We start from the raw sequence: 144,179 nt of genomic DNA, 5'->3' as shown, positions 1-144,179 counted from the left end.
CAAATTTTCCCTCTATTTTTTATTTAAAATTTCTAGATAAATTTTCTACATTGGGTCTACAGACAGATCAAGTTTGCACTTGCCTGGATGTAAATATCAGAACTTACAGACTTGCATCAGGACTAAAGTACATAATGGTGGAATTGGTGTGATAATATCTTCACCTATATAGTGTCATTTGGCACCATCACACTTTGTTGCAGATCTCATTGCTTCTACACTTCAAAGAGCAAATGTATGTATATATGTATGTATGTATGTATGATCGATCTCCTGACCACTCCAGAAAATATAACAAGTAAGGAGAACTTCCACCCCTCACAGATCAGCTGCACTTCATTCCAATTAATGTTGCCACCTCCTTGGATCCACCATGAATCTGCTGCAGTGAAATACCCAGATTCAGTTCCCGAAGGATCCAGAGCATGATTATTTTTATTGCTATTCCTCAAATATATAACTTTGTTTAATAACCAGTGGCATCCTCACTGAAGGTCATTGGATTCAAAAGGGGGGTAAGTGGGTGATCAAAGACCTGCCCCCTTTTAACATGCTTTGCATGCATTTACATCTGTAAAAAGGGGCATGGCTTTGATCGCCCAGTCACACCTGCTGTTTTGAGGCTGGTGACAGTTGCTGCAGATGCCCTTGTTAATAACCTTGCTTACACGATTCCCACTCTTTTATATTGTTAGAGACAAACTGAACAAGTCTACTAGAGGTCACCATCCTTTGCCATGTAAGAGAAAAAAAATGCAATCTTTAGGCAGTGAAGATCAGGAATTTGAAAAGCACAGCATGCCTTAAATTAGCATTGAAGAATAACTTTTTTAACTTTCAAAACCCTTTGTTTCAGGTAAGAATGAAAGGGTTTTTAGAGTTTGAAGCTGTTCAGGTTGGATTTCAACCAGGGGTTCTTAAAGGAGATTTGCAAAATGTATTGTTAAATACAGTAGGCAATTTGCTCAAAGTAACACCAGGGTGGTCTATTGGGGTATCTCTGTGTGATGTTTGTTGTTTGATATTCCAATTAAATATTGTAGATCTGTTGAATTCAGTAACATCTATTTGTAGTTGGCACATGAAGTACACGAAGTTGTTGGAACCCATTTTTATGCTAAGGAAAATACTGTATACAAGCACAAAGTAGGAAATCCTTGTTGAAGAAGCCATATTTTTTTGGATACATACATATGACAGTCCAATAAGATACAGTGGGTTATACTTACATACGATGAGAACCAAAAAGTATCCCTGGTTCTCTTTGCAGATGCAATTCTGCAGTGTAATATCTAGTTGTCTGTTTGCCTGTCTGTTGGATTGAAGATCTTAGATTATACTCTAAGGCTATAGAAAGGCTCTATTCCATTCAAGAACAATTATTATGGGCAGTATTGCTGTTTCTTTAGGAAATGCATGAATAATAAAATGGGATCTTCTATTTCTCACTATTTTTTTTTTGGTAATTCAGATCAATTTATTCTGAATGGAAATACAGAATGAATGAAAGTATTCTATCTTACTAGTTTTTCTTGCAACTCAATTTGTAAAATTTTTTTCACAGTTTACCTATAACTTAAGACCAATGGATAATTTGGCCATTTAGAATGATGACTGATTTTTCAGTCTGAGCCATTACACACCAGTCCTGCCGCTGCCATATATAAATGCATATATTCACTGTAACTAGCTATTTAAGGTGTAGTTATAGTAATAGCCTTAACAGTCTTAAATTATTCTATTCTATTCTATATTCATGAGGGTTTGAAAGGTTCATGAAGCATGTTCCAGCTCACAGAACACAAGACACCTCTTGTGAATCTGGGTGACTTGTTGTCATCAGTTTGGTCTACTTTGTATTTAATCTTAGTCCCATTTTTTTCACTGTGCTCCTTGACTTTTATTACTAGAGCTTGCAGATCCTTTGCATTTTCAGCTATCAGAGGAATGTCATCACCATATTACAGGTTATTGATGTTTCTTCCTTGGGTTTAAAAGTTTGCTTCAACTGGATATATGAACAAGCCTCTGTGATGGCTCAAGCTTTATGTATGCATTGCTATATCTATATTCTATATTCCTACCTCCTACTTAAGAGTTAAGTAAGGGTAGTTAAGCTGGTTGGCTGGCTGGCTCAGTGTGTGTGTGTGTGTGTGTGTGTGTGTGCATGTGTGAGGCCAGCATTTTCTTTCTCTGTCTGACATGGGCTGACCATACGTACCGTTTTGAATGGGACGGTACCGTTTTTTTAACATTCCCCGACTGTCCCATCATTTTAATATAAATGTCAATTTTGTCCTGTTTTTTTAAAAACATTGGAGCCATTATTGGGAAAAGCAGGAAAAAATTGAAATTGAAAATGAGGCTGACTTACCCATCGGCAGTAGTTCGGGTCTGGACTCACCACCACCTATCAGTGCCAGGGATCGAAGGGCAGAAAAACGCGCCTAGAAGAAAGCAGCACGATTGGTCCCCGCTTGAAAATGGTGGGCAGCCAATCGTATAAAAGGACGACAGCAAGTGGAATGGGTTGTCAGAGACAACCGTTCCTATCAGCTGTCAAAAGCCTCAAGCTCAGAAGACCCCAAGAGCCATTCAAACCCAGCATTGAGTCTTCAATGCTCCTGCCTCCAGGAGATGATCAGGGAGCCCAACCAAGCCAACGCCTCTGCACCAGACTTCTCTTCCATTGCAGACACTTGCCTGGCCATCGCTTCCATCTCAGCGCCAGAATCTGTCCTTGCTGTCGCTGTGACCTCTGTTAGTTGTAAAAGAAAATTGTGTCATGGAGTGTCAGACGTTTTATGATAAGGTATTGAAAGACTGAAATTTGCTGCATAAGATTACTTCATCAGAGAAATATTCATGGTACGATCGTGCTGAAATACAGTCCCCCTCTACCTCTACCTGACTTTTTGTATGAGTTCTGTCAGTGAAGAATAATTGTTAGCTCAATATGTTCATGTAATAAAACTTTTTCATTTTAATGAAAACAAAAATCTTTTTATATAAACAGTAGTCTGTTTAAGGACCAGCAAATGGATCTCAAAAACTCTTTAAAATGTTTTAATCGTCTTACTTTTTCATGAATACAGAATATTACATAAGTTTATCCCCGTCCAGTTTTGCCATCCCAATGTCCCATTTTTGTCTCAAGGAAATATGGTCTGCCTAATCTGATAGGACATGTTCTCCCCCTCTCTCCTGGCTTCCCAGAAGCCATCTGAATTGGGTAGAGTTGTTCCATGGTGCTCCTATTCTTCCTTCAGGGATCTTCAGATTCCCAGCTCACCACTACTTTAAGAGTGTTGCCCTTGGCTCTAAGTCTGTCTAGAATCCATTTTTCTCTGCTAGCCATTACACTTCCATCCTTCCTTTTTCTCCTTTCCAAAAGCCTTTTCCTTAAATGGTCACGTTTCTCCTCTTCCTTGCCAACACAGTGGTAACCCTGCTTTCCCTGAGGAAAGTATGCTCTCTTTCTTTACTCTCCAGGTGTGCTATCAGCTAAAAAGAACAACATGTCTAGTCGATACATGACAGAATAGTACACAATTGGGACTGGCAACTTGGTTGTTAAGTGAGGTGGTCACTAAGTGAAAGCACGACTGGGCTTATGATTTTACTTCAGCTTTCCTTTGCTTTACAGACCTGCGAAGGTCATAAATGCAAGGACTGGTCACACAGTTACTTTTTCATCCCTGTTGTAACTGTGAACAGTTGCTGTACAGGGCAGTCGCTAAACGAGGACTACCTGTATTTCAGTTTGGACTCTACTCTTGGAAATGAAGCCATTTTCAGTGGTTCTTTATCATAATGCTTAATGTCTTCCTCTTAGTTTAACATTTATTCTAAAAAATCATGTATATGTCACCCTCTTTTAAGAATATCTCTGCTCCAGCCCAGGAACCTTGCAATTTAGATTATAGATATCAAGGATGCCTCAACCAGAATCTTGGATCTTGTGTTATCTAGTAAAAAATGGTGGGGCTGATGAAAGGAAGGGCCATGGACTCAGACTTCTGGATGATTTCGAAAGAGGAATAATGAGCCATATTTACACTTCAAAGAAATGCCAGTTATTTCTCTTGGTCCTCTATTAGAAGAAACACTTTATGTTGAAGATTCTTATTATGCAAAAATATCACACAAAGTTGTCTCTCAAGGAAAGCATTGAACTTCACTTTTGGAAGAAAACTTACCATTTTCTCAAGGCTTCACGTGTATTAAGAGAAAGTACTTTTTCTTACTAAGGTTCTTGTTCATCTTCCTTTTAAATTCAGAGTTCTTTATTTATTTAAGTATGCTTTTTATGTAAAATTGTGTGGCCTATTCAGAGGTAGGCCTAAGCTGAGGTAGGCCTTCTAATTTGAATTTCATCCCAGACACAATTAACAGACCTCTTTGCTTTTCCTAACTATAAAGGAAAAGCCCTGGCAGCTCCAATACTTGATCAATTTATTGTTCCTTTGGCAAATTGGGAGTATTTTTCTTGACTCTGGACCTCAGTTACATGGATCATTGTTCGACTGTTTGATTGTAGTTTCATTTGTAACTTTTTATACATCACCCAGAGTCAGTGAGATGATCAGCCATACAAATTGTTTAAATAAAAAACATGTTACTTTCCAGATATTATGGAATTACTACTACAAGAATTCACAGCCAGTGAGAGGTACAGTATACCTGGAAAACACCAGGTTCAGGAAAATCTGCTCCAAATTTTTGGCAAGTCATGAGAGCTCCCCCAATTATAATTCTCATCAGGAGCAGAAGTGCAATTCTACAGCCCGCCCCTCCCCCCATGATGCAACAGAGCACTGGAATCATGTGCATTTGCATGTGAGATATGAAACACACCAATGGCAACCTGTAAACGGGAGCTATATTTCAGTTCACTTACTTTCTTATTTTTTACAGTTTTGTAATAAACCCTTCCAGAAGGAACTCAGAACAATACACAATTGTTTTCCACAATGGCTCTGTGAGATAGATGAAATTAAGAAGGAAAATGGCTAGCCTACTGTAACCCCATGAACTTTATGGATGAGTTGGTTGGAACCTAGATCTATCATTCTAAACAGTCTTTATACTACAATATATCGCTCTGGTTCTCTCCTTAAGTCCATCACGTATTATTACTCTGTGCTATGTAGTCTTCAAGGACACTTTGATTTAAATGAAAACTGTTTCTACCCTCTTCTCTGACATCCAACATCTGTGATGGATATAATATCTGAAGAGGCAGTGCTTCTAAGTAATTTTTTAAATATAAATCTTTAACATGGATGGAGCTGACACCAGATGCACATCATGTATGTGGAAGTATGTAGGGTATGAGCCAAATGTTACAAACCAGGAAATGCATTAAATTGTGCATTGGAGAAATGCCTTGGAGAATTTATTCCCTTAGACCCTAAAGTTCTGCAAGGATTTGGGGAAAAAATTGTGTGCTGAATAGTTAATGGGGAAAACTCTGCTGCCAATGGTTTTATCTGCAAACACCTTACTTCACTCTCTTCCTCTTACCACACAACCATTACTTCATCTCCAGTAACATGTTGATTAGGTTGCAGGCTATTGACTGGATTTAAATATCATTCGATCTATAAACTGCAGGCAATCAACATGACTTGTGATCAGTCCTCAAAATTCTCAATAGGATTGAATAATAGAAGGAAGGTAAATCAAAGCTAACAGCTCTTAGCTCCAGCCAGTCTGTCTCCACTTAAGGCATCCATTCAGCTGGGAAGCATATCAAAATTTATAACCTAGACATTTATTGTGTGGGGCATTAAAATGATGAGGAACCCTACACTCATGCCATGAGAGCCATTAAGAGGAGGTATGGGCTATATTTGCCTCATGCTATACAATTGCTCAATAGCCAAAAGCAGCAGGGAGAACTCAAAACACATTTATCTATAGGCTAGTTGGATTTAATCTCTATATAATGACAAAAGCCCTTTCTTTTTGGAAAGGAATGCTAGAATCCAAAGCATCCTTCCCTAGAGGAAAGTCTCACTGAAAGTTGAGGGGATTTATTTTTGAGGAAGCTCAGTTAGGATTAGGTAAAACAATTATGGAATATTAAGAATTTTCCCATATGGATTTTATTATAGAGAAACCACTAAAGGAAGTTCTTGAATTAGGTTTATGGCAGTAGATATACTGGCTGTATGAGTTATATTTCTGGGGAAGGTCTTTGATTGTAATAATGAGCTGCCTGATATAACTAAGTTTGTGCTTTTCATATGCAAGGAGTTCAGCATCTTGAAAAGCACATCTTTGTTTTGTTTGTTTTATGAAGTTTCAAGACATTGCAGCTGGATATAAAAATAAGATTGATAAATGATCATTGAAATTTTCAATGCCAAGAGAAGTGGAAACAGTGTATCTTCCAGAAGCAAGTTACCTGAATTCAGTGCTTTGCATTACTATTATAAGCACTACTGAAACAAGGTGAGATATGGGGTGTTAATCACTTACAACGAGCATTGTGATTTAAAAAAATAAAGAGGACCAAACAAAGTTCCATTTTCATAGATTTTGTAAAGCCTAAGATGAGCATATAACCTCTAGATTGCTGGCCAGCTTTCCATTCTAGGCTGGGTTCTGCAGCTGCAACATAATAAGTGGTAGGAGTGGCAGGTGCTCTTTGATGTAAGGTGAGAGTAAGGGCCCCCTTGTCATCTAGATATGCAATAGGCATACCAACCCTCAGGCTGAGTTAGCATTTTGAAGCTGTACCCCAGGACATCTTATAGCAGGCATATACAGCCTGTGGTTCGAAGACTCCCCAATATTGGGAGCACAGTGCCACTCCAAAGTTGCTGCCAAGTTGCAACACACTATGTAACTAGGGGGCAAAAATTATTAAAGACGTAGGAAGTACAACATTATGTGTATTCACTTAACTCGAATTACATTAGTTTTCCTTAGTCCCCACCCACATTTTTGGATGCACCTCAAAGGAGAACAAGCTTGCTCACTCTCCTTCCCCTCATCTTGGGAAATACTGTAGGATGAAACAAACCTGCTCAGCCTAAAATTGACCTTTTCCAGTGAGAACAGAGCCACAATTAGCAACGTACAGGATGAGGCTTTTGCACCAGATCAGAGAGAAGCTTAATCCTCCCTGATCCGTCCACAACCAGTTGATCTGAGGGTGTCCCTCAGTAAGTGATTCATGGCGTAGCCCCAGAAGGGAGGTACATTTCTTGCAGGATTCAATATTTTTGAAGCAGAATTTTAGTTACGCCGAAGGGTTTTTTAATGTATTTCTTTTCATTGCAATACACATATTGCTGCAATAAATGTAGCTATTATTTTTGAGGACAAATCCATTGTTCATAAGAAAGCTCTGTTTCAGCCCAGAGTTGGGGTGTGTGTTCTACTGAAAATTTCTGAAGCAAGGTGAGGAAAAGCATGCAGCCTCAATTTAAGATCAGAGAAGCCCATATTGGAACTATGGCAATCTGGATTACAAAAGAAATTAAACTTGAGCATGATTATTTCCATCTGCACCCAAATACTTCACAGATTTACAGTAAATAATGGAATCCTACCACATCACCTGAACCAGTGGAAAATGTTCATGAAAATATGCTGCTTCTTGTTATTGCACCACCATCTACTATGGCATCTGTAGCTAATGTAGTCTGCCTGGACTGAGCAGCTCTTTCCTCTGAGTTAAGGAAACTTTAGGAAGATGGTCCCTCCCTATCTAATACCATATGCATGTAAGATGGACAAAAAAACCCCCATCCTTTATGGGTTAGTAACTTTACAGTATTAAAAAACACAATGATCTATTTCCAGAAAACTTTGCAGGCAATGTAGCCAGCCAACAAGGCTGTTGCAGTGCACTTTTGCCACTAAGTTCTATGCATGTCTCCTCGGAAATAGATATCAATGAGTTATGAAGATTAATTTTCGGATTTCAATTAGAGCCTGAATGTGAGAATCCTGGAGGAGTGGCTGAAAACATCTGAAGAAGTGAAACTGATTTTTGCCTCTTGAATTAGGTCAGTTGCTAAAAGCATTTGCATTGATGCTCTTTGCCAGTTCTGAACATAAACTCCTGGGCATAGCTGTCGTAGGGTGTACCACAGCCAGGATATGGGATATATTTATGTGATCTCCTTATATTTACTAATGGAATGGTGCAAACTTCATCAACTCCTCGGTTGTGCTCTGATGTCATATTCTAGCATCCCACTTCATTTTCAAAAAAGTTGAAGTGTATTTAAGTTACTGACATTTGTCTGACTGATTTGAAGATTGTTCTCCCCAAAGCAACTTATTTTTTTAATGTAACTATTCCCTTTGCATGCAAATTTCAGAAAAAATCTTTCTGAATGAATATATGACTGGGGAAAGGTAGTCATTGGCAGATCCCAGCCATTGCTATAATCTCTGCTGAGGATTCAGTATCTTTTAAGTGTTCCTCATTGTCTCTAGTTCATCCTGGAAAAGGTCTATCTATGAGTCAACACTAATTTGATGGCATATAATCAGCCATCGTCTGTAGATTTTCAAATATTCTTCAATGTTTTTTAAAAAGTCAAAAAAGGGCAGTTTTAAACATATTTACTCATGTATGTACTTATCTGTCTAATTAGCATACCATGATCTCTTTATTCTCAGGGCACTTGTGGTAGTATGTAGTTAAGATCAGGTGCTTAATTTTGGGCTGGTTCTTGCCTGAAAAGGTACTCTGCTGGAAGGTGTATTAATTATATATGGTAGGTTTGCATGCTCTATGTTTAAACAACATCCATCTCCAGATTTAAGGCATTCTTTACCATTCTGTCTAAAGGTAGCCAGATTTACAGAACTGTGGGTTATTAATCCCATTCAAACTTCTGCCCTCTATTTGCACTGGGTTTTGGAATGCAACTGCAGTGAAATTTTATCCCTCATTTAGGCTTTCTTTTTGAGAAAAAAATGAAAAGAAAAAAGTAATATCTAATGTGCCTCTATCATTGTAGCAGCATGGTAATTATAATCAGTTCATTTTCCTGTAACTTCTACACTACCTTGAACAGAGTAACCAAAATAAACAGTTATTTTAGAACAGAAAGTATACAATGTGTAGGCAAGAAGAAAACCTCTATAGCTGTAGAGTCCAGTAAAGTTCAATATTACCTTTGCAACAATGTGTATTTGGCTGTTTTTGTTTTCATTTCCATTTGCATGCTGCTTCTTTTCTTCTCTCAGATTGATATATGCATTAATCTTAATTAAGGCATACTTGATAATGCTAGTAATAGTGGTCTCCTCCATAAAGTAGTTGAACCCCATTTCCAAACATCACTATCATCCAATGAGCCAACACCAGATCTTGGGCACTGAGTTCTGTAAACTCTGTGTGTATGCATGTGTGTTAAGAAGAATCATTTTCAAAAGATGTTTCTGAATTCCAACAGCAGATAGAAAAAAATGTAGGAGTAAAGATCGTCTACTATCACAAAGCTTCATAATTTTTATGAATTTCTCTTATTCCCAGTGATGTTTTTCCTACACTAAGTAGTGCCAAATGTTTTAACTCCTTCATTTTCTTTTAAACAAAGACAAAAAAAGATTGAAAATATTACTGGATGTCTTTTTTCAGATGAAGTGCCCTGGGATTTCACAATCCTGAATAATTTGGTAGCGCACAAGTCCTCACTGCTCACCCGTGATCTTTCACAATCAGGTTTGGAACTCATGAAGATGCCTTCAGATATAAGCTGTACATATGAAGCCTTCCTCACTGCAGACAGGCTGTATTTCTGTAGGATTATCACAATCTGACTTAAGATGGGAGGGGCTGCTTCCACAGTGAATTCTGCATAGGTTTGTATCACTGATCTGGGATATAGTATCATAGAATTGGAAGTGTTTAGGACTATCCCCTTGCACAATCCAGGAGTCCCGATTAAAACATCTCTTACAGAGGGCTGACCATGACATTCAATGAAACTAGGGCTACCAGGTCTGGGCTGAACAAATCTGAATCATCACTAGATGGCAGGAAAGAAACATGCAGTGTAACACTCTTAACTTTTGCTACCATCTTGTCATCATCCATAATTTTGCAGTCCAAATCTGGTAGCCTTAGTGAAACGTCCTAAATATTGGTTGCACTGTAGATAATTTAAGCAGAATTGGCTTTCTTGCTTTCATTTCTATGAAATGAACTGCCATTTTGTGCATAGTCCAGAATGCACTAGCTTCTTTTTACTACAGTCTGTACTCTGTATAGAATCAGGCAGTACCTAAATATATCGTTGTGCAAAGGAAAGGAGCAATATCAGCTGGTCCTACTTTATTTTACATATGCTCATTATATGTATCTGCTATGTTTGGTCTCAGATAAAGCATGAAGGCTCTTGTCACCTGTTACATTTTTAGCTGTACATCAGAGATATTTTAAGTGCATACATTCAAAAATATCAGCTATTGATATGCAAACACTCACCTAGGTACCCTACAGAAACACTAATCAAAAATCCTCTTGGCATTTCCAGCAAATATTCTGGAAATTTGGAAACAGCTCTGGACTTCTGTAATCCCATGACATCAGCAGCACTTGGGAGGTAAGTGATATACTTCAGGCTCAGCTTCAGAAAGCGAAGTTGGAAGCACTGGGAAACTAGGGCTTCTTCTGAGATCCTGAGTCTCTGTTTTTCCATTGGGGGGGGAACCCGCCTTACCCTTTATGTTGGGTCCTGAGCTTCAGGGCTTAAATGAAAAATGCTAGCTCGAGGGCTTTGCAGCTCTAACGTGCTATCAAAGATTTATGAAGTAAAAAGGGTGGTTGTGTAGAAGCGCCCACAATTATCTACAGCTCTCTGTTGAGTCTAGTTTGAGAAGCAACCATGGGTGTCCGTAGCAAGCCAGAATGTGATATCATTGCACAAATGGTATGATTATAAAATACTGTTGTGACATCCGATGTAAGTTGTGGCATTTGTATCATGACATCATGATGCATGTGTTGTCATTTGGCCCACTCAGATGCATATGAGAGCAGCCCAAAGTCTGCTTCAGTATAATATATTCCAGTGCCCAACATACTAAATTAATTAGCAACAAAGACTAGAATTCATAATATATCCTTCAATAAAATTATACTAGTTTGCTGTGGATTGAACGCTCCATCTGTGTCTTATCAGCTTTAAGACAGTCCATCCAATAATGTTAATTAAAAGAAGCAACTCCTGGATATCCCCCTCTGAAGACAAAGGTTCATTGACTTTTTTAAAAGCTCAACTGAGACTTATTAGCTTGCAACAGTCTTTGTCCAGAGCAGTAATCAGGAGATGAAAGACAGGTTCCTTCAATTGGATTTGCTGCCAAGCTACTTCTTAGAGGATTAAGAATGTGGGGGTTGTAGTGCTATTTGTTTTAGAAAGCTATGCATGTTCCTTGTTCTAGAATAAGAAAGGTGTTACATGTAGAAGGAATAAGCTACACACACACACACACACAGTAGACTGACTCGTGGTGGTAGTACAGTGGCTATCTTGATGATCTTCATGTGAACAGAGAAAAGCTGGGAACAGTATCCTGAGTTTTCTGATGGAATAAAAGAGGGATAGGTATGAAATAAAGAAATGAGACACAAAGATGTTTGGCTGCATTAGTAGATGTTTGTTCTGGCACTAGTAGAGTGCTTTAAAGCTTCACAATAGGAAGGACTTCTAAGCATGAGCTTAATGAATGGATACACTTGTATAGGAGCACATAGCTTTCGGATGGTTCATCTTCTAGCTCCGGGCTGCAAAAGTCTGGGCTACCACTAGATGGCAATAAAGAGTTACAGAACACTAACATTTTGCTGTCATGTAGTGGCCTTTCAGGTTTTTGCAGTGCTGGATTCCAGACAAACTGAGCTGTACCATTCGTTCCCCTTACCCCCCCCCCCCCAAATTAGCTGCAATTCAAGTATTATTCTCTGTGCAGGAATTGCACTTTCACTGGCAGGAAAGGCAGAAACTATGTTTGCACAGCATGTTAACCCTGACCGTCTAAGCCAAAACCAAACATACCACATTAGGTCTTAGCACATTATGTGAGTGAGACTCTTACATGGTAATAAAGCAGTTTGTTTGGTTTGGCTTCATATGCTAAGCCAAAGCAAAACAAACTACAATATGGTTAAGTGATCTGTGAACTAGCCCATGGAAAAATTGTGTGTGTGGGGGGGTAGGCACAGAAGCATCCCCAGGAGAGGTTGAAAAAAGTCAAGATAGTGGCCATGACTATGCAATGGAGACCTCTGCATTGACTTGACAGACATAGCCCTCACATAGAGACCCCTGGGTGAGTAACGTGTGAGCAGTCATGGACAGCAATTCAGCCTCTCAAACTTCTAGAAGGACACAAGGTGTGATAACAACACCAGAAGGAGGGGGTTAAATTTTTCAGCTTAAGGTGCAAAATCATACTGTCAAAATTTGGTTGCCAAGAGGGTGATTTGGGTGTGGGTATGTTATATTTTTGTAAAAAAAGAAAACACAAAATAAAGCCCGTGGCACAACACTCGGCTTTTTTGCAGCCAAATCGTGGGGCCCTGGGTGGAGGGAATATATAGCACAGAGGTGCTGACATGGAATCATTTTGGTGGGTAAATATCTCTTGATATTAAGAAGGTGCAAGTATTTCAGTTTCATTAAACTCTTAACGTGGCAGATTAGAGAGAAAGTTAAATTGGTGCAAAGCGCCAATGTGCTTATTGACGGAAATATTTTTAGATACTTAGGCAGCAGCTTAATTGGAAAACATTTAACATTTACATATAGAGCGCTACATTAGCCAGAAAAATAATTATATATCATAGATTTTTAAGGGAATTAACATGCAAAATCATGATTATTTGGATCAGTGCAATAATTTGTCTTAACGAAAAAAGGAAAGGAGTTGACTCTGTTTACCTAATTAATTGCCACTGTGACATACTGTCACACTAGGACAGCTTTTGGCAGAATAGACAAACACATCATATTGTCACATGCTTGTCAAGGCTCTCAGAGAAGATGGAGGTCTGGCAGACCAATGGAATCAACCAGGCTTCGTGTTGAAGTGTCAGGATTGCCTCTTTGATGGACACACAATCAAGCAGTATGAAGACAGCAATTCAACAGCAAGTCTCCAGTTGTGTATTCTATGTACTATAAGAGTCCTTCTCTTCTGAGTAGGCAAATATCCCATGGCTGTTATTTTGTGAGTGTGTTCTTGAAATTCTAAATGTGGTCCTAGCTCAAAAAGATTCCCCACCTATATTTTATAGGGAGATATTATATCGTGGGATAATCATTTATGCTGCTTTTTATTTCTGCCTCTGCCTCCTTGTATATTGTTTCTCAGTTTGTCCTTAAGACTGTTTAGGCTAAAATAACACATGAATGTTCTGCTGTGCAGGTAGATGAGTCTTGCATTGATGGAAAGTAGCAATTCTAGAGCAACCTTACTATTTTTTTTAAAAAAATACTATTCTTCTGTTTCTTATGCAATACTGTAACACAACATTCAAAACCAGTTTTTCCCAATGGACAATTTCCCACATGTACCCTGAAGTTCTGTTGTCATGTGGTAGAGAATTGATTACAGAATAATTCAGATTTAATTTGCTTGACCTATCTTTCAGTTTGATTTCATGTAAGATTTAATCCACCTAATCCACTTCATTAACTTGTGTTCTGACTGGTTCATCATGAGAATGCTGTCCACTTTATCATGACCTATATGCGAAATGCTCGTAATACCTTCACCTGATTGTGAACAAAATGGAATGTTTCCCATTTATATCATCATGGGAATTGTAAGATCTTTGCTTCCTTGTTATAATTTATAGGCACATCATGACATCTATTTGTCATTTCTATGTTGCAAAGATTTCCATGAGAGTGGTTAAGGCACTGGGCTAGAAACCAGGAGACTGAGAGTTCTAGTCCTGCCTTAGGCGTGAAAGCCGGCTGGGTGACCTTGGGCCAGTCCCTCTCTCTCAGCCCAACTCAACTCACAGGGTCGTTGTTGTGGGGAAAATAGGAGGAGGAAAGAGTATGAGGTATGTTCACCACCTTAAATTATTTATAAAAATAAGGTGGGATATAAAATAAATTAAAAATTAAAAAAATTAAATCCCCCAATTCAGCATTCATATGTCATCCGGGCTGGAGAACCAAGGTTAATCTGTTCCTTTTACCAGTTAAACTAAAATTTATCTCCCTTTTCATGGAGACCATTGGTCCCATGGGGAAGATTGATTATTGTATTATTAGACTCTCCTCAGCTTTACCTTTAGTTACAGAGGTGTGCAGGAGAAAAAAAGGGGAGACGCTAGCAAAATAAGCCAGTGTGGCTACCCAACAAGGTTGGTGAAGATCTGAATACACACACACAGACACACACACATTTCAGATCTACACCAGCCTTCACCTATATAAAGGAAACAGGCAGGTAATGGAAAGAGGGCCAGGTCACAAAGGAAAATTACAGATGTGCAGCCCAGAACTGTAATGGTGATATAGGAAACAAAAGCTTTGTATGAACTGAGGTTATCCAGCAATGCTGAAAAGGGGTACCAGCTGCTCAGAGAAAGCAAAATGGTGACAGGTACAAAGAAAAGGCAGAGCTACCTTGGTTCCATTCCTGCCAACACTCCCCATCAAAAAAAAGTGTGTTCCACCAAGGAATGTGAAGAACAGCATGAAGGGGCAAGATTGAATCTTGCAAGTTATAAAAACATGGTCTAGGAAGAACTCTCTAATCTGAATGAATTTTAATTTCTAGGACCAGATGAATTGCATGAGAGGGTACTGAAGGAAATAGCTGATAATCTGGCAGAACCCTTATGTGTTATCTTTGAGAAATCCTGGAGAACTGATGAACTGCCAGAGGACTGCAGAACAAATATTGTCAATGTTTTCAAAGAGGGCCAAAAGAAAGGCCCAATCATTAGAGAGCTGTCTGACATGAATACCTGGAAAGATCATAAAGCAATCAATCCGGAAATTACCATGTGAAAATTACCAAAGGTCAAAATTGATTTGACAAAAATAAATCTTGCCAGGTTAATCATCTAATTTGTTGATTGGATAACTTAATAGATTGTGGGAATGTTGGAGACATAATATACATGACTTCAAGAAAGCATTTGACAAAATACCCCATGACATGCTGATAAGACATCTAGCTGAATGACATGACAATTAAGTTGAAACATACTTGGCTCAAAAATCATACTCAAAGAGCACTCATCAGGGAAGTATCGCATTGGATGTCACAGGGATCAGTTGAAGGCCCTACACTTTGCAATAAATTTATTTATAAAATATCCAAAAGAGGTAATGCTTTGCAGACGATACAAAATTAAGTAAGATAATTGAAAATCTGATTGAACCCTTATATGTTGCGAAATACTAGAGAACTGATAAAGTTCTAGAAGACTGAAGGGGAACAAATGCCTTCAAAAAGGGGAAGAAAAAAGATAGAAATAAATTTCAAAAAATCTGGATAAGTTGGAGAAATTGGCTGAAAATAACAGAATGAAATTTAAGAGAGACAAGTGCAAAAGCTAAATCAGAGGTATGTGATGGGGGATACTAGGGTTGGTACTTGTGAAGAAGATTTTGGAACAGTAGTAGATTGCATACTGAATATAAACCTGCAGTGTGATATTGCTGCAATGAAGGGAAATGCAATTTTGGGTTGCATCAACAGAAATAAAAATAAAAATTTCCAAACCACAGAAAGTAATGTTTTGGTCCATCCCCACACCCAATATATCTAAACTGGGACACCATACTTTAAGAATGGTTTGAAAAAAAATGGAACAGATTCAGGAAAGTGCAACCAAAACTATCAGAGAACTAGAAATTAAGTTCTATAAAGAGAGATTGAAAGAATGGGGTACGTTCAGCCTTGAGAAAAGACACCTGAGGAGGGATATGAAAATACTCGGCAAATACCTGAAAATATACCATAAAGAAGAAAGTCAGGACCTGTTCCTTCTTATTTCAGAGTACAGGACATGAAATAATGGATTTTAGGAAGACAAATTTTTGCTAAAAGCGAGGGGGGAAAAACTTTCTAAGAGTAGTTCAATAGGAACAAATAACCCTGAGAAGTGTCAGGGTACACTTTATTCAGGAGGCATCTAGAAAATCATTTATCTGGGATGGTTCAATTTGGATTCCTGTACTGAGCAAAGGGTTCTGTTCATTGAATTCAGTGGCCTCAAAAGTGTCTTCTAACGCTATGATTCTAAGAAGTAGGTAGTTTCAATATGGCCCCAAATGGCTATGGCCTCATAAATTACACTGAATCACAGATTAACCAATCATATTTCAACCTAGTATGTGGTATGAACCCATATAGTGTAGTTAATGTGTAGATCACCATGTTGGGGGGAAGTAGAATATTTGTTAAATAAACAATGGATAATTAGGTTGCTGTAAATACCTCTTAAGTTTGGTCCCTTTTAATTAGTTTTGGGAGATCAAAAACTTCTAATTACTATTAGTCTTTTTGATGGGTACCAAATACCTGCTGAGATGTATTTTTGAATTATGAGCAGCCCATTTCTTTCCCATTGGCCATTAGAACTTTGATGCATTTTTAAACTATAAGAATTAGTATCTAAGTTTGCTTGTTCCCTTTTTCCTCGCCAAAGATTTTTCTTTTCTTTCTCCATTCTATCTTTTTGAAATGGTGACCCCAAGGAAAGGGGCTCTTCTGTTTCTAGGAGATGCCTTTTTAGCTTATCATAGAAATTCTTTCAATAAATAAAACAATTCATTCCAGTGAAAGGTTCCATTTTTTAGAAGACTTTCATGTATATAAACCCAAACAAGAAAGAATCATATCCTTTTATGAAAGTTCAGGAACGCTGTGTCAATTATTGTCATAGTCCACTCATCCCTAAGAATTCCAGAAAGGATGCTCAGAATTCCACTTAGAGGTAGAAACAAAAGAACTGAAATTCTGAATAATAAGATATTCCTTGACTCAATGACTTGGTTCTAGGACTTGCATCCATGCAGCAGCTTTCATATAGGAATGAACAGCGAAGGACTGTGTACTGATTAATATCATTAATACTCAAATATTGCTGTAATGGGCACACATGTAAACATCTCTGCAGTGTTTTTAATTTGCTCTGAGTCACTTATTTAATTCTCACTTCATAAAAAAAAAATGAGGTGTGTATGTTTGTTTGTGTGCGGATAGGTAGATGCTCATTTGTGGATAGTGTTATCATTGACACCAGGGAGATTAGTTCCCAGAATAGAGGCCTGCATAAAAATAGAAAACTCTATTAGAAGTCCTGGACACATCGTATCTGTCCCCAAAATATGACACTAAGGAAAGTAGCTCTCTTCCTGGCATACAGCAGTTGGGCTTACATAATGGACACCTCCAGTTCTGTTGAATAGTCATTGACTGCTCAGAAAAAAGGAGCTTTTTGGTGGTAGTTGATTAGTATATCTCTTATTAAAATGTATAACTATTCACTGAAAAGGTCACAGTATGCTTGTTTTGTTCTAGAATGTGATTCACTTAAGTCCACTTCACTTTGGAATACAAATTATAGATTATTTCCATTCTTTAGTAAAGCCTACCCATATTTCCATGAGTTATACTGAGCAATACTAATACTTTAAAAAGTATTTATAGCATCTATGCAGACCTCACGGAGCCTGAATGGAACACCTGATGATCTGAGATGTATTTATGTACATGCTGCACCACAGGCATAAAAGTGGCGGGTGAGCATGGTGCACCAAAGTAGTTTTTATTAGAGGTGGGATCAAACTAAAAGGGAGGAGGGTGACAGGAAGATGTGATTTATATGAGATGGCTGACAATGTTCATTACAGAAAAAGCAGGAATAATCTGTTCAGTGGTTAACCTGGAACTGTTTTATCTATTTCAAAAACTGTCTGAAACATCCAGGGTGAAAACCTAGACTCCAGCAGTGCAAAATAACTTGTCTTTGAGTGGAGTCCAGTCCTTGCAATGATGTTGCAATTAGTTATTGCCTGAAAGCTGTGTGGGTTGGTTTCCTAAATCAAATTACTACAACATGGTTTGAATTCAAGAACGTTAACAAGCAATGTTTTGCTATAAAAAATTATGCTGCAAAACTGCAGTAAGACAAAACAATCCTGATGAAGTTGCTGGGGCAATCATGTTTACAGCCATTTAATCAAAGGACTTGAATTTAGGAGGTTACTTTCCTTTGAATTATGCTCTGAATCCAAGACAATGGTTTTTACTGGCTCTGAAAGCAGATAAAAGAATGCCTAAATTATTTGCTTTGCACTGCAGCTTGGATTATGCACACATGGGCTCTACATTACTAGCCTGCTTCAAAAGCCATTCCTCTATACTTCCTTTACATTCCTGGAGGGGAAAAGGATGGTACAAGCTAGTCCTGTCCTGCTCTACCTAACCCTTTACATTTTGAATGCAGTTGGATAAATCTAGTTGAAACATTTTACGGATTTGGCTGGAGGTCTTTAAAACCCTTCCTGCAGCTGGTAACTTTACTCCATTGGAATCCCAATTACAGTACAAGTATGATGCTCCTGAACCCTAAAGAGGATTGGAGTGGGGGAAACTGCCAAGAAGGGGATGTTGGGAGAAGGTCTACTAGACACATACCTTGTTCCCTCCCACATATTTTTTGAATGTCCAAGTTATACAGTAGATATGATGCCAATGTGTCGAAAATCTCTCCTGACACTAGACATGCTGCAAAGCAAAGCACCAGCCTCTAGTACCATCTTTATTTGTTAGAATGCCCCTGGATCCCATTTGGGTTTTTTTAGAAATGGAAGGGGGATGCAGAGTTATCCACAGGGGGGTCAAGGGGGGCTGCCCAGAGTCAGTTTTGTGAGATGAGCCAGCATGTAGATTGTTCAAATAAATAAATAACATTACACCATCATGACACATTCTCCTTTTGAACTTTATTCATGACATCACACATAGTATAAAACAGGTGGAGCTTGCATCATGACAGTGCAATACTCATTTTGTCATTTAGAAAAAAGCATCCGATCCTGTGGACTTTCTGGGGGAACAGCTTCTACCAGGACTTCTTTAGTGGTGTGTCATTTTGCTTTTCAAAAAGGCAAACTGAGGTGGTAAACAGCATAGACAAGCACACTTATGAGATTGATTTATAATGTGCTCTCAAAATTCCCAGTGTATGCATTGGGTCCAAAGATTGCTTCTTCCTGATGTGGGGATTTAATTTCTGAACAGGGCTAAATCTCTCACTCTTACCAAAGAACCACTTCACTGCTGTAGGACCTAATGCTAGGAGTAGAGGAATGAAGCTTAAGCAAAGTCTTTCCTTGAGTTGTGTTGATAGTTCCTACACAGTGTACAACCACCACCACCCTGATAGTTTGGGGTTGCTCTTCAGCCTTAAGAATAGGTTTTGGAAACATGCAGGCAGTTTAAATGGACAGGAGAGCTGTTTTGTCCCACTGGAACTCTCTTTACACTTCTCAGGATTCATACTTTAATTTTAAATAGCTCATAGTAGCAGATAAATCAGGGAAGCATCTTAATGGGACGGAATTTATTGTCTGAAGGCAAATGACACTGCAATTTTCTGAAGCTGAGTAGCTTTGGAATTAGTCAGTGCCTAGACAGAAGATTGGCTGATAATTCTGTATGCCGGATGTTTAGCTTCACTGAAGAAATTTTGGATCTAAATACAGGAAGAAATAGGTTATAAGACCCAAGAATTCCAGTTTCTCTGTGCTGTACAAAGTATGAGGAATGAACAAGAAGAACTAAAAGTCTTAATGTAGGAAAATAAATATAAGTTAGTACACATTACTGAAACCCGGTGGGACAAAACCCATGGAATTAAAATATTAAATAATATAACTTATTCAAATGGAATACACCAGACAATGGAGAAGGAGCAGTGGATTTACACATGATGGAAATGCACACTTATACTGAGATTCAGGAATAGGAACATTTGGATAGGAACACAAGGGAGGGAAAACAACAAAGATTATATAGATGTGCTATAGACCACAAGCCAGGCAGAAGATCTGGATAATGACTTTCTGGACCAGATTACAAAACTTTCAGGGAGGAGAAACACAGTAGTAATGGGAGCATTCAAAAATCCAGTTATCAGTTGAGAAACCAACTCAGCCAAGACTGCAAGATCCCATAAATTCCTCAGTGGTCTTGCTGACTACTTCATTTTCCAGAAGGTTGAAGTAGAAATAAGGGGCTTGTCGGATCCTAGCCAATAGGGAAGAGACACTTGAAGTGGGAACTTTGAGAGGAAGTGACTGTGTTATCTTGGGGTTCAAGATACTACAGAAAGGGAGATTGACCTTCTAGATTCCACAAGTAGAACTTAGAAATAGTAAGTGAATTTATGGACAGAAATTCTCAGGTAAAGTGTTGGACTGGAGATTGGGAACTTCTAAAGAAAAAGATACTGGAAATATAATTGCATAACTTTCCAATGGAAAAAAATGGAAGTCATCTTAGAAAACAGTTACGGATACAAATGGAAATTTCAAATGATCTAGGAGTTAAAAGGGACAAGTATAGGAAATGGAAGGCAGGTATAATTACCAAAGAGGTATGCCATAAAAGTTTCAGGAGAAGACAGTCAGACCTTACATCTCTCTGATGCTCATTAAAGTAGCCTCACATTTTCCAGGCTTGTTTACAAGCCTGAAAAAGGTGCCTCTGTTTTAAGAGTCACATTAATTTTAATGAGTGTTTTAAAATTTTAAAACATTTTCAAAAGCTCTCATGAAAGACCCAGAAAAGTCAGGCTAATGAATAGCAGGTAAGTGTTGCACTCACATGAGGTCTCAAAGTGCTTCTGAATCATTTTGGAAGTGTGCACAGCTGTACTGATTAGTCATGCATAGACTTGGATTATTAATGAGATCTACCACAATACCAGTCTTTCCACTTGCTAATCATTCTCAATTCACTGTTAAACCAACCTGCAATTTGTTTACAATGTTTTCCTCATCTGCAGACTAAATATTTTCAACTCAATATTGTCTACATATTGCAAGTTTGGAGCTTGAAGAGAGCATTTTCAACCAATCACTGCTCAGTCCAAACTGTTAACCAGTTAGTGCTCAGTTTTTCCATTTCAGATTGATCAATTGCTGACTGTGCAGCCTTCAGAGCAACCAGCACTGTGTGAATTTTTTAAAAAGTCTTTCCCCTTCCATCACAAAAAGAGAAACAAATTTCTAAAATGTCTCACACTCGCACCATTCATGCATTTGTCCCAATGGATTTGTGTCCTGTATATGTGTTTGGTAGTTTGTAAAATATTTCTGCTAATAAGCTACAATAGGGGTGATTTCAAGACAATATTGATTTTTGAAACTGTTGATAGATGCATTACAAAACCCCGAAAGCCTTCTATTCCCCATGGTGCAGGTAAGGGTTGTAGGTAGCCCTGTCAATTGTGTTATCTAAGCAAATCCAGAGAAGATCCTAGAAGAGTAGTGTGCAGGAATAGACAAAACCTCTGGAACTGCCAATGAAGCAAAGCAGCTGTACATGAATGAGCATGTTGAGATGACCTGAGAAAACCTTCAAAAAGCCACATCAAGTTCTTCAGAGGATTGAAGTGCTGGCTGAGTGCTTCAAGAGATCGTACTTTGTTCACACCAGCTCACTTTATGAGTTCAAATACTTTTCATGGCCCTATTTTCTAGTAATATAAATGTAAATATTGTGTTGATTGAAGCCTGCTTTCAGCACTGTGTTCTCACTAGAAGGCTCATTAAAAAAATTGCTGCTAGATGAACCATCTGCATAAAACTGCAGTGGAAGGGGATGACTTATATATTGAATACCTGGCTCCCATAATGATAGGCCCCAGGAAGGAGGCAGCCATTTTTATGGCAGTATCCTTTCTGAATTTCCCAATTTAGGCCATACTCCTCTGATAATTGTGAGCCACTGATCTTGCCCTTCAACAGTAGTCATGTGGAAAAGCTGCAAGGATATATGTAGATCTGTTGATTTCAGCTTCCATAGAGGACCATGTTGATTGGTCAAACAGTCATTTTAAGAAAAGAATAAGATGAAAACAGCGAGTGCATAGGTCGTTCCAAGCTCAAGTGAGGGAAGGAGAAGGAGAGGAGGAGGAAGAGGAGGAGGAGGAGGCAGTTAGCTACTGACATGATAAGGAAACCTCTCATTTCCCACTAATTCCAGTTGGAATTTGCCTATTCCCATCTGTCAGTCTGCTGTGCTTTGAAGTAATCCCTCTGGAATGAATTCAAGAAACCACAGCTTTAATATGAACAGCAGGAGTGAGGTGACTAACAGAAAAACTCTGGCATATATATGCACATTATTCTTACTGTCAAAAATGTATTTTCTAATCACTGGTCAAAATATATTTTTCATTAAGTCTTTCAGATTATTTTCATATGCCTGTCTTTTTCTCTCTCTCTCTGCATTCCTTTGACAATACATTCCTTCAGATTTATTTCAATAACATTTCATATTGCTTTTTATTAATTTCTCATAAATCACTAAAGTTAACTTTTCCTTAAGCTAGTTGACCTCGTGTCACCATACTTGATCCAGAGAACTTGTCCACGCTCAAAGTGCTCAAAGGAGTTTCTGGGGGATGAGGGGGGAGAACAGATTATTATTACTTTCTTAACACTTGCATGATATAAATGCCAGCACTATCATCACTGTCTGAAAAGAAGAGAATATTGGTTTATAGTACGTTATTTGCTAAATTGGTTTCAGATGATGAATGTGGTTGTTTTATACCTTGGAGGAAAATCCTAACGCATTAGGATCCATCTATATTTCAAAATTTGGGTGCAGATAATGTTTCATGCTGTTCCATTTACAACTTGCTGTTCAGCAGTATATCAAAAGCCTGTCCCTGTCTAAAGGCCAGCAAGATCTCAAAGTTCCTAGAAGCTGGATTTGTTGGGATGATGCCATGGAAACTATAAATGTTATTTGTTGTCAAAGAACAAGGCTGCTGAAACTCCTTGAAACAGAATTATGTTGCTAATAAATATATAAATTAATTAACCACTTGGAAAACACCTATTCAGAACTTAGAGGCTCCACACTGTTAGTATAATGCTATGTAGAAAACAGCCTCATATTTTGAGGTGTAATAGTCCATTCAGAGAGAACTGCCTATCATTCATCTGGTTATATTTTTAGTAATAGACAAACACCTTTTTATTTTTATGGGGGGCGGGTTGTACATTTTTGCTGCTGTGCATTAATGTGACACAGTTTTATCTCTAAACATTATTTTGCCACACCTTTTGTTTGTTTGGGTTTTTTAAAACAATTGATTGAAATTGTATTTTAAATTATTTTAATTAAGAATTATATTTATTCTATAAAGTCAAAAAAGCATTTATGAAGAAGTTAGACATGAATACACACACAATCACACACAAACACACACTGAGATAAATATAGGATAAATCCTCATTTGGAATGTGAGTGGGAACTCCCATGATCTCCAGAACTATTTTGCTCTAATACCTCAATACACTGAGGAAGAGATTGTCCCTCAGAATACTGTATTTTGCACATGGGATTTTGGAGAATATGTATTCCAATAATACTGATATGACAACTGCAGGTATTGATCTTCCAAAAGTTCAACAGTCGATGAACAACATTACTTTTCCCATTAGATGAAAGTGTTGTTTGTGGGTAATATCCTTCTAGTGCTGATTACATTTGCTTGAAATGGATCCCTTATCACCAGCAGAACCTTAGGAAACTGGATTTTATAATCCTGTCATCTGTGTAATTATTTCAATCTAAATGTAACAAAAGCTGAAGCACTCCACATATCAAATTTAAACATTATAGACATAAAACTTCCACTGTGGTATGCTTGGAAAAGTTCTCATTATCAACTTAGCATTTTAAAATATAAATATAAAAACTACCAAATCAATTAGGCAAAGGGGGATTTCTTCATCAGATGTTAGTCATCCCAGAAGGACTATTCCAAGAACTGATTTTCCTTGGATTAAATAAGTCTGAAACATTATTCCTTCTATAACCTTATTTGACATTGCATTAATAAAACAACTCTAGGAAATGACACTGGAGTTATGCTTCACTAACACCTTAGGTAAAGGGTAAAGGTTTCCCTTGACATTAAGTCCAGTCTTGTCTGACTCTAGGGGGCAGTGCTCATCTCCGTTTCAAAGCCGAAGAGCCAGCGTTTGTCCGTAGACACTTCCGTGGTCATGTGGCCGGCATGACTAAACGGAACGCCGTTACCTGCCCGCTGAAGCGGTACCTATTAATCTACTCACATTTGCATGTTTTCGAACTGCTAGGTTGGCAGGAGCTGGGACTAGCAACGGGAGCTCACCCTGTCACACTTACTATCACTCATTTTTCAGGAGGCAATATTTCCAGTGTTGTCCAATGTATTCATTCTTAAACCAGTCTGCTACCTACCAATATGTATCATAACGGACTCATAAGTCCATGTCAGAAATAACAAAAGGCATTTTGATGGTAGAGAATACCTCTAGCTCAGGGCAGCAGTGTTAGGTTGCAGGGGATTTCTGAGTTTGGTTTTCCATTGGCAGATATTAAATTACCTGCCTAGGTAACATCTTCAGTGCAATCATCATGGGGAAGTGATGTTTGTTGGTTAATTGTGGGATGTATAGTTACTTGTCCTACTAGCCTTGTATGTGATTGGGTATACTGTGCTGTTATGCATTGTTTTCTAAATGACTGACATGTTGTTATCTGGCTCTTGTTATGCTGATGCAATGCCCTTTTTTGTTTATCTAAATGTTGGTTAAGAGTTGTGTAATAAAAGGGGATTTCCTTAATGTTGTGGGCATCCCTACAGCAAAAATTAGCACACAAAACCGTAATTCTTTCTAGCTTGTATAGTCATTGTAATGGTTAGATTACTCCTATAATGGTTAGACTACTGGGCTAAAAACAGAGATATGCAAGTTCTAGTCTACATTCAGCCTGGATTAATCTAGTTGGGTAAATCACTTTCAGCACAATGTACTTCACAGGGTTGTTTTGCCTAATTTCGGAAGCTATTTGCAGACAAGCAATATAAACCTTCGGAAGGAATTATGTATATTTTTCTTGGGAAGGGAAAAAGGAAAGAAGGAAGAATGCAAGGGAGAGAGAAAAGGGAGGGGCATATCAAGAAGGAGGAGGAGGAGGAGGAGGAGGAGAAGGAGAAGGAGAAGGAGACAGTGTGCATAGATGTCACCCACATTTTTGGCTTTTGCTCCATACAATGCTTGATTCCTCCCCACCCACACTGATTTACTCTGAAAGGAATGTGGCTTTTTACCAAAACAAGTTGCCTCTGTAAATAAACACAAAATTAGATATTTCTCAAAATTACATCTCTTCCTCAACTGAACACATATTACCAGGGCAACCAGTGAGTGATTCAGCAACTCACATCTGTGTGAGAATTGCAGTTGCCTTGGATTAATTTACACTTCTTTAAATGTTTAAAATAATCTTATTAATCCTTTCTTTATTTTTAAAAAAATATATCCCAGTTTTTGATGGAATCAAGGTTAGAAAGGTCACCAAGCACCAAAAACAAATGAAACCACCAGATAGCTAAAAAGGAAAATTCTCAGGTTTAGCTATTTTATCTAAATGCTATAAACAAAGATTTATAAGGAATAGCTGAGACATCCAGGTCTGACAGTTTATATGAACTTAGAAAAGAAAAAAAGAAAAAGAATGCCATCTAAATTTTAACACTTGTTTTTCTTTCATGTTAGCCTGAGAATGTATACGTTTTAAAGCACTTACATCCAGTTTTATTATATCCTTCTTTAAAGAGGAATTTATCAAATTAGTTGAAATAGCACTCTGCTTACGAAAGTGCATTGATTTTGTGGTTTGTACTTCTTGGGTGGCAGGAGACATGGATATGCATGGTTAACAACCATACGTTTTGAAATGCATTATTTATTCCCTGCAGACCAGCTATTATGTTCTATAGATATAACTCCTGCATTTAAACTTCAGCTTTGTGCTATAATTCTACAGTATTTACTTCAGGTCACAAACTGGCATTTCAAAATAAATATTTTGTGGAAGAAACCATTGGGCCTCACTCTACTCTACTTGTTGCCCTTACATGGGTCTGCCTACTTCTGTTGAGATGGACATACCTACACATCTGAAGGATAAGGTTGTTTTCCTTTTGAGTTTCCCTTTAAATATTAGCCACCCCAAGCAATCTGAATGCAAATCACCCATAGGTCCAGCTGGGATGCAGTTATGTAGGAATGTAGACTAATACTCCTGCATGGTAGCTTGTATCATAACTGTAAAATAGTAATCTTGAGTATTAAAACATTCATCTTGACATGCCAAAAATGTCTGAAGTCAAAAAGGTTTTATTTTCAGAAGCACTCGTCTTAGGCAGTGTCTCCATATACACATTGCCTGCACATATGAATAATTATGTTGGCATGCTACATTGGCATCATTTGACAATTGGTGGGTTTTATCTAGATTTCACAGCTGCTTATAGCATTGTGACATTATCTGTCATAGTTAGTTTTAAAGAACTGATGGCTATTACACTTGCTCAGGACATGTGGTTTTATATACAGTTGGGTTGGGGGAAGAGTGGGTAGAGATAGAAAAATTCTGGAATTGGGATTTTGAATTTATAGGTTTTTAGTTTTTTGTTTCTACTTAACAAGCAGGACTAAATTTTAGATGGAGCTTATTTTGTTTCTTATCAAGGATAATTAATTCTCATGGCGTAGTCAAGCAATAGGTGATAGAAGGTTTTTAAATGAGATTAGGAAGCACCTGGTAAAAGGTTGGGAAATTCATGGGATCTCAGGCAAGTATAGATTTGTCTTGTTCATTTTTCAGTGATGGTTGTGATGGGACACTTCATCTTGACTCACACATAATATAAAGCCAGGATTTTTAAAAGCACAGGCAAGCCATAGTGACCTGATTCTCACACAACACTAAGCCAAGGTTGAGGCAGGAAGCAGTCTTGCTCCTGTTGGCCACCTGAGGCTGCTGTAGATATGCAGACTCACCTACAGTCCGTGGGACCATTATTTTCAGGGCCATTTGGCTTTTTGCAGGGGCAGAGTGAGAAGTCTCAAACTTTACCATATCTTCCACATCTCATGCAAGCTCTCTGCATCTGGTAGCAGATCCCGAAGAGAAGTATGTGATGAGGGTGGGGGAGCTATTTAGCCACTAGTTCTCCTGTTCTGCAGAGTTCTTCCATGGGATCAGAGAACTGTTGGGAGAAGGGAAGCGTGGGAGACGCAACTCTTCATTTTTTATTCAGATATATAGGACTCTTAGTCCAAAGACACTTCAGCTGCTACTCCAAGCTCACCCAGCCCTGTTGCAGCAGGCATAGAAGCGCCTGATTGGTGGGACCAGGCAGGTACAGAGGTCCACTGGGCACACATTAAAATAATATTCCCATCTGTGGATTAAGCAGTATAGTATTTAGTTGGCAGCTTTACTGCCAGGCAGTAATGTGGAAATATCAAAGGAATCATTCTCTCCCTGCTTTTCTGGCCACACATGGCCAGAAAAGTGGGTGAAACGAAGGCAGTGTAGATCTTTTGGGCCGCAATTGTCAAGACCCACAAAGCTGGGCAAGATCAAGAAAACCAGAATGACACACTCTTTAGTAAGGTGCCTTTGATGCAAGTATCAGGGGTAAACAGAACAACTTGGAAACTGCAAGAGGAATTTCTCACCCTCATTTTAAATGAGTTCATTAAGGTGGAGACTTTCTGAATGTTCCAAATAATTTCTTCCCAGGTTTCTTGCCACCTGAACTAAGCTGCCATTTATCGGGTAAACTACCAACAGACTCCCCTCCTGTCTCTTGACTGTTTATGTCAAACATTCCTTCCATTACTATCACATCCTCCCTTCAATTTCTCCCATTAGTTCGCCCAAAAAGATATCCTTTTCCCCATGCTTTATTGTATGGGAATGGTAGCTGAAGAACCACTTCCTCTGCTTCATCTGGTTCCTCTCATGGTAGAGCTGCCTACCTCATGCAGATTAAGTGCTGCAATGTCAACATCCCGGAGGGAGCATTTTTGCATAAGTCCAGCAATCTTCCAGTAGACTACTGAACATGTGTCAAACACTGGCTCCCATGGTTTAAGTGATCTCAGTGATTACTCCTAATCATCACTCCATAGGTTTGGAGAATTGGCAGCAGAAGACATGTCTCCCTGTCGTCGTCCCCCCCACTTCTCTTGCCATAGGTGGCAGGAGAAGGGGGAAGACAAGTGGGAGGAATGTCTCCTTTGGTGCCATTCTCCAGTCTCTCGGAGTGACTACTCTGGGTTCAGACAGCAAAAGATCTAGCTCCAAAGAGACATTCCCCCTCTTCCCCCGCATGTCTCATACAGAGAGCAGCCTGATTCTGCTTCACTGCCAAGGGACCAGAAGTGCAGGTAGCAAATTTGATGCCAGCTCCCACACTGGAGAAAGGCACCTTGAGAAGAGCCCTATGCTTTGGTATTAGATGTGAACCCAGGCTTTCAAGTGCATTTTTCTAAGTTTCCTTGATCCTCTCCAGATTAGCTCCAGACAAAGTGTAGCCTTTTGAACGAAGTTTCTTATGGGGTATATCCCAAAAGAAAGAAACTGGGCCTTTTGACAACAGGATATTTCAGGCATTCTTTCAAATACAAGACGGGGCTTGTTCTTTATAATATTTATATTTCAAATTTATTTAGAGGTGATTTCCAATATGTTGATTTCATGGGATCCTTCCACCTTTGAAAATTGATGTTATCATTAGGATTTCAAAGTTAAATGGGTGTTTATTGTTTGTTTTCCTCCTCCAGGAATTATACATGGTATCCCTTCTGGAAGGAGTGAAAGATCAGATTCCATAAGCTTTGCAAGTGAATTCTCCTTGTGTGATCCAATTCAGACAATAACCCAAACAATTGGATTCTAAACTGAAACAAAGCTTTGTATTTATTCTTCACTCCCCATGTGGGTTTTTTGATGAGATTTCTCTCTCCCCCACCCAATATACTGCTATTTGAGGCTAACATTTTGATAATTCCTTCCTGCCTTCATTTTGTACTTTGTATCTTTCTGTGTTGATCCAACTATGTCATGGGCTGAGCCATGATTTCATTCTCCTCAGTGCTTAGATGCGAAAAAGAACATTGTGTTCCTGAAAACAGCCCAGCAAACATGCTTCATGGCTGTGCCAAGTTTGCAACTGACCAACTGGCCCGCATTTGGAGAGGATTCATTTTCAAAGCTGTCTTTACAAATAAGCTGGAATGTTGGAAAATTCTTTGATTTCATTGAGCTGGAGAATCAGATCTGATTCCCACTGACAAATGAAATTTTAGATTACTTTTACAGCTCTGTAAGCAATCTGGGTGAAAAAGTCTATCAAGACACTTCCTCAGGAGATGATTGGACCTATTGTATGTGGGACTTTTCTCTGGCAACATGAGCTTGGAGAAATAGAATGATTTCAGTGCAATGGTCTTAAAATCTCATAGTCTAACACTATTTATTAAAAGAGAGAGAGAGATCAGAGGCAAGTCTGTTTCAATAGTACAGCTAAATTAGTTGCAGCCCAACTCTGATTTACATGAGTGGTCAACAGTTCCTGATATCTAGCAACTGTTTTCAACCCACAGTTGATGATGATGATGATGATGATGATGGTCATAATGATGATAGGATAGATGTCCACCATTGTAGTTGCAGCCATAAAAGTATGGATTTACACTGTATTTTTCAATTAGATTTCATTCACAGAAGGAACTGAATGGCTAAAATAACCAAGGGCCTGACCCTAAGAAATAGCAGCTAAGAAATTTTCATCCAGATCAGCATTCCTCCATCTGGTTTCCTTGTGGTATGTTTATTTATTTATTTAGCAAATTTATAAAGCTGAGCAGGAAGTTATTGGTGCCCCAAGGTCAGCACATGTGACCCCACTGCTGCGTGAGCTGCACTGGGTGCCAGTTTGCTTCTGGGTCCAATTCAAGGTATTGGTTATGACCTTTAAAGCCATACATGGCATGGGGCCAGGTTACCTGAGGGACCATCTCATCCCCGTAACATCGACCCATCCCACCTGGTCATGCAGTGGGGGCATGCTATGGACCCCATCGGTAAGAGAATTCCACATGGCAGGATCCAGGAGATGGGCCTTCTCTGCAGCGGCACCCACCCTCTGGAACATTCTGCCCCTGGAGGTGAGGCAGGCCCCTTCGCTCCTGGCCTTCCAGAAGAATCTGAAGACCTGGTTCTGCCGACTCGCCTGGGGTGGGAAGGGCAATAGATCTTCCTGGGGGTGGCTGGCACCATAGACCCCTCCCCAGCGAATGAGACCTTTCACCACTTGGATTTGGTATCTATTTTATTCTCTATTTATATTGGTTGTTTACATTGTAATTTATATCTTTTGTGGTTTTAACTGCCGATTTTATTGTAAACTGCCCAGAGTCCCCCTTTTGGGGGGAGATGGGCAGTGATAGAAATTTGAAAAATAAATAAATAAATAAATAAAAACAATTAAACATATATAAAAACCAAGACTGCTGGAGAATGGACAACATCCTAAACCCAATACAGCCATCTCATGGGCTCCCTGTTCCCATGAGGCTCCCAAGGTTGCTGGAAAAAACATGTTTTAAGGGTTTTCCAGAAGGCTGGTAGGGATGGAGCTAACCTCACCTTGTGGGGAATGATGTTCCAGAGGGTGGGACAGCAGAAAAGGCTCATCTCCTGGGTCCCATCAGATGGAACTCTTTAGCAGACAGGATCTGGAACATACGCCTCTTGCCAGACCTGATGGGACAGGTAGATGTAATTGGAAAGAGGCAATTCTTTAAATAACCTGTTCCCATGCCAGGTAGGGCTTTAAAGGTCAAAACCAGCACTCAACCCAGAAGCAGACTGGCAACCAATGCAGATCACAGAGCAGAAGTGCAATGTGTGTTATCCTAGGGGCACACATAATTGCCCACACTGCCACATCCTGCACCACTTGAAGCTTCTGGGTGCTCTTCAAGGGCAGCCCCATGTAGAGTGCATTGCAATGTGTTGTGTCTCAGCCCGCATAATTCCCTGCAGGCATGAACAGGAATCATGCTACCTTGGGATTGTGGGGCTTGTAGCTCAACACATTTGGAGAAGAAATGGTGGATCAGGCTGCTCTACTTCATGCTTTCTAGAAAACAATTCTCCCCAACCTGTCTTGGGATTGCAACTCACAGCCATGTTAGGAGAAGTTCTAGGTGTGGTGGTACAAATGAATCTGGGGGACGGATCCCAAGTTGGGGAGGATGTAGGATAACTGTACTGCATAGGGCAGTCAGATAGTATTGTATTTGGTTTGGCGCATCCTTATTCTGGGTTCAAATTTTTTACATCTGGGTTAGCTTTAAAATGTATCTATTATACAGGGTATCCATGTAATCATAAAGTGAAGATACATCTGTATAATCATGACTTGTTTTTGCAGTTACCTGGTACCCAAAAAGGCAAAACATAAACATCTGGCTATTACTTCTCAATAAAAGAAGATAAATAATTCATCTGCCAATGCAGAAGAGCATTCATAATTATAAAGCCACCTGATGCTTGCAGAAGTGACTCAGGGCAATTTGTTGTCCAAGCTAAATTTTAAAAAAATGGCACAGGGAGACACATACATACAAACATTTTACATACAACAGTTGACCAAGAAAAAGTACATCTTCCATTATACCCTGAAAAAGCAAGCTAGTCCCGAGAGTACAAGGCTAATGATGCAAACTGAAGCTTTGTCCTTCCACACCCTATTGCTGCATTCTCTCCTCCCCCACCAGCACCCCCAACATCTGCTACCTGAGGCAACCTTTGTACTCAGCTTCCTGTAGGTCCAGCTCAGAGTGCTGGAATAGTTCAGAATTGGATGGGCAAAGCAGCTGATCTTTTGCAAAAATTCCATAGAAAGAAGTTTCTGATATGGAAGGACATTACCCTCTTGCCCTTGGCCATGGCATTGTGGGACGGATGTGATAATAGGAGCATTTCTAAGAGTCAGTCATCCATTTGCCTATAGGCCCAGAGTGGATATGTTGGCTGGATTCATCTGCTGTTAGTTTTCAGAGTGAAATTACCATTTGTCAGGAGAGTTTACCCTCATTTCATCAGTGAGTGAAGAAAAGTATTACAGAGGTCAAGAAGGAGGTCTATGAGGTCATTAGCTGAAGGCAGGAAAAACAGAGTCAAGAGGGTCTGACCTATGAGAAGGTCAGTGTCTTCCTGATACTGCTAGCCTGTCTAGGGTCTAACCTGACCCCAGAAGTTTATGCAGCACTATCTGTTAGCTGGCAAAGACTAAGAAATTCCTTGAGAAGCAATGAAAGACTGAATGTGCTCTTCCTACATCATGAGTCAAATCAAACATTTGGCATATAATCACTATTTGAGTGCTGTAGTGTAGATTCCCTTGGCCAACCATTGACAGATAGGCTGCATTTCAACTCCCAGAATTTCTAGCCACCATGACAAACACCAGGTTGGGAAAGGTATGTTATAAAATCTGACTATGTCTAAGATCATAGTTTTGAAAGTACATATAGCATCAACACTTCCCTGCCATGATATAATGGGTTTAACTTACAGCAGGATAGATTTCAACTGAACATTAGGAGAAGCATCTTAATTGTAATTAGCAATCCATTATTTCCTATAATGTGAGAGCAGTCTCCAAGCAGAGGTTGGGCCACTATAATTAATTAATTAATTAATAGATTTGTACGTGCTAACTCTCTGTTTCCCAAATCAGGAAAGGAAATGAATTAGCTAGTCAGAAGGCCTTGGCCAGCTGTATGAGTCTATGAATGGATGAGATCAAGAGAGAAAGTAGAGCAGGAATAATTTGAGCTACTACTGAGGAATAAGGTAATTAAAACAATTGAACAGGTTAGTGGAAAAGCAGATGTTTTTGGTGTAGAAGGTCCCAGGCTCGGTCTCCAAACTCTCTATATAGGATTGGACAAAATATTGTTTGAAACTCTGAAGAATTTTTGGCAGTCAGTGTCAACAGTGCCATTGGTCTAAACCAGGATTTCCCAAACTGTGAGGTATACCTCCCTTGGGGAGATGCAGACAGAGTCCAGGGGGAGGTGTGAAGAACCTTTTACACATGGTCCTCCTTCATGACCACTTGTTCAATGACCATTCAAACATATGATGACGCTGAGCAAGGGGGACTTACAACTGGTCCTTGAAGTTCTGGCCATTGCAGCATCCCTGTGGTCATGTGATCACAATCTGGATACTCGGTGACAATATTGCAATATCCCACAGTCATGTGTGTTGGCATTTCTTTGTTTTTGCTCGGACCAAGCCACTAGGTTACCATGCTAATTGAGTACTTTCTTAAGTATCGGCAGGGTGAAGAGGTCGAACTTAATTGTCCTCAGTTTGGGTGTTAAAAGCTGCACTGCCTGGGGAGGTACTTGCCCAGACTTGTTTAGTTTCACTTTTGTAGCTTTCCAGCACAGCCTCTCTTCTCAGTCCTCTCTGAGCGCGTGTGAATGCACAGCTTGTAAAATATGTTTTTGTGCTTTCTGTAAATACATTTATTTTTATAGAAATGACTGGTGTGTGATTTTTCTGATCTCTCGGGCCAAACGCTTTCTAGCACTCTGACAGGTTATGGGCCCAGTAAGCAGCCCAGTGAAACCCCAGAAAGAGCAGAGAGATCAGCTCCACACCTCATGCACATTTTTAAAGGCAGGTAGCAAAGACCTGTGAAGATTTTCTTTGGAGCCGCCTGGAGATTTTGCAGCCACTGCCAGTCTGCAGGACAAAGAAGCCAGCTGAGGTGACTTGCAAAAGAAGGAAGAAGCCATGCCTACCTCCCAGCCCACAGCAATGCCTCTTGAGTGCCTATCAGAGACCAACTACCTGAATTGGGCCCTGAAGATGGAAATGTATCTTCGCAGAAAGAATCTCTGGCTGCCAGTTGGTGAGCAAACCCCCCCCAAATCCCAGTGCTGAATGGCTTAGACAGGATGAAAGGGCTAGAGCCACCATTATCCTGGGAGTTGAGGACAATCAGCTAGTGCACATGCGTGGTATGCAGTCTGCAAAGCAACTTTGGGATGCTTTGAGAGACTTATATGTAAAGGCAATAGCAGGGAGTAAAGTTACCCTGGCAAAAAAGCTGTACAAAGCCTACCTCGCAGAAGGAGATTGTCCTAACAGTCAGAATCATGCTGAGACAAGGAGTAGGTCTCTAGTGTTTATTACTGCTACATTAAACAGAATCCTAACAAACTGAAGAAGCGTGGGAAAAACCCAGACAGATAAACCCCGAAAGTTAGGGTGGGTCTGATCTGAGTCTCTTTGAATGGCTGCTTAATTCCTCAGTACTACGCATGCGTTTTTCCCCCTGGATAGGGGCCCCCTCCTGCTCACCATCAGTACTCATGACAGAGATAGCCTTCCTGAGCACCTGCATCATATTCAGCAGCTGTTTCTTGAGTTGCAGGAGAGAGGAATGGAATTTACACCTCTCACAAAATCTTATATCCTGCTGTCCTCATTGAATGAAACGTGGGACACACTGATTTGTACCCTGGAAGCGATGCCTAAAGCAGGACTCACCCCATCATATGTAACACAGTGCTTACTCGCTGAATGGGAGAAGAGAGAGGAAAGACACCACCCCATCTCTTCTGGAAAGCTGCAGCATCAGAAAGCAAAGGGAAATGAAGCTGAGGCAACAGCACCAGCCAGCCAGCGATGCTTCAACTGTGGTTCAGCTGGACATTTGCAAAGAGACTGTGCCTTGAGACCCAAGAGTAGAAAGACAGAGAAGAAGAACACAAGGGCAACACAGAAGAAGGCTCTTCAGACAACCCAAATTGCACAGGTTGCTGAGAAGGGTAATTCTGATGTATGGGTGTTAGATTCTGGGGCCAATTGTCATTTATGTAATTGTAAAAGCTCTTTTGTGTCACTGTCTAAAACTGAAAGACAAAGTGTATCTTTGGCTGATGGGTCTGTGACCAAAATTATGGGACAAGGTGACTTGTATTTATCCTGCTTGGGAGAAACTGTAAAAGGTGTGTTGTATGTTCTAAATCTACAGTCAAACCTTTTATCTGTGGCACAATTGGCTGCAACAGGGTATATCATAACATTTAAGAAAAATGGTTGTGAGATACGAAAAAATGGGAAATTGTGTGCTACTGGTATGTTAAAAGACTCCTTGTACATTGTGCAAAATGCAAGGAAGCCAAGCTGCAAGGCTGCAGTTGGCAACACTCCATATCATGACCAATGTGTACACCTGATGCACAGGAGATTTGGTCATGCTAAATTCAAGTATATAGCACAAATACCACAGCTGTGTGCTGACCTAAAGATAAAACCCTGTGACAAATACTTAGACTGTGTAGTTTGCAAAGAGTGCAAAACACTAAAAGCTCCTGTGAGTAAGCACAGTGACAGAGTTACAACTAGACCTCTAGAAATTGTAGACTCTGACATTATTGGTCCTTTTGCTCCAAGTTTTGGACAAGCAAGGTATGCAATGACCATCACTGATGATTTCTCAAGGTACACATTTATCTACATCTTAAAACATAAAGATGAGGTGTTTGAGAAATTTAAAAGTTTCATGACATGAGCAAATGAAAAATTTCCAAGGCCTGTATCTGCACTCCAATGTGATAGAGGAGGAGAGTACCTTTCTCACAAATTCAAAAGGTTCCTAGCTGAAAAGGGGACAGAACAAATTCTTTCTAACCCTTACACCCCTCAGCAAAATGGTGTTGCTGAAAGAAAGGGCAGAACCTTGCAAAATGCAATGGAATGCATGCTTAAAGATTCCAGGTTATCGTTCAGATATTGGGCAGAAGGAATATTCACTGCCTGTTATGTGCAAAACAGACTGTATAACTCTGTGATTCAGGACACTCCATTCCATTTGTTTTATGGTGTGAAACCAAAGGTAAACCATCTTAGAGTGTTTGGTAGCACTGCTTGGGTTCATATTCCAAAACAACAGAAAAGGAAAGGAGGCCCCACAACAAAGAAAGCCATCTTTGTTGGCTGTGAACAAAGCCAAAGGAGCTACAGGTTCATAGTGGGAGAGAAATTAATAATTAGCAAAAGCGCTTCTTTTGCTGAACAAAACTGGGGGAGATTAAACTCTAGCTCTCCAGTTGATCTGACCACCAGAACAGCAAGGACTTGCTGATAGTGATCTTTTGCCTAGTGAGGACATTAAGCCAGAAAAGCAAACTGAAGATCTGTCTGATGAGACAGATGCTTCTCAGGAAAGTGATAGGAGTCAAAATTTAAGCCCTGTATTACCTTGCAGATCTCAGAGGAGTAATAAAGGCTTTCCTCCAGCACGTTTTCAGGCTGAAACAGTAAAGGCTTTTCACATATTCACAGAACCTGAGTCCTTAGAACAAGTGAATGCTTTACCACCAGAGATTGCACAAAATTGGCATTCTGCCATGCAACAGGAGTTAGCATCCTTGAAAGAAAATAAAACATGGAAACTGGTAAATCTACCTCCCAATGAACGCTGTCTAGGTTGTAGGTGGGTTTTCAAACTGAAAAGGGATGCTGATGGCAAAATCCAAAAATATAAAGCAAGGTTGGTTGCAAAAGGGTTCACTCAAAGGAAAGATTGAGACTTTGACAAAGACTTTTGCACCAGTTACTAAAGGTGAATCAATTAGATTGCTGTTAAAAATTGCTGCACTCAAAAGAATGTCAGTTCATCACTATGACATTCACACTGCATTTCTCTATGGTGATTTAGACCACAAATTATACATGCAACAACCCCCTGGCTATGAAAAAGGGGAGAATCTGGTCTGTGAACTGCAAAAGTCAATCTATGGATTAAAACAGGCTGCTAGATCCAGGAACCAAAAATTAGATGAAAAACTGCAGAATTTTGGTTTTGAAAAAGGAAAAGCAGATCCATGTGTATATGTGAAGAAAAACAAACAAGGCTGTATGTATCTGTGCATTTGTGTTGATGATCTGCTGCTGATCACATCAACAGAAGAACAAAGGCTTGAATTTGAAGCCTGTATGAAAAGTCATTTCACATTAAAAAGCCTTGGAACAGTAACAAATTACCTAGGCTTGGAAATACACAGGGAGAAGGGTGGTAATTTTCTGTTAAACCAAAGGGGAAATAATGTTAAAATATTGTGAATCAAAAGACATGATTGCTGATATTTTAACCAAACCTCTTGCTCTACCAAGACATACAGAGTTGACAAAGAAAATTGGTTTGTGTTTTACTCCTTAGCAAAACAAAGGGGAGTGTTGGCATTTCTTGGTTTTTGCTCGGACCAAGCCACTAGGTTACCATGCTAATTGAGTACTTTCTTAAGTATCGGCAGGGTGAAAGGTCGAACTTAATTGTCCTCAGTTTGAGTGTTAAAAGCTGCATTGCCTGGGAAGGTACTTGCCCGGACTTGTTTAGTTTCGCTTTTGTAGCTTTCCAGCACAGCCTCTCTTCTCAGTCCTCTCTGAGCACGTATGAATGCACAGCTTGTAAAATACGTTTTTGTGCTTTCTGTAAATACATTTATTTTTATAGAAATACCTGGTGTGTGATTTTTCTGATCTCTCGGGCCAAACACTTTCTAGCACTCTGACAATGTCGCCATTTGCAACCTTCACTGCTGGCTTCCAACAAGCAAAGTCAATGGGGAAGCCAGCAGGTCACAAATAGCGACCATGTGATATTTCACTTAACAATTCGCTTAACGCTGGCAACTGGAACTGCCAGAACTGTCATTACTAAGCAGTGCAGTCATGTGACATCATGCCTTATGATTGTGTTGCTTAGCAACAGAAATTCCACTCCCAATTACTACCATTAACTGAGGACTACCTGTAGTTACATTGTTTCAATAAATCCACCGTTTCCAAAGTTTCATTATATTGTTTTCATTGTTCATTTGTGTTCATTTTGGTGTTTAGGGGAGGTGTGCATATTAAGATTACACTAAAGGGAGCCAGTTTGGTGTAGTGGTTAAAGCATCAGGCTAGAAACCAGGAGACCAGAAGTAGTCCCGCGTTAGGCACAAAGCTGGCTAGGTGACCTTGGGCCAGTCACTCCCTCTCAGCCCTAGGAAGGAGGCAGTGGCAAACCACTGCTGAAAATCTTGCCAAGAAAACTGCCGGGACTTGTCCAGGCAGTGTCCAAGAACTGGACATGGTTGAACAGATTTTTAAAAAAAAGAGGTGTGATGGCAAAATGTTTAGGAACCCCTGGTCTAAACCAATATAAGACAGCTTCCTATAAACTTCAAACTAAACAGCAAGATAGTTCCCACATTTTTCTCATCATATGCAATCCTCTTTAGTGCTTTTTATGTTTCTCCATTTGTGATAGACATTAAACCACACGTTCCTTTGCAGGTTTATAGCTTAGAAATAGAAAGAGGAGCAATCCTATTGATCTCATTAAATACATTTTTAGTCACTGTTTCTGTAACAATCTTTCAAAGCTTGCAGCTCTAGCAGAAGTATCTATTTGTTAAAAACACTAAGAAATATGCACCTGAAAGAACTCTGGAATCTTTAATTATTCTGTTTCTACCTCCCTAACAATGCTGGATGGGATCTGTAGAACCAGTTTTTCCAAACTGGAGAAAACTTGATTAAACAATCAATTTGGTTCTCAAATGAACATGTGTTGCATGAATTTAGTCAATTGTGGTTTATTCGTACACTGTGGTTAAGAAAACCATGGGTTAGTGAGATGTGTATATCCTGTTGGGATCTTATTTTGAGATAGAGGTTAATGGAAGACAGTGTCAAACAAGAACCATGCCACATAAATGGGATATCTTGCTAAACAGGAAAAGGATTGTCATATACTCCAGCCTCATGGAGGGAGATTTTGGGAAAGATAGATGCACTCTTCCTTCCCCTTCACTCTTCAGCCTGAAATGCTCTGTTTTAGTGCTACATACTGAATACTACTACACATGACAAGGACTCTGTACTTCAGATATATGACTTCCTTGGCACTCTCAAGGTGCGGCAGTGAAGCAGTGGAAGTGTGTCACAGTATTGAAAATGGTCCCATGGGATCTTTTTAGTCTTTTGATCTCATAGCCATAAGGCCATTTGTTTCAAATTCTCACCCTCTTTCTGAAACATCACAGTAGACTAATCACAGGACATTTCCCTTCAACTCCAATCTCCTGTTCCATACAGATAATTACTTGAAACGATCAATGGGCTTCAGCAAGTTATTCTATGGATTTCAATTCCCATAATTCCTATCATTATGGAAGTTAAAGTCCCACATCACACCAGGTTGGGGGAAAGAGCTTCAGACCCTTTCTCCTCTCAGTTGGTTCAACTACTATGGATAGAGAAACAAACAACAAACAGGTTTTGGTCAGACACCATTTGGAACATGTTTTCAAAGACCTTTTCTTTTTTGTCTACGTGCTCCTACTACATGTCCCCCACCTTGCTGAGTGCTGAGACACTCTGGGGCAATGCTGTTCTGGCTTTGGTGGAAAGAGAGAGCACTGGAGGCAAACTGTATTTTGCAATATTTTACAAATAAACAGTTGAGCTTGGGTGGAAGCAGACTGCATAACACTCAGATGCATTCAGATTAAAGCTCGCTGCTCAATTCTCTTTCTGATTCTCTCGTTCTCAAAACTCCTGTTCTTTTCGTTCTTTGGCAGAGAGACCTTTTCTCTCTTGTTAGCCTGACAGAGAATGAGTCGCCTTCATCAAAATGACTCTGAGTTTAAAGATGGCTCTTTCTTTCCCAGGACATTTTGCTGCTTAAAGGAAAGGACTAACGGTGCTGCTTTCTTCTTACACTAGACATCTGGATTGAGTCTTACAATGGCACCAGAGTAGTTTAGGGGAGGCAAGGTAGACTTTGTATCTCCTATCCTCCAAGTGAGGAGAAAGGCAAGGATGTTCAGAAAGAACAGTTACCAATGCCAATCCCCAACTCCAACATTTGCAGCTTGAGGTGGTTCCTGGACTATGTACAATTTCCCTAACAAAAGATGCCATGGGCACCTTAGGTTGCCAAGCTCAAAGGAACCTTCATGGCTAACTTACTGATTGCTCATTCAAAATTCCTTCATTGCCATGATATAGTATTCCTCTCAAATTCATAGATTTCGGTGAATCTAGGTAGTTTCTCAAATATGTAGAAACCACTATCTTATTTTTGTCCCTATTTTCCTTCCAGATTGAGAAGAACAATTGAAAATCAAGATTCTTGCATGATTTCATACATCAATGCATAATCATGTTTGTTGATGCAAACACTAGTCTTTCCTTCATATCTGCCTTCTTGTGAAAATTGGATTTGGACATATACAATGTTAACATCCAGTCCAAAGGAATAATTACAGTCAATCTAAGCTATTACATAAATAAAATTGATGAATTAATAATGCCATCCATGATAGCATTTGCAGAAAAAAAATATGATGTGAGATAAAAGTTAAATAAATCCATGTTGATGGGTTGTTTTCATTGCAGTTTTTATTCCTTTACGACTTGTTCTTTAGAAATGAGATTCAAAGCTTTGAACTGAAACTTTACTTAGTAGATCAATGCATTTTTGTATAACAACACACTTAAATAAAAACGTAAATACAGCTATGAAGGATCATGTTCTCTCATGAGAATGAGATACATGATAACAATTTCCAACAATAATAACTGATAGACGATGTGCAGGAGTGTAGGAGTAAAAAATGTTATACAGAAGTGTGAACAACTATCAAGATCTATCTCCCATCCTTGCACGATGCAATGCTGCTAATACCAATCCAAGTGTATCACGTATTTTCAAAACAAATGCAGACTTACTCATTAGTAATCCATCAGTTTTAATAAGTCTTATCTGGGCTAATCTGCCAATTTAAAGTTGTTTCCATCTCCCACATGCAATATGCAGGAGGAAGCAAAAGATGAAACATTTCAGCACTTTTTATTTGTAGATTCCTGCACTCTGTCCAGTGAGATGGGGAAAATAAATTTGGCTAGCTGGGGCATTATTACCACTGAAGTATATAATGTCAAAACAGCCTGCTTTTCTGAAACAGCCTCTCTCTGCTGTAGAAGATGAGCCACATCTGAAGTGGTAACTGGTTCTCTCTTTTGTTATTTTTTGTCAAAATGGTCCTTTCAGAATACTAATTTGCTGAGATAAAATGTACTTGTAAATCCAGCCTGGATGTTCTCATGAAAATTAACATTCCGTTCTTTATCAATAACCAAATTAGTCATTCTTTTTCACACTTTTGTACTCTGGTATCAGAGCAACATAATTAATTGTTCTCACACTCTATTATACAAAAGCAAGTGAGGCTTTTTAAAGAGAGAATTGCTAAAACAAGAGAAAGAAAATTTCAACAGCAAAGGAAATACCAGTATGTCAGTACTAAAAGTTTATTATCAACAATGAAAATGTTTCTCATGAAAAGTTAAGGCATTTCATTTTACAGAACAGTTGAACAGTTGTTTGCTTATCATTAAAAAGTATATGTAGCTTCAGTTGCTTGTTTTCATTGCAAGGTTAAAAAAAACCTTAGTAATTCAGTAATGATATGTGCACAAGATCAATGTTCCAGACTTGTCTTAATTGGGAGGTCACTTTACTGAACATGACACTCCTTTTGAGGAACAGTATCAAAACAAGCAGAATGGTAATGGAGTGACTGTGTCTTTTTATGTATGAGAGAAAGAGAGGGCCAACTATTAAGTCCTTGTTTAAACAACCCTTTTATGAAAGACGAATTCTAATAAACCTGTAGCTAAGTGCGTCCATCCTCTGAAAAACAACCCTTACCAGTTTCTTGACACTAGGGTTACCATCCAACCGGGAAACAATACACACACACACACACACACACATTTTCTTGCTCTAAGAGAGTATTAAGAGCAAAAGAGGCTATTTCTTCTACCCCACTTTTATAATGGTTAAAGTAGCTCTATACTTTACTGGAACAGAATTTTGTCTTCAGATCCACCAGAAAGTTACTCTGGTTCCTGAATTGTTCTCCATGGCCTGCACCAGTATTTGCCCAAGTCTAAGAGCAACAGCCTGAATCAGATGCTACCTTTGGGTGGGTGTCAAATGAGGGCATCACTCTCACGTTTTCTATTCTCATTGGTTAGACACCCCAAAGGGATTGATCAGGTCAGGTCAGGTCTCATGCTGGAAAGAACTATCTTACCATCAATGGTAAGTACTGTAGCTGCAGGCTCTGCCCAGAATAGCAATCTTTCTACTGTTTGGCAATAATCCAGCTCTGTAAGGTGAGGAGCAGAGTGCTGCTCCCACAGTTTTTGCCACCATCTTTCCCATAAGCTGACAAGGAAAGGATAGCAAGAGCAGCAACTGGAACTTAGCCAGGGGACCAGAGCCCATACGCTGAATATCACTCTAACCTTGCAGTGTTTCTTATCCCTGATGTAGAAATTATTATTATTTTTTTAATAAAGTGACTTTCCCTAAACTGGCACCTTTCAGAAGTGCTGGGATTACAACCCCCAGAATTCTCAGCCACTGTGGTTGGAAAGAACTGGCACAATGAATAATCAACTTCATTGGAAGGTGTTATTATATATGAACCTAGTGGAATATGATCAGTCTCAACTAGAATTTGTTGTTTTTTGCCAACATAACCATTTTCAGCTTCATTCTTGGCAGAAATCATATCACAAACATTTTTGTAAAGACCATGGATGTTGAAGGCTTCCCTGGGAAGAAATGTAATGGGAATTTTCACATAGGATTCAGGCCAGGCCTTCACTTTCACATGAGTCCATGTCTACTGACTGAAAGGGAGAAAGAAACAGGAAAATAGAACAACTCCCAATAGTCAGTTCTCAAGAACAAATACAATAACCTTCCAAGTAATGAGACACTAATGTTTTTTCAATAATTATATCACTTTTTTATATTTAGAACTTCATATTCTATAACCTAGTAATTCCTTAAAAAGTAGAACTAAACCTTAAATAATTTCACAAATGCAGGGTGCCCAACAGTAGGGATGAGGAAAACATTTGTTCGATTAGCATTTTAATGCAAATGTCTCCAGTATACATTTTGTGCTCCTATTTAAAAATCAGAATGATTCACATGGCAAATTTTGTGAATCAGCTCAGAACTTTAAGGATATATACCTAAGTACATAGATTAAATGTTCATAAAAATGTATACATTAAGGTTGCATGGAGAAGATATGGGGAAATTATTTGCAAAACATGTTGGCATTTAGGAAAGTTTACAAAAATGTTTCTATTAGAGAATAATGTGTATTTGTGCAGACTTCAAAAATGCAAAACTGATGAGGAGACAGAATACAACTAACTTAAGATTGGTGAAATGAAAATTGCATGAAATATTGCAATTTTACAAATGATTTGCTCAGGTACAGGAAATACAGGCATGAGAGTTATATGCAACTATTAGTAACAGAAAGACAGTACTTAACCCTTTCCCCCATGTTTCTCTTACTCTGTTTACCTTCAATAACCCCTAGTTTGCATTTTCTACATAAAAAAGCGAAGGCGTGATTGCATCCGTGCAACATTTACTTACATGTACTTGGAGTTCAGTACAGCGTGTCAGTAATAAGAAACTTTATCAAAGGTAGGGGACAGAGTTTCAGCGTTATCTTTCAATTTCCATGTTTTTCTTTATTGTTTTATTACGGTTTTTGTGGTTTGACTGATAAAAAGCAGCTGGTAAGAAGTTGTACTACTTTGTATGTGTTAAAAAGCATTAAATCAGTTGGTTATGCTGTGCATTGCTGATATTGTGAAATGACAGGGATAATTTTACTCCCAGTTTATCATTAAAAAGAAAACAAAATATTTGTGGTTTGTTGATCTCAGCAAAAAACTTCTCCACCATGTTCCCTTACATAATGTAACACTGAATGAAATGCTAGTATAGTAATACTTTACATTTTCACACTTTTTACTAAATGCTTGCATATAATTGTTAGGAGAAAGAACCACAATTAGGGTAATAGGAAAAGCGAGCTTATGCAAGCTTACTTGGAACTCTAACATTGGCTCTACAGTATAATTTTGCTTGTTTTGGGTTGTTCAGTGGTGATGTATTAGGACTCAGAGTGGGAGTAAATATGGCAATGAAGATGGGAATTGTCTTTCTCAAATGAAGTATAGGAAATGAAACTTATTGAAAGAGTCAGAACATGAGGTCCATATCAAGGTAACTCTGCTTGGGATGCCTCTAATATGTGATTATGTACCATCAAGTCAATGTTGACTCTTAGCAACCACACAACTAGAGGTTCTCCAGGAGGATCTGTACCCAGACTGGAGACAGTCGGTTTCACCATGTCCTATCCAGACTGACTTTTTGTCCTATGTATACAGTATATGCTGGGAAAGGTAGAAGGACAGAGAAGAAGAGAATGACCAGCAGCAAGGTGGCTGAACTCAGTTACAGTGGCAATGAGTGCACCACTGGGAGACTTGAAAGAACAGGTTAGGGCTAGATCTTCATGGAGAAGATCTATCCAGGTGATTGCTAGAAGTCAAAAACGATGATGGCACATAATATATTTCTCATGAAGACAATGAATTGTTCTGGGATTCCCATTTTTCTAAGGACATTCCACAACTTGACATGTTTAATACAATCAAAGGCCTTTCTATAATCACTGAAGCACATAGTGATATTGACTTCTTTTTTTAATATAAGAATTTTATTAAGTTTGAAACAAAGATAAAAACTACAGAAAAGAAAAAAAACCACAAAAAGAGAAAAAAGAATAAAAAAGTGTGAAACACAAGAAAAAGAATTTTGAAGATTACATAAAGAAGTGACTTCTGACTTTCAGCAAGAATATACAACAATTTCCATAATCCTTACTCTATAACAAACCAAGATCACATTATCTCTATAATCCTTCCATTAGCACATATACAAATCACTAATGTAATTGCTCCTTCCCCTTATATATTAAAAAAAAGAAATATATAAATCTCTAAATCAACTTGCCTCCCCCAAAAAACATTTATTTAATTATTTCCTTCCTACCACTATTCTATATATTTCTGTCCACTATAATAAAAATCAAATTATAAAAACATATAAAATTGTCTACTTTTATAATTAATAATACTACAATCTTAACCCTATTAAGCCTAAAAATCAAGCAATTATTATTATACCTTACAGATACCTTATAAATCTTACAAATCAAACAAACCTTAAAAAGAATCCAATAAATCTTAACCCAAATCATTAAAGATAAATGAAATCATAACAGCCTCATTGTCAATCCAATTAAATATTCTTAAATTTTTACCCCACTTCCAAATATACCAAGACATTTACATATCTTCCTATTACACACAAGACATTTTTCTTACAAAAATCAAACAGCCCAACTGCCCCCCTTAGAAACTCAGACTCCTCAGCCAAAAAAAAAAAAAACCTCCCACAAAACAGATTCTCTTCTTTCCCAAAACATTCCCTCAGAAAAACAACTCCCTTTGTAATTTGCAGCTCAGACTGTCGCTTTAACCCCTTCAGTTCCAAAATGTAATCTTCACTTGGCATTTCTTCAATCTCACTGTCAGTAGAAACATCACCATCCTTGCCAAAATCTTCATCTTCTTCCATAACGTCTTCAGCCAGATGACACACTTTAGAAATAATATCTTCCCCAATGTCCCGAATATTCTACAGAATAGCCTGACAGAAATCTGAAAAGATCTCTTTGAAGGTCTGGTCAGACTCACAATAGGACTCTGAAAAAGTCTCCTTGAAATCTTCCATGTTTCAGGCAGTAGATTATGGTGTCCCCTAGATACTTGACTCACATAGGAGTTAATAAGTTAATGAAAAACTTCTGAATGAAATTGACACAAGAGAAAGTGTATTAACAAGCTAGCAAGCTAACAGACAACTCCCAAGGAAAGTGAAAACAGGAAACTGAAGATTTAAAACGGCAAATTCAACATGTAGGAAAATATTAAATCCTTCAAATTCAGTATAAAAATAATAGTAGGGAGGCAATTATTTATTCTCAGTTGTCCTTAATATTTAAATGGGAAAAGAAGCCAAAACTTCAGAAGATTTTAAAAAATTTAATCCAGAAATAACGATAAGCAGCAAGAGAGTCCGCTTCTTCTTGCTGTAGAAAGCCTCTCTTAGGGTACGAAAACTTTAAAAAATATATAAATTGGGTGATTTAGAAATCGGGTGGCTCGACCTAATGTCCCTTTAAGGCTACAACGTGGGTTGTAAATGGTGACTTCCCAACCTCCCGGCAGCTCTTACCAGATCATTGCAAACACAGTTTGTGATTCTCTGGCTACAAGACACCATTCCTGAGGACAAATGGGATAATTCCAAGCTTTTTCTTTATTCATGAAAAAGCTCTGGACTTCAGGTAAAAGCTTGACTGAGCCTGAAAATGCACTGAGCTGCCAGTTCTGTCCGTGGAGCTTGTGGACACAGCCGTTCAGTCAGCCATGTTCCCCACCAGAAATCAGTGATATTGACTTCTTTTTGATATTCTTTGGCTTTATCAATTATCCAACATGCATCAGCAATAATGTATCTTGTTCTTTGGCCTGTTCTAAAACCAGTTTGAATAATGTAGCGTCTCCCTTTCCATGTAGGGCTCTAATCCATATCAGATGATCCTAAGCATTATTTTTCCAGTATGTGAAAATAAGGTTATTGTATAATAGTTTGCACACTCTGATAAATCTCCTTTCTTTGGTATTGGTATGTAGACTGACCTCGTCCAATCTGTTACCACTGTGATGTTCTCCAGATTTTTTGCCATTGTTTGGTTAGAACCTTTACTGATTCTTCTCCTATTATTTGTCATATTTCTGCAGTTAATCCATCAATTCTTGTAGCTGTCTGACTTGGTAATGACCAGAATGCCAATATAATTTCTAATACTAGAGGTTCTTCTAAATAGGAACTATCTTCTAAGGTATTTTAGATACTTACAACCCTAATATACAGAATTTCAGTATACTTCTTCCATCGCTTCCATCTTTGTTTGATTTGATTCAGGATAGTTTGATTCAGATTACTATCAGACCATTGGCATCATTTAGTATGCCAATTCAAGGTTGGAACCATCTTCTGAGTTTGGAGATCTTTTGAAAAACTTTCCTTGTTTTCCATGTCTGTTTCCATTTTCAATGTCTTTATGGATGTCATTGTAATATTACTTCTTGACTCTTCTAGACTTTGAAAATCTTTGTTAGGTCCTTTCCTAAGGTCTTGTCTTTCTTAGCTTTGGCTATTCCTTTCTCTTTCGTTTTTCTTTTTCCTTTTTTTCTTTTGGCAATTTCTACCATTTGTTCTGATATAAAGTTTGCTTCCTTCTGTTTCTTGGGCTTTAGCAGTCTCTTTTCACATTCATCCTAAAAGCTTTAATGCATAGCAATTCTCTAATATTAAGTCGAAAGCTCTAATATTAAGTCCAGCATATTTAGATGACTAGCAGATTGGGTAAAAGCTGCCTTTGACCCTCTCTCCTGTCTTTTGGTTCAACTATTATCAATTAATTAGTTTACATGCTCAAATTATATGTTTCTCACTTAGATGAGTATTGAGACACTCTGGGGCTATGTTTATCTGGCTTTGGTGGCTCTCTTTGGAAAAAAGGAGCAATGGAAACAAAATTCATTTTGCAATACTTGGGTTTGTTTACAAATACACTACCAAGTAGACAGTATAGGACAATACTTTATGGGTTAAAGCATTTTAATATTCTTGGATTATTTTCCAATTCTCATCAAGTTGCTTGGACTATCAGGTTTTGGTGACAGTGACATGTGAATTTATCTTTAATATATTATTGTCAAAAAGACTGTATTACTCACTTTATACATTTAAAATAAGACAAGTAAAGAATGAAATAAACCATCATAGCAGAATTCTAAATTCAGTTATCTTGAATATGATGGCTTTATAAGTAATACAGTACATTACAGCAGTCATGTTGAATAGACACTATTTAATCACTTTGTCTTAATCCTGTTTATGCTGTCATCCCATTTTGACAGTTATATGATAAACAAATGAAGAATTTTTATCAACACTTTGCAATTCATAGTAATGTATTTTTCTTTAAATGTTTGTTTCACATGTAAATGTGTTGCCTGTTTACAACTTTAACTGCTAAACGCACTATCTAGTAATTTGCATGTTTTATATATACACACACACAGAGACACATTTCTGGAGCTAACTAGAAACATTAGTTTATAACTTCTGAGTTTATGAGATGATGTGGTACCCTCAATCACATAAAGTAGTTATCACTAATGCAGTAAAACCTCAGATAAGTGAATCATCAAGTGAATCACCCCTGCAGGAAGCGGTGTTCATTAAATCTGAATGTCCATTACATTCAAATTTATATCATTCATATACGTTTATATTTCATAATTATGTAAATTAAATCAGTTGTCTGGGACTGAATTTGGATTTACCAGACTTTGTTCACTAAATGGTGTTGATCATCTGCTAAATGGAGGTTAAGTCTGAAATTCTGTCCAATAAATCTGAAATGTATTAAATCAAGGTCTGTTAAATGAATTTGTTACTATCAGTGACATCTAGAGTAACTGAATATGAATAGTATCTCATTCAGCATTTCTTCTTTGCCTCTTTTTCCACATCAGTCATCCCAAATCTGGGCATACAGTATTTCAGATGTTTGGACCAAATCCCAAAATTCTCCAGCCAGAATGGCCATTGCTGAGAATTCTGGGAATTGAAAGCCACAATTGTGGAAGGTGCCCAAGTTAGGAAAAAGCAACATTTTTGTATTCCCTTTCTATTAATTGACTTCATTCTCAGTGAGATTGCAAAAAGCCTCCCCAACTCTCAATTGTTAGGAACAAATGAATGGAGGAGACATAAAACTTAGGAAAAAGAGTGAATCCATCCTATGTCATACAGTAGGCTGGCTCTAATCATTAGACCAGTGTTTCTCAACCTGCATGCTGGCTGGGGAATTCTGGGAGTTAAAGTCCACACATCTTCAAATTGCCAAGGTTGAGAAACATGACATTAGACAGAGAGAGGCAACAATTTCCAGTTATACTTGTTGTAGAGAAGCACCTCACCCATTCATTATATCTGTGCCACTCTGAGATACTCTGTACCTCTAAAGTTAACCTGAGCTTTCACATGTGCAGAATACTCTGCATCATTACAAAGTTGAAATCATATTCACTTGCCGGCCCCTTTTGTGCATGGAATGAAATATGAATGGTTGTTTTGTTCTCTTTCCTAGGCAACAATATTTCTTGGGCCTATTAGAACCTTATGACTCTAGTAATCAACAGTACAAAACTGCAAGTCATTAATTCATGAATGTGCACACTAAATTCTTAGGTATACAGTACATTATTTACTATGTGTCCACAATTTTTTTTTTTTGGTGCCTTCAAGTCAGTTTTTGAGTCCTGGCAACTGCCTGCACAAGTCCCTGCAGTTTTCATGGCAAGATTTTCAGAAGTGGTTTGCCATTACCTGCTTCCTAGGGCTGTGAGAGAGTGACTGGCCCAAGGTCACCCAGCTGGCTTCATGCCTACAGTGGGACTAGAACTCACAGTCTCCTGCTTTCTAGCCTGATGCTTTAACCACTACACCAGACTGGCTCTCTGCAAATCATCTTATACACAACAAAATAAAATTGTGTTTGGATAGGGACAATAAGTCTAGAAAAAATGGAATAGTCTCCAAATCTTCCTGCCATTTGCCACATGATTCTTGTGGGGGGGGGGAGGAAACTTCCTTTCATTGTATGCCCAGCTTTAAGCATTTAATTGGACCATAGCAGAAGACAGGAGAATGACATAAAGTACCCTACAATTTCTAGGGGAGGCTATGCTAGGTCACACTTTAGTTTCTGTAACAGATTATGCATAGAGTCTTATAAAAGTGCTTCTTCTGTCACAGATAACTCTAAACAGTAGACTTTTGTCTCTATGATTGTCAAACATCTACAGACTCTAATTAACTTTCCGATAATGTGGCTCTTGTTTTATTGTGACTCTTTTGGCATCAAAAGCCTTTAGTCATATATAAGTCAGATCTCTTATCATCATTTTACAAGGCTGACAAATAAACACAGACGTCACAATTACAGATAAAGTTTGCAGTCGTTGCATTTCATACTTGCACTGATTCAGTTAATAAAGGTTTGGACATCCAGTTATCTGCACGGAAAATGCTCAGAAGCAGTAACCTTTGGAAATATTGGACTTTTTTCATTTCTGAGCACGTTCTATGCTGATAAAATAGATAAGCAAACTTTTATTGTGAAAAGATAGCATATTGTGGGTTTTGCTGAATGAACTATGCTGATCCACTGTCAAAACTCACTTAGGGTTTTGCTCCTTATTTTGACTGTGCAAATCCACAGTGGGCAGTTGCTATACTGCAGAGGCTTGAGAATTCCTGTGGTATATAGATTAAAATATAATTATTAAAAGTGGTATATGTATTTCTTGCCCAACCCTAACGCCAATGAAGTTATTACATTCATGATGGAGATCACACAAATTTATTTATCAGTTTAGGGAGCTGTGGTAATGCAAACTCTGAGAACCATGCTATAACTTACTTGTAAACTACCACCTTGTACAGTAAAAAAAAATCCCTACCTCTGAAAGTATGGCTGCTGGATCTGGGCTACAAAAACCCAGGCAACCATCCACAGTGTTTCTCAACCTTAGCAACTTTAAGACATGTGGACTTCAACTCCCAGAATTCCCCAGCAAGCCAAGGTAGCAAAGAATCTGAGTTTTGTGCATCTCTTTACTGCCCTCTAATGGTCATCTAAGGGATGCAGTGGCGCTGCAGGTTAAACCGCTGAGCTGCTGAGCTTGCCAATCAGAAGGTCGGCGATTCAAATCCGCGTGACGGGGTGAGCTCCCGTTGCTAGTCCCAGCTCCTGCCAACCTAGCAGTTCGAAAACATGCAAATGTGAGCAGATTAATAGGTACCGCTTCGGCGGGCAGGTAACGGCGTTCCATGTAGTCATGCCAGCCACATGACCACGGAAGTGTTTACGGACAAACACCGGCTCTTCGGCTTTGAAACAGAGATGAGCGCTGCCCCCTAGAGTCGGACACGACTGGACTTAATGTCAAGGGAAACCTTTACTTTTAATGGTCATCTAGATTTTTGCTGGGAGAGCTGCAGCTCATTTTTTAAAACTGCTTCTTTTAGTTCTTTGTAAAACCTAGGTTGTAATTAAATGTTCCTGAGAAGTCTGACCGTCTATCACTCATTCTAGACTTGACGAAAAACCTAGTGCTTTTAGATTTTGTAAGACAGACCATTTCAAGCAGAGCTCACAGTTTTTAGGAAGTGATTGGCCTGTTGCATCATACTGTTAGGGAAGCCTAATTGTGTCTAGTATTGTATCAGACATGATATGTACATGTTGCAATAGAAAAAAAATATTTTTTATTCAGCAGATACTGTACCTAATTGTTTTAACTTTATTTATTTCTGAAATACTGTATGCTGCCCACTCCCATTTTATGGCTCCAAGCAGCTTATACACGCTCAAATACAAAAAATCCAAATGAACAAACCAGCAACATAAATACTATAAGATACACTCAGTATTCATTTTTAAGTGTACAGTCCAGAACAAGTGAAACAACACACAAGTGTTCATTTAATTTTATAGTGATTCTCTGGTTAAACTTTACATTAACCTTGAACCCAAGCCACCAAAACAGTAACATTGATACCTGTAAGACCCAATAAGTGGTTTTGGAAGGAGGATCATGCTGGGCTCCTATCCATTTGTGTATTTGTGTTTGACTGGATTTTTTAAAAAGTGGTTTGCCTGAATTTTTGGTATGAATGTTGCCCATTTTAGCAGTTTTTCCTTGTACATTTTGAAGTTTTTCTGTAAGTCATGAGCTTCCTTTTTTTTTTTCCTTGTGAGGGCATCTGGGGTTTCAAGTAAGTTTGCATATTATCTGGTTGTGTTTTATGTTTTTAGGGTGTTCATGTGATTTTTTTTAGTATGATAAATTTACCAGCCTTCACCTTAATTACGCCATATGCAGCATTCCAGGATAATAAGACACAATAGTAGTCAGTTTGGGTCAGTAGGTCACAAATACATTCAAAGACCACATTTACCTCAAGCAGGTTCATCCTGTTCTATACAAACTAGGATCTCTATCTGGATATTTTCTTGCAAGCCAACAAACTGCAGCTCACATCCCACGTACAAGGAGACACATGCAATGTTCTGACACACTCAGATATTTTAAGATATTTAAATGTAGATAGACTGGTAGTAGGTAGCATGTAGTTTGTTGAAAAGCTTGACTGTCAAAATAAGCAAAATGGCTGTTTATAAAAGCATGCTTCTGCCCACTTTGTTATAGGCTGATGAGAGGTGGATTGTCAGAGAAACATCACAGTACGCTGAATGCAAGTTATTATTTAAGTATGCATGTGGTAGAACAAAAACAGATCAAGAATAAATGGAGATGAATAAATATGGACAGTATACAGAAGTGAGTAACGAATTTAGAAGAAATATGTTGAGGTGGTTTGGTCATAGGAAAAGAATGAATGAGGATGGAATGGCAAAACAAATATATGAAGAATATAGGACTGAGAGGAATTCTGAAAACGTCATGTTTGGATGGAGTTGGTGAGGTCTTCAAAAAAAGAGATGAGAAGTTTAAAGAATAAAGGACATTTGGATATAATGGAAAAAATAATGGTCTCCAAGGACAGAAAATATGGAGAGGTAGTGTAAAGTGAATAATGTTGGTATTAACTAGACCTAGTAAATATTTCATTTTTTCCAACTCGTTTTTAATTTCTGTTCCTTATTACCACCTACTCCTTTTGCGCACTTTGCATAATGTTGCTTATCACAAAAGAGAATAGCATGATGGGTACATATGAATGTATTATTTTAGTGTGTTGAGGGAGTGTTGCCTATGGTTTGGGTAAGGGGTGTTATCTGGATTCTTTGCATGTCTACATGTATGTGCATATGGGTTGTACATATGTTTTAGGATTATTGCACATGTACCGTTTACTATCGCATGTTTTTATGGACGAGGTTTCTTTTAAGATCAACCAGTTTTCTTTGTAAGACTTGTTTTCATTTGTTCCATTGGGGTCAAGGTTTTAAGAAGAACCCATATCCCCGACAGACAAACATCTGCTTTACGTGACTGGCCTTCAGCAATGGATGGTACTCCTCAAGTAGATTACAGTCTCTTCAGGATTTTTACATAGGTGATTTAGGTGTGCTGAACCTATAGAACTCCATTCCAATATATGGTGGTGAAGAAGAATTAATAGCAGTTGCAAAATGCATACTTGAAATAAAGGTGATTCTAGATCAGAAAAATTTGTATGTTCTGCTTTAAACACTCAAATATTATGGTAAGTGCTTAAAACTTCACAATTTTTACATAGGTGATTTATGCATATTCCTGATCATAAAGAAAACATCCCTGGAATTTCACCATAAATTGGCATGTTTTCATATTTTAAATATCTATTTCATCTTTAATCCAGAGCTCTCTTCCTAAGAATAATATTGAGAAACAAACAAGTTCCACAAGTGGAAAGGTGTAGTAACAGTACATAGCACTGAGATTCTTCTACAAGAGAATAAACATGGAAAAAAATGAGAGGATGCCAAAATAGCTTTTTCCTCCCTACCAAGTGCGGCTACCAGCATCTTTCTTAGCAGCATGATAGAGATGGCAGCACTTCATTCAATGGTAGCGTAACGTGTTTTCTTCTCTGAGCCACTGCAACAGAGTGCTGGTTATGTCAATAACTCCTTGTCCTGCAACCCTCCAGCTGTTTCCCCATCCTAAATGGTGGAATATAACTTCTCTTCATCCTCAGACTGATGAAAGGGTTTCCTCCTAGATATACAATAATTTATTGGAGGAATGAACCCAAAAAAGCACAGCTCCAGGAACTTTTTTTTCCCCCAAACCAAAAGCAATGACATTACTTGGCAAAATGCCAGAAAAAAAATCAGGACTTTTTTGGATTTGGTAAATGAGAAAGGTAAGAATGAGGCTTCCAAATTTAATCCAGATTAGTGTTAGGGTTAGGTGATAGGTTAGCATGAGCAAAGTATGAGAATGAAGAAAATAAGGCCTGATTTTTTTTTCCTGATCACATTCCTACAGCAGTTTAAATGGCAAGATCCCTTTGCAAGATCGTTAACATTTCTCATTATAAAAAATGCATTTCAATTCAATGTTTTTGGTACCCTCCCATAAATGCACAGGATTGCACGCACCCTACTGCTGTTTGGGTATATATTCCCAGTCATAACCGGCTGATGCGATTCAAAATTTACCATCCATACAACTGTAGATATATTTTATTTCAATGATTTTCTCTCATGTTGGAACACTGCACTTTTATATTCTGTGAGATAGTCTTCTGTTTTCTCAGATTGTAGAGCCGTGCTAAAACCAAGCTTTCTAGAATTGTGTTTTTGGACCAGATTTGTAAGGTGCCTTCGAGGTGTATTGCGCTGCAATTCCTAAAAGCAGACGGGGGAGGCTGTTTTGCGCCATCATTACCCAACGGAACTCCACAACACAAGGAAGTTCGGGTCGTCCCTATTTATTCCCTAGCCCAGTTCCCCTTGTGTCCTATTTCAATAACCAAACTTTGCCTGTGCGGCTTTCCTGTGCATGGAGACGTGAAGAAATGCTGCCACAGACACCCACATCGCAACACGCGGGTCCTACTGCTAAATAAGTGGGACGAAGGCAGGGTCTGAGCGCGCACGGGTCTGCACGTCTTGGAATTTCAGGCGCAGGCGCTCGGCCAGAAAAAAAGCCGGCGACTCCTGCGAAGAGCTGACGCCGCGCGGACGGGGCTGCAGCGCAACCCCGCATGAAGCAACCGAGGCTCTGGCGTCGCCGCGGCCAGTTCCGTTCCAAGCCCCAAGAGCAAGTGAGGAAAGGCCCGCGGGGGAAGGGATACACCGAAGTCCGCCGCTCTCCAACGCCCTTCCCCCGGCGGGCCCGTTCCTCCGCGCTCCTCTCCGGGGCCACGGGCAAACCCTTTTCTCCGCCTCGCCCACGCCAGGAGGATGGAGCTGCCGCGCGAGGGGGCAGCGGGCGGAGCGCTCCGAGCCGGCACCAGCAACCAGCTCGCCCGCTCCTCGGCCAGCAGCGTGACAGCCCAGCCAGGCGGGGAGGCGGCGCTTGGGTCCCCAAGGCGCGGAGCGGGTTGGCAGGGGCGAAGGAGCGGAGGAGGAGCGAACGGCGAGCTGGGAGGGCGGCCAGCCTTTGCGCGGCTCGGGCTGCCTGGCTGGGACGGAGGCGGCGGGAGGGAGCGGCGCGGCTGCGGCAGTGGCGGTGGCGGCGAAGAGCGGGTGGGTTCTGCGGACTCGCCTCCTTTCCCTGCCTCGCTCGGGAAGCGCGCGGACCAAGCTCCGGAGAGGTGGCCGCCGAAGGTGAGGGGGTGCTCCGGGTGTCTGGGCGGCCTAGCGAGGGCGACGCCAAGGGGGGCCCGCCCCGCCGGTTCGGGACGCGGCACGGCGGCGGGGCGATATCCTGTGCGGCGCAGCGAGGCCTCCTGCAAGCCCGGGGGTGGGAGGAGGCGCGCGAGGCCGCGGGCTTAGCTGCTGGCTGGCCGCCGCCTTCTCCCCGCGACGGGCTCAGGGCTGCAAGCGCGGCGCGTGGAGAGCAGCTTCCCATTCCTGCCTCTCCCCACCCGCGCTGCGAGCTTTGCTGAGTTCGGGAGCCGCTGCAGCGCTGGGGCCCAACCTGCACGGAGGCCCCGTGCAGCCCCGGGCCCTGCGGGCGCGGAGGCAGTTCGGTAGGAAATACGCTTAGGCGTTTAGCGACCGTCACAATGGTTGCGTACATAGTAGCTCGTAACCCCAGGCACGCGGGACTGCCGGAGATTGCGGGCAGAAGGCGCTGGTAGCGGAGGGGGGCGGGGGAGGATATTGCAGGAATGCCCACATTCAACACGTTCTTTTCCTGACCGTCGAAGATGATGGTGCTGGCTGCAGCCAGGTTTGCCGTGAATTGCAACACGGGTAGGTGAAGTCTTGAAAGGCTGTCCAGTCCCATAAAATACCTGAGCGCCTCGGCTTTGTAGCTCTGTAGTTCAAGATCGGCATTAATTGCCCTTGTAACATTCTCTGCCTCTTGCCCGTGCTTTTCATCCAACGCATCCTGTCTAGGCTCGAGTGGCGAGGAGACTCATTGCTAGCTTATTAAGTTTTATTTCTTCTAAGCAATCCAGAAGTGAATGAGGCTTTTTCCTTGCCTAGAAACAGCGTGCAAGGGCTGTAAATCCAGATGCTAGACTACTGAATGCTAAATAAAGCTTGTTACTAAAATCGCATACAAATATAACCTTCACATTTTGGGGGTGGTGGAAAAGATTTGATGCTGCTATGTACAGTTGAGGTGCCATGTGTTGAATGAATAGCTGTGATGTTTTGGGGGGCTTGTGTAAATTTCAGTGAAGAAATGTACAGCAGTGAGCTGTTAAGAGAACTTCTTGTTCTGCTGAGAAGACTGCTTTGTGTTTTGATGTTTATTGGTGGCATTTGGAAAGAATAGCTCTTATTAAAAGCCTTGTGACTTTCTTGAAAATCAGAGTGTCTGGTTCTGAAAGGACAAATGAGTGGTTGAAGGATTTGAGTGCATGGGAGGGAGAGAAATGGTGGGTTTTTTAATGCCAAATTCTTCTTTCCAACCATTGGAATAGCTGTTTGTGCAAATTGTATCTGACAACTGTGAGACTAGAAGTTATGATATCAGTTCTGTCCAAAAATCTTAGGAAAGCAAGCGGCCTCTCACAGTTTTGGCTGTTAGGAGAACTTTGGCTCTATGTCTATGGCATATCTTGTGAGGACTGTTTGTGGAATAAAATATTTATAAGCTAAGTTGGAAAAAACTAAAAATTAGAAAGGTGATTTCAACCTTATCTAGGAATTAATTGTCTGTTAATCCAGATTGCTAGGATTCATGGTAGGGTTAGGGTACCCTAACCCTAACCCAACACCAATAGCAAGACAATTATCTTGTGACATTTTTTTTTAAAAAATTCACTGGAATGAAATGTAAGCAGTTCATGATTATTGTATTGTTTTACTGTAGAAGTAATTAAAATTTAGTTCTGAATCCAATACATGTTGATGTAAATGAAAGTAGATTGACTTGAGTAGGAGTCATGTTTAACTATTTTAGAATTGGGATGATAGTTGTCCAGAGATATCTTTAGCATCTATATATCTATAAAGATATCCAGAGATATCTTTAGCATATTATTTATCATTCTTTTACATTTCAATTAACTATTCACTTCCTTATGCACACGTTCATTGTGTTGATACTATCTTTTTTCTTCTGGTTGCTGATTTTTCATTATAACTTTCCTGTTTGCAGTTACCTTCTAAGCAACTGCAGACTCAGGAAACCTCTGGAAGCTATGTTAGATTACATTATGACCACAGTCATATGAAAAGGTTGTAGGATGGGTGCGACAATTGAAAATGCAAATGGATTTTTTTTTGCTATCTAGATGGCAAATGCAAAGTGTTGTATAATGAATTTAAAAACAAATATTTAAGCAAAGTCAAGTACTTTAACATAGTTTGTGTTACTGAACTGTTATTTACTAAATTGTTTACAAATTCATAATCTGAGGAGCCCTGATGTAACTACTTGGGATATCCATAATATTAAAAACAAAACAAAATAGTTTGAATGTATATATAATAAATAAGTTAATAACATCTCCCTGGTGTGAGTAGTGGTTCTTACAACACAATCTTGTGCATATTTCAGAAATAAATAGGACTAAGTTCACTGGGATTTATAACCAGGTAAACAGAATAAGATTGCAACCTTAATCTGGTGGTGTTCTCTTGACTTCAGTTTCATTCTGGTATTTTTTGCATAACTGATAGTATAAAACAGATCTTTGCAGAGATGCAACTGGATGACCCCCATTACTTCTTAGGATCAAACCGTGTTAACTGCAGAGAGATAAAGTGTGAGCGATATACATTTAATGGGGGTTCTGTTTGACGATTCTAAATCCATAATGTTATGTGTCTTATCTGGCACTCACGTATATGAACAAGCTGTATAAAGACTTCCATAATTAATCAGTTCTAGACAGTTTATGTAATCATAGCTACAGGCAATGGCTTAGTTTTGGATTAAATAGGACAGTCTGTGTACCTTCTTTCAAAAACTTCTGATTTTGTTTTCTAAATATAAGGTCATGCAAATTCACTTAGGCAGAGTACTTCAGCATATCTCTAGAAGCAGAACATTGATACTCAGACTCTTGCTCAAGAATGTAATTGGACTTGTCACGAGAAAGTCACTTTCTTCTCTGATGACTGCAGACAAGAGAGGGCTGTAAAGCTGATAACTGGCCAGTACTGCTAGCTGTGCTAAAGACAAGCCTATAGGAGTAAGGCATAACAACCAGAGAGGAATTGGGCAAGATAACTACTTGGCCCTTTTACTAACCTCTATGGGCAAATAGCAGAAAGGGAAATGGGTCTTTTGTAGTAGGGAACATACTAAAATTTACCATGGGTGATTGATTGTAAGGAAGTACAGCACCTAAAAAAGTAAAATACATTATTTTTCCATGTTATATATCATAAATCCTGATGGGTAAGGGCGTTTTTGCTGAACTTTGCTTATGTTATAATAATCTCTTTTACATTTTAATATGTGGGAGCTGAACTGTATCGTACTATAGTGCAGCAGGGGACGAAAACTGAGCAAGTAATCAGATGAGAACACTATTTGACCATCAGAATACTTATGGCAACAAAAATAAACCAAGAATTCTTCCTGACACTCTTATTGAACTTAACACTATTTCTCAACAAGATAATAAATATTTCAAAGCATTTGGAATATTTGGGCAAGTGTTAATTTTCTGGTACATAGTGTACGCATATTAAGTTGAATGTTGGCAGTGTTCCAGCGTCTCAAGGCAAGGTGTATTTAAGAATATCTTCTTGTTTGTTGCAGGAGATAGGAAGGAAAACTGTGTACTTAAAATGACTTCAGAACAATTTAATACTTAAGCATTCTCCCCTCTTGTGTCCAATTTTTGTTGTGTAGTGTGGAAGTTCTAAAATAAGCAGTGGCATGATAAACCTTCCAAATTAATGTGAAGTTCCTTGGTGTTCTGTGTTAAGATACATGACTTTAATCATGAATCCTAAATCACTGAAGAATCCAAGAACCTGACTTTAATATAAAATGATTATAACAGGGTAAGGATATAATATGTGTGTATGCACACATGTGTGTAAAGTTAAAAAGACAATCTCTGAGATTTCAGTAGTGCTTTGGTCTCAGTGTTTCTGTGTATGTTGTTGCTTCCCTGTTCTTTTGGTACACAGTTTGTCCCTATGCTTAAGTCTCTAAACAAAATACTCTTGACTCAGGCAGCATCTGGAAGTGGGTAGAAGTAACTTATCTTAATTTTTTTTTAATCGGTTCACTCGTGTCTGATTCTTGGAGACTGCCTGGACAAGTCCCTGCAGATTTCTTGGCAAGTTTTTTCAGAAGTGGTTTGCCATTGCCTGCTTCCTGGCTGAGAGAGAGTGACTCGCCCAAGATAACCCAGCTTGCTTTGTGCCTAAGGCGGGACTAGAATTTAAGGCCTCCCGGTTTCTAGCCTGATGCCTTAACCTCTACACCATACTGGCTCTTCAGTTTATCTTAATGAATCCTAATTCTTTTGGTTGGAAAGCATAGAAAAATAATGGAAAAGTACTATTGAAGAGAAAATATGCAATGTACAGTATATGGATAATTAATTACTGGCGACTTCTTTAGATTGAGAAAGTCAACTTTGCAGTAAGGTATGGAAAAGAATGAGAGGAGGAAGAGAATAGGCACATTTAAGAAAGATAATTTGCTATACAAGGTAACGCTTGTTTTGGTAGGTCCTGTTTCTCTTGGTTTTCTGCAACAGTCTTTTGAGTTGTGTTAAGTAGATGGTGGTTGGTTCCAAAGTACTCTGATATTTTGTATTCATAGGATTTTTTTCTAGATTTAACAACTTGGAGAGCTGGGGTGATATAGTGGTTAAGGCATTGAACTAGAACCCAGTTCTAGTTCATCTTCAGGCTCTGGATAATCTTCGGGAACTTTGGGCCATTGACTTTTTCCCAGCTGAAACTGCTTTGAAGAAAATTGAAGGAGAAAGTGCTATGTATGCTGCCTTGAGCTACTAGATAAAAGGCAGAATTTAAAAAGAAAATAAAAATAAATAGCATATAAGTACTGTCCCCAAATGGTGAATGCAGTAATTTTGGGTTTTACAAAAAGTTTGATGATAAGTGGCAATATGGGAAAGTTGACTAATAATGATTGCCCATTCTTCCCAAATCTGTTCATTTCACTGGAGCTGCAGGTTGATCATAATATGAAATTTTAATCTCTTATAAAATATATCTCATAGGAAGGAATTGCAGTTGCAAATCACATGCTCTTGAGATAACGAGAACTGAAAACTATTCTGATTGACCTGTGGATTATAACTTAATGTTAATTTCCCCATCTGCATGAATGATCAATGCAGATTCATAAAAGATAATATCTACCTTGAGTCAAGCTCAACTCCAGGGATTTTATAGATGCCTCCAAGTAGATGTCTTGATAACATTCCACTGCAACCTTTTGGAATGTTTTTTTTTAACCTCCCAATCTAGTGTAGCACTCTCTGAAGTTCCCCCATCCCAGGCCTGATCCTGCTTAGCTTCTAAGCCAGGTAAGATCAGCCAGGTGCTGCCACCTGCTGGGACACAGAACAGGTACTTGAAACTATAGAAACATTTACACGGAACATTAATTATGCTGCCTTGCAGAAATGTATCTCCAGAGTTTGCTTGCTGGTGTCACTGTTCCATCTGTATCATCGCTGTTGCTTATGAGTCAGTGATAACCGATTATCGATTTTCACAGTGTACCTTAATAAAAGTGTCAAAAGCAGTGTTGGGCTTTGCAATATTCAGATACCTGTAAACCATTTGTGATACTATGAATGAAATGGCCATAGGCCTTTTCTCCATTAAAAATAATTTGGTTTTGTTTTTAAGTTTGTTTGCCTATGACATGCTGATTAAATTTTTCATGTGTGTTTGGTCACACTATTTGTATGAGAATGAAGCTTCCATGACTTCCTTTATTTGTCTTTCCTGGCTTTATTTACTTTTTTCTCCAATGTAACAGTTTCTGATTTGAACTTTTATTTTTGCTTGCTGCAGTACAAGTGAAATAATACATTTTTATAAGAAACCCATTGTTTAGAAATGATTTGTGTGTGTCTGTGCTTGCACATATGTATGCATTTTTTAAACTTACATTTGGTTGATAACTTTTTTCATTATTCCATAATCAAACCAGTGAGTTTTAAAAGATTCACCCCCAAACTTTCCAAATACTGTTTCTTTGTAGGTATGGATAGTTATCTCTGTGTGCATATGATGGTGTGGATGTATGGGTGGGTGGCTGAGTGGGTAGGTGGATGGATAGATATATAGCAAATGAAAATTAAAAAATGAAGATAGGGAGGAACATGGCTTCATCTAAGGAAGGACAGGTTGTATGGGAACCATGCTGCTTCTCAAAAGATCCATCCCAGAGCAATAGGACATACTTGTTTGGAAGGATGCCAAATGTTAAATCTGTTATCCTGATCCAGAAAAGAAAAAAAAACTCTATCATTTTATTGGTTTTGCTCACTTGTCTGTAGCTTTGGGGAAAATAGATTATCAGAGAAAAAATACTGAATGATAGGAATATAGCAGATGTTTAAGGTAAAGGCCTAGCAATAGTAGTGAACGTATATTGCAATATTTTCATGGTTAGAGTGCGATAAAAATATGAAAGCTATTCAATATGATAAAATGCAAAAGATTATCTCACTGTGTATTGTTCTTGCATGTATAGGCAAAAGGAGAAATGTTGGCTTTGTTAATTTGATGCTCAAATAATGGTGACCAATTAAGGTATGAATTACTGTAGTCATATTGTATTGATTAAGAGTAAGAATAGATAATAGATAATAATTTTGCGTTTGTTGTTTGACATTGCCCAATTCTGGGTGGAGAGGCTGCCTGCATTTAGAGAATTGTTGGCATTGACTATTTCGTGGCTTAAGAGAAAAACATTTTTTTCTGATTCCCTGAAGAAGACACAAAGTAGGTACCATTTTGTCCCTATTGACTTAAAGTGCTGCCTGCACCGCCTTGTGTCAGCACAAAAGAACACCATCATAAAATATGTTGTCTTCATCGTCAGTCCTTGTCCTGCCTCTGTAGCCATTGCCTGCTGAATTTCATTGCCCAAATCTGCAGATGTACCTAATGTTATAAGCAGATTGGTTGGTTTCCTCCTCTGGTTTCATTGCCATTTCTCTTTAACACCTCACCAACCAGTGGAAAACATCCACCAATCAGAATGAATGAGGTGGAGCTGGCATTGTTTTATAATTCTGCAATTTCACAAGTTATTGTCTTCTCTAGGCTATGTTTAAAATTATATAAAATGAAGAAACAATTGGGAAGAGGGTTCCTCATTATAAATATGTACTTAACAAAAATTTAAAAATTGATTGAGCAGTGCCAAACATATTTTAATTTTTTGTGTGCTTTATTCCACAATGTATTAGTAGACAGGTGTACAGAAAATCCAAAACTAAATTACCAAAGGAGAGGGAGTCAACACAAAAGAAAATATGTATTTGTTAACCTGTTTTAGGAAGTTGAATCAACCAAAGGAGGTGGAAGTGGGTAAAAGAAGAAACTTACCTAGAATTTCAGCACTGAAAAATTACTCAAAGAATTCTAGGGCTCCATGCTGGTTTCAGAATGGCTGAGAACTGCATCTGATTTTTTTTGAATCAGAAATGTAAATGCAGACATAAGTAGAAGAAGAGAGAGAACCAGGCTATAGGTGGCTCAAGTCCTCAGTCTCTTAAGTTGCATTTCAGTAGGTCAGCTGGATTCCATGGATAGAAAACCAGCAAGTTGCCAGGCCAGGGTGGAGAGTCCACCTGCCAAAGGAGAGAGCCTGAACTCGTGGGATGGACATTCCCGTTCCCCACGCCCACTACCCTAAAAAGTTACGTAAGTAAAGGACAGAGGTCTAATCATGCATCACCAAGCTTGAGCGTATATGTAAGTCACTGGAGAGTATATTAGTTATTTATTTAAATGTATTGGCCATCCATCTCCAGTGGACTCTGGGTGGTGAAATCCATCTACACACACACACACACACACACACACACACAGAGTGAAAATGTCAAAATAACAAAGGAAATTTAGCTGAAGGACACAATATCCTCACTAACTGAGCAGTGTCAAAATATTCTAATTTGGAGAGCATCATCAGAGACAGGCACAAAGACACAAGGGTTGAAATAGCCTCAGAGAGAAGGGAGACAGGCCCTGTCCTGATTGTGCAACTAGCAAAGCTCTCTGCAACTAAATAACTGAAACTAACCAGTTGCTTGTCCCTTATTTCAGTGGGGAAAGTAATTGAAACTGACAAATACAGTACGGAAAACTGGCAAATAATCTGGCAAAACTCAATTCAACATTTCCCATTATTTTAGGATATTGAGGGAGAGTAGTGGGCTGCATCTAAACGTAAAGGTTCCTCACTGATGCTATTTAAACGTTGTCCAAGTATGCCCTCTCTTCTCCAGATAGAAGGGTAGAGGCCTGTGCTCCTCTATCACTTTGGAAGCCCAGAGAATAGTTGATTTCAAAAATTGAGTGTGTGAGGTAAAGGGTGGGTGACAGATGAAAACCCAAATAAGCTCTAACATTTTGGGAGATAAATGGCTGCACAAAGACTGACTGGTGTCCATAGCTCCAAACTTGTGCAAAATACATTTCCTGCCATAGCTGCAGTAGATCACCTAACCTTGCCTACCAATGGTCAGCAGAAGGTTATAGATTTTACATAGCTTGAAACTGGTGGGAAAGTATTAGATTCAGGGTAGCTGAGAACTACTTTTATTCCAGTATGCAAAGTGATGAGATATGGCTGTTTAAATCATGGCTGCAGATAAGATGAAGCCACCATTGTATAATCATGGGGGAAGATTAGGGTTTTCTGGTTGAGAAATAAGTGGACAGCCTGTGGTTCTTAGTCCACATTGACATCTTTGTGAATACTCTCCAACAGCTCAGCTTCATTGCCACTAACACTGCCCAGAGGATCTGTTAGCTTGTGGGAAAATTGGGAATGAGAAGCTGCATGTTTGAACCACTGTGACTATAAAAGACAGACCCCAATCATCTGGTTTGTTTGGCTTCATTCTTGTTGCTTTAAAGGTCCTTCTCTAGCTGCATATTGTCTGTGAGATTTCTACCTAAGTCCTAGCCTAGGAAATGAACTTGGCTATGTAAAATCAGGAGGTCAGTGATGTGCTGCTGAGTTCTGGTCAGAGAAGCTGATTGGCCATATCATTATGCTGCTGCTATAAGCTGCATGAAGGGGAGGACCAAAGGCTCTGTAGTTTGAGAGGAGAGTTGCATTGAATAGATACAATAGTAGCTTGGGCATTAAGAGATAATCTTAGGTGCTCAGATTAGGGTGCCTTCCTAGTTATGATTTCATTCATTTTTGCTCATAGGATAGCTTGAGGTTTGTCCAGACTAGATGGTACACCAGAGGATGTAGGGTGTTGATACACAGTGGAACAAGGAAAAGTAGAAAAGACAGGTTAGCTTGGGGATGTTTGGTTTTGTAGCATATTTGCTACTCAATTATCTATTTATTAAAATGATTTAAAACAGCCTGTCATCAAGGGAGATGTCAGCAGACACACATTAGCATTCAAAGCAGCAGAGAGAATTTCTGTCGTCTCTGGTTTAAAATCTAAAGGTTCCTTTTCTGATTTAATTGACCCTCTGGAGTTTTTGTATGCAAACTTTAAAAAAAAAATCAGAATTTTATCCTCCGTTTTGATCCATGGTGATGCTTTATTTTTGTAAAAGTTATTTTGAACAAAAGCTGCCAATCTGTAGCCATCCAAGTATTGTTATATTCCATTTCCCATCAGCCCTATCCTGCATATCCATGAGTCAGAAATGTTAAGATTTATAGTGTATGAGCATGTTGGAGGACCATCAGTAATGCTTGAATAATTGCACTGATATTGTGTCTCAATGTTTTTTCTCCATAGGTAAAGCATGTGTGCAGAACTCCACAACAAAAGTTTTAAGACAATTGAACATTATGGCAAATCCATCAGAAGGAGGTTCAGCAAAAAGTAATATTCATCCCACCTCGAAAACTCTGCCAATAAGTGCCAAACAGATCTGAAAAAGAGTTAACTAGGAATCTTAATCACAATTTCTCCTGATCTAAATATAAAGAAGCAAAAATAATATCAACGTACAACCACAGGCTGTGGTACCTTTTTCATATTTGAGTTACAGTCCTCATAACTCATATATTGCCGTTTAAAACTCCTTTAATTGTATATACAATAAATCCAAATAGCACTGGGTTGCTGTTCATTAAAATAACTGTGCTAAAAAAATTGCCAAAATGAGTGCAGAAGGATACCAGTACAAAGCTTTATATGATTACAAAAAAGAACGAGAAGAAGACATTGATTTACATTTGGGAGATATTTTAACTGTGAATAAAGGTACTTTAGTTGCTCTTGGATTCAGTGATGGAGAAGAAGGAAAACCCGAGGAAATTGGTTGGTTGAATGGCTGTAATGAAATGACTGGGGAAAGGGGGGACTTCCCAGGAACTTATGTAGAGTATATTGGAAGGAAAAAAATTTCTCCCCCTACTCCAAAGCCTCGTCCAGTTCGGCCGTTACCTATGGCACCAAGTCCTGCAAGAGTTGGGACAGACAGTGATCAGCCAGGTGAGTGTTTTGTTGTTACTGTTGTTATTAGCCAAACAAACTGAATACCAGATGGTATTACCTTGCTTATTTTCCCTCAGGAAATTTCGATTCTTTGGCACTTCATTCATTCTGTGGAATATTAACACTGCAGGTGGGAAGTCACAGAAATTAGCTTAAATGTTGCATAGGGTGTTAAACAATGGAAATAAATGGAAATGTAAAAGACACAAGCTAATTGGTAACAAATGTAGAGACTAGAAATTATTTCACACTGTCTTCACATTTCTTTTAAGGTTGACTTTAAGCAAACATCTATTAAAAATGGGGAAGTATTTACCACTGTCTTCTAAAAGTGTTCCTCAGAACATGGCAGGATTTCAGCAAGGATTTCCTATCAGTGCTGAAAGTGCTCTGTCAGATGCAAATGTGGGAGGAAAAGGAAGCTGGGTATCGTAAGGTGCATAGTCCGTCTGCAAAGACGGCAGGCCTGAGCAGTGTCCTGAGTGCCAAACCTTGGAAAAACCAAAAAGTCCTGTAGAACACATAGGGTTTCTGACAGACAAGTACACTGTTACTCTAATGTATGGGGAGGAGGAAATTCTGACAAATTTAACTGCTACTTCTATATTTATTTAAAATCATGGATTTATTGTACTACAAAAATGTAAAAGGTTTGGAATATAACGTTTGTAGTCAGAATATGTGCATATTGGTCTCTGTTCAAAATCTTTTAATAACTTGACTAATAATTATACTGGGGTAATTAAAGTTCAAAACTTGAAGCCAAATTATGTGGGTGGCTTTGTGTATTACCAATTAAAAGATCATAAGAAACTTAACATTTAAATAGAGTTAACCAATTGCAGTATATGCCAGCAGTGCCCAATTTGAAGTCAGTGGCAATATACTTACATAAGTGGTTATTATCTTTTCTCCTCTTACTCTTCCACCATCCCTCTGCTATAGTTAAATAAAACATCCTGTCCAAAGTGATCTTGGTCCAATATATGAACAGATTCCTGTAATGGAATTTCCCTTCCTTTTCTTCTCCTTAACACCGTGTGTCCCCAGATTTGTTCCAGAAAGTTTCCCAGTAGTGTTTGGGGAAAAGGATGCCTAGAAATGGACTCTCCATTGAGTCTCTGTGTTGTATGTGAAGTATTACACTGGGCAGCAGGCAGACTCTTCCCAAACTAAAAGATCATACGGCATGCACAGATCGGGAGTTCTCTCTACAGTGACAAATTTTATTAGTGTTCTAGAAAGAAAAAGTTATTCAGATCATTGAACATAAATATAAGCCTTTCTTAAGCAAGACTGTCACTTTAAATAAAAAGTCTGGAGAGGTGCACTTAAGCATACTGTTATCATATGTGGGAATTATTTCTCCATTGCTGCAACTCCATGGATGAAGTCCATGGCTCCTTCCCAGCCTGATTATTGCTTGGCTGCAGTATGACTGCAGAATGTCATATATATGATTAGGTCCTATCTTCTAAAATGGAAGCCATGAATGATTGATTAGAAACCAGGCTTCAAAAATGTGATAGTAATAACAAAAATGACTACTATGGCTATATGTAGAAATCGCAATTATTTCCTGATCTAATACTGATACAATAGACATGCAGATAATTAAACTTCTGTGCCAGCATGCTTGCAACATATCTTAAAGAAAGCTTAGAACTTCTGTTATGTGTGCTGAGATGTTAACACTAGCGTGTGATCATTGCATTTGGAGCTTAAGTTATTAAACATGGTAAAAATAGAATTCCCAGAGGATAAAATGGTTAATTGTTTATGCAGTCCAGATGGATGTGGGCAGCACACCAGCAGGAATCTTCCCAGAGTAATAAACTGTTGCTCTGCACTTTAAATATAAGGAGTGTCTGGCGTAAGATTCGCTTGACTGTATTTGGTCAAGTTTATATTTTCTGGACTTCACAGTTTCAAACTGCTGTGTGCCAGTATGTGGTGAAGAGTCTGAAAAAGTGTTTTCTTACTTTGCTGTTTGGAATCAGATTGAAAATGGAAAGCCATTTGTGTGGTTTACAAAGTAAATCTCTGTTGTGGTTTCTCTCAGATACATTAGCTATGGTACATTTTCTACAAAGTTTTTCTAAAACATACAAGGTTTTCCATAAACAAGCTTATGTTTTTGCTTATGTTAATCAAACTAAGCAGCTTGACACTTCGTTCAGTTGTCTTGGTTAATCAGACAATTGTTTCGTTTTTAGGAGTGCTTACAATATTTTTCAAGTACAACTGATTGGAACTCATCTCCCATGTTTGGAAGGCTGATGCTTCAATTAAGCTTTACTCTCAGTTGGGATCATTTTAATACACAAAGCTGGCAAAGTAATGCTGTTAAGAACAATTTATTCTCTTTTCCTACAGCACAGAAATTCCAAGCAGTAGTGTAACTTTAACATAGAACTAAGTTTCAGAGGGGCAACTGTTTGTTTTGCTGCAGCAAACAGAGTTGTGGCAACTTTAAAATCTTAACAAATTGGTAAGTGACTTACCATTGCCAATATGTGCTATAACATTATTCTGCTTTATACTTTTTGCATTTCATCTTCTTCTAGTCTCAGAGTTTACAGTTCCCTTGATTGTACTGCTTTTTGTTCTGTTCATATTTTAAAAAAAGAATCCTAAAATGTGCGTGAATGTTGTGGCTTCAAACACCCAGAACATTTCATCCAGTGATGCTGATACAGGAAGTAATCAAACTATTTACTCAGCTCGCATGATTTCTGTTCTTGGACACTATGAAGAAGTAGTCAGCAGAAAGTGGCAATGACCACTGCTAAACCTCACTAAATAAAATTCTACCACGTCATAATTTATGTTAAAATTTTAGATCTTTAGGTTTTGTGTGTGCTCTTGCTGTTTTGGGAACTCTTAGGAGGTTGGAAAAGAATATACATCTCCTCACTCCAGTATTTGTATGCCCGATATCTGTGTTTGCTTATTCCCCTGTAGCCACATGATCACGTATGGCAAAAGTTGGCAAAAGCAAATGGTTAAGAAGCCGCTTCAGTGCCTTTTGAGTATAATTATATAGAAGCCATGAGATTTTAATGCACGCTGGACATGCTTCCCAGGGAAGCAGTTTTAGGGGAAGTTGCACATTCGGTGTCAGTGAGACTTTTCAAAAATGAGAAAAAGATTTTCAAAGTAACCTTTTTTTTTTTTTTTAAGAGAAATGCATTTTGTTAGTATTGTTTAATTTGTTGATAAAATCTACAAAGCTGGGAAACACAGTATTATATAATATTCTCATCAAAGGATTATTCCAAAAGGAAAATGTAGTTAGGAGCATTATATAGGATAGACAATCCTTAATAAATATTGCTATTGTATAAATATTATCAGGAACAGTGACTGACTTACACAAGTAACATAAGAGTAGTAGACTGGAAATTGTATATTAGTAGAAAAAATCAAAATGATTTTTGTTATTTATGAAGATCTAAATATGGGAATACTATTGAACATTCATAGAATCATCAATTTCCTTACAGCTGTTTCTTTAATCAGAGAATATTGAGGAATTGTTTGGTTTTCCAAATTTATTGGCTTTTATTTAAGAATTAGATGGTTAAAGCCTATGATAAAGGAATGACATCTTACCTGTTGCTCCTTGGGCACATAAATAGAAGACAGTTGTTTATGCAGCAGCTCTAATCCATCGTCTCACTAGAAATTACAGGAATACTAAAAGTATCCCCAAATTGCTGCCCATGTCTGCAAGTGTGAATATTGCATAACAAGTGGAACTGTACTGATGTGGCATGCTTTGTAGTTTGCTTCAGTAGGGCTAGTTCTTCAAAGATGAAAGGAGTATAAACAAATATTTAAAAATTAAAACTCAATAAATTATAAACTCTATATAGAAATTAAAATACCAGTAAACAAAAATATTGCCAACGATTAGCTTGGCAACAGGAGATTTTAAAACTCCATCAGAGTAGCCTCCTACCATTTCTCATGTGAAGCAGTCTAGAATTCAAATCTGCCCCTCATGCCAGAGGCATTATCAGAGTCTTCCAGGACAGTCCTATATAATTTATTTATTTATTATTTAAATTTATATCACCACCCATCTCCCTCCAACGGGGGGCTCTGGGCAGTTTACAATAAAAGTAATAATAAAAATATATAAACCTGAATTACAATCTAAAAATACAAGTAAGATAATAAATGTAAAATCCAAGAGGAGATGGAATCACAATCAATAGGGGTGCTGTGGTGCCAACCACCCCCAGATGGAGCTGGTACCCTCCCCATCCCAAGCAAGGTGGCAGAACCAGGTCTTCAAATTCTTCCAAGAGGCCAGGAGCAAGGAAACCCGTCTCAACTCCAGGGGCAGGATATTCCAAAGGGATATATACATCTATTCAAGAATTAGTTCCATTGAGAGGAAACTGTAACTGTTCCAGAAAACACTCAGTTTCTGAATATTCACTGCATCTTCAAAAAGGCAAGAATCCAGGAGTGGGTATCTTTTGCACACTGCTTCTCCTAGCATAGCTTTAGAGACCACCATGCTGCATAAGCATCTCTGAGGGGAGGAAGCAAGTGGTGAAGCCAGCATTGTGATGTCATGATGCAAAAACCACACCTTAAATACTTGTGTCAAATGTCAGCACATACATATGTAAGGAGGGAGTTTGTGTCATTGTGTATGGTCATTATGTTGACTCAATCTCAGTTTGTGTAGATGCTGATGCCATGCTGGGAAGAGCAGCTAATGCAGTGTACATGAGTGCAGGCACTGTTTCTGTGAGAAGGCTTTCTCTGTTGTATAGCCTGGAGTGGAACCTCAAGCCCATCCTGTCAGGGAACTGCTTTGCCCCAGACAGAACATTAATGGCACGTTCTCCAAGATCCATTCAGAACAGTCGTCTTGGAGACACATCTGCATGCAGAGGGGTGAACCATTGGTGCTGCTGGAATGGCACCGTTATAGGAGGGGACTGTTAGTGAGAAGGAGTAGAGAAAGTTTCCTCCACCCCTTTAGTAGGCCTGGGATTCACTGGAGAGGGAAAGGATGGCCATATTGTCAGGAGAGGAAGTCTACCGAGAAGAAAATGGAGGCCAAGTCATGGAGGAATTAGAAAGAGGAAGAAGGGAGAAATTCCTAGAGGCGTTACTGAAGGGAGAGGAGGAGTGGAAAACGGGCACACTGATGCTGGGGATTCGATAGAAAAAGGCAACGGATTCCCTCTCTGCTGGCTGGGGAATTCTGGGAATTGAAGTCCACACATCTTAAAGTTGCCAAGGTTGAGAAATATTAATAACGCTAAAGGTTTGTAATTTTTCAAGTTGTAGTTCAAAACCTTTACAGAGTAGCAGGTTGTTTATATGATTAAACTCTAAACTTGGACAGGTGACACAAACACATTTATAGATGATACTCTTAAGAGTTCCTGGTTAATTAATGTAGTAGTTTGAGTTAGGTTGAAATTAGCTGTTACTGGCTTATTTAAAATTTTGTCATTTAATGTTACTGATCTTATACTGAAAAGTATACTGGATGTTTTATATTGTAAAGTATTGCCTTGGGGGAAGTGGCAGTTTTGAAAAATGTAAAGAATAATTATTGCAGCAGTTTTATTGCTGTGTTAATCACTTTCAGATACTAACTAAAGACATGACCTGACAAAGAACTACACATACTCTTTAAATATAGAAAAAAGGTAAAGGTTTCCCTTGACGTAAAGTCCAGTCGAATCCGACTCTAGGGGGCGGTGCTCATCTCCGTTTCTAAGGAGCTGGTGTTGTCATAGACACTTCCGGGTCATGTGGCCAGCATGACGACTCGGAACGCCAGTACCTATTGATCTACTCACATTTGCATGTTTTCGAACTGCTAGGTGAGCAGGAGCTGGGATTAACAACGGGAGCTCACCCCGCCGCGCGGTTTCGAACCGCCGACCTTCCGATCGACAGCTCAGCAGTTTAACCCGCAGCGCAGAAAGGAGCAACAAAATTGTCACTGAATATCAACAAAGTATGAGGAAACCTGTTGCAACAAAAGCGGAGTCTAGTGACCTTAAAGACATACATATATTGCATGGTGTACATCAAGAGTCAGGAGAGGAGAGTATTGGATATACAGCTAAAATTGGGAGAAGGAGAGAAATTGGGAAATATTAAAGGAAAATGCCATGTGGGAGGTAGAGTCAATGAAAATTACCCGTAGGAAGTGGCCACACAATACAGTTTTTGTGTGTGTGTGGCATGTACTTTTGCACTGAGTTGATATATTTGCGTAATAAGGTAAGAAATATTAGTCTTAATGAGAAAGGATGCTAGTTCTTAACAAAAGTTTTTATTCCAACTATTTTTGAATAAAATTTGTTTTTCAGCAAAGATAAGACTAAGGCCTAAAATTAATTCTCCACCTTCCATGCACAAACTCTAGTAAAATTGGTGACTGTCTCTAAACTGTTCTTTGACTCCCCCTGCTGGTAAATGTTCATAATACTGAAAATATGTCAGATGCCAGATTGATGGATTTAAATTAGTAAAGGAACAAAGTCATGTTATTTTTCCAGATTGGAAATAAATGTGATTTCCGTAACAAATTTATGCATCAACAACCACTGTAAAAGTTGTGTTTAACCCAGTAATTCCTGCTGAAACTAAACACACATTTTCAACTTGTCTAATTTTGATTTTTTTTTAATGACACATTGAATACTGGGGTATTTAACATTCCCCCCTCCCCATGTAGGCTCTAATCATAATCAGAGAAACTGTTTTAATTGAGGTAATACTTACTATCAGACACAACCTGGAATAGGCTAGCTGTGTTTCAGTTAGAGAGATTTAAAGGGGGAACACCTTTTTTTTTCTGCAACATGTGGTTGTTTGCAACTGCTGAATCCTTGCCAAGGATGATAATTCTGTACCACTGTGCCCTCTTAAATCTTTATTTAATGCTATTTACAGATATGCTGCCTCTTGTGAAAGAACCCAGATGTCTACAGTGCAGCTGGTTATAAGCCCTTTGCATGTGTATCTTGCTTAAAATCTTGGGTTGATGCATGATCATGAAATCAGTTTGAAGGCTAAAATCTGAGGAATTAACTTATTTTAATAGCTTGGAATGAAAAAAGATGTTTCTATTATATTTAATAATAGAGTTTATAGATTCAAAGCTATTACGTTGCAATACTTCGTCAGTTGGAGGATTGGGGTACTTATTTGATTTCAGTATAGCAAAAGTCTACTCAGTTTAAGTTTTATTTCAAAAGAAAAGATGTACAGTTACATATTGTAATTGATATTGCTATGTCCTAATCCAAAATTTATTGCAATAAGTGATTCGTTGCGCAAACATACATACGGACATGCAATTTATACAAGAACACTTAAAAACTCTGTGGACTAAATATGAAGGTCTTAGTGCTTCTGAAATTTACTTAATTTTTTAGAAGAGGAGAATTCTCCAGCAGTGACACAGCCACTTGAAGCACATCTTTCTGAGACTTTTTGTTGTCTCAAAGTCACCAGTGATGTAGGGTCCAGAAAATATTCTGATGCTTCTAATTAATTAATTAATTAATTAATTGTCCTAAATTAATGGAATTAATCAGTTCAAACTATCATATTTAGTGATGGTTAACATTTTTAAAAAGGACACCACAATAATTTTATGTGCTGCATGAATACCTTTTCCAACAGCTAAAACTGTTTGAATGTATTTATTTTACTGATTATTTTAGAAGTAAAACATTAAGATTATTGCTCAGAAGCAAATCCTTTTGTGATTTTGGTAAGACTTGTTTCTAGGATAAGTACAGCTGTCTCTCAGTCTACTTCCATGCTAATTTGGTATTTTGAAAGTTTTAGTCCTAACAGATCTGGATGCCACCAGGATAGAGAAAGTCTGGCATATAGAAGTAGCATACAAGTTTAATAAATTAATTATCATTAGCTAGGAGAACATTTCCTTTAATTTACCAGCCCTCTTGTACAAGTAACTCTTCTGCATTCAGTACATATTGTAGAAGTATCATTGACAGGTTTCAAATTGTGCATTTCCCAAGGCCAAATGAGATGCATATTGGGGAATCACAAGACCGTTATATATTGCTGAAAATAAAATTCGTTGCTGCTGTAGTTAGCACAGATCTTTCACTGATAGTTGGCACTAACTGAGTATTATATAAAGTTCCTGATAGCTGACAAGTAGATGAATAGCACAATTTGTCTGCTGTGATTACTTTCTGTTCTAGGTGATAACTTTGCCATAATTGCACTGAGATATACATTCAGGATTTCTAAGTAAACAAGTTTGCATTTGTGTTTAATTATATTAATAGTGAAAGTTTGTTGCTTTGACTGCATGATCTTGCTGTAACCATCTCAAAGGTTACTTCTGAGAATGGAAATCCGATAATTCTTGGAACCTAGCAGTCTGCTCCAACGGTTGCTGGAGTGGTAATACCCTGCGTTGACCAGCTGCAAGACACATAGAAGTGAACACTGCCATGAATGAATGACTTCTGCCCTTTGTGTCAAAAGCTTAGGATGCTCAGAGGAGTATTACTGCAGTGCAGGGTTGTATTATGAGATAGTCTTATGGGGTTTAGTGAAATACTTCCATTCTGATTTCAGACTGGAAAATACCATATTCAACTCTAGTTAAGGCTTCCTCTTTCAGTGTTGCAAGGTCATATTTATTCTCTTTTGATGCCCTTGGCATTAATATTGTAGATGGATGCAAATTCATTCAGTCATGGAATTTTTCTTAAAAAAATATTTATGGAAAAACTCCCCTTTTTAAAAAAGAAATCCTATTACTAATTTGCTTAAGAATGCTGTGATATTGATGCTACCAATATTTCTCTACATATTGAAAAATGCTAACATTTGAATTTTTCTCCACTCCACTGTTTACCTTCTGGTGGCCCTGATCTTTTATCACTCTGAAATACCAACTCGTCAAAGTCAAAAACATATAAGGGATATAATCTACATACTGTGCTAGAAGCAATATTTTTCTGGGGGGAGTGAAAAGAAAAACCGATGTGCGGAAATTATGTCTTTTGCAGTGTTGGGGGGATCAAAAGAGGGAAAAGGGAGAAAATAGTAGTGGTGGTGTCATAATCAGAGCTCTGTACATGCATGCCCATACAGAAAGGGTTGGGATTTGATTGCGTTGGCTCAGCCCTCATCTTGTCTGTAAGAAGCGCTTCAGACTTGCATCAAGTCTTCATTTTCTGAGTGTCTTGCAAGAAGTGAAGTTTATTTATACTCCATTACCGTACCTGTTTCTTCATACTTTTCTTTTATAGTTTTCGGCAGTATGAAATTATAAAAATGTCATTGCCGTTGGTTCTTTTTTAAGAAAAGGAAAATACTTTGTATTTTTGAAGTCAAGGTGCATATAATTCTACCTATTAATACATACCTCAGGAACAAGGCTGCCATAATTACGTTGAAATAGTTTTAATAAAAAGGGGACACGGAATGTTTATAAAAATGCTATTGTGCTGTAATTGTATGTAGAGTTACTTAGGATAAAAATTACTGAAGTCAGACTAGGCATACCACATGCACATTGCTCTTTTATTTTTTTTAGTCAAATTCAGTCCTCGCCAAAATCCTGTAGAGTGGGTCATTACTGTTACCTATATTATAAATAAGAAGAAAAGCTGCAAAGTAGTGTAGCTTCTAGTCAAATTTTAATAGATATAATGAAGTATTATACCACAGTATAAGTTTATTGGGTAACTTTGTTGTGCTTTGGCAGTGACAGAACATGGGGAAGGGGTAAAAGGGATAAATACCTTTATATTTTTTTATTATTTTCCCTTGAGAGAAACTCAAGAAATGGTAATTTGTTGATCTTAAACTTTTGAATGCATTAAGCTATGCCTGAATGTACATTGACACAGAGATCTTGCAAATTCAGTGAGATGTTTCAAATCCAAAATAACAGCATGTAATTGGCCTGCATAAGCATTTTTATGAAAAGCATTATTGAGGGATTTATTTCTTGGCATCATTTAATTTTGACTTGACCTTTCTGTGGGCTTCAGAGTCTTGCCTGGTAGTAGGACAAAGTGTTGAAGAATGCATATTCACTAACACAATGGTAAATAGCAAGCGCTGTTTGTTGTGTATGTTTTGTTTTTCCTCAGATATTTAGATTTAAAGGCCCTTTGTTCATCCAAGTAAAGGGACTACTCAAGTGCATTGATGCTGCATGGTAGTGCTTATATTTAAAAACTTTTGTTAGAAAGAAATTAAGTGCTAATTCTATTTATTTGCAGTTTCTTTTCTGCTACAGATTTTTTTGTAGTGGCAGTAGTAACCCTCTTTCAACTGAATAACCTTAACTGCAAGGCATCTTTAGCATGTTCTGGTTAGGCACTATGAAAAAGAGACCCAGAGAATGGTAATAGCTACCTCATGTAACACATTTCCTGTTTATAATAAATTGGCAAGTGTCTTTAGTGATTCATTCTTCAGAGCTCACACTTTGAATTAGTAGACTATTGATGGAACTGCTAACTTACGGTGGATTATTGACAGATCTGCTAACTTCTACACACTATAAGATGGATCTGTTAACTCCTGGTAGCTTTTAAGGCAAGTGTTGTGGTGAGACATTGCAGAACAATTTGAGCAAGAAAGGGAAGGCATGAGACACAGCAGAGAGGAAGAGGTCCTGATAACTGCAGGTGTGCCTCAGCCCCTTCAAAGCATGGTACTAATGACTGGCTAGAATAGCTCTATTCATTGGACTGTTCTAGATAGGCTAGATGTCAATGTTGGCTGCTATGTAATCAACAGGTCTGTCCTTCCAACATGCTCTCTGAGACCTTCCCTCGCTCCTACACTGCTTCTTAATAAAGAATGCTTTACCATCTTCCCAGGTTTTAACTAACCATTTCCCTGTTTGTCTCTGACAAACAAGAATCCTGTTCTGCAACATGGTGTTTTTTTGTTGTGGTTGGTTGGTTGGTTGGTTTTCCAGATGTTTTCTGTCTCGGTTGTCTCCCCAATGTAGGGTCATGTATCTGGTGAATTTAGGTATGCAGTTGGAGGCAAGATAATACTTTTTGTGTGCTTGACCAAATTAAATCTCTCTTAGAAACAATTCATAAAAGTTCCAAGTCCACAGCAAAAGTCTGTGTAAAGTTTTTATTTATTTATTTATTTTCTATCCCGCCTTTATTATTTTTATAAATAACTCAAGGTGGCAAACATACCAAATACTCCTTCCTCCTCCTATTTTCCCTACAACAGCCACCCTGTGAGATGAGTTGGGCTGAGAGAGAGAGAGTGGTCCAAGATCACACAGCTGGCTTTCACCCATAAGGCGGGACTAGAACTCGCAGTCTCCTGGTTTCTAGCCCAGCACCTTAACCACTGGACCAGGCTGGCTCTATGCCTAATGGCAGAAATCTCATGTAAACCAATACATGACTATTTACTAACCTTAGTGGGAAAAAAAAAACTTGAAACTTCAAATTGAGGTACTTTAACATTAATACATATATTATTGTTAAAAGCACCATTAAAATAAAAACCACTATCAACGGATCTTTGTTCAGATTGCATTACTAACTTGAAAAGAGGAAGACTGATATAGCTTGGTCTAGTTTTTTAACTCCAGATGTTTCCTCCAAAACACACATGTAGAGTCAGTTTATTGAAGAGAAAGGACTAAATGTCTTTTTTTAGCTTGCATGTCGTATTTTATATGTAGCATTTTTGTTGAAAGGGTATTTTGTATGATTTAAAAAAAATCAAGGATGAACAAGCTCTCTTTCCTAAATATCAATGGCTAAAATACTTAAACAACAATAAAATTATCAAAAGATTCTTGCTTTTGTTCTCAACTATTCCATAGAAATTTAATCAGTGCAGTAATAAGAAAGGGCAAGTTGCCACTTTCCTCCCACAGTATATCAACCAAACATAGGAACAGACCTGTATAGATCATCTGGGCTTGCCTCTTAAAATTAGCCATTGGAAATTTTGTTTGAGAAAATACCAAAAAACAGGATTAGTCTTGAAAAATAGCCTTGGAAACTCATTGCTGTTAGACTTTAAAAAAAAAAAAAAGTAGGATTAATTACTGCTATTCGCATTGGTAATATTTGATTTCTACATTGTACTGTTTGGAAAGTATTTTTAAATACTTCATGGGAGCTAATGGTTGGCTTTTTTAGGTGGCTGATTTTGTTCCAGTTGATATTGATGGAAAAAAATGTGAAAAACATCTATGAGGGTACTTGCTCACAGGTACCTCATCTTTTGCACATGGAAGTGGAGACTGAAATACAGTTGGTCCTTAGGTATGATAAGTAGATTGGTTGTACGCTGCAACAATCGAAAGAAGTCTTTAAGAAAGTGAATATACATAAGCTCCTAAATATAAAATAAGCTTTAACTGGCAAAAATGCGTGCCATAAAGTGCTATGAGACCATCCTATATATGTGTGTCTACTGGGAAATAAATGTCAAGGAGGTTTTACCGAATAGCTAGAATGGTACTGTCAGCCCTTTGAAGGCAACCAGGTCAGGAAAGAAACTCCATGAGCTTGGCTGGAACTGTGCTTTATTGGTATAGACCAGTGATGGAGAACCTTTTGGGCTCGGTGTGTCAAAAATTTGAAAAATGCCTAACTTGACTCTGCTGGCATGTCACCCCCCCCCCAACACACCCCTTCACTCAAAGGTGCCCCTTCACGTCAAGGCAGACCCCTTCGCACAAATTGCAAGAGGCTTCTCCAGGAACCAGCTTTGCACGAAGGGGCAATAACAATTAGTAGTAATAGTAGTATTGCCCCCTCGTGCAAAGGCAGTTCCTGGAGAAGCTGCTTGCAAATTGAGGCAAGGAGAGCTGGGGCAGCAGAGGGCAGCGCAGCAGGGGTCTTGGAGGTGGTGAGGGCAGCTGCGGCTTCCTGGGGTGTGGCAAGCAGCCCCAGAGCTACGCAGTTCTGTGGCTGCTTGCTACACCTCAAGGCATGCTACAGGGCGTCCAGAAGGGCAGAGATGGGGGGGGGGGGTTTGCAGTGCCTTTTGTTTGTTCAGTTTCTTTGGAAACTCAAACAGGAGGAATAGTTGTCAGGTGTTGGGGAATGCTGGCTGTCAGCCAAAATGTCACAGCATGTCACCTTTGGCACACGTCTCATAGGTTCGCCATCCCTGGTATAGGCTGTAATAACAGTATCTTGAAAGTGAGTGTGTTTTCCTTTCCCTCCCTCTCATACCCCAGTGAGTTAGGGTGAAGCCAGTTTTAGCTTCTTTCTCATGCGTCCTGTTTCCTGGGCTTAACACATGCTTTTGTTTTTGTAACTATTTCTACATATTTGCTCCAAGGTCATCTCTGTGGCTCTCCACAAGCACAGTGGTAAAAGGCCATAATTACATGTGCCCACGTTTCTCCTCCTTTCATGCATCTCTCACTGGGGATCTTCGGTAACAAATTTGAAGCTATGGGCAGAATAGGGCAAAGTAAGGGAAAGTCCTATTGCAACAGCAGATACTTGGTGCAGCAAACATTTCTGAGATATTCTGATTACTGATCACCTGCTGTTTTTTCTCAGAGTCACTAATGTGAGTGACTATAAGTGCTAAAGTATCCACTTCATGTGCCATATAGTCTAATTAAGTCTTATACCAGTGGTGTATAGCCTACTATCTGTGGCTGTGGGCAGTCCTCCAAAGTCTTGTGGGTTGTCCTGGTTCTCCTGTAGAATATCTTTCCACACTGCCATTTGTACTTGTATTAAGAAAAAAAATTACTCCTGTAATCCCCCCCCCCCATGTCTCTCTCTCCTCTGCCCCATCCTTTACTTTTTTAAAACAACCTTTAAAACATCCTTTCTTGGTCATTCCTGTAGCCACGTGAGCTTCTTCCTGTGGAAATCAAAACATCCAGTGACAAAAGGTCTTGGAGAATTGATGGAAATGTTTCTGAAATTGTAACCTTCCCTCACAGGTTTGATCCTTCTGTCTGACCTTGGAGAGGGGAAACTTTCCTTGGCATTTCTGGACTTCTCCAGTGTTGTTGGGTGGGACAGACTATAGGAGTTAAGCTTTTCTAAGTGTAACAGTGAGAAATCCAATTCATTCTATATACTATAGATTCTGTAATACAGAGTGAAGGTAGACAGTGTATGGCCACAGAGCAGCATGTGGCCTCCAGGTTCCTTTTTTGTGACCATGACTGCTGAAAACTGACAAGAGTTTCCCACAGTTCTGAGGCAGGAAACACACATTAACTATATTATAAGCCCTAAATGAGTGCGTCACTCTTAAAAACAACAGATGATTGATGGATTATGTACCAGCAAGTCATTGACAACTCTTAGTGGCCATATAGATAGATTTTCTCCATGACAATCTGGTCTTTCAGATGTGGCCTCCAAAAAGGTTTCCTGTGTCTGAAACAAAGGATACTTTCAATGCTAGTGTAATAATACAGCTTTTAAAATCTGTGTTTCCTTAGATACTTCAGAACACACAGGAATGTATGCAAAGCAAATTCTTTAAAATTGTATATACTTGAACATAGTCGCATCTTTTTCTGGGCTCTTCTGCCCACTTTGGAAGCTGCTTCTGGCTGCCTCTGTGTGCATATACATGCATAATCACTTGACTTCATCCAGGAACAACTTCTGACAACCACAAGTAGTCTAAAAGCCCCACCAACCTATAGCCAAAGCAGCAAAGTAAGAACAACAATGTAGAATTGAGGTTAGCGGGTAAGATGCAGAACAAAGCAGTAAATGAGGCCCTTTTAAAAGGAGTCTAAAATATCCCTAAAATCCATAGACAACAGATTTAGGATGGCACTTGAAAGGTTGTTGTTTAAGGCAGTAGATATATACTTCCATAGAGGCTTTCCACAGGTGGGATCACCTAGAGGTGTGTTTCTCAACCTTGGCAACTTTAAGATGTATGGACTTCAGCTGTCTGGCTGGGGAATTTTGGGAGTTGAGTTCCACACATTTTAAAGTTGTCAAGGTTGAGAAACACTGCTCTAGATCTTCTGAAAATAATCTTAATTGGAGAACAGATTTTGTGGGAGAATATATGTATATGTATATGTAGTTGTGCCTTCAAGACAGTGTTGATTCCTGACAACTGCCTGGACAAGTCCTTGCAGTTTACTTGCCAAGATTTTCAGAAGTGGTTCGCCATTGCCTGCTTCCTAGGGCTGAGAGAGAGGGTCACCCAGCTGGCTTCGTGCCTAAAGCAGGACTAGAACTCATGGTCTCCTGGTTTCTAGCTGGTGCCTTAACTTAAACAAACTGGCTTTCTATAATCTTTTATCAGTGTGGATTTAAGATTTGACCAGGAAACAATGTGTATATAAAGATAATAAAGGGTTGTTTGGAGATGCACATATTACAAGTAAAAAGGAGCCATAATGGCCCTTCCATACACATTTACTATATGCAACATGTGAAGTGCCTGTGAAACTGGTGCACATTTTTAATTTACTGTTGTCAGAAGTGCATATTTATTTGGTCTTTCTGCTCCTCTATATTCTGATAGTAAAACTACATCTTTTCAAATTAAACCATTGTTTGTCTCAGCACTGCCAGAAAACAGCAGATTTTTTTTTTTAATTGCCATTTTTAAAAATTTTTAACTTCATTTATTTTTAAAAATAAATCACCCTGCTTTTCATAACACTATGCAGCATACATAACAACCACAATAGAATTTTACTTATCTTCATCTGTAAATATGGCCTCCATTATCTCTTTGGAACTTTACTATATGTATGAATTTCATTTGCATACCTATTTTTGTTTCTTGATTTTTTTTCCTCTGCCTTTTAACCCCATGACATTTTAAAGCAATAGGGAGGGAGAATAGGAGCGATGGACAGAAAACAATAATAACTATAGTTTTTGAATGTCAAAAAGTTGTGAATGTACATTTATATAAAGGCAATTATTGCAGGAACCCATTTGTGCTCAGCATAGCAAATTCTGGCAGATTACACGAAGGCACATGTGTGTGCGCTTCATTATTTGATTGTCTTAGGAGAGAGCTATTTGAGTTGGCAGATCAACATTAAAAGCAAAGCTTATCTGCTGATAATATTACAACTTGCTGGGGAATGCGAAGAACCTGAACATTGTGTTTATAGTTGTTTTTTTAATCTGTTCAGTCATGTCTGATTCTGATTCTCAGAGACTGCCTGGACAAGTCCCTGCAGTTTTCTTGGCAAGGTTTTTCAGAAGTGGTTTGCCATTGCCTTCTTCCTAGGGCTAAGAGAAAGTGAATGGCCCAAGGTCACCCAGCTGGCTTTGTGCCTAAGTTGGGACTAGACCGCACAGCCTCCTGGTTTCTAGCCTGGTGCCTTCACCATTAGACCAAACTGGCTTTGCTTTGCTTTAATTTAATTATTAATTAAACCAATTAATAAAATTTAATTTAATTTAATTTGGATACAACTTATCCTAACTCCATATACAAATTTAATACATGATAAAAATCATGTACAAAGTATGTTTTCAGGGCCTGTGGGTGGTGTAAACTTACTATTTTAGGAATAATGCACTGGGCTATGAAAAAAAGAGAAGGTTCCCAAACTTAACTAGGAAACAACAGTTTTTAAAAAATTGTTTCCTCTTAAGCAGAAAAGTTTACATAAGTAGCTTTAAAATTTATTGTGCAATTAGTCGTTTTTAAAGCAAGCATTCTGATCTAAACAGTTTCTATAAATAGTGTATCACCATCCTTGAATCTGGTGTATTGCCATGTTTTGTAATTGTGTGTAAATGTAATAGCAAATGCAGTAGGATCCAAACAGCTATGCCCTAATGCAAGAAATCTTGGGATCAAGCTATTATTTGTAGTTACTTTACTTGTTGTGTTAAAGAATTTCTGTTGAATGTGTGAAATGCATATACTGTAATTGAATCCCCATTTAAGTGAAAATAGAAGACAGACTAGGAACTGATTCCTTTACAATTGAGCAAAGTAAGTTGTGTGCAAAATGTAGGAAACTTCCTTTATATCAGTTATTTAACTGATTTCCCTTTTCATGTTTTAAATTTTCTTCAGCAAAATTAAACTGCACTTCCTTGTTATCTTACAAATCAAGATAGTTTGAGGATGTAGGTAGTCCATAAATTTGGTAATTATTTATTTTATTTTATTTTCTGTCCTGCCTTTATTGTTTTTATAAATAATTCAAGGCAGCAAACAAACCTAATATTAATAAATATGTTAATATTTTTTTTAAAACTGAACTTATGGACATCCTAAACTATCATGGACTGTTACTGATATACTGTATGTGAAAATTTGTCACATGTAAAATAAGAGCAGACATTTGTATTTGTACTTACATCTGTAATTGCAGTTCTGTGCAGAAATGTATTTACATAGATTTCTTGTATGTTCATTGATTTACTGTCTCTCTTAACACTTATTACTGGCCAGATTGGGTCATTAGCTCCTACAGTGTCTACATTCTGGACTTCTAGATGAAGAGTTGCAGTTTTCCCATTTTTTCAAGGAAGGGGGAAAAAATCATAAATACAATTTAGATGTCCAAAATATGCATGTGTTACTTGGAAAAGGTTGCTGAGCATTTATTTTGTTTCTGCAGTTAAAGGTGCAAATCTATAGGCGTCTAATTGGAAGTAATCTCACTAGAATCAATAAGGTTTACTTACTGTGGAGAATGGATGCATGGTAGCAAAGGCACATCCATCCTTCCCACCTGTACCTTTTCAGAGCTCTCTCCTACTGAAAAGGAGAGGCCAGTCCTAGGCTGCCTCAGGGAAAAGTCTATTGTTCACCTGAAATAGAGATATGGGAAGGAGGGAAGAAGGAAGGACAAAGAGTGAAGGAAGAAAGAAGAAAAACTCTGAAGTCTGGAGGCACTGGGGAAAACAGGAAGTCATTGTCAGCTTCATGGTGGGCAAGGGCAACAAGGAGTAAATGGAGCTCAGCTGATCATGATAGGGTGATGGCTCCACAAGCTGTTTGATCTTGTTATAGAGGGAAATGGCAGCCTCAGCAGGTTCTGAAGGAGGTCCATTTAGGTGACAGAAATGCCATGAGGAGAACAGACACATCAGGCAGCACAATTAGCAGACCCAGCAAGTGGACCACAGGCTTGCCTTCAAGTCTCCTCGCAGAGTTTCACGCAGCTGCAAGGCACAAGCTCTAGATGCATGGGTAGTTTGAAGCCCAAATAACAGTAATTGCAGTGACCTGTTCAGGTGATTCCCAGGCCTCTTCACAGGTGAAAACCAGTGGCAGCCTGGTCAGTCTTCCACCTCTTTCCCATTCAGAAATATTGTCATACAGATAATCTGAACCTACATGCTAAATACCTATTTCTGACTCTCCTTTGGGAGGGATGAGAGAGGAAGTCCAACATCAAATGCTTCAGATGGACTATTCAAAGATTTCTGTACATGCTGTGCTCTATCAGAAAAATGTATCCATTGAACCATTTTTTTTTCTTCCTAGCATTTTTCCTGCATGTGCAGGGTCTGCTTTTTTCGGATCAACCGAAAGTTGATCCGTTGGTTGCAACAGGAATTGACTGACCGACTTGTCCCCCGAGCCTGACATCATTGAATCAAATTAAACTGGGAATTGTTGTTTCTCAAGTGTTGCTCACGTTTTCATTAGGATGGAAGTAATGGAGCCTAATTTCTATGTGTATTGAATCCCCCAAATAATAGATATGTTGCCTTAAAGTTCCTGTATGACAGTGTGCAGTTGCCCATGGCTCTCAACTATCCTGTAACATATACAGCCAGCCAGACATATTTTTCTTTGTCAGTGGTAGCAACGCTGAGAATAGAAGTGATAGCATAGTTTCCCATGAAGTGGGGGTTGCTGCTGTTGTGTCAAAGAGGAGGAGAAAGCTGGAGATGTAAAGAGTAAGAGTTCTACAAGGTGGAAGGAGGAAAGGAGGGTAATGACTGGCAGACCAAAAGGGATCCTAGGCATTGTTGCCTGTTGAAGGCTTGTTGTTGGTTCCAGGAGAACCAAGGGCAAAGACTCTTAAAATTGGGGCGTGGGGGCTGTTTCCAAAGACTCAGTAAAACAAAAGTGGAGCTCCCATATTTTTACCACTGATGGTTTCTGAGAAGCCAAGAGAGGGAGACTATGTCCTGCCAGTCAGAGAAAGAGAGAGCCCAAGAAAGAAAGGAAAGAAAATGCCAACCAGCATACTATAATAAGCTTGTAGTCCAGAAAGATGGGAATGAGCTTTTTACAGATCCTACAGAATATGGGACACACAGGATGTTGAAAAGAGTTCATGAAGACACATCCTTGGGAGGGTGGTGCCTTGACAATCACCTCTAGCTTCAACAACCCTGATAATCCAAATTCGTGAATCTGGCTTAGGAGGATAAATTTGCTAAGGCAGGGGAGTTGATTGCTGATACTGCTTTGGGCAGTCTTCAGTTTACAGCTTGCTGATGGCACTACCTGTAATGATCAGAACAATATAATTCACACTCCAATCTGGCTCCCCCTCCCTGCTGGCGACACGCAGTCTGCTGACACAGGTTTCTGGGTTTCCTCAAAATGGAAGCGTGTTCGATCAGATGTTGTGTTAACATTTGGTCAAGGAGTCTGACACTACCATAGTGGGTGGCCTGAGAAGCTCACCATCTTTATTCTTATTTTGGTTCCTCCAAAATCCCTATTATATTTTCACGGTATTTTTTTTTCCTTTTGGATTTTTGAAAAAGAAAGCTGATAGAAAAAAGTGTCATTACTTTTACAAATGAAAATGCTACTTTATATGCAGTTTATGGAGTAGCAGCACATAAGAGACATTTTCAGTTGTAGTCGTGTTTGGAAAAAAAAGAGGTTCCAGTTGGAGCCAATAAAAAACATCTGTTGCCTTATTTATAGCTCCCATTTCCAAGAAGTAAATTCTTTAGCAGATGAAAAACTGCATGACAGCTCATAATTCATAAAGTTACCACAGCCTAATCTGATAGTACATCATGTACAAAACTCCTCCCTATCACACAGACAATATCACTTCCTTTTAACACGAGATAGCTGCGCTGCATATTAAATTGATACCTTACGTATTTTGGAGCGCTCATTATAATAATTAAAAATAATACAGGAGCATAATACTGCACTACAAAAAGTTGACTCAAAACCAATAACTCACTTTTGATGCATTTTATTAGCATATTACCAGTCTGTTTTATCTGAAATCAAGTTTTCTTTCTTCCCCAAATCCGTTTCGCTTTATATTATATTGATTCTAATTTAAAACTTTTGCTAAGTCAGTCAGCCATTTTACATACCCCGGTGATTAGCTCTGAAAAAGGAGGAAATTTTGAACTGCATTTATAACAAAGGCACATCTGATACAAGTATAAGCATGAAATATCCTTTATAAAATAAAGTCAATGCAAAAAATAAAGTCTCCTTCAAATGAAGGCTGAGTTCAGTTGACTTCATGGAAATGCCCATTCAGTTTTATTGGCAACAGGGTGCAAGTGGTCTGCATTCTTCTGGGATCTTTTTTGACTTCCCAGGCTAGAGTGCCATTACTCAAGGGGTAAGAATGTTATGCAGAGTGCAGAAAGGAAGTCAGAAACAGTAAGAAAATGAAATTAAATAGTAAAAATGAAATTAAAACATATGAAATAGGAAAGAAAAAGAAGAAATATAACTAAATCTAGTGTATATCAGCACTGCTCACTGTATCCATTGATAGAGTCCATTGGAGTTAGGCAGCTAATATATTAAAATAAAATAATAAAATAAAAAGCTCTCCAAACCTTTCCATCCTTGAAAACTCTTCTGGCGTCCACCATATCTATAAACAGCCTTCATAAATTGCCTTTTATTTGTTAAACTTCCCACCTCTCTTTTTGAGGATACTGTCAATTCCATCCAACCACAACTTTCTCAGTCTTCCCCTTTCTCTCAGCCCTTCATTCGTCCTTCATCTATTTTCATATTTTGTGATTTAGTCATCATTCATTCCCTCTAGATGACCAAACCACCTAGGTACGCTTCTTTCATGCTGATCACTCACTTTTGTATTTGGTCCATATTCATTCAGCACTCATTCTATCTTGATCCTTTTTTGTGGGAAGAAACATACTCTTAATTAAGTGTCATTAAGTCAGTGTTGATGCCTTAGCTACCACATAGATAGATCTTTTTCCAGGATGATCTACTGTATCCTCAGCCTCATCCTTCGGGTCTTCCAGTGGTACACTCATCGCCACTGTTATTGAAGTCGTCATCTTGCTGTTGGTCATCCTCTTTTTCTCTTTCCTTCCACCCTTTCCAGCATATACATCTATATGTAGATGTTAAAAAGGAGAGGGGAGAGTAGGGGCCTTGGACAGGATTGCGCCTGTGCGGCCTCTCTTGTCTCATTGAACCCGGCACTCCCTGTGGTTTATGGAGGACCTGAGGGTGCTGAAGAGGGTTAAGAGACACCTAGAGCACCGCTGGAGGAAGACAAAGACTGAATTTGACCAAATACAGGTAAAAGCCGCCATTAAGGCCTACCTTGTGGTGATAAAAGCGGCGAAACGTCAATATTTCTCTGCTCTTATTGCGTCTGCAGAGTGCCGCCCGACGGCCCTGTTTAAGATCACTCAATCCCTTTTGGGGAAGGTGGGTTCAGTAACCCACCTAAAGGGCCGTGCAGAGGAGTTTGTTGAGCATCTGCAGGACAAAATTGCTTGGATCCGCTCCAAGTTGGACTCCAGGCGTGAGGCGTGGTCTGGAGAGATACCAGGGGAACAGGCTTACCCAGTTATCTGGGAGCAGTTTGATCCTGTTGGACCTGAGGAAGTGGACAGGATCCTACAGACAGTAAATGCCACCACATGCCATCTAGACCCATGTCCCTCCTGGCTAGTAAAAGCAGGCCGGGAGGTCACATGTGGTTGGGTCCATGCAATGGTTAATACATCCTTGGGAGAGGGGGTGTTTCCAGCAGCCTTTAAAGAGGCGTTGGTACACCCTGTCCTCAAGAAGCCATCGCTGGACCCTACTGTTCTGAACAATTTTCGTCCAGTCTTCCGCCTCTTTCTGGGGAAGGTGGTTGAGAAAGTGGTGGCTTTGCAGCTCCAGAGGGTCCTGGAGGAAGCGGATTATCTAGACCCCTTTCAGTCAGGTTTCAGGCCGGGTTATGGGATGGAAACGGCATTGGTCGCACTTATGGATGATCTCTGGAGGGAGCGGGATGGAGGCAGTGCATCCATCCTCGCTCTCCTTGATCTTGATCTCTCAGCGGCTTTCGATACCATTGCCCATGGTATCCTTTTGGGGCAGCTCAGGGAGTTGGGGGTGGGCGGCGTAGTCTTACACTGGTTCACCTCCTTCCTCCAGGGCCGATCCCAGTCGGTGTTGATAGGGGAGGAGAGATCGGCCCCACGGCCCCTTCTTTGTGGGGTGCCACAGGGATCAGTACTCTCTCCTCTCCTTTTTAACATCTACATGAAACCGCTGGGTGAGATCATCCGTCACCATGGGATGAGGTATCATCAGTATGCTGATGATACTCAATTGTATATCTCCATCCTGGGTGAAGTAAGTGATGCCGTGACCACCCTCTCCGAGTGTCTGGGGGCTGTGGGGGCCTGGATGGGGAACAACAGGCTTCAACTGAACCCTGGTAAGACTGAGTGGCTGTGGGTTAATGGTTCTTCTGTATCCGGGACTTTAACATCTCTGGTTCTGGATGGGGTTGCACTGCCCCAGACAGACCCAGTGCGTAACTTGGGGGTCCTCCTGGACTCACGGCTCCTGCTCAAAGAGCAGGTGGCAGCCATGGCCAGGAGAGCCTTTGTGCAACTACATGCTGTGCACCAGTTACGCCCCTTCCTGGACCAGGAGGCCCTTCGAACAGTCACTCATGCCCTTGTTATCTCTCAGATAGACTATTGCAATGCGCTCTACATGGGGCTACCGTTGAAAAGTATCCAGAAGCTTCAGCTGGTCCAGAATGCAGCTGCGCAAGCTGTTTTTGGTGCCCCCAGAAGGGCACATGTAACACCACTGCTGCGCGAGCTGCATTGGGTACCATTTTGCTTCCGGGTTCAATTCAAGGTGTTGGTTATCACCTTTAAAGCCCTACATGGCATGGGTCCAGGTTACCTGAGGGACCGCCTCTTCCCCATTACATCAACCTGTCCCACCCGATCGTGCAGAGAGGGCATGCTACGGACCCCGTCTGTAAAAGAATTTCATCTGGCGGGGTCCAGGAAGCGGGCCTTCTCTGCAGTAGCTCCCATCCTGTGGAACATGCTGCCCCCGGAGGTGAGATTGGCCCCATCGCTCCTGGCCTTTCGGCAGAGACTGAAAACCTGGTTCTGCCACCTCGCTTGGGGTGGAGAGGGGAATAGAGTTACATGGGGATGGTTGCCATAGACCACTCCTCCCACACTTGGACTGTGTTAGATGTTTCATCGCTTGGATTTTTTATTCTTTATTTTTATTTCTATTTATAGTATTTTTACTGTATTTTATTTTTTGTATTATTCTGATGGTTTTAATCACTTGTTGTAAACCGCCCAGAGGCCTCCGACGGGAGGAGATGGGCGGGGATAAATTAGATAGATAGATAAATTTGTGTTTTTCAACCAACATTCCATACCATCAATTACTTTTTCTACCAGCATTTGCCTATCTGAAAATTTCTCCATTTCCTATCTTCAGTAAACATTTTACCAGGGTATCCATATTCATATATTTGCATTAGTTTCACACCATTTAGCTTTCAATTGTTCAGTCTATTTTCTATCAAACCCAACTACCCTTTAATACCATCTCAGTCTTCATGGCACTAGGACATCACACATCGTTATCCATTTGCTAAGTATTCATTTATTTTGATACATATTTTACACCCATTATGAACTCTTTATGACATTCAGCAGCTGACTTTTAATTCTATATTTGTGCAAAAGGTCCATAATTCAGGACTATTCATTTTATCCCCCACTTTGTCTAAATCAAACATTCAGTAAATTTTCTCACATCCCTAGATTTCTCAGTGAACTGCTAATCAGCAAAAAACTTTGCTGTACATTCCCTTCCTGCAGTAAAGTCACACTTGCAGTTTTTGAATTTACTCTTGGCATTTTTCACTTTGTATAGGGGAGCAGTAACCACATTTTTCCAATCTTGAGAAACAGTTGAGATCTTCATGTACACGTTGAGCTTATAGTCACTCCATAAGCATTTGTTGTTGTTGTTGTTTATTCGTTTAGTCGCTTCCGACTTCGTGACTTCATGGACCAGCCCACGCCAGAGCTTCCTGTCGGTCAATACCCCCAGCTCCCCCAAGGACGAGTCCGTCACCTCTAGAATACCATCCATCCATCTTGCCCTTGGTCGGCCCCTCTTCCTTTTGCCTTCCACTCTCCCTAGCATCAGCACCTTCTCCAGGCTGTCCTGTCTTCTCATTATGTGGCCAAAGTATTTCAGTTTTGCCTTTAATATCATTCCCTCAAGTGAGCAGTCTGGCTTTATTTCCTGGAGGATGGACTGGTTTGATCTTCTTGCAGTCCAAGGCACTCTCAGAATTTTCCTCCAACACCACAGTTCAAAAGCATTGATCTTCCTTCTCTCAGCCTTCCTTATGGTCCAGCTCTCGCAGCCATATGTTACTACAGGGAACACCATTGCTTTAACTATGCGGACCTTTGTTGTCAGGGTGATGCCTCTGCTCTTAACTCTTTTATCAAGATTTGTCATTGCTCTTCTCCCAAGGATTAAGTGTCTTCTGATTTCCTGACTGCAGTCAGCATCTGCAGTAATCTTCGCACCTAGAAATACAAAGTCTTTCACTGCCTCTACATTTTCTCCCTCTATTTGCCAGTTATCAATCAAGCTGGTTGCCATAATCTTAGTTTTTTTGAGGTTTAGCTGCAAGCCAGCTTTTGTACTTTCTTCTTTCACCTTCATCATAAGGCTCCTCAGTTCCTCTTCGCTTTCAGCCATCAAAGTGATATCATCTGCGTATCTGCGATTGTTAATGTTTCTTCCAGCGATTTTAACTCCAGCCTTGGATTCCTCAAGCCCAGCATGTCGCATGATGTGTTCTGCATACAAGTTGAATAGGTAGGGTGAGAGTATACAGCCCTGCCGTACTCCTTTCCCAATCTTAAACCAGTCCGTTGTTCCGTGGTCTGTTCTTACTGTTGCTACTTGGTCGTTATACAGATTCTTCAGGAGGCAGACAAGATGACTTGGTATCCCCATACCACTAAGAACTTGCCACAATTTGTTATGGTCCACACAATCAAAGGCTTTAGAATAGTCAATAAAACAGAAATAGATGTTTTTCTGAAACTCCCTGGCTTTTTCCATTATCCAGCGGATATTGGCAATTTGGTCCCTACTTCCTCTGCCTTTTCTAAACCCAGCTTGTCCATCTGGCAATTCTTGCTCCATGAATTGCTGAAGTCTACCTTGCAGGATCTTGAGCATTACCTTACTGGCATGTGAGATGAGTGCCACTGTTCGATAGTTTGAACATTCTTTAGTGTTTCCCTTTTTTGATATGGGGATATAAGTTGATTTTTTACAATCCGATGGCCATTCTTGTGTTTTCCAAATTTGCTGGCATATAGCATGCATTACCTTGACAGCATCAACTTGCAAGATTTTGAACAGTTCAGCTGGAATGCCATTGTCTCCTGCTGCCTTGTTATTAGCAATGCTTCTTAAGGCCCATTCAACCTCACTCTTCAGGTTGTCTGGCTCTAGCTCACTGACCACACCGTCAAAGCTATCCCCGATATTGTTATCCTTCCTATACAGGTCTTCTGTATATTCTTGCCACCTTTTCTTGATCTCTTCTTCTTCTGTTAGGTCCTTGCCATCTTTGTTTTTGATCATACCCATACAACTTCCAATGTTTCTAATTTTCTGGAAGAGGTCTCTTGTCCTATTCTATTGTCTTCTTCCACTTCCACGCATTGCTTGTTTAAAAGTAATTCCTTATCTCTTCTGGCTAACCTCTGGAATTTTGCATTTAATTGGGCATATCTCCCCCTATCACTGTTGCCTTTTGCTTTCCTTCTTTCTTGGGCTACCTCTAGTGTCTCAGCAGACAGCCATTTTGCTTTCTTGGTTTTCTCTTTCTTTGGGATGTATTTTGTTGCCGCCTCCTGAACAATGTTGCAAACTTCTGTCCATAGTTCTTCCGGGACCGTATCTACTAAGTCCAGTCCCTTAAATCGATTCTTCACCTCCACTGCATATTCCTTAGGAATATTAGTGAGCTCATGTCCATTTCAGTTCACTGACGCCCAAAATGTCTATCTTTAATCTTGACATCTCACCAATAACCACATCCAATTTGCCCTGGCTCATAGATCTTACATTCCAGGTTCCAGTGGTGTGTTGATCCTTAGAACATCGGATTCGCCGTTCACCACCAGCACCGTCGGCTGCTAGCCGTCCTTTCGGCTTTGAGCTAGCTGCGTCATCATGTCTGGGGCTAGTTGAACTCATCCTCTGTTCCTCCCCAGTAGCATTTTGACCATCGTCCGACCTGGGGGTCTCATCTTCCGATTTTATACCGACATATCTCTGGTTGTACTGGTCCATTTAGTTTTCACAGCAAGAATACTGGGGTGGGTTGCCATTACCTTCCCCAAGGATTGCATTTAGTCTGACCTCTCTGTCATGACCTTCCCGTCTTGGGTGGCCCTTCACGGTTTAGCTCATGGCATCATTGAGGTGCTCAAGCTCCAGCACCACGACAAGGTAACAATCCTTTGCTGAAGTCCATAAGCATACTGCATCCATATTGTAACATTTCTCCAGTCACACCGTTTATCCTTGCAACCTTACTATTTTCCAACATTCTTAACAGCATTTATGACTTCCTTTTCATCATTTTTCCCCCCGGATATTTTCTTTTATATTTTTTTCCTCAACCAGCCACAACCTCTTTCAGGATCATTCTATGAAGCTTCCTTTTTCATACTTCAGATTAATGGAAATATTCACAGCACAATGAACATTCCCTTTTTACAAGTTGTTATCCTACAAGTAAGCAAAACATTGTCAGTCCCTTGCGAAGATGTATTTAAAACCTCAAAATAGGTTTTAACTGGCCTCATTCCATACCTCCTCTATTCATTTTCTTCTATGGTGCATTCATTTTGCAGACATCTTACTTGGAAGTTAGCTGCATCAACTTATACTGAGCAAACACATGTCAAACTAGAGAACTAGAATTTATTTATTTCTCTTCTGCCCTGTTTTTCCATGCAACAAGATTTTCAAAGGGGCAAACAGAACTATAACAAGTAAAATATTAAACACTTCTACATTCTGTTAATCAAAAAACCTTGAACTGCTTGAATTTGTCCAGAATAACCACCTTCTCTCAACCAGCTGAATGGTCATTTCAGCAGAATACCTTCGTGCCTTGTTACCTGCCCATCATCTGTGCCATTATAGCATTTGTACACAGGCTCAGGACTGAAAAGGTGAGGTTTGGGGAAAAAATAGAAAAGCAGCAAATTGTCCTGTATTTAGAACAGAAAGTTAGATGGATGGTTGCTTATTTATTTCATCTGCATGGGCAGCCAGTTGGAAAAGAAACTGCAACTTATAACACTTTTCCAATATTCAGTCTGATTAATCAGTATCACTGAGAATATTGCATGACATTGGCATGTCTATTTTGTTTACTTTGTTTACTCATCTGTGTTGAAGCACCTTTCTTCCTAAATACTAATTCTAATAAATCTCTGCAGCTTTATTTGGAAGCAAGTCTCATAAAACTAGTGAGTCTTACATTAATAAAATGTGCACGGGAGCTCATGTTTAATATTCTTAACCTAATATCACATCTGACCCTGGGTCAGACAACTAGTATTAATTGAGTGCATTGGGTCCAATCATAGAGAAAGTTAAATTACTGAATCCCCACTGAATCACTGGGGATAAATCTCATCTATGTTCTTGAGAAGCTTTAACTTCCTTCTCAAGCACAATCTCTTCTTCCTCCTCTTCTTCCTCCTCCTCTTTCTTCATCATCATTTCCCACATTATGTAAACCTGAACACCCTTTCAGCTCTCTATTTAGTTGAAAAGTGGCTGGCTATGGAAGTCTGGTTTGTGCTTGTACAGTATGAACATCCAATATAAAATTCACATATTGAAGTCATGTTTATCTATATGACAAAAGTCTGCTGAGCAGATAAATTATTATTTCCCAAAGAGTTCTGCTGCAACACATTGGTTTTCTACAAGTCTCTGAACATAAAAGAGTAACTCAAGTTTGGAAGTAAATCATACACATATTTGTCTCCTGTATACTTTCTAGTGAATGAATCCCTTTTTTCCATGGTGTGTCCAATTACATTTTAAAGGGCAGGTTAAGTTATAATTTTTGTTATATCCACTTTCATGCTTCCTCAAGCAGTAATGAAAGGTTTGGCTTGAGGACTTCTAGCTTTAATTTTCCATGCATCTTTGCCAGGTAATAACTCTGAAAATCTCTTTTTACTGAGAACTCCTCCAAAAGGTGCAGCTGCGTGCTGGTTTCATCTTGCAGTTTGTAACTATGTTGGCAGTGTTTAGATGCAAGGTATGTTGTCAGCTCACAGGCTGTCATTGCTAAATGCTGTTCAGGCCTGTCTCTATTAGTGAAAGGCAAGAGCTTGTAGATTGGAGGGAATCCCACTCTCTTTTTAATTTGATTGGTTATTACTCTGACAGGATAAAAATAGAACTAGCGTTTCTGCCTTATCATTAGACCTGGGATAAATGCTTAATGTCCAGTGAAGAAGGCTCTTTAGAACAACTACCAGGGGCTTGAAATTTTGGAGATAATATGGCTTAAAATAAAAGTGAAGAGTGTGCTTTTTCTTGTGGGGAAACTAAAATGATTACTTTAAGTGAAAAATTGATCCTGGATTGTAGCAAAGGAATCTGCAAAGTTGCTCGGATTCTTAAGAGTCGACTCGGGTCTCCAAACTTCTGTGCGGTTTTACAACACATTTCAAAACAGAAGATAGTTTTAAAGTCAGGTACTGGTTGATGACTACTTAAGTTTTTTTGAAAAAAAATTGTACATGTTCATTACAAATCACATGTAGGTATCAGTATCTTGATCAAGTCTTAGTTATAGGCTAGTTTAGTTAGTTATATTCTTAGTTACTTCTTGTTATGGTTTGGTTTGGTTTAGTTTAGTTATAGGTTTTGCTTAGTTCTAGTTACAATCTTTTGATACATGTATAATTCTCTGCTCTATTATATCTAATCCATATTCAAAGCTTGTTTTGGCATTAGTGAGTGGAATACTAAGCTTTATTCCAATCTGTTACCGTGTGTTGCAGCAGCATTTTAAAAAGTAAAAATACCATGAATAAATCTGGCCTTCTTTGTAAATGATGCAAAATGGCATTTTGTTCTAAGCATATTATAGGATATTTAGTTTGGGACGTAAATGTTTCCTGATTTTTTTTTTCCTTAACTTTAAATGAGCACAAATGGTTTTGGTTTGCGCCCCCCCCCCCCCCCCCCCGGTCGAAAGTTTGCTGTTGAAAGTCCCAATTGTACAGGGAATTTATGCAAAAGCTTTGCAGCTGGAAGAGGTCCATTAAAAAAAAATATTAAACTAGTGTGTTAATGGCCTTTTGTGATATTGTATAATAATAATAATTTGTTCATCTTGATTTAATTACATGTTTAACTACTGTGGGTAGAATCTAATGGGATGTTCGTTCAGTAGAAGCAGTTTCTGCAAAAAAACTTACTCCTGCACATTCAAAACCTGATCTAGAGGGTCGCAAATTCTCTGAAACAAAGTGAAGAGCCTGTGAGGAACTGTAGTGGACAGGGACGAGCAGGAAGAAGTCTGTCCTTTCATTGCTATCCAATTTCAAGTATTTTTTTATAAAACCTTTTGGAGTTTTGAACTGAATGAGATGAGGAATATTTTCAAAAAGCAAGTGCATTTTTCTCATGGTAAAAAAATCCTAGTTAGTGGTATCCTAGTTAAGTTGTATTTTAAGTAATAACAATGTTTTTTCTAAAGCATAGTTTCATTTCCAGGAGCATCACAATTATTACAAGCATCTTCTTGGAAGAAAAGATGTCCTGTTTCCTTTTCTCATTAAAGTAGTATTTTAAAAATACTGTTCTCTGGAATGATTTTTTGCAGGAAGTTAGAAAGACCTTAATTAAATTGTCCAGCAGATTAAGGTTATAATAGTATGTGCACATTTGGAAACAAGCCCCACTGAGCATTGGATTTATATGCAAGTAAATATAAATGGGATAGTACTTGACGTGTTCCAGAGTTCGACCTTCTCTTTTCTGTAGCATCCCAGTTGATTGCAAGAATATTTCTAAGTCTGAATCATTTAGTGTCGCTAATGGCATGGGAAAAGATTGAAAAAAGCTTCTTCTAAAATAGGTTTTTGTATATAATTAATATAAGTTTTATACATTTAGAGAGAGAGAGCAGAGATGTACAGTTATCTTGTGTAAGAAAATTACATGTATATAGGAAAGATTTATTATTTTACTGATATGCTATACCACCTTTCTGATTCTTCAACCATCAAGACAGCTTAAAGCAATAAAAATGCAAAATTAAAATTAATACACTAAAATGAAACATTATGAATAATTAGAAGTTTGGCAGAAGAGATGTGTTTTTACCATCTTTCTGAATAAAGGACCACAGGCAGAGTGTAAACACATCTCCTTAGAGATCACATTCCACAGTCTAGGAGCCACACAGGTGAAGGCCTTTTTATAAGAGTGACGATTCAAGTTGCTGCCAGGAGGGCAACTTCAAATGGGCTTCTCCTGCCAATCTAAATAGCCAGACAGGTATGTTGATTCAACATATAGATACATATTCTATACACGGTATTTATCTCTTTTATATCTTTCAAAATGGTTGTTTTCCATTTACCTAAATCTATTCCTTGATGACAAGAATGGCTACACAAGTATTAGAACATTCTTTTAATACATTTTTTTCTAAACAAAGGTTGGTGCTGCGAAGAATGTTAGCTTTTAAAACCTCGCTGCATAAATGGTTCTTGTAGAAATTTCTAGCTAGTTTGTCTCTCAAATGAAAGTATATAGTTCTCTCAGCTGGTCCTAAATGATAAACTTAAGTATAACCTAAGTATTTGTTTGTTTATTTATTATGAGAAGCTTGTATAATACTTGTACCTAGGATATCCTGCAGTATGCCCAATAATTCGGCTTCATCCCACTGACAAGGGAGATGAACAAGAAAGAATAGCAAGAATGCTAAAAAGTACTACATGATGTGCCCATAAATACAAACTAAGATATCTGACCTCAAAGGAGCCAAGTTTTTTTAAAGGAGGAAACCTAACTACGACATGGGAATGCCCACTTCATGCTACCATTGATTTTTCTATAATTTGACTTAAATATAAACTTTGATGTTGGAGTATCAAATTTTATTTCAAACAGAATTATCATGTACAATTCAATATGTGAAGCACAGAAGAAAAAAAACTGTGTAGACTCTCACAGCTGATAAAGGGAACTTGTTCAGTATTTTAAATTTAACCAGGTGTGTTACATCTCAGGCTTTTCATAGACATCTGTCTGTCTGTCTGTCTGTCTATCTATCTTATCTATCTATCAAAGTTATATTGAAGTGACAAGAAGCAACTCTAGGTGGCATACAGAAATCAGATAAAAACAAAATACAGTCATTATACAGATATACAATGCTAGGGAAAGTGGAAGGCAAAAGGAAGAGGGGCCGACCAAGGGCAAGATGGATAGATGATATTCTAGAGGTGATGGACTCATCCCTGGGGGAGCTGGGAGTGATGACGACCGACAGGAAGCTCTGGCGTGGGCTGGTCCATGAAGTCACGAAGAGTCGGAAGTGACTGAACGAATAAACAAACAAAAAAAAACAGATATAAAAAAGTAATCATTAAAATTGAGATATATTGAAAAGCAAGATATACAAACCATGGGCATGGAAAGAGTGAATATATCAATAGTGGAGCCATCTTAAAATATAATTGATTCCCTGGCACCCCCAAGTGTCCTGACTAGGCAACAACCATGCTGAGACGAGAAAAAAGTCTCTAGTGTTTTATTACTGCTATAGTAGACAAAAAATCCTACCAAACTGAAGAAGCGTGGGAAAACCCAGACAGATAAACCCCAAAAGTCAAGGCATGTCTGTTCTGGGTTTCTTTGAATGACAGCTCAAATTCTCTAAACTACGCATGCGTTTTCCCCCCTGGATAGGGACCCCCTTCTTCTCACCATCAGTACTCATGACACCAAGCCTGGTGACATAATCAGGTCTTGAGGGACCTCCGGAACATTAGCAGGAATGGAGCTAACCTGACTTTGGGGGGAGGGGAAATGCTCCATAAGGCAGGTCCTGCAGCAGAGAAGGCTTGCCTCCTGGGGCCCACCAAATGTAAGTCCCTAACAGATGGTACTCGTGGCATGCCTTCTCTGCCAGATCTCATGTGACTTCAAGTGTAGCTGAACTGTATGTACTTACATACTTACTTACCTATTTATTTTACAGTTTTTACACTTCCAGATCTTTGTGAGCAGTTTTCACCACCAGAAAATGCACCACCTCTTCTTGTGAAATTAGTGGAAGCCATTGAAAGAAAAGGTATGAAAAGGGTAGAATATAAATTTGAATAAGTTGGCATATTAATTTTATACAAACCTAATCATTCAAACGCAACTTTTGAAAGTCTTGATTTTGCATTGCAAATAATATGTAGTACTGTCAGAACCCATAATCAGACAATATTTGATTCTGCACATTTCTTGCACATTTATAGTTTTTAAAAAAACAAAGAATCCTGAAATTAAATTTAGACTTAATTTATGTGATGACCACATGTTGCTTGAACAGTGAATGCAGCTAGTGGGTTTATTAACATATTTAACCAAGTTTTCCTAAAACAGGTAGGAGACAGACACAGACTTGAAGACAGCACACTTTGCTTAATTGAAGCAAATTATTTTGTCTCTTCAGTTTGACAGAAGAATCTCTTTATCAAGGTTAATCTAAGTTACCTCACATCAGCTTAATACGTTTGCTCTCCTACGTAGACTTGACCAAACAAACAACATACATACATAACAGAGAAGTAATTCCTATGCCAGGGAGTCAGTTTTGACTCCAGGCAACTGCCTGGACTAGTCCCTGCAGTTTTATTGGCAAGATTCTCAAAAGTGGTTAGCCATTGCCTCCTTCCTAGGGCTGCAAGAGAGTGACTAGCCCAAGGCCACCAGCTGGCTTCACGGTCTTCCAGTTTCTAGCCTTAACCACTCTACCAAACTGGCTGTCTATTACTTTATACCTGTATATCTAGTTTTATATCTGTATTACCAGACATACAGATATTAGAACACATGAAAAAGTAGGTTTTTATGCTTCTACCCTATTATCCTAGTAGTGCCATGTGAATAATAGTGTATTTAAGTTTTCCTCTCCACCAGATTATTTCACTTTATCAGTTCTTACCTTGATTAGAAACTTCTTTTGTTAAGTTTTTCAGTTGATACTGAAGTTCAAAAACATTTGCTGTTGGTGAAGGTTGAAAGAGTGTAAGAGGGTTTGATGAAATTTCTCAGCGCTGTGCTTGCTGCCCACAACTCCTCTTGCGTGGGCCAAGTGTTAAGTGGCAGCAACTTCAAATACTTCCTTTGATAAGAAAATAGCACTTGTGCTACTTTCGACATGTACAATGCTAGTTACATCAGCATATTAAAATCTTACTTTAAATAAATCTTACTTGGCTTTCTTTGACATTGAACAAGGTATTCACTTCCAACTTGCCCTAGGTTTTCTCTGTCTCCAAATATACTATATAAAAAGGTATATAAAACAAATGTATAGATAAAACTATGTGCAGTCAGTTGTTTCCAAAATACAAAGGCAAAAAGCTGCCACAAGAAACTGTGTTTTGTATTCAAAACAACTTATACATTAAGATTAGGTCTTTCAGCTCCTGAGATCAGTGATTCTCAGCTTTTCCCATCAAATACTCCCCTAAAAGGGACTAGATCCCATCAAGATAGAAACTGTGTTACTTTTTCTGAACAAAGCATGGATGTCCAGAGGCTTTCTGTTATGCATCAGTTGAAATATTGCCGTTAACAGCGCAGGTAGCCCTCTGCTAGCAGCCACAATTGGGGCCAGCAACTCGGTCGTTAAGTGCTGCGGTCATTAAGCGAAAATCACATGGCTGTGACTTGCAATTTTACTTCTGCGTTCTCCCTTAACTCTGCTTGTCAGAAGCCGCTTGTGATTGTGCAAATACCAATCATATGACTGCGGAATGCTGCAACAGTTGTAAATGTGATGGTTGGTCGCAAAGTCCTACACTACATAGGTGATCAGATCCCCCTCCTCCTCCATTATTATACAGCTATAAATAGTTCTTTAAAAGTTAAACTAAGCCACAGAAGACCCTAAATTGAATCAAGGTCTGTTACCATGGAAAATACCTAGCTTTCCCCTTCCAACCAGAGTTAACTGGAGTATTGTGATGGTTAGAACTTTTGAAAAGTTCACTCCTCCTTGGTACTTCTTCTAGGAACTCATCATATGCTTTAAAGTATTAGTTTGGTTTGGTGGTTGTTTTTTAGCTTTGGTATTTGTTTTGGCCTTTTTTTTTTTGTAAGAATTTTATTAAGTTTCAAAGCAAAGATAAAAGCTACGAAAAAAAACAAAAAACTATAAAGAAAAAAAAGGAAAACAAAAAGATGTGAAAAAACAAGAGAGTTTTTTTTTTTCAAAGTTACAAAAAGATGCGACTTACAACTTTTAACAGCAAGGATATACAAAAATTTTCCATAATCAATCTCTTACTCTATATTAAACCAATACCACATTATTTCTATAAATCATTCCACTTTGGCACTTTATAAAAATCATTAAGTACAGCTACTCCCTCCACTTACATTGAAATAAAGAGGGGGGAAAAATTCATATGAATCTCCTGAACAACCCCCCCAAAGATAGCATTTATTTAATTATTTCCTTCCTACTACTATTCTATACATTTCTGTCTATTATAATAAAAATCAACTAAAAAGCACATAAATTGTCTGCCACTGTACTTAATAGTACAACAATTTTAATAATCTTAATAAACCCCAAACCAAAATATTTTTACCCTAATAATCTTAATCCAAATCCTTAAAGACAAATAACATCAACCAGACCCTAAAAACAATCCAGATAAACATGACCCCTTCTTTTTCATGGCATTCCACCAGAAAATCAATTTCACTTGTTGCTTGCAGATCCCTGTTACTCTTAAATTTCTCCAAGTCCACTATCCAATCTTCATCCAGCATCTCAGTAGAAATCCCGATCTCACTCTTAGAAGAAACATTTCTATCACTGTTAAATTCCTCAATTTTATCCACTACATCCCCAACCAGATGACACATTTCAGACCTCATATTTTCCACTAAGTCCGGAATGTCTTGCATAAAAGCTTGATAGGAGTCAGAAAGAATCTGTTTAAAATCCTCCATGTCTCATGCAGTAGATTATGGCGCCCCCTAGGAACTTAACCAGCGAAAGCTGAAGATACGGAAAAGTTCCAAAGTGTGTTTACGCAAAGTAAGAGTGTGATAAGCAGACAATTCCCAAGGGAAAGTTGAAACAGAAAGCTGAAGGTTCAGATCAGCCAATTCAACATATAGGAAAATGCTAATAACTTCAAATTTAGTCCAAAAATAATAACAGGAAGACAATTGTTTACTCCCAATCCTCCTTAATATTTGGAAGGAGTACGAAGTCCAAAACTTAAAAAAGAATTCTTAAAAAGTTATCCCAAAAATAACAATAAGCACCAAGAGAGCCAGCTTCTCCTCACTGTAGAAAGCCTCTTAGGATACACATACTTAAAATACATATATAAATTTGGTGATTTAGAAATGGGGTGGCCAGTCTTAATGTCCCTTTAAGGCTACAGCGTGGCTTGGAAAATGGTGAAGTCCCTGCCTCCCAGCTAGCTCTTACCAGTTGAATGCAAAATGCTGTTTGCGATCTTCAGGCTGCAAGCAGCCGTCTGGAGGTCAGATGGGGTGATTCCAGGTGTTTTCCTTATCTGGAAAAACACTCCAGGGCTTCAGGAAAACCTGCCTGAGCCTGAAAAAAATTGCCATGTTGTCAGCTCTGCCTGCTGAGCCCACAGGCACAGCTGCTCAGTCTGCCATGTCCCCACCAGAAGTCCTGTTTCGGCCTTTCTCAAAGTCAGGATTTTGGATAGAAAACTAGATTAATAATGTTACACAGTCAAGGGTTTGTAAGAGAGACATACTGTCTCTGCGCAGGAGAGACTGAGAACATCATTAGACAAGAACATGGATGAAATGTCAACAACCCAAAGCTACAGGAGGTTTTCAGGATCATAAAACTTAATCTGTTCTTTCTTCTTTTTTTTAAGGTCTGGAATGTTCATCATTGTATAGGTCACAAGGGTCAAGCAGCAATGGTGAATTAAGACAAATTATTGAGTGTGGTAAGCACAACTATTTTCAGAAATCAAACTGGGTAATAATTTAATTTCACTGTAATTTGCTCTCAGGTAATGATGCCTTTTATTGCATTCAAATTCCATTATATGGGATATATCAAATACTGTGGCAGAAATAGTATTTGGAATAGTAGTAGAGTGAAACCTCATTTAAATGGACAAACTGCGGGAGGGGGTGCCTGATATTAATGACATTCCAGTAAATTGAAAAGTGAATCATAAGAGACCCAATGACAGAATCTCTGAAAATCAATCCTTACCAGTCAATTATAGTTTGTCTCTGTCATCTGTATTCAGAGAAACCCAGTTAATCCTTCACAGCAAAAACACATCGCCATTACAAACGTCCCTATAAGCAGCGTCTAGTGCCCATCAAACTCAGCTGGCTCAGGCAGCACTAAGAAGAGGTCCAGGACATGCAAAAAAAAAAAAAAAGTAGCCACTGTCACATAGTAGCATTTTCCAGAATTTACTGAATGGGACTGGAAAGAAAAATGCTGCAAAAAGTGTTATTTGCACAGCATTCTCTTCCTAGAGGTAACTCTTGTGAGCCTTAAATGCAGGTATTGTTCAACACTGCTTGTTGTGAGGGGGGCAAAGGAGTGTGCATCACACACAAACACTTGTTTGTACTTGTGTCATGAGGTCACACCCAAGCATGGAAAGGACAGAGCACACATTTCATCATTTTGACAATACCTCAAGTGGCTGTAGATACCCATGCATCTAAATGGTGGTCTCCCTGAGTGAAGTTTAGCTCCTGACAAAAAGATAAAGCATAACCTGTTTTGTGTCTCTGTGTGTCTTTCCAGAAGGTTCTACAGTGGATTTTGATGGAATTGAACCTCACATTTTAGCAGATGCGTTGAGGAGGTACTTTCTTGACTTGCCAAATCCAGTCATTCCAGCATCTGTTTACAATGAGATGATTTCTGTAGCACAAGGTATGTGTGTAAATGTTTGTCTTGGTATAGAGCTGGGTTTCTGAAGATCCTTATTTTTAGAGTGCATGGGGTGTGTGCCTGTCCACAGAGGGTAGAGGGAGGTAAACAGCGTCATGTGCATGATGCAGATGCTACAATTTATGTCATTGCATCAGACGTGGCATTTGCATGATTACATCAACATGTGCATAACATTTTGGTTTGCTGTGGGACATTGCTGATGGGGTTTCATTCTTTTTCCAAGATAATATCGTAAAAGGACATTATTATAGCTGCTTTCATTACATGATATACATAAATTGGGATTGTCTGCAGCTAATCTTGTTTTCCAGCATGCATACCTGTAGGTTTCACAGAGCTGAAAATGTATGTGTAAATCACTTGTTCACCATACATTTTTAGGTACATAAAAACACCATGTACAAAATAGATCTTAGTGTTAAGAACTCGGTGTAACTTGGCAAGTGTAATATTTGTTCAAACACTGGTTAACAAATCAAGGATTCGTATGTAGAAAGAGCTAATTGTTAACCTTTTATCAGCATGAACAAGGTAAAAGTATTAGAGTAGACAAGATTCTGAAGTCCATTTGCAATTTGGGATGCAGTGCAGTAAAGACATAGAGATAAGGCTTTTCTTTTCATACTGAATACAGGCAGTGTGGACTTAACCTTTTCAGTGGTGGTTTTCAAATTCAGTTGCTCATTATAGGGACAGGATACAACTTTCAAAGTTAGAATTGCATTTGTGAGACTTATCTGCTACATCTCAGAATTACCCAGTCACGTGAAATACTACACAAAAGAGAGATTTCTTCCAGCATACGCTGAACATTTAGTGGTTTTTACCTAATTATATTTCTGTTTCACTTTGACTTTTATATAGTTGATTTTTTTCCTGTCCATGCTTGCTTAATTTTGCACTGTCTTAAGGAAGGGAAAGTTTCAGTTTTTACTAAAGGAATTGATGTCTTCCTGCAAAATTGATGCTTTTCCGTGGCTGTTTAGAACAGTTGCTGATGATTTCAAGCTGATAAGGATTTTTTTCCCCCCAGAAATACAGAACTCAGAAGAATATGCTCAAGTGCTAAAGAGACTCATTAGATCACCTAACATACCTCAACAGTATTGGCTCACACTCCAGTATCTGCTTAAACATCTCTCCAGACTTTGCCGGGTCTCTACCAAAAACCCTTTAAATGCAAAATCTCTGGCTGAAATCTTTAGCCTCCTGTTGTTCAGATCTCCAGTAGCCAGGTAAGATGCATGTTCCTGAGTCTAACTATAAAGATTTTTTTTCTTCCAACATCTATTTTATTTGCCTGTAATATATGGTCTTTTTTTGTTTTTGTTTTTTTACAGTTCTGACAGTACTGAGCAACACATAAAAATATTGGAAGTGTTAATTACAAGTGAATTGAATGAGAGACAACCTGCACCAGGTAAGAAAATATGTATTTTGAAAACTTTTTGAAGTCACTGGTACTTGCTGTTCTTTTATTTATTTTTTCTTTAGTTGATACGCATTAAGGATCTCTTTGCTTCTTTAGATGGTTATGTGTTTGTCATAATGTGCAGAAGTGAAATAGCAAGGACTCTAGTGACAGTTGTTTGTCTTGGATTAGTAGCAGCAAGTGCATCTTGGCACAAGATAGTTCAGAGCCACAAGCTATGTGGAGAATAAAAACTGCCCCCAAGGTATCTGTGGGGTGTGTTGAACTGAGTACAGTGGCAAAGCCATTTCTCATGGTATGTAAAGATTGTGTCTTTCCTGCTAGTCTGGTTTTGATTTATCACCCAAACACAGCTTGTGTCTGGACATACCCAAACTCAAAGTCAATGACATAGTCTTTATTAGTTGTTTTATAACGGTGTTGCAATGAATGCATGTTTTATTGTGGATGTGGCTTTAAATGAATTGTCAAATATATTTATCATATTCTGTACTTACAGACACAACAGTCACTGCTAGGGAACTACACATTAGGTGCAGTGCGCTGGGTAGTGAATTGGATTCAAATAACTTCCTTGGCACAAACTTCCTAGATAGTCATACCAAAGCTACAAAGTTCTTCTAGTGCCATCTTAAGACTGTTGTCTTGCACAATGGCAAAGAACTTGGTTAAATTAATAAATAAAGCAAGTGCTTCCTGCTGATGAGCTGATTCTTCTGAATACCAGTCTTTATATAATACTGATGGCACCACTCAAACACACAAGGGGAACATCAGCAGATTTGGGGAAACCCTTAAGTTTACAGAAGTACAAAAATCCTTCTTAAAAAAAGCCATTGTATAACAAGGGAGAGGTGAAAACCCAGAGGTAGGGCAAATACGCAATATTTTGTCATTGGTCTCATCACTTTTATATTTTTGTTACTGATTTCCTTAAAGCCATTGGTCAGACAGGGACTGCCTACTATTTCAGCAAAAACTTTTGTATCTGATATAATGGATCCCTTTCAGTGCAAACACAGTGCATGGAAAACATACTGAATTCAGAATTAACTTTCTTTAGAGAAAGATGCCACATTTCATGGCACAAAGGCTTATCTGATTTTTCTGAGTATCAGACATAAGCATTCCATTGTCTCATTTACTTGTCTGCAGAATGCTTTTCTTAAAAGCAGAACTGGGACTTGATTGATTTTAGAGAACAGTGGTATTTTGATAATTACATGCTGTAAATACATTCTGTCTCTATCTTGATATTTGTATTGCAGATGCTAATAGTGGCATATAATCTAGAGGAATCATAGGGATTATTGTGATGATATATATGAAGTAGGATTGTAACCATCAGCAAAATTAAAATCCTTTTAATTAACAAAACAAAAATTCTAGGTTAATTGGGCAGCTTGTTTTTAATAATGTTAACAATATAGATGGTAATAAAATTGCAGATGCCCCGGAAAGTCCTGATAGAGATTATATCACATGCAGGCATAATCCAAAATTTATACTTTTTCTCAAACTAAATGATGTATAGTGAGACCTTAAGCTTTGTTGTGAGGTTTGTGATGTATTCTTTAACTTACATGTTGCAGGATTTTACACGTGCACTTTTCTCTGCAAAGTGTTCTCATTCTGTTGCAGACAGGAATCTATCTTAAAACAAGTCAGATTATTGGTTTATATAATTTAGTATTGTCCACAGTGGCTCCCCCAGTTTTCAGACAAAAGTGTTTTTCAGTTCTACCTGGAGGGGTTAGGTATCCTTCAGCATAGGAAAGTTAGAGATCAGGGAATATAAGTAAACACAAATAAAGGGATTCCATCAAGATGCTGAATACTTTCTTGGCCTGCTTCTAATCTGTGGACCTTGGAGGAAAGATGGCCAACCTTCTACTTTCTTGACCCATAATATAGCCAATGCAGTTTAACTAGTCTGTCTTTTTTGACTAACCACTGAATATGAGCATTCATATGAAACTTAAAAGTGAGAAAACTATTTTAGTATACGGTAAATTAAGAAAAGCATACAAATGAACCTTATTTTTAAATTCTATGTACAATTTTTTTTATGAGAACTTTCACAAAAGGGGGGGGGGGGAAACCTCCCCAAATTTGAAGCTATGCATACCTATCTGGAATAAGCTCTTTTGAATGCAGTAGGACTAATTTTGTGTAAGTACACATTGGATGCTCATCAGGAACTATATCAGCCTGCAAAACTGCTAAATCCGTAATGGAAATCTGTAGGTGTAAATTGATGCTTGTTCTGTATCAAATTAGGCTAACTGAGCGGTGAAGATATTATGGTAATTAAATGAGGACGTGACATATTTTATAATAGAGAAGTATAAAATACATTGTTACTTTTATGTTACCCAAATCTTAGTATCAACATGAATCATAAGTCATTTGTGCTTAGAATCTAATGTATTTAACGTTACATAATTCCAACCCTTTTACTCAACTTGAAGTTAATCAGTATTACAATGTTTGTCCAGCAGAGGGCTCTCCTTTTTAGCAAATAACGACAACCAAGCTGCATACCATTTTAACACATTCAATCTTTTACTAAATTCGGCACTGCACTTTCTGTCAGAGGCTTCAGTTATTTCTTTAATATAAATTGTAGATAGAATCACTGAAGCAGCCATAGTTGAATATTAGATCCTGTGTACTCATTCAGTTTTTGCTTTGAGAATTTGATCATCAAACATCATCTTACCAAATGTCAAAATTCAGTCCTGGAAGTACTGCCTTTTGTAGCATTTAATAAAAGAGAAAAAAATGAAGCAGGTTGCAGGCCAAAGGCATGAATGAGCCAGATCATTTAATTCCTCTGTGCGCTGCCATGGACATTGTGAATGGATTTTCCTTCCTATGTGCACTGAGCTATATAAAATTTGCCTCTAGTAATGGAAGGACTAGACTGGAGCTTTATTGGTCAATGATCGAAATAAAGTTTCTGTCTGACTAGACTGGGGCCACATTAATATCACCTCCAACTGTAACTGTTGGCACTGACTCCTGATAAAATCCATGCATACAGGACAACAAACTTCCATGAATAATTAAACATAACATGGAGCAATTTCCTATCTTTGGGATGTTGCAATCATGGTTTTTTGTTGCTGTGATCTTACAGTTATTTTGGGGTGGGAGGTAGCCTCTTCTTCCTTCCTCCCAGTAAAAGTTGATCTCTGGTAGTTTGTGCGCTGCTAGGTACCACAAAGATGGAGTAAGGATCAATAACATACTGTACCAATAGCTTCTGCAGGTTGCAGGTTTCCCACTTTTGATTAAAGCCTTAGCCGAAATTGGAGCCAAATGTCTAAATAATTTGGCAGCTTCTAAGTAAATGGCAGCTTCTGCTATTAAAAGGTAACATAAAATGGGCACCCTAGTCATCTTGTTGCTGCCTTGTGGAAAGTGCTAGTAGCTTATTTCATCAATGGTTATCCAATTTTTCTATCACCAAAAGCAAGATACGAAATGTGTGGAAAAATAATGTTTCTAGAGAGCTTGTTTCTGTCCAGGATTCTCTTTTAATATAATTCGCTTACTGCTGGATAATGGTAGACTATATGTAGGACAGGGTATTGCATGGCAGTGTTAACAAAAGATGTTAAATATAGTTATAAGCAAACAGATTGTTGAAGTTTTAAAGGCAATTGCATTAAAAAGCCTGCTCGCTCTTAAGGCTTGCTAATTTTTTAATGTTAGAAACAAACACAGTTGTCCAAATAGTTCTAGTTCTATTGGTGGGCTGCAGTGGGAGCCCAGAACGAAAAAGAAAACCCAATTAAGAGAACCAGAATGGAAATTAGGTCTATTAAACTAGCAGTCATGCAGATATACAACCAGTTTGGCTAGAGGGCAGGAACTCAAAGTCCATACCTATGATAACCAATAAGTTTTAGGGGAGATGTTAGAGGAGAATAATAATGCAGGGGAGAATTATGACCCTAAAACATCAGTTTTCTGTTGCCAATCTTAAGAATAGTTTGGGCATATCTTTTTCCCTGAATTATTTCCTTCCTTCCTTCCTTCCTTCCTTCCTTCCTTCCTTCCTTCCTTCCTTCCTTCCTTCCTTCCTTCCTTCCTTCCGGCTGCATACAGTTTTTCAAAAACTACTTCCCCTGTTTACTTCTCACAACTCCTATCTTTTAATATTCTGAGAGGGAACTGGCATATTGGGTTTACTTCCTGCCTTCTTCAGTATGTCAAGCCAAAAACATAGAGTCAGAGGAGCAAGAGGTGAAAGTTTCTCTAGAAAGCAAAAGCAGGTGGGGAGAATGCTTCCTGTGGCATTCTCCTTCAGCAGCCATATAATCCATATCATTCTCAACCATGCCTTGATTGAATATCAGGAGCAGCATGTTCCAAGAATAAGATGGAGGGATATAAAGAAAAAAGGAAAACAATGTTTATATTTCCAAAGAATACTTGTCTCTTTGCGCCCCCCCCCCCCTGCAAATAAAGTCTTCTTCCATCTGGAAGATAACCCAATAAAATCCACAAATGCTTATTCAGTAGTAAAATAGAATTATGCCACAAGACTAATAGATTTATATATGCTCAGGTACTTAGGGTGTGCATTGTTTTGGCTTATATAGGAACTTCTGTAATATCCCCCTCCCCCTTGTGTTGTCAGGCTATATGAGGATTTCTTCTTTTAATGAAAGCTTGTGGGTTCCAAGATCCATTTATGCCAGTTGTAGGAGGGTACACTATTTCTTACTCATCCTTTCTACACAGATACAGAGAAATGGATTTGATCAAACAACATTTATGTCAAAATCTTTATCTTGCACTGACCACCCTTGACCAAAATAATGTCCTTGTTTTAGGGCTCTAATTTATGGCACATCTGCTTGAGAACAAGCCCTGTTGGACACAGTGGGACGTACTTGCAAATAAAAATGCACAAGATTGTTATTTATATTATAAAAGCTAGGTGGAAGCTAGAGCTAGCAAGAGGTTGGGGAGAATTTAAAGTTTAAGTTGATTTTAAATTGACTCAGTAGCGTACAGCTTCATTTGAGGAGACCTCAGCACCTGTCATTGTGGTCCATTGGAAGGTGCTGTAGTGAATGCTAAAGAGCTTTTGAATTTGTGGGCTTTGCGAGGCACAAAACTTTACAAGGATGGCTTTCATTCTATCTCTCTTCCCCCCCACCCCCGAACTAGCTTAGCCACTTCCTGTATTTGGCTGCTCATAATGCTTTTCTTGACTGTCTCCTTCAACACTGAACAGAGCAGCTGGTTATAGAAACCGTTTTAAGGCTACTTACAATGGTCTTCTCATTTACTTAGCTAAAATGAGACTGATTAGTTTTGCATTGGCCACTTGTTAACTGATGACAACTCTGACTTTGACTCCAGCTCCCCTCCCCCACCTGAAATCCCTTGCTCAGCAAATATTTGAACCTGCGCAAGTTAATCATGAAACTGAGATCTTTATCTCGGAGAGACATGCAAGCTACAGAGGACTTTTTTTTTTAAAAAGCCTGCTAAATTCAGTGATGAAACAGAAATGGGCTGATAGTCTCAGCAAGCACAGAGATTGATTCTTTCCAAAGGCAAAAAGACGTGGAGCTTTCTGATTCTACCCACTGCAGCTCTTTCTTCTGGATCTACCAAGCAAAAGAATTTATTACAGTTTTGGAGATGCTTCTTCCTGGTTGTTTCAGAGAAGATTTGAATCCAAGGAAAGGCTGATTTAATTTTTATTTTAATCTGTGAAGCTCAGCTGAGATCTCATTCAATCTGGAATTTTCAGATTGTGATATACAAAGGTGAATGTGTGCCATGCATAGTATACAAAGTAAGTAATTCTTGATTTAATTTGAAGTAATGAGAGAAAGAGAGATTGATTCTTGAAAGGAAGGAACTCTGTGTGTGTGTGTGGATTTACATATACATGGATACCTCTCAATCTATATCACAATTAGAATAATATATGCTGCAATAAAGCAGATTAGGTAGTTATGCTTTAATAGTCAAAATGTGCTTTAATGAAAGTTGATACCTATTCAACATATGCTGGAACTGTGGAAAATCACCGGTTTGTCAGAATCTTGCTCTTTCTGGTTTGCCACGTGATGTCATAGCAAGCTAGACTAGTTCGGGTTAAGCAGTAACCTGATCATACAAGTGCAACTGTCCAGAATTTAGCCAGTAGTAAAACCTTAGTGAGAAAGTCCTCTTCTCCCACCTGTACAAATGTACTTTGTTGAAAGCTATTTCGGGAAGAGAGAGAGAGAACTGACTGATAGTTAGCAGTGTTGCTTTATGTCTCACATAACCTATGTAAGCAATGCGCTTTGGCGACAGAGCTATTTGGATAGCAGGTGGGCTAAACCCTGAACTTCACTGTTTGAGCTTGTGTCTGGATTCTCTGAAGTGTCCTGTTACTTGAAGCAAGTGGAAGGAATCTCTGGAGCCCGTCCACCTAACTGGAGAGGGTGGGAAGGCGACTTCAGGATGGGCTTAAACATGGTTGTGGTAGGGTAATCAGTTTGTACGGGCATTTGCCACTCTGGGTGCTACAAGCATGCAGTTACAAAATGTTGGTTCTTTCAGGGGATAAAAATGGTCAAAAGATTATTCTTATGTGCAGTGCTTTGAAGGTAAAAATGTTTATTCATGGCTTGTTGCAGGACACATCCCCTAACAATACCAGTGCAATCATTTGTGTGGCAATATTTGTACTATTGAGTTCAATACTCTCCATGTCTGGCCTTCATTTGTGGAACTGTGTTATATATTCAGAATGCAACTGCATGATGAGTTCTATGATACGGGGGATTTTTCTAAAGGCTAAAGAAGAAATTACCTTTCAAAAAAGAGCTTTATTTTTTATTTGCTTTAGTTGAGAGATTTTTCAGGGCTTAAGAAAAATAAAATCTAATAAACTGGACATTATCATAAAGATCTTGTTTAAGAATTGCAGAACTGGCAAATTATGGAATCAAGTCAACTAAATGCATATAAACCAATTTATAAAGACCATTCTCCCATTTTCCCAAGCATTTATTGGCTGGGAAGTCAGCTAACAGGTAACGGTTTGTTTTTTCCCTTACTGCAGCCTAGGCTTTTTTGTTCTCCATTTTAAAAATAAAGTTAATTGGAATGTTAGCCCATAAAGCTGGGACTTCCGGTTGAAATGCTTTGTGAGTAATGACATATGTCGATCCTACTTTAAAACAAATGACACCTTAAGAACATTTTATTAGCATAAAGCCTATTCTAAACCAAATGTCCATAAAATGGGCATTGGGCAATACCTTTTGAGATTTCTGGTTTATCTGTTTCTCTTTAAAAGCACCTTTGTAGCTTCAAAGCCCAACAAAACAATGCACTGATATTGCACTGCTGTGTCCAGAGGGGAACTAGTAGTGAAAGAGAAGGCTTCCTGCTGCAGCAGCGTATCACCCTTTTGTCAACCTGCCAGCGGTGGAATGTACCAAACGGCAGGCAGAAAAGATTAAGGAGGAGGGGAAAATCAGTGTAAACTGAGAAACTCATTCAGTCTTTTTTAATGAATAAGATCAGGTGCCGGTCATTAGTGCCTGCTCTTTCTGAAATGACAATTGTTATAAGATTAACAATGAATAACAAAAATGATGAAATAGGAGTGGTCCAGTGACATTATTTTTGACATGATTGGCTGGGGATTATGATGTAATAGGTTACAGTGCAGCCCCTTAGAGGTTTTAAAATGAATTCCAAGACACCATTACAAAGAGAGATCCTGGATGTTTCCTTTTAACTGAGCTTTCTCGCTGAAAGTCATGTACAACACAGTCTGGAACATGGAAGAATTGGATCTAGAGTATCCTAGGACAGATGTAAATTGTGGCACAGACTTGATTTTTTACATAGAAATGGACCCACCAGGTAATGGTAATACTGTACTGCAGCATTATGATTGAAAAGGCAAGCAGATTCTGGATGATACAGTAGCTGCTGTTAGAGCAGAATCAAGTGTTTAGGAGGAATTTGTGATGTTGTTAAATTGTGTTTAGTGCAGAGAAAAAAGAGTCAGGAAGGGGGTTTGTGCAAATTTCTTTTTTCCTTGTTAGATGAAACTGCAATTGTCATGTGTTTCTGTTTTAGTTTCTTCTCTCACCTGTAGGTCTGTTTGTTATACAGAAAAGGTGATCCTGTTTTCTGCATCACGATTGACTCAAAATGCAATCAGAGGGATTTTTCTTAAAACAATGCTGGCATTTAAAATTGTTAGACACTGTTACGTTTATTAGATGTGATCCTTTTTATTTGCATGCATTTAGCACAGGATAAGCAGATCATTACCTTAAACCTCTGAAAATGCAATGCTCATTTTGATTTATATGTTTCATAAATGTGTTTGGTGGACAAAGGCATGAGTGAACTTAATGAGTGAACTTGCTTGATGTTTATTCATTTTTAAATCATGACCCCCTTTAGCTGGTAAGCCAGGGAATGCTGCAGTATCTTCTTTGCCACCCACGGATGTATGTATGCAGCCTTGACATTGAGCAGCAGAGATGTGGCTTGAATCAGTCTTGTCATTTAGAAGAGTTTTATCCTGTAGACTGTTCAGATTAAGACAAGGGATATCTGGGTCACAGACTGGCTCAAAGTGTTTTGGGGCAGCACATTATGAAAAAAAGCATAAGAAACCCAGCTGATTGTCCTAAACCACATAGCAGTACTGATGATTTGCTGATTTGTTCTTAAACCACAGCAGGGTTGGAGTTGGATAGCAGAGCAATTCCTCCTGAGTAATTAAATTGGGGGAGGAAGGCTTAAAAATAATTGCATTGTATAAAGTGACAAACAAAGAAATTTAATACAAAGGATGTGACAGGAGGAGGAGAACTTCAGTTTGTATATTTGGAAGTCTAAATTGTGTTCTGTTCTAGATGGAAGGGGGAGGAGCTCTTGACTGGGAGCATAAGACTGTGAGATAACAGAGGCTGCAGGCTTATGCTTATATACCCAGAAAAAAAAATCGCCCCCAATACTGATAAATTCGTATCTTTTTTTTTTTTTTTTGCTAAGGAATTAATTTTGTATGCATGCCATTTGGATTGCTGGGAGACAAGTTGAAAAACATGGCAGATTACAAAAAAATTCACTAATTTAATAGATGTTAATTAAACATAGTTTCATTAAAGCATTTAAAATTATATTGCCTGCAGCTAAGCTAAATATTTTTTTTATATCTCTATTTCATTTCAGCATTGCCTCCAAAGCCTCCAAAACCTAACACTGTAACAAATAACGGCATGAATAATAACATGTCTTTGCAAGATGCTGAATGGTACTGGGGAGATATTTCAAGGTAAGAGAAAGATACCCTTTATCTTGATTGTACCTACATGTGCTTAGCCTCCACTATATTGTGGTAGCTTTAAAGCATTTGTACCACAGTTTCTGGTTGCACAGGATTTAAAATATTTAAAAGTATGTGGACACCTACTAGAAATAAAAAATATAACATAGATTCACTAAACATTTCTATGCTAATTTGCTGTAATTGCAAGCATATCCCGAATAGGTACATCTACTTTTTTACATCTAAAACTCATTATGTTAATACAGAAGACTAGAAATACAAAACGTATCTATTCTTTTTACCTTTTCTTTTATATATACAAGCTACCATCAAATTCTTCCATGATACAATTTTTTGAGCAAAAAAAAAGTTCCATTAGAGTAACTCAAAGATTCCAAATGCTTCCCTTGCAGTCTGAAAGAATTAGGCAAGTTATGCAAAGGACTGCTCTTTTTTGAAGAAACTAAACCTGAGGTTGCTTTTGGTTCCCTAATAGGGAAGAAGTCAATGAGAAACTTCGTGACACTGCTGATGGTACATTCCTGGTACGAGATGCCTCCACCAAAATGCATGGGGACTACACTCTCACACTAAGGTAAAAACAGCTGAATCAGGTAGTAACTTTACATCACACTACAGAAGAAAAAAAATAATTACGAATATAGCTGAGTCTGGTTTTTTTTCTGAACTTTACAGGAAAGGAGGAAATAATAAATTAATCAAAATCTTTCATCGAGATGGGAAATATGGTTTTTCGGATCCATTAACATTCAGTTCCGTGGTTGAGCTAATAAACCACTATCGGAATGAGTCTTTAGCTCAATATAATCCAAAACTGGATGTAAAATTACTTTATCCAGTATCCAAGTATCAACAGGTAATATATGCACACACACACACACTCATTTCTCTTCCCTTTCCTTCTGCTGCATGAACACTAATAAAATACATTTAAAATTTTAAATTATTTTGTAAGATGTGGGAATTCAAAACCATTACTAAAAATAATGCTGTGGAAATTACACTGAATTGTTGCAAACAATTCTTATTTTAAAAAATAGTTTGTTTATTAGAAGCAACCTCTAGGCTCCTGCCTGGAAGAAAAATCTCATGCCATAAAACATTTACTAACTGAGGTACCCAAGGATGCTTTTCTTTTGTTTCCACAACTTGAGAGCTAATACAGCTTCACGCCTGGAATATGTGTTAGCATGAAAATTATCTTTCTGCTGATAATTAGGAGCTAACATAGGAAACTCTATGTTCATTGATTGTATTTCTGTGTATTTATCCTCCTAGGATCAAGTGGTTAAAGAAGATAGCATTGAAGCTGTTGGAAAGAAATTACATGAATATAATATTCAGTTCCAAGAAAAGAACAGAGAATATGACAGACTCTACGAAGATTATACAAGAACATCTCAGGTTAGCAGTGTTGAATGTCAACTAGAATCTAAAATGTAAGGTGTTTCATCCAACAGACCCATTAATCCAGTAAAACTCAGGTTGATGGAGTTTGGAGGCTAAATCTTGACCTTTCAGTTTCAGTTTTAAAAAATACATGGTTTGAAGCAAGTTTAGGATTGATTAATAGTGCTAAATCATCAATGTATTACTGATGTATTGCTGCAGTCTCCAGCAGTTACTTCAGCAGTAAACCAGTAATAAACCTTTTCTCTAAAATCAGGCAGGTTATAACCACAGAAAATCTAACCAGTGGCTTAGATGAATTACTGTGTAGTGAAGGGTTCGCACAGTATGGTATATATTATAAGTATAATGTAAACCACGTCCATATAAATGCACAAATGTAGACCTATATAAATCATAGAAGTGCAGTGATCTAAAGAACTATTTCAAGTATTTTGAAAGCCGTTCCTCTAAGATATTCTTTGAATGCTTCATGTATTGTATACATTTTATACACAGGATAGATTGTTTTCGGATGGCAATGATTTATAAAGTAGTTTCCTTACAGTGGTAAATGAGGTGTCCATAACTCAGCCAGAGAAGAGCTATAGGGATAGCAAATGCTTTGTGGGGTAGCACATCCTTTGCATGCAGAATCTCCCAGGTTCAATCCATACTATTTCCACTGAGGCCTGAAAGAGACTGTAGACTAAAATCTAGGATAGCCACTGCTTGTTAAAGAAGATAATGCTGAGCTAGTAAGTGCTATGCAAGACATCTTTTTGAGTTCTATCCTTTAGTGGTACTCTTTTTTTTTTAATATAAAAGTGCTTCAGGTATAACATAATTAGTCACTTTTAAAGTATTTTTAAACACCTTTTTCTTCTGTCCAGGAAATTCAAATGAAAAGAACTGCTATTGAAGCATTTAATGAAACCATAAAAATATTTGAAGAACAGTGCCAAACACAAGAAAGATACAGCAAGGAATATATTGAAAAATTCAAACGGGAAGGGAATGAAAAAGAAATACAAAGGTTTGTTAGCGGTGTTTCAAAAGTATATCTTTTAATATATAAAAGTCTTCAGAAAAACTGGAAACCAGAATGGGGTGTAAAATATGGCCTCAGTTTAACCTGCCCAATTATTTTCTCCAGAATTATGCACAACTATGAAAAGCTGAAATCACGAATCAGTGAAATTGTGGACAGTCGACATCGACTGGAAGAAGACCTAAAGAAGCAGGCTGCAGAATATAGAGAGATAGACAAACGCATGAACAGCATTAAGCCAGACCTTATACAGCTCCGAAAAACCAGAGATCAGTACTTGATGTAAGTAGTTGTGAATTCCAGCTTTTTAAGTGCACTTCTTCCACTTGAGTTTCTATGAGTGTTATCTGACTATGTTTTCAAAACTCTTTCTAGGTGGCTGACTCAGAAGGGTGTTCGGCAGAAGAAACTGAATGAATGGCTTGGCAATGAAAATTCAGAAGAGTGAGTATCCAAAATATTTCTAGGGATAGATGTTATCTCAGATTCTGTTTAGTGCATTTTTAATAATTGCATGTAAATCTTTATAAATATAATCTTCTTATACCATACATGTGAATATTGCAGTATTTTTATCAACCCAAGAGCCTAGCTTATGAACCACAATTTTTCTGCCTAAGAATTGAATCCACATTAGAGATCAAAAGATATACAGAAGTAGTAAATAAAACTTCTCATTCTCTCATTGCACTGATGGCTAAAATTGGTGATCCATCTAAAGATCAGCATGATTCAGTTTTTCTTTACATCCAGTTCTTAAAATCCAGGTGCAAACTAGAATTATAATTCTGGCTACCTACTGATACATTTTGAAGCAGAAGATTCTGTAGCCCTTCCTTTTATGTTCAGTAAAGAATAATTTCCCAAAGGGATTCCTTGTATACAAAGCTCAATTCATCATTTTTAGCAATGTTCAGAAAGCAAGAACATGAATGTGGTATTTGTCTACAGCTCTTTAAAGCAGCTGTATCTTTTCCTGGGATTGTGCAGCTGCCTTGGCATCTGCAGGTGATCCAGGGAAAGGACACTACAGCATTAAATGCATAGAGGTAATATACTTGTTCCTGCACGTGGTTTGAAGCATCTTTTTGAAATCAAACCCAAAGTATTGCCTTATTTATTTTAAATGATCTGTTCTTTTCTGGAATTTAAATTTATGATTTCTAACAGTTTTAACCTTAACTATTTGGAGCAAGTGAATAAGAAGAGCCGCTTAATAGGTTTTCATTAAATTGCTGCTGAATATTCCAAAATATGTAATGTACTAAATCAGTAAAGTAAAAAGCAACGTTTAATTAGATTTATTTTTACAAATCTAATATGGATGGATGGGGAGAGGAAGACAGTGAGTCAACCTATATAAAGGTGACTTCTCTGAAAACCTATCAACAGGCCTAATAGTGGACAAAACCACCTCCGGTCAAACAGTTTGATTTTGATTTTGCCACAGATTCTTTTATTATGCTTGGTCTTTTATTATTCCTGGTCTTTAACTATTTTATGTTGCTTCTGAACAGCCAATACTCTATAGTAGAAGATGATGAGGATTTGCCTCATCATGATGAACGTACGTGGAATGTTGGAAATATCATCAGAAGCCAAGCTGAAAATTTATTACGTGGAAAACGCGATGGAACATTCCTTGTTCGTGAAAGCAGCAAGCAGGGTTGCTACGCCTGTTCTGTTGTGTATGTATTCATATGTTTACCCAGTTTCTTCACCCATGAATAGAACTCCCCCATGCCCTCCCTTTGATGATTAACCAAAGCTTGGGTTCATGCATCTGATTGGATTGTCCTTCAAAGGATTATTGTAATACTGGTTTTTTGGCTTGAAATACTTGGTATTATAGTCTTCAGAACATGGGCAACAGCCTTTCAGCAGTCAGGTGTTGTGTTGGAGGGAGCAAGGGGTTCTGAGACCCATAAATTGACCACCTCACTTCAGAATATGATAGGCCATAAATGTAATTATTCTTTGCAGAGAACAATTGATACCAGACTACAGGTAGTCCTAGGGTTACAATGGCAATTGGGACTAGAATTTTCATTGCTAAGCAATGCAGTCACATGACATCACATCTTACAACTGCATTGCTTAGTGACGGCAGTCCCGGTTGCCACTGTAACCCCAGGACTGCATGGGTTCTTAAGTGAGGACCTCATGTGACTGCAACGTGGGAAGAGGTGGGAGTCCCAGGCAAGCAGGCGGGCAGGTAAGAACTACAGGTGGGCAGGTGGGTGCTGCGGGTGGGCGCTCTGGAGTGCAGGCAGGTACGTGGATGCCACGGGTGGGCGCTACAAAGGGCAGGGTGGCTGCGGGTGGGTGAAAAAGCAGTGGAGCGACTTGCAACCTCCCGCTGGCTTCACCATTGACTTTGCTTGTGGGAAGCCAGCAGGGAAGGTCCTAAATGGTGATCACATGACCATGGGACACTGCAGCTGTCGTAATTGCGAGCCGGTTGCCAACCACACGAATCACGATCACGTGACCGCGGGGATGCTAAGACGACCGCAACTCTGCAGACAGTTCATAAGTCCCCCTCTTTCAGCGTTGTTGTAAGTTTGAACAGTCACTGAATGAGTGATTGCAACCCGAGGACTACCTGTATTGTTCCACCAACCTACTCTAGCTAACTTTATATTCACAGTATTACAGAAGAAATCCAACTGTATCCCTATTTTGTAATGCTCTACTCTCTATTAAGCATTTGTTTGCATTAAATCATACATTTTAATTTTAAATGCCCACCAAACCCTGCCTAGTGTTCCACATATAGGGGCTAAATTTATTTCTAGTTGACATGAATTTGTATGCTTTCTTCGTGTTTAAATTGGTTTGGTTTTGGTTTTGGTTTTGGTTTTGGTTTTGGTTTTGGTTTTGGCTTACTTAATAGCATTAGATTCTGTAAGCCCCTGGGGTTGTATGCAGTTGGGTCCCCCCACACTGACACAACGTTCTTACATTCCGTGGAGGCTTCCATCAGCAGAGTGTGATGATTTTTAGTAGTTTTGTTCCACCCCACTCAGACTCCTGTTGCAGTTACCAAAACTCTTTGGAGAATCAGAGAATTCTTCAAAGCAAGAACAGGGTTGTTGGGTGAGGCACAATTCTCAAAACTACTTCTCTTCCTACCGCTGATAGAATCTTCCATCAGCCAAGGGTACCAGTTTGGTACGAAGCTGGTAAATTTGAACAGCCCTGAAATCTGAGATGTATAAGAAATATTTGGAATGAAACTGGAAGAGTTACAGAGAAAGAGGCAACTCTGTCTATCTAATGATGGAAGGGCAAAGCAATACAGTATTACTGATTAAATGAAAACAATGATGGGGTTACGGTAATAATGGATCAAAGAATATTGCTGTAATGTTATATAAAGAACAAGTTATATAAAAAAATGTCTCTTAGCAACATTAAAAAAAATCATTTTTTTTCCTTTTAGTGTGGACAGTGAAGTGAAGCATTGTGTCATCAACAAAACACCTACTGGGTATGGATTTGCAGAGCCATATAACTTGTACAACACGCTGAAAGAACTGGTGCTACATTATCAGCATACATCATTAGTGCAGCACAATGACTCTCTCAATGTCACACTAGCCTATCCAGTATATGCACAGCAAAGGCGATGAAGATGTTAATCCTTTGGGGTTATCTCTTTTTATTAAATACCCACAAAGTTAATTCGGCAGTCTGGAGGCTTCTGGGTAAAGAAGGCTTTTGAGTTGGAGCTAAGGTGTCAAAGCCTTCAGATGGAACTGAAGCTTTCTTCACAACCGCAGTAGGAGAGGTCACAGTTGAGAGCTGTGGACACACATTTCTAATCTAAAGTGCTTTTAAAAAAAAAACTAAGCAAAAGTAAAAATGCAGCGAAAGAGAGAGAAGTGCTACACCTGTCTCCCTGCAGGGACATAGAGGCCTTTAACCATGGTGCTTGTTGACCACCCCTTTGAAGCTTTATGAGCTCTAAAGTTGGAACTTTGAAGACCCCAACATGCATCAGGGGCCGTGTAAATGGCGGCAGAATTTCTCAGTCATGACTTGGATGGTGCGGTGTGCAGTGTGCAGTGGATGCAGTTGCCCGGCGTTGTGGATTGCTGATTTTCTGGTGAATGATATGTAGCAGAACGGCACTTTTCGATTTTAAGGGACACTTTAAGACTGACAGGGTGTTCGTTGGAGTAATGAACATGGTAATAAAAGTGCCAGGAAGTGTTTTTGTTTAGACATTTAAAATCCTGTTTTAAGATATTTAAGACTGAAGAAAACTGGACTTTTATGACAAACAATATATAATATGTACATAGTAGAGGATGACTAACTATCATAGATGGATACTGTCAGTACCAAACTCATTCTATTCATTTTTGTTTGGGTTTTTTTTTCCCCAAAGCCGAATCCTTACACTGCTATGCAATACTTCATTTTCTATAGGCTATATTTGTTTCATGTATAACTAAAGGATAAGCTGTTTCTACTTTTTTCCCTTATGTCATGTTTTCTTAGCTCATTTTTGTGTGTGTGTTAATTTTCATGTTGTCCTCTTTCCCTCCCTTCTTTTTTTTTTAGAAAAGAAAAGAAATGTACAGGATATTGGCAAAAGTTGGCTTCAGAATTAAAACTATGAACTATTTTAACAGGGTTTTTCCCCTTTTTGTAGTATATTGGGCTGCTAGCCCAAGGTTACAATTCAAGATTAATTTCTCGGCTAAATATTTTGTTGGGCAGTGCCTGATAAGCTTAAAAGCTGCTTTATTCAATAAAAATAAATGTCGATTGCAAAAATATCACTTGAGTCCAACAATATTGTTTGAAAAATATCTTTACATTATTGTTTCTACTATATTTTATTCAGTTTTTAGATTACTGTCTTGATTGTGTTTTATTGGAAAGAAAAGGCTTCTATTCTACTTTGAATGTTGCAGATAAGCAGGTGAAAAACATTGACTACTAAGTACCAAATTTAATCCTTCAGAGTAATTTGTCATGTGTAATTTTGAGCAACTGTTCTAGACGCTGCATCGAGATACATTTTTCATCCCATGGAAGAATTGTTTTTCAGTTGCTGTTTAAATGTATACAGTTAGGTATACATTTGGGTTTTACATTTCATACTCTTTTGAGTAACAGAATCAGAGTAATTTTAGGAAGCTCTATCTCTATGACACTTATCTCCCAGAATTAATTTCTGTTACTTTTACATTTTAAATGAAGGTAAAAATAAAAAAGTAATCCAAAAGGACAAATAAATCAGGTACCCATGTGATTAAGTTAATGAAAGAAATATAAAACCTCAGTGTTACAGTATTTAACCAAATTCTACATTTCTTGACCAACACAATAAAAATCATGGTTGTGTTTTATAGTTTTGCAGATTAATGTTAAGGAACTCTGGAAAACTTTTATATAGTGAATAAGCAAACAAGAAAATAGATCTTATGGAAGAGCTCTTTATGGTTTCAACCCATAGGGAATCTTTGCTTCTAAAGAGGCATTAAAGACTATTGTAGATGTATTTTTGTCATTTGGTAACACTATGAATAAATCAGCTTTAGTCCTCTTGTTTTTATTTACCAGTAAATTTTATATTGGAAGCATTTGTTTAGAACTTGCTGACTTTGCTTTCCTGAGGAATGTGCAGACTCAGAGCCCTTTAAAAGCCAATGGGGATTTTACAAGCTTAAGAGAGCCCACTAGGGCTCTGCTTGTAGGCTGTAAGCAGTAATCCCCTGGTGTTTAGTCTCAGTAAAGTCTCACTAATGTCAATGGAATTACTTCAAGATCTAGTCAAAAGGAAGTAGACTGGAAATTGCATTTTATTTCATAGAGCAAAGATCAAGCCAAATGTATGCCCATTTTAATCAGTTTGTTTATTCTTCCCACTAGATTTTTCAAGAGGGGGAAATATGCATTCTGCTCTGATTATTGTTCTTGAAGGGCAAATTATGACCAGTCACTGAATAGCAAGTAATTTACTACAATGCACTTTGTGAGAGAGAGAAAGATGGATGTGCATCAGTGGGTCCTACACCTGATTTGTCATCATCTAATTGGCTCTATCAGTTCTGATCACCTCTAGATCCCTTTGATAAGGAAAAGATAGAGCCTAGCTTCTGTCCTCCCATGTTAAAACAAAAGCCAGCTGATCAGCACTTCCATTTATCATTTAGTGCTGTGCATTGTTGGTATTCTTCTATTGGGAATCATACAAGCAGCCTCTCTAGAGCTAGGTTGAATATAATGATCAAGTCTTGAGAACTGCATGCACAGGGCCCTTGTTAATATATGGTTACCAATCCAACAGTCAATGCATACACAAAACAATTGTGTGTGTGCATGTCCCTCTCTGAGGATGCAGAGAGAGAAACCCAAAACTTCTGAGCTACAACAATAACATAACAGGGCTTCTGAAATATGAACTACTATGTTTATACCATGAGTACAGCTACTTCAGACAAAACAAGTTATGGATTCTGTAACTTGAGGCTTAGTTTTGTGGTTTTGATGTACTTCTGTATATGTATTTGTGAAAGAGAGAGAGTGTATAAATGGGCCATGTTCTAATTGCAGTTTTCAGTGAATCTAAGCGCGTAGTGAAACTTTTCTCCAAATTTCCCAAGTCTCTATACAGCCTGGAAGGAATTAAGCTGACAGGGTCTTTCAGGGCTTAGTTATTATATTAGTGTCAACAATTACCCTAAGAATTCTCTAATCCATTTTTCATGTTAAATGAAATAAAATCATTGGAAATTTTAATCAATTCAGAAAATTAAAATTTTATTTTATAAATGATATCTGAATAAAGAGAAAGTTTGCTGTACATGCAATTAAAGTCAGCATATTTTAACTTCTCTTACTGAAAACGAACATGCAAACTTTTTTTCCCCTTCAAACTAAAACTTCACTAATAAAAAGGTTGATGACACATGGATGTGTACAGGCTAGACTGGGTGATAAAAGAAAAATCCCAGTGGCAAACAACATCCAAATTATTGTCTAGAAAACTATATTGACCAGAAAGTCACCAGGAGTCAAGCTGGACTCATTGAAGACTTAATCCTAACTTATTTGAAAAGTATACGGAGAAGATCATGTTTCTAGAATTTGTTTTAATGTGTAAAGCCAAATCTTATGTTTCAGTGTCAGCTGTTATGTGGAAAAAGTTGCTTTGTCTTGTAGTTAACAATGAGCTATGATGCTTGGGGGAAAAATATCATTGTGATGTTTTTCACTGGGGAGAACATCAGTTAGATTTAACACAGTGCTTTTGCTATGCATGGTATTCATTTGGGAAAGCAATTCCAGTGGTGACTTTTATTCAGGATTGCTTTCGAAATGGGCAATTCCAAGCACAATGCCTCCCATGGGACATGGCTCAAAATGCAATATTTTTAGTTTTTGTACAAAATAATTTTAGTAAAAACTGTTGAAAACAGGCCACATAGAAAATTAGGGAAGAGCTACAATGCCATTTGTCCCTATGAGACTGCATTAGCTGCCCAAAATGCTGCTATTTTTACTCTTAGTTTCTCCCCCTTAAAAAAAATAAGCTCTATTTTGTTGAATGTCTTTAAAACATTAAAAACTTCGTTTCTATTTTATTTTTTTTAGGGAGGCAGAGGCTAAATGGATGTTGCACGTTGTCTTTAAAAGGCAATATTAACAAATGCGCCTCCTTAAAAATGTTGTTGGCTTTCTGAAATTGATGGAGCTGTGTCCTGTTTTTAAGTTGCTTTAAAAATTGTACTAGGTCTTCAACATGAATAAAGATTGTTTTGAAACTGCATTTTATGTGTTAACTGCTCAGTAATAAGTGACAGGTTTTTTACCTTTCTTATATTTATTGATTTCTTACATGTTCATTTTCTAATGAATAGATGGAAGACAAAAGGTAGCGCGGAATTCCCCTTTCCCCCCAAATTCCAAATATGAGGGAGAAATAACTCATTGATACAACAATCTTATCTAGACCTAAGAGCCATCTCAAAGGCCATGTGGTCTCTCCATATTATCCTGCTTCATCAGGGAGAGCTGTAACTTGCCTTTGCCACATCAGGCATATTTCAACACTAATACTGTCAAAACAGAGGTAAGACAGGAGCATTTAGGAAGGCTTGAGATATTTTGTCCCATATGAAAAACCCTCCAGTTCCATTGAATGTTGTCTCCTGCCTGGAAGAATGAGGACAAAAATCACCATCCTTAAAAAATAAACATTCCTGTTACGCGTCTCATTTTCCCCTATTAGTGTGAGCACAACAGACTTCAGGTTTAATTGTTCTGCCATAGATTCTCCTCCCCTGTTCTTTTTGACACCACAATAGTTTGAAGAGCCCCAAAGCATGATATGTGTTATCTTTTCATTTTGGGTATAATATTATGGTATTATAGTGCAACCATATTCACCCAAATGAATTTTGGATACAACAAAGTAAAGTTACTTGTATTTCAGGTTTTTGCTTTTTCTTTGCTTTTTTCCTATAAAAGCTTGACTTAGATCTAGAATCTGTGTCCTACTAACAATGGAATATTATACTTTCCTAGCCCTTTTTGATATATTTTTCCAGTCCTTTTTGATATGATAATCATTTTATCATTTATAAACATCATAAATCATTTTTGAAACTTGTATATATAATTGTCATGAGTACTGATGGCGAGCAGGAGGGGGCCTCTATCCAGGGAGGAAAACGCATGCGTAGTACTGAGGAATTAAGCAGCCATTCAAAGAGACACAGATCAGACCCGCCTTAACTTTTGGGGTTTATCTGTCTGGGTTTTTCCCACGCTTCTTCAGTTTGTTAGGATTTTATGTCTTATGTAGCAGTGATAAACACTAGAGACCTATTCCTCATCTCAGCGTGATTCCTGACTGTTAGGACAATAATAAAGACTAGTATTTAAAGTGGGGGAAAAGATTCCTAAAAAAAATCACAAGGAGTATCATAACTAGGGTAAAAAAAATCCAGATGACACTAGATGGCACCAAGGAGTTCTGTATCTCTGCTATCATGTGGTTGTCTGGTTTCTGGCTGCCAGGTATGGTAACCCTACCCAAGTTTCTATCAGGGTTGAAGCTACTATTTCATATTTATGAAATTCTAAGCCTTAGGGCAGACAGGTGGACCCAATTGGGTCTATCAATGTTGTCTTCTGTATGCCAAAAATTTTTGGATACTGGCTGGGTAACCTTGGGCCAGTCGCGCACGCTCAGCCCAACTCACCTCACAGGGTTGTTTTTTCTTTAATAAGAATTTTATTAAGTTTGAAACAGGTAAAAACTGCAGAAAAGAAAAAAAAACTACAAAAAGAAAACTTAAAAAGTGTGAAACACAAATTTTTTTTTGAAGATTACAGAAAGAAATGACTTCTGACTTTCAACAAGAATATACAGCAATTTCCATAATCAGTCCCTTACTCTATATCAAACCAAGATCACATTACTTCTATAAATCCTTCCATTAGCACATACCCAAATCACTAATGCAATTGCTCCTTCCCCTTATATACTGTATATAAAAAAGAAATATATAAATCTCTAAATCAACTCCCCTCCCCCAAAAAACATTTATTTAATTATTTCCTTCCTACCACTATATTTCTGTCCACTATAATAAAAATCGAATTATAAAAATATATAAATTGTCTACTTTTATAATTAAAAATACTACAGCATTCTTAACTCTATTAAACCTAAAAACCAAGCAATTATTATTGTACCTAACAGATACCTTATAAATCTTACAAATCAAACAAACCTTTAAAAGAATCCAGTAAATCTAAATCCAAATCATTAAAGAGAAATGAAATCATAATAGCCTCATTGTCAATCCAATTAAACATCCTTAAATTTTTACCCCATTTCAAAATATACCAAGACGTTAACACATCCCCTTTTACACAGAAGGCATTTTTCTTACAAAAATCAAACTGCCTCCCTTGAAAACCAAAGACTGTGGGGGTCTGGATGGGGAACAACACGCTTCAGCTGAACCCTGGTAAGACAGAGTGGCTGTGGGTTAAGGGCTCTTCTGTATCTGGGAAAATGTCATCTTTAGTTCTGGATGGGGTTGTGCTGCCCCAGACAGACCTGGTGTGTAATCTAGGGGTCCTTCTGGACTCACAACTCCTGCTGAAGGAGCAGGTGGCAGTCATAGTCAGGAGGGCCTTTGCACAATTTCATGTTGTGCGCCACTTATCCCCTTTCCTGGATTGGGAAGCCCTCCAAACAGTCACTCATGCCCTGGTCATCTCCCAGATAGACTATTGCAATGTGTTCTACATGGGGCTACCCTTGAAGAATATCCAGAAGCTACAGCTGGTCCAGAATGCAGCTGTGTGGGTTATTTTTGGTGCCCCTAGAAGGGCACATATAACACTTTTACTACACGAGCTGCATTGGGTACCAGTCTGCTTTCGGGTCCAATTCAAGGTGTTGATTATCACCTTTAAAGCCCTACATGGCATGGAACCAGGTTACCTGAGGGACTGCCTCTTCCCCATTACATCAACCCGCCCCACCCAGTCATGCAGAGAGGGCACATTGTGGACCCTGTCTATAAAAGAATTCCATCTGGCGGGGTCCAGGAAACAATCCTTCTCTGCAGTGGCACCCACCCTCTGGAACATCCTGCCACCGGAGGTCAGGCTAGCCCCATCCGTTCTGACTTTCAGGAAGTCCCTGAAGACTTGGCTCTGCTGCCATGCTTGGGGTGAGGAGGGGGGGTCATTCTTGGGGATGGCTGGCACCTTAGAGTGCTCCCCTCGTATTTATGATCTTTTATAGCCATCTGGATTTCTATTTTATTTTTAATCTTGTATTGTATTATATTTCATGTTTTATTATGATTATTGTTTTAATGTTTTAATTGATTAACTTATTGTAAACCGCTCAAAGTCCCTCCTTGGGGGGAGATGGGCAGTAGTACAAATTTGAGACATAAATAAATAAAATCCTTCAAATTCAGTACAAAAATAATAGTAGGGAGGCAATTATTTATTCTCGGTTGTCCTTAATATTTAAATGGGAAAAGAAGCCAAAACTTTAAAAGATTTTTTTAAATTTAATCCAGAAATAACGATAAGCACCAAGAGAGTCTGCTTCTTCTTGCTGTAGAAAGACTCTCTTAGGGTATGAAAACTTGGAAAAAATATAAATTGGGTGATTTAGAAATGGGGCAGCTCGACCTAATGTCCCCTTAAGGCTACAGCACGGGTTGGAAATGGTGACTTCCCAGCCTCCCAGAGGCACTTACCAGATCATCATGAACACTGTTTGCAATTCTCTAGCTACAAGACGCCATTCCTGAGGACAAATGGGATAATTCTGAGCTTTTTCTTTATTCATGAAAAAGCTCTGGGCTTAGGTAAAAGCTTGCCTGAGCCCAAAAAAGTGCCACTTTGTCAGTTCTGTCCGTGGAGCTCATGGACACAGCTGTTCAGTCGGCCATGTTCCCCACCAGAAGCCCCCAAATTACTAGAATGCTAGCTCTGGCCCCTTAGCCTCCTTAGATTTAGGGGGGTTTTTTTCTTGGCAAGTGGTCAATTTCCAAAGAAAGACTTGGACTGCCCTTTACCCATCATTTTCACTTCTGAAGAAATTTTATGAGGTCTTTCAGGGATTTGAGTTGTTTTTTAAAAAGAAGATAATGCTGGAAGCTGGCACTTCGCTTGGTAGTGTTCTTTTTTCATTAAAAAAAAAGTTAAGTATCCTTTTTTTCCTTCAGCAAAGGATCATTATCTTGTCGTGGTGCTGGAGCTTGAGCACCGCAATGATGCCATGAGCTAAACCGTGAAGGGCCACCCAAGACGGGAAGGTCATGACAGAGAGGTCAGACTAAATGCGATCCCTGGGGAAGGTAATGGCAACCCACCCCAGGATTCTTGCCGTGAAAACTAAATGGATCAGTACAACCAGAGATATGTTGGTATACCATCGGAAGATGAGACCCCCAGGTCGGAAGATGGTCAAAATGCTACTGGGGAGGAACAGAGGATGAGCTCAATTAGCCCCAGATGTGATGACGAAGCTAGCTCAAAGCCGAAAGGACGGCTAGCGGCCGACGGTGCTGGTGGTGAAAGGCGAATCCGATGTTCTAAGGATCAACACACCATTGGAACCTGGAATGTAAGATCTATGAGCCAGGGCAAATTGGATGTAGTTATTGGTGAGATGTCAAGATTAAAGATAGACATTTTGGGCATCAGTGAACTGAAATGGACTGGAATGGGCCACTTCACATCAAATGACCACCAGATCTACTACTGTGGACAAGAGGACCACAGAAGAAATGGAGTAGCCTTCTTAATTAATAGTCAAGTGGCTAAAGCAGTGCTTGGATACAATCCAAAAAACAACAGAATGATCTCAATTCGAATTCAGGGCAAGCCATCTAACATCACAGTGATCCAAATATACGCCCCAACCACAGATGCTGAAGAAGCTGAAGTAGAGCGGTTCTATGAGGATCTGCAGCACCTACTGGACAACACACCTAAAAGAGATGTTATTTTCATCACGGGAGACTGGAATGCTAAGGTGGGCAGTCAAATGACACCTGGAATTACAGGTAAGCATGGCCTGGGAGAACAAAACAAAGCAGGACATAGGCTGATAGAATTTTGCCAAGACAACTCACTCTGCATAACAAACACTCTCTTCCAACAACTTAAGAGATGGCTTTATACATGGACTTCCCCAGATGGACAACACCGAAATCAGATTGACTACATTCTTTGCAGCCAAAGGTGGCAGACATCTATACAGTCGGTAAAAACAAGACCTGGAGCTGACTAGTTCCGATCACGAACTTCTTCTTGCACAATTTAGGATCAGACTAAAGAGATTAGGGAAGACCCACAGATCAGCTAGATATGAGCTCACTAATATTCCTAAGAAATATGCAGTGGAGGTGAAGAATAGATTTAAGGGACTGGACTTAGTAGATAGGGTCCCAGAAGAACTCTGGACAGAAGTTTGCGACATTGTTCAGGAGGCGGCAACAAAATACATCCCAAAGAAAGAGAAAACCAAGAAAGCAAAATGGCTGTCTGCTGAGACACTAGAAGTAGCCCAAGAAAGAAGGAAAGCAAAAGGCAACAGTGATAGGGGGAGATATACCCAATTAAATGCAAAATTCCAGAGGTTAGCCAGAAGAGATAAGGAATTATTTTTAAACAACCAATGCGCAGAAGTGGAAGAAGACAATAGAATAGGAAGGACAAGAGACCTCTTCCAGAAAATTAGAAACATTGGAGGTAAATTCCAGGCAAAATTGGGTATGATCAAAAACAAAGATGGCAAGGACCTAACAGAAGAAGAAGAGATCAAGAAAAGGTGGCAAGAATATACGGAAGACCTGTATAGGAAGGATAACAATATTGGGGATAGCTTTGATGGTGTGGTCAGTGAGCTAGAGCCAGACATCCTGAAGAGTGAGGTTGAATGGGCCATAAGAAGAATTGCTAATAACAAGGCAGCAGGAGACGATGGCATCCCAGCTGAACTGTTCAAAATCTTGCAAGACGATGCTGTCAAGGTAATGCATGCTATATGCCAGCAAATTTGGAAAACACAAGAATGGCCATCAGACTGGAAAAAATCAACTTATATCCCCATACCAAAAAAGGGAAACACTAAAGAATGTTCAAACTATCGAACAGTGGCACTCATCTCACATGCCAGTAAGGTAATGCTCAAGATCCTGCAAGGTAGACTTCAGCAATTCATGGAGCAAGAATTGCCAGATGGACAAACTGGGTTTAGAAAAGGCAGAGGAACTAGGGACCAAATTGCCAATATCCGCTGGATAATGGAAAAAGCCAGGGAGTTTCAGAAAAACATCTATTTCTGTTTTATTGACTATTTAAAGCCTTTGACTGTGTGGACCATAACAAATTGTGGCAAGTTCTTAGTGGTATGGGGATACCAAGTCATCTTGTCTGCCTCCTGAAGAATCTGTATAACGACCAAGTAGCAACAGTAAGAACAGACCACGGAACAACGGACTGGTTTAAGATTGGGAAAGGAGTACGGCAGGGCTGTATACTCTCACCCTACCTATTCAACTTGTATGCAGAAGACATCATGCGACATGCTGGGCTTGAGGAATCCAAGGCTGGAGTTAAAATATCTGGAAGAAACATTAACAATCTCAGATATGCAGATGATACCACTTTGATGGCTGAAAGCAAAGAGGAACTGAGGAGCCTTATGATGAAGGTGAAAGAAGAAAATGCAAAAGCTGGCTTGCAGCTAAACCTCAAAAAAACCAAGATTATGGCAACCAGCTTGATTGATAACTGGCAAATAGAGGGAGAAAACGTAGAAGCAGTGAAAGACTTTGTATTTCTAGGTGTGAAGATTACTGCAGATGCTGACTGCAGTCAGGAAATCAGAAGACGCTTAATCCTTGGGAGAAGAGCAATGACAAATCTTGATAAAAGAGTTAAGAGCAGAGACATCACCTTGACAACAAAGGTCCGCATAGTTAAAGCAATGGTGTTCCCCGTAGTAACATATGGCTGCGAGAGCTGGACCATAAGGAAGGCTGAGAGAAGGAAGATCAATGCTTTTGAACTGTGGTGTTGGAGGAAAATTCTGAGAGTGCCTTGGACTGCAAGAAGATCAAATCAGTCCATCCTCCAGGAAATAAAGCCAGACTGCTCACTTGAGGGAATGATATTAAAGGCAAAACTGAAATACTTTGGCCACATAATGAGAAGACAGGACACCCTGGAGAAGATGCTGATGCTAGGGAGAGTGGAGGGCAAAAGGAAGAGGGGCCGACCAAGGGCAAGATGGATGGATGATATTCTAGAGGTGACGGACTCGTCCCTGGGGGAGGTGGGGGTGTTGACAACCGACAGGAAGCTCTGGTGTGGGCTGGTCCATGAAGTCACAAAGAGTCGGAAGGGACTAAACGAATAAACAACAATCCTTTTTTCCACAGGACAGGGAATTTGGCTGGAGGGATAGATCTGTGGCCACCTAAATACTGTAATTTTTAAAGACTGGATTATGGTTTAACACATTGTGTAAATTTAGCCAATTGTGATATAGGCAAGAAACAATGATTAGACCAGGGGTTTTCAAGCTTTTTCAGGCTGTGGATCCCACTAGTTAAAAAAAAAATCCCAGAACCCTCAATCAAGAAACAAAGCTTCAGTGATAGAAAATTGGCTGTATTCGAGTGTGTCTTTTGTTTGTGTGTTTTTTGTCTTCAGTCTGTCACACAGCCCCAAGAGTTCCATGGAACAGTCTGAAAAACCCTAGATCAGACAAAAAGTAGCTAAACCTAACATGGAACCCTGTGTCATTTTTGCTTTCGTCACACAAGGTTTGTACATGTTGAAAAATTTTTGAAATCCCCAGCCATTCCTAGAGAATTGATAATGAAGAGCAATTTCACCAATGTCTCCTCTTGCCATGCTGGCTGGGGAATTCTGGGAGTTGAAGTCCACACATGTTAAAGTTGCCAAGTTTGAAAAACACCGCGTTAGCCCAAGTGTGAAAGACATGGGGTTAGGCCAAGTCCAGCAAATAAGATCCAAGATGGGGAACAGATAATTTCCTTCCCTCTGTTCAGAGGCAAATAGGGATATAGGTTTGCTCTGACCGTGAGCAGTCTCATTGTTTGTTATTACATTTTTAGCCTTCCTTTCCTCTGTGATTTTAAGATAGTTCTCCTCTCTTACTACCCTCACAACAACAGCCCTTTGAAATAGATGCTGCTGAGAAAGAGCAGATTCAGAATCATACAGTGAATTCCACAAATGAGTGGAGACCTTCTTGACTACCTCCTTCCACGTTTGGAGCAATGATACTGGATGCATAATGCTGGATGCTCTCTCACCCCAATCAACTTCATCAGGCTTTGACAAAGTTTGGTAGTAAACCCTAAATATGTTTTTGCTAGGACATGCTTGCTTGCCCAGTTGCTGGAATCTTGTCCCCAACTGTGTGGTGCACCTCCAAAATGCAGCACTAGCTCAGAGACAAATTGGACATCTTATTCAGCTCACCATTGGTGAAGAGTGCCTGCGTTCTCTGTCTCCAGTTCTTGATTGATTGAAGCTCTCATGTTCCAGTGATTGGTGTAATAATAATATTAGTACCATTTTACTTCCCTGCCCAACACATTTTTGATTTGCCCATGTTTCTTCCCAGATTTGAAAGCTGGTATTTTTCAAGTATAGCCAAGCTGCTGCAGATTTTAATTTTTAATTGGAAGTTAATCTCTGGTGTTTTATGATACCTGTCTTCAGTTTGAGTAACCACTCTCTTCCACCAGGACAATGGAGAGAAACTGGTAGTCCTCCAGATATTGTTGGACTTAATTTGCATCATCTCCAGTGACTGATTGTGCTGGTTTCCAGGATAGACCTTACCAGGATTTGCTTTCATTTAGTTGCCTGGGAAAAGAGGGCAATGCTTCCTGGTCTGGAGGAAAGGGGTTAGGAGATGTGATTGTAACTCCTACCATTCTCTCAATCACATCCACTGTAATGCAGCAACACTTCCAAGTCTGAAGTTGAGCTTATTTTATTCTATTTATTTATCATATTTTTATCACTGCCCATCTCCCTCATATGGGGGACTCTGGTCTTAGAAAACGATTTATGAAGTTCTTTGGAAAAGAACTTTGTGACCAAACTCAGTGGCAGATCAGATTGGGGTGACATCCTTTCCTCACAAGTTGCTATTGTTGTTGGACTACTACTGCTACTTAACATAAGATTAACTGGTGCACAGTTGAATCCAGTTTATCTCAACCGCTAGACTGAGGATATGCTTTGCTATGCATAAAAGCTCAAGCCAATCTCCAGTTAACCGAAATTCATCCCAGAAAATCCTCTTAGAGAGCCAATTCCAATTTTAGAAAGAAAAAAATTGTCAAGGCAGACCTACAGAATTTGTTCTCTATCAAATTTTTGTGTCCGTTGCAGATAAATTTATCAAGGTGCCTTGGTTAATGAATGTATAGGGAAATTTATCCAAGAAATTCAGAAATGAGAGAAAAGCTTGTAATTATTGAAGTGTAGGACTATGGCCAGAAGGAAGGATTTGGTCCCAGCTATGGAAGTTACAAGACAAGTATGTTTTCCTCTAATGAAGTATCAGATACCCACTCTCACTAGGTGGTCATTGTACTGGCAAGGCTGAGAGTCCTTGTTTGACAAACAAAAGCAGATGGTGTAAAACATGCCATTTGGGCTTATTTTTATTCCCATATCCTTATTCCAACCTAGCTGAGAACCTGAGATAATGATTTTGCTGAAGTCGACTCAGTCCAAGTTTACAGTACAGCACTGATCTGAATTCAGGTTTCAGGCTTGCCCTGTGATTAGCTCCTCTAAATCAGCCTTTATTTCCGTCTGTGCATAGTATAAAGGATAGTTAAATTTGTAACTGCAGAGGAATCTGCAGAGGGCATTAGAAACTCTATGGAGACAAACTAGGACAAAGCTGCTGGAACAAAGCTATTAGGAGGAAAACAGCTGTTGATACCCTGGGAAAGGATAACACAGGCAGGAAAAATTTGAACTTTCCAAAGCTCTTGGAAGTCTAATAACATTTGAATCCTAGGATTACTAGAAACATCCATGAAAGATCTTCAGAATGTGTTAATTGTTTGTCATTGCAATGTGCTAGGCAACCTATGAAGTTGAAAATCCAAATGGTTTCTAAGAGCCCTAAAGGACTAGTATATTTCAGAATGCAATGGATACTTTAAAAAAAGCTGTAACAGGGAGCAGAGGGAGAGGGAATGTGTTTATTATTGTTTGTTATTGCAATAACTTATTTCAAAAGCCACTGTAGATGTTTCCCTTAGCTTTCTCCATGTACAGAGAGTATTGGAGAGATTTAGTTGCATACAACAATACATGTTGAAACCCAGAGTGCAGACAACAAGCATATTCACCTGTTGTCACTATGTGCAGCAGGAATTTCATTACATATTTCATATCTAAATGCCCATTAAAATGCAGCATCCCCCCCTTGATAGATGAATTACTCACATGCAGACCAGATATTGATCATGCTGATAATGTTAATGACAATAATAACAATAATGCAGAGATTGCAATGTGGGGGCACGAGAAGTGATACAAACTGTTTGATTGTTGTTCTCATTTATTTTAGAATGAATAATTCTAACACAAAATAAATTATTTGACTCAACAAGGTCCTAAATCATTTTGGGCAGACCACTCAGCTGAACATGTTTATGTAAACATAAGGTAGAACAAATCTTCAAACAAAATTAGGAAGAATTCACCAACTACCTTTCAAGTGTACCATCAGCTTCAATATCACTCTCTCTTTCCTAAACATTCTTAATTTGAATGATAAGAATTGCTGAATACAAGTTCTTGAGATATTCATCAAGTTTTGTGTAGATCTTTGAGGAAATACGAGCTTCCTGATACTACTGAATTACAACTACAAGCTCTAGGTTGCATGGTCAACAATGAGAGCCACATTCCTGATTAAGGCTCTTTTCAGACTTTCACCTGAAATCACAGTGATTGAGGATAGGAGGAACAAGAGTTAGTTTGATTCCATTCTTTCCATATATTCAGTGATAGGATGGATTCCTGAACAAGACAAGCTATGCTGTTTCATGGAAGATATCCTTGAAAAATGCATAGATTCTACAATAGGTATCTCCAGAATTAGTGTAAAATGACTGCTATGGGGAATTAAGATGCAAAGCATGGATTTACTGGAATACTACTTGCAACCCCCTCAACACACTTGTCTTCCCCATCCTGGATGCTTCCTGCCTCCCTCCTACTTTATTTTTGGGCCCAAAATCATTCTAGAAATAAAGGTGAAGTTGGAAGCTGACACCTTCTGTGCAGCATGATACATTCCCCTCCTTTTATTCTTTCCAACCTAAGAGAAAGTTGGAAATTATTATGTAAATAAGCTCAGGAGCCTGTCTATCTGTTCCTCTATCTATTTATCAGCAAGATAATAGAATAGAATAGAATAGAATAGAATAGAATAGAATAGAATAGAATAGAATAGAATAGAATAGAATAGAATACTTTTATTGTCATTCTACTATACACCAAGGTACACATTAAAATGAAATTTCGTTGCAATTGGCTCAGAAAAATAATTACTATAATATATAATATATATTCTTTACCATTCCACTCCCCTAATCATTATCGCTAATAATTATCACGGTCCTACTTACAACATGTACCACCATGAAATAAGAGGGGATTATTAAGAGTTCAGGAGTCTAATAGCCCAGGGGACAAAACTATTGCCTGATCTCGCTGTTCTGCAGCGGAACCTTTTCCCAGACGGTAACAAGGAGAACAGGCCACAAGGAGGGTGGGAGGGGTCACTGACAGTGTTTCAGGCTCTAGCGTGTATACGCTATATCCTGACTGGGAGGCAATGAGATCCCAGTTATCCTCTCTGCTGCCCTCACCACCCTCTGCACGGACTTCTTATCCGAGGCACGAGAGCCTCCCAGCCAGACGGAAATACAGTTGGTCAATACACTCTCTCTAGTGCCGCTGTAGAAAGTAAGGAGGATGGGAGGTGGAAGATGGGCTTTCCTCATCCGGCGGAGAAAATGCAAGCGCTGCTGTGCCCGTTTTACCAAGGATGCCATATTGAGAGACCAAGTCAGACTATTCGTCATCTGCACCCCCAGGAACCTGATGCTACTGACTGACTCCACAGCTACATCATTAATAAAGAGTGGAGTGTGGCTGGGCCAGTTCTTTCTAAAATCGATGATAATCTCCCTAGTTTTTTCAACATTTAGAACCAGGCCATTTATACTACACCAATCCACCAAACCTTCACCTCCTCCCTGCAAGCCCAATCATTGTCATCCCTGATAAGACCCACCACCCTTGTATCATCCGCATACTTCACAATGGAGGTGGTGGTAAACCTGGCACAGCAGTCATCAGGGTAAACAGCCGTGGGCTCAGGACACAGACCTGTGGGGAGCCGATGGTCAAAGAAATAGGCTTGGAGACAGTATCTCCAACTCGCACCGACTGGGGTCTATCAGTGAGGAAGCCAAGTAGCCAGTTACACAAAGGAGTACTAAAACCCAGAGAGCCCAATTGGTTCACCAAATGCTGAGGAATGGTCGTATTGAATGCTGAACAGAAATCAACAAACAGCAATGGCATGTAGCTGTTCTTCTCCTCTAGATGTGCCAAACTCAAATGAAGAACAGAGGAGATTGCATCCTCTACAGAGCAGTTCCGCTGGTAAGCAGACTGAAGTGGATCGAATGATGGGGGACGTCTGGAGACAATATATGTCATGAGTACTGATGGCGAGCAGGAGGGGGCCTCTATCCAGGGGGGAAAACGCATGCATAGTACTGAGGAATTAAGCAGCCATTCAAAGAGACACAGATCAGACCCGCCTTAACCTTTGGGGTTTATCTGTCTGGGTTTTCCCACACTTCTTCAGTTTGTTAGGATTTTCTGTCTTATGTAGCAGTAATAAACACTAGAGACCTACTCCTCGTCTCAGCGTGATTCCTGACTGTTAGGACAATATGGTCCTTTATCAGCTTCTCAAAACATTTCATCATAATGGGAGTGAGTGCTATCGGGCGATAGTCATTGAGATACGTGATCGCAGATTTTTTTAGGCACAGGTATAACAGTTGTGATCTTAAAACATACTGGGACCACAACCTGATGCAATGAAATATTAAAGATGTCCATGAGAACACCGGCCAACTGATCAGCACAGACCCTGAGTACCCGCCCTGGAATATTATCTGGGCCCGCGGCTGTCTGCATATTAATTCTTCTCAGGGTCCTCCGGACATCAGCTATATCAAGGATAAGTGCCTGTTCATCAGGATGAGGAACAGCCTTCTTCACAGGGATATTGTTAAGTGTCCCAAACCTGCCAAAAAACATGTTACGTTCATTAAGAAAATCTATATTCTCCTCACACAGTGTCGGAGTAACCTTGTAATCTCTGAAAACTGAACATAATGGGATCAAATCTAGTATCAGGGGATAGCAAAAGAAAATTTGACTTCCAACATCAACCAGTGCCATCTGGAGACAGTGGAGAAATATATTTGGGAGGGGGGATCCCCCCATTACATCCCTATGGGAAAGGAAGCTGGACAGAGGTTCAGAATGCTGCTGTCTCCATTCTAGGCCTCCCACCCCTCCTGGTTGCATGACTCAGAGTAGACTGCATGCAGTTTGCCCTATGCTCCCTTGTGCATACAAATGCACATATACAAAACATGAAGGGAGAACAGAAACACACACATACAGAGGAAACATATATGTACCCATCCTGGTTAGACCTTCTGACATTTACCCACAGGCACACATATCGACCACCCCTGCTTAGTCCCTTGGAAGAAAATAGACCCACAAACACTACAGATATGCCACACATACCTTCATCATGCAGAAGAAAATACAGATGCTTTCTATGACCATTGCTAGTGATGGGGTTGGAAAGAATTCCAGAAGCATGCTTGCTCTGCATGTTCCCACTAAGTTGTTTTAATTAAAAGAACATTTTTACAATATAAAATCAGATGGGGCAACAAACCTGCCATAGGGTAGGAATAAACAATTTTTAGCACAGTTGCAATGTAGTGGCTTTGAATCCTTCCAGAGACAAACATGGCTACTGAGTTTTATATTAATTGAAGTTCCTAGAATAGAAAAAAGGTGCATTGCAGTAGTCAAGCTGGAGGTTTTCAGAACATACAATACTGTTTCAAGTTCCTTTTCTTCCGAGAAGGTATGCAATTGAGATATCAGTTAAAGGTGATCAAAGATGGCCCTGCCCTTTTCTTCTGGATCCAGGAACACCCCCAAACAACCCACTTGTTGGGGGCACACAAACCTTGTTGGGGGGCACACAACCTACTTGTTGGGGGACACAAACCTATGAAAATTGATCACTTCCCTGGAACTATGACTTTCATAGGAGCATCTTTGCTTAGTTTGGATTCTTCTCCAGTGCAGGGAAGTTTTAAGTGTAAAGCTCACACATCTTTGTATAGACAGTGCTCTCTCTCTCTCTCTCTCTTCCCCTTCTTTTTCACCCTATCCCTGTGAACTTAAGTTACCTTTTTGCTTATAAGCCTGGAACTTAACTTAACCTTTTCCTTATAAGCCTGGATCAATATAAGTTATTACGTACAGGAAGAAACTCTTTTCTCAGCTTACTAAAGCCAACATTCAAATGAAGGTCCTGACGTTGATTTAGTTGTACTTTGGCCTTCTCTGGGTGGTGAAACGTTTGATTGTCATCCAGCATAATCAAATGTACACAGTCTTTCAACAGAACTAAGAGGTAATTTCAGATACTACTTCTCCATGGTGTTTATTTAGTTCAACTCTGAATCTCCAAAGAATCCTCTTGCTTTTGGTGATGGGCAAGAAAAGCTACTGGGCTCGAGGTGGATGGGGGTTTCCAAAAAAGGAAATACTCAACACACAGTTGCAAATAATTCCCATGAGGGGAAATAGAGGATAACAGAAAAAGCCAGTGTAGCTGAACAGAATGCTTAATGAAGATCTGAGAATAAGAAAGGACACTTATGGGAGATGGAAAACAGGACAGTTCATGAATGAGATGAGATTGGTGAAGGCAAGGGCTTCTACTGCTAAGTTCAAAATAAAAGCAAGGCAAAGGAATTTGTATATTTGCTTCTCAAATGTTAACAGGTGTCAAAGAAAAGGCAAAATTACTCAACTCCCATTCTGGCTCAGTCCTCCCAAGAAAGTATGTGTTGCACCAAACAACCATGAAGAACAGTATGAAAGGATAGCTGTAACGTTTAATATTAATAGAAACAGAGGTATCTGCAGTGCATCAATGATGTCACCACAATGGGCAGACTGGGTGATTGAGGCCCTGCCCCTTTTTATGTGCATGGATAGAAACATGGTCAGGGAATAACCTGAGTTCAAGTTGCTGGGGTACTGAAGGAACTAATTGAGGATCATTTAACCTTTATGTACTATCTTGGAGAAATCCTGAACTGATGAAATGCCAGAGAGCTAGAGGAACAGAACTATTTATCTTCAAAAAAAAAAAAAGGAAAAGGAAAAGGAGGATCCAGAGAACTACAGATCAGTCAGTCTGACATTGATACCTGGGAGGATTCTAGAGCTGATCTCAAGCTGTGCTATAAGCCCCTGGGAAGCAATCTGACCAAAATGTTAGCATGGATTTGTCAAAAACAAATATTGCCTGACTAATCTTGTCTTATTTTTGATGAAGTAACTTCGTTAATAGATTGCTGTAGACACAGTATATCTTGATTTCAGAAAAGCATTTGACAGCATATCCTGATACATGCTGATTAGTAAGCTGGTTAAGCATAGGTTGGATGGCATTACAGTTGTGGATATATAGCAGTCTTGAACATTGTATTTAAAAAGTGCTCAACAGTTTCTCATCAGATTGTAGTAAGGTACTGAGTGGAGTGCCACAAGATTCATTCCTGGGCCTTGTATTCTTCAAAATTGTATTAATTATTTGGATGAGAAAGTACAGATAGTCCTTGCTTAACGTCCACTTGTTCAGTGACTATTTGAAGTTATGATGGTGCTGAACTATCTTTTCCCAGGATCACACAGCTGTCCTTCAAAACCGCAGTGTAATCCCAAGAAAAGGCACATTTGATTTAGGGGGTTGTCAACAGGTGCTAATGGGTACTTATGCATGGTCCTAAGTCCTTTTCACTTTCTGATCCAAAGCACTCAGAGCCTTAACATGTATCATATGGTGTGGTATCAAATGGGCAGAACAACCCAATGAGGTGGAGGAGTGAGACTCCATGTTAGAAAGCCTTCCAGATTGGTTAAATTCACACTGATAGGGTAGAATGTGGAGGTACAATAGGAATATAGAACACTTTTTCTAGGATGGGTGGCTTTTGATACAGGACTGGACAAATGTCCTAAGTTTTTCCTGATATTCCAATCAGCTACCTCCTTGCACCGCTGCAAATTCAGTGGTGAAGTAAAGACCAGATTTAGGTCTGAATAATTGCAATATTAGGGATTGGGAAGTCATAACCTCCAGTAAAACGGAATGCCTATACAGTATCAACTTACGCTATATTTTCATCAGTAATAGACCAGGATGTATTGTTCTGAAAAAGTATCCACAGCAACCTTTTATGGCAAAGGTCATCTAAGCAAGTTTGATTTCTTGCAGTTCTCAGCTTTTGCAAAGAGATTCTAAGAGGCTCAGTTTTGAACAAGATCGAACACGTTCGCAGCTGAAATCTAAATGGGTTCTGCATCAATGTTAAAATGGTGTGCTTAAATGCTGATCCTTAATGCAGCCTACACACAACCCACAGCAAATGTTCTTCCAGCTGCTATTCCTCCCATTAACTGAACAGGGGAGAAGAATTATAGAATCGACCTTGCTCAAAAATCTGAAGCCTGGCCTTTCACTCACTGTCAATTTGTAGGCGGAAGGCTGTAAGAGATTGGGAAGCAGCAGGAATGCTAACCTGAGGTCAGCTCCTCCAAGCTTTATCATACTTTTGGCTGGCTTTTGTGAGGAGAAAAACTCCCTTTAGTTATATTTAGGGCAGTGTTTCTCAACCTCAGCAACTTGAAGATGTGTGGACTTCAACTCCCAGAATTCCCCAACCAGCTTGCTGGCTGGTGAATTCTGGGAGTTGAAGTCCACACAACTTCAAGTTGATAAAGTTGAGAAAGACTGATTTAGAGCCTCCCTACATTCATTTTTCAGGGTTCCTTTTTTTTAATAATCCATGTTTTATTGTTAAAATATTGAAATACAAAGGAAGTAGAGAAGAGCAAGATAAAACAAAACAAAACAAAACAAAACAAAAGGCTATCTGGATATCATTTTCAGGGTTTCTCCACAGCCTTTAAGTCTAGGGTCCCCATCATTTTATTGGCAGTCTGGCAACTTGGCATGAGAAGACAGGGCCGCAACTAGGGGGGGCAAGTGGGGCATGTGCCCTGGGTGCCACACTGGGGGGGGCGTCAAAATGAATGCTAGGGGGGCACCAAAATGGGCACGGAATCCATGTTTGCCCCAGGTGACACAGACCCTAGTTGCGGCCCTGTGAGAAGAACACATAATGTCAGGTTTAATGACAAAGTAACATGCTATCTTTTTGAAGCTGGAGTGATGTGACTGCCACTGTTTGTGAAGTGTTTCTTCACAAGTGCTACCTAGCTTACAAACAGCAAATTTCTGTGACCTAAAGAAACACAGGTCTCATTTTCCCACATGACCTTACATTTAGATTAAAATGTAGTATTGGGTTGTCTGCAGGGTATGGTCAAAAAGTCAAGATGGCAGCCACAATGGCACAATCAAAACTGCCTGTTTTTAATGCGCTTCTACAGAGATTCTGTTGCCACAGTGACCATCATGGCCACTGTCTTGATTTTTTTCAACACAGTCTATGGATGCTGCTGCTAATGTGAACACACCAAAGTCTTTTGTGCTTGTTTGTTCTTAGTCTGACCTCAGAGAAGTTAAAAGCATCCAAATGAACCTTAAGAGCAAGTCAGGGGTGGGGGTGCAAGAAATCCTTCAAAGATGGAGAAGCCAAATCCAGCTTATTTCAAATATACAGCTCTTCCTGACGCTACACAAGACCAATAAAATCAATAAAATCAGACAGTGATTTTCATCTGAAAATAACCTCTCTCTTTTTTTGGTAATGTGCACAAATGGTCCATTATTGGTTTTGTCCCAAATGCTACTTTAAAAGCAAACAAGCGTTGTGATTACAAAGCAATGGCATGAGCACGAATGGCAACCCTTTCAAATCGGAATGATATTTTCTATCCATTTGAGGCACTGTATGTGCTTCTTTAAATAAACATGATCCCTGGCAAAAGCCATTGCAGGCTCTGATGAGCTGCATTCACACAACTAGATTAATTAAAGACCTAGCAATTGCACACCACATACTAAAGCTTGGCAATTTTTAGGGGTGTGTGTGTCCATGTGTGCGCGTGTGTGGTAGGTTGGCCAATTATCCTAAGGAAGAAAGGAAGATGGTGACCTTGCTGAGTGATTTTTTTAAATAACTAAAATGCACTTTCAACAAAAAAAGTCTCCAGAAATCTATAACAATAGAATACTGTTAGATATACTGTATACTCACCAAACCTACACAGACTCTCCTCCCTCACATATGCATACATTTCTCTCTCATACACATACACAACTTCCTGCTTGCTTTCTTCCCTCCTCTCTGACTCACATGTGGGGTTTTGGGAAGCTTGCCTTAAGGTTCAGCCATTTCTTTTGCCTCATCTACTTCCTTCCCGCCTAGACCATTCAGCCTCTCCACTGTGCAGATTCCTTGGGGGCTGCCAAGTCAGCCTCATGCCTGCACACAGTCTTACTTCCCAATAAGTACCATACTATAAGAAGTGGGGAGAGAAGGGCTACCATATTTAGAGTGCCAAAAGCCAGGTGATCACTAGATGGTAGCAGAGAGATACAGAAATGGCTAACTCTAAATAGCTTCCATCTAGTGGTCATCAGTTTCTCTGCAGCCCAAATATAGTAGATCTCCTGAAGAAGAGGCAGAAGCAGAGCAGAAAAAAAAGGAGGATAAAAGTTGAACCCAGTGGGGGGTGGGGTGGATTAAGAGCAAACTTGAAAAAAATCTACAGTAGACTGTCCACCATCATTCTGGGCATCTGGCCACTCTATTGTGTGTCTGGCTTAACATTTTTACAAATCAATCCTGTTTATAGTTTATTGTATCCTCTAAACCAGACAGTTCATCCTCATCCTCCTCATCCTCTGCTGCCTCCTCCATCATCATCATCGTCATCATCATCATTATCTAATGAAATATGTTGTGTAAATTCATCATTCTGTAGCTCATTCTTCCCCAGTTTGGTTCCTTGCTGATGTGTAAGTCAAGTGTGAGTTTGTCAGAATGCAAAGGTTACATGATGACAGATAGATAGATGATAGATTAGATAGATAGATAAATAGATGGATGGATGGATGGATGGATGGATGGATGGAAGGATGGATGGATGGATGGATGATAGAGATAGAGATAGATACAGATGATAGAGATAGATAGGCTTTCATTATTATTAACAAATTCTATCCAAGTGCCAACATCAGGCTGCTCTGACCAGGAATCAGCAGTAAATCTCAGATCTCTTATACCTCACAATTTAGCTCAACTCCTTTGCTAAACTTAAAACAACTCACAGATATGATCTAGCTAGATATGAATCTTTCCTGTAGAGAAGAATGAAGTCATATACAGCAATTAATTGCCCATTGCCACTGGAAAAACATGACTTTTATAGCCTTGGGTTTTAAATTCCTGGATTTTCTGTCTTTCTGAATTAATGGATGCTTGTCATGGCCTTGAAGCTGTGTAGCTATTGCTTGGTGACCTAACTTCT

General features: G+C 38.9%; 1 protein-coding gene across 3 annotated transcripts; it reads left to right on the top strand.

Annotated features, from left to right (window-relative positions):
* Positions 1 to 55,501: 55,501 nt before the first annotated feature.
* On the top strand, positions 55,502 to 124,530 carry PIK3R1 (phosphoinositide-3-kinase regulatory subunit 1). Of its 3 annotated transcripts, XM_063295581.1 has the most exons (16): positions 55,502 to 55,586; positions 65,336 to 66,037; positions 98,571 to 98,663; positions 102,469 to 102,543; positions 103,371 to 103,502; positions 104,557 to 104,758; positions 104,864 to 104,943; positions 114,184 to 114,286; positions 114,777 to 114,875; positions 114,977 to 115,157; positions 115,580 to 115,705; positions 116,584 to 116,726; positions 116,847 to 117,023; positions 117,117 to 117,185; positions 118,259 to 118,429; positions 120,187 to 124,530. In XM_063295581.1, the coding sequence occupies exons 2-16, from the start codon at positions 65,704 to 65,706 to the stop codon at positions 120,374 to 120,376; spliced, it is 2,175 nt and encodes a 724-aa protein (XP_063151651.1). In that variant the 5' UTR covers positions 55,502 to 55,586; positions 65,336 to 65,703; the 3' UTR covers positions 120,377 to 124,530. The 3 variants fall into 3 exon arrangements, with proteins under 3 accessions (XP_063151651.1, XP_063151652.1, XP_063151653.1); XM_063295582.1 differs by lacking the exons at positions 55,502 to 55,586; positions 65,336 to 66,037; positions 98,571 to 98,663; ... (2 more) ...; positions 104,557 to 104,758; positions 104,864 to 104,943 and adding an exon at positions 110,244 to 110,779; XM_063295583.1 differs by lacking the exons at positions 55,502 to 55,586; positions 65,336 to 66,037; positions 98,571 to 98,663; ... (2 more) ...; positions 104,557 to 104,758; positions 104,864 to 104,943 and adding an exon at positions 112,338 to 112,854.
* Positions 124,531 to 144,179: the final 19,649 nt, after the last annotated feature.

This window comes from Candoia aspera, chromosome 2 (genome assembly GCF_035149785.1).
Source record: "Candoia aspera isolate rCanAsp1 chromosome 2, rCanAsp1.hap2, whole genome shotgun sequence".
Taxonomy (NCBI): Eukaryota; Metazoa; Chordata; class Lepidosauria; order Squamata; family Boidae; genus Candoia; species Candoia aspera.
Note: the sequence above shows the minus strand (reverse complement) of the source record. Positions and strands in the feature narration are given on the sequence as shown.

Coding starts and splice junctions, on each gene's coding strand:
- PIK3R1 (XM_063295581.1), top strand. CDS start 65,704: ATGAGTGCAGAAGGATACCAGTACAAAGCTTTATATGATTACAAAAAA. Junction 104,759..104,863: donor TTCAGATCTCCAGTAGCCAG/GTAAGATGCATG, acceptor GTTTTTTTACAG/TTCTGACAGTACTGAGCAAC. Junction 117,186..118,258: donor GGCAATGAAAATTCAGAAGA/GTGAGTATCCAA, acceptor GCTTCTGAACAG/CCAATACTCTATAGTAGAAG.